The following is a 121,896-nucleotide window of genomic DNA, read 5'->3' as shown; positions in this document are numbered from 1 at the left end:
CCAAAGTTCTAAAAGGGCATGATGTTCTATTAGTCCTCCCTCCTCGTTACCTCCACCCCCCCTTTTCTCTCTCTCTGTCCGCTTGGTGTGTGGCGCCCCCTCCTGTTGCTATTGGTCCATTCACATCATCTGAAGCAATTACTCACTCATCATTATGTCTATGTTATATGATCTTATAGTTCTATTAATGGGCATTTCATTTCATTGTGAATGGATGGAGAGAGAGAGAGTGCAGCTTCACAATAAACTATTGGTCAATAAAACCAGAAAGCTGTGTGCTGTTTGAAAGAATAATACATGGAAGACACTTTTTTGTGTTTTTTTGTTTTTCACTTTGTTTTTCACTCTTTCTAGGCATCTAGGCATTGCTGGTTAATAAAAGACAATGTTGCTTTACCATATAAAGTATCACAATGTTGTACTTTGTCTGTATTTATAAATACAGAATTCAGATGTAATTTTTTTTTATATTGACATTTTACTGTGCTTTGCTATGCTGCTGATATACACTGCAGGTGTGATTTAAAAAAAAGTTATATTTATGTATCAAAATGCCCTCTTTTCCACAAACGAACTGCTGCATGCTACTAATTTACTGTTCACATGCAACAGCATTATGCTGGGTGCATAAAATGACAGATATCCTTATGTTTCAATAAGTTAAATTCCAGGTTCAGTATGTATGAATAAATGTATAATCCAGGTATATGTAGTGTAGTGTATAAAAGCAGATAATAAAGACAGTTTTAACATTAAAACGCCATTAAAACGCCTGACTCTATGTCATCTTTTACGATGTGTAGGCCACAACAAAAAAAATTATCATAGATATAAAGTTTTATTATAGAGAACTCCAGCTTGGGTCGACTGCGAAACCGCGCATGCGCCCTGTTGCCTCCGTCCGCCAGGGCGGTGATCTCTCTCTCTCTCTCTCTCTCTCTCTCTCTCTCTCACTCACTCACACACACACAAACACACATTCTTTGTGTAGATCTCTCTATCGCTCTCTCTCTCTCTGGGAAAAACCCGAGCAGGAGGAGAGCAGCAGAAGGGGGAGGAGGAGGAGGACTCCTTCTTCTTCCGATACGGCAACGGCGGGAGGATATATAGAAAAATAAATAAATAAATTAAAAATCCACTTACCGAACCACAGGTGCGGAGCGGCAGAGGAAGGAGAAAAAACGCACGCGGATGTGCTTCCGAAAGCGCAGCGAATACCGCCCTCCAGACCTTATTAATGCCAAGATTGTGAGTATCAGATCGGCTGCAGGAACGGGCTTGAACACGGGGAGGGGAGGGGAGGGGAGGGGAGGGGAGGGGAGGGGTGTGGTGTGGTGGGGTGGGGTGGTGGTTTCAGTTTAATTTCCCTTTCCCAGGTCTCCAGTCAGCGGTGGGGCCAGTTCTCGCTCCGCGGCGTTGAGGAAAAAGGTCGGTCCCTGTGAGTCCCTCCCTCCCCTCCCTCCTTTCCTTCTGTCCTGTCTTATTACCTTAATTCCTTACCGAGAACGGTCGGCAGACAGTCTTCGGGGGGAGTCAAGAGGAGGTGAAGCACTCCAGCGAACCGGTGTCTTGTCTCCTTTCCGTTCCTTTCCCTTTCTTTGAAGCGGTTTTTGCAATGACACGTTACCGGCAAGGCTGTTGCAATTGAGCGCTCTGGTTTTAGCTGGTGTTTCCCCCTCGTAACAAAACTAGACGTGCAAAAACACTAACAGCATATTTATTTAAAACGAAGAAAGGGGAGAAAAGTGCTTGATACTTTATTGTCGTTTTCTGTCTTTCTTTAGTTCTTTTTTCAGTTGTCATGTCAAACTCTTGAGTTTGGAGAAAAGAACAGTGAAAGTTGTGGAGCAGTCAATGGGTTCAGTTGTAACACAGGTCAGTTGTGGAGGCTCAGGTCAAATGAGTGAGACATTGTTTTCATTTGGCTTTGTACCAAACTTTATTGATTTAAATTGAGTCTTTGAGTTGGTTTGTGGCAGCACAATAAGGCTTTCTCCAGTATCATTTACCCTTACTTTAAAGTTGCAAAGCTGAAAAAACCCTTTCTAAGCTAGCTAGCTCTTTTGGTAAACTAATTTGAAAGTCTGCTTTGGAAATATGACAATGCAGAGAGTGGGAAGTGTAGCTTGCTGTCACCGGTTGAAGGATTTGGATGTGGTAACTGTTCAGTTGGGGATTTTGTTGGCTTGCTAGCCAGTGCTGTCCAGCTTTTAACATAGGATTATGGGAGACTGATGGGGGGACCTTAAACCTTCTAGGAGGTTATGGAGGCATGACCCCCTATAAGAAAATGTACATTTTAAAGCTCAGTACATAATTTTAAAGCATTAAGAAGCTAGACCTTTAAAATTGTAGGTGACATTTATGACAAACTGCTCTTTTAACAAATATGCTTTAATAAAAATATAAACAGTCTATATGCTTTGATAATTTATTTTTAGCTCTCCCTGCTTTGATACAACTTTCCTCTTTACACGCCGCCCCTCTCTGCGCGGGCCTTCAGGTAGTTGTAGTTATCAAATTTACATAAATAGGAGCATTATTAAACTTAATGATAGAGAAGAAATCATTGCTCTTCTCTCAAACGTCACTAGGGCCAGCGTGTTTCACAATTATTTTACAACCAAATATTTCTGCACTGCTCCATTTGCTGTTCAGTGAGTCGTTGTCATTGGAGGCTTCCACGTTGCCTCTTTACATTAAGATGTATGAGTTGCACAGTGGAACGTTAAAGGCAAGTTCATGCTACAGTAGGGGATTTGGACACGTTTCACCCATGCGCACTACAAAACATAATGGCAACTATGGAGAGCAAGAATAGCATCCTTGCTGTATTTCACTGAACAACATTGTGAAAAGAATAAAGCAGTGTGTGTGTCCTCTTACAAGAACAGAGTAAAGATCGTTGAAACAAAAAGTGCACATGTTTGATGGAGGAAAGAAACATTGAGCATACCTGTCTGGCACATGCACACTTGGTGGCAATGCAGAATAGTCCTCATGTACACATTTTCGTATTTAATTTAACGAGCCAACCCTGAACCTTCAGATGTGGGAGGTGACAATATGTTTGTCACTGATACTGTATTGGAAAGTATGAACTAGTGCCCTAAGGGTGCTGACTCATTAACAAAAGAATCGCATGTTGGTTGGAGTAATGACTTTTTGTCTACTTCCTCAGTTTTTCCTGGGAAGTAGCTAGTCAATATACAGAATTCAATAGCTTTGTGACATATCAATGCATTAGCGCATGCAGTAGGGATGGACACAAGTTTTTCTGTTGTATACCCTGACCCTTGCTAATTGAATGCATGAAATTTACGTCACATGTACCATTCTAGACACAGAAAGCATGAATTGGCTTTTATGTAACTAATCACTGGCTGAATTATCAGTTTTCAAGATAAAAAGACAAAATATTTGGTTTGATTTTTATCTTGTTTTTACAGTGCGTCTGTTTTTACAATCTTTCACAAGAGAAATTTTTTAGATGTAATTTGAAGACGTTTTTGGAATCCATGATACTGTCACAAGCTTTAAGCCAGTAGGTTGTGGCAGGATTCCGATGTAACTGTTTCGTTGGTGATTTTGCTTGCTTGCTAATCAATGCTGTACAGTGTTTTCCCCAGGACTTTGGGAGACTGTGGTGGGTGTACCTCAAACCCTCTAGGAGGTTATGGCGACATGGTCCCCTGTAAGAAAATGTACATTTTAAAGTTCAATGCATCATTAGGGTGCACTTTGTAGAGAATTAAGTAGCTGGAGCTTAAATTAAGAGGCAAAATTTATGACAAACTGTTTATTCTTACACAACTTTTGTGCCTTAGTAGTAATTTAAACAGTCTATATCCTTACATTGATTTTTAAGCAAAGAAAATTTGATGGCAAAACTCTCTGTGCCCAAAGTGAACATGGTGTTGTCGCAGGTTTCTTCAACAGACAATACATTTACAGTGGTTTCTGCTCTTCAGTCCCAAATTCTGACACGGTAAGTGTCTGCCCATGTTAAAGAGCTTAGAACATCTAACTACGTTGTGTTGCACACAGATAGACAGACATATTTAAATGCCCTTACAGCTGATATTTGGGACAGTTAAGACAAAAAATCTCTCTACTTTTCCTGCAGTGTCGCCATTTATGAGTTTGTAGTGACCTTGCTCTACTTGATGGTATGTTTATGTATAAACTGACACTGAAGTTCATAGGTACTACTCTCACAGCAGTCTAGTGGTAGTTCTTATCTCATGTAGAACAACCTTATTATAATATTTATGTTAGGATTTTAAGCATTCTGCTGTAATTTTTATTTGTGACCATAAACATTGTAGCCTCTCGTTGGGCACTTTTAAGAGGAAGAGACACAAGAAAAGCAGAAATGAATATTGCATTAGTTTGAGCAGTAATGGTATAATATAACTGATCCCTCCCTTTCTTTCTTTTTCATCCCTTCAGATATGTAGAGAAATCCTTTTCATGAGTCATAGTGCACAGCGATGAGTGAAGTTATTACACAGGAACGTGCTGTTGAAATCAGAAATAAAGGTGGAAGGAAGTGTCAGACTTGTCAGTTTTTGAAAGTACATCTCTTTGCAATTCTACTCTGTATGTAGTTTGGTGTCCCCAAGCATGTGGAACTGCCAACCAATAAATGGCAGCATCCTTCTACTTTTTACACCTATATAAATTCACTAGCCACTACATTAGGTACAGCTCTAAAAACTAATGTAATCCAATACAGCTGTTGTGCCATGAGTTGTACTTAGGTCATAATTTCTTTGTTTTTAAGTTGACAGTGTAAGTTATCACTGATACTAGTGTGCAATATTAAGAGATGGTTGTAATGTTTTGGCCACCCAATTTAAAATGAATGAATGGGGCCAAAACTTTAAATGGTCTGCACTTATATAGTACTTTTCTACCTCAAAGCGCTTAACGCTGCTTATTATTCACCCACACACACACCGGTGGGGGAGCTGCTGTGCAGTTGGCCAACGCTCACCGGGAGCATCTAAGTTGGGGTTCAGTGTCTTGCTTCAGGGACATTTCGACATGTGACCGGAGGAGCCGGGGATTGAACCAATAATTCTGAGATTGGTGGATAACCGCTCTACCCTCGCCCCAGAACTATGTCTTTACAGAATGCGCTTCAGAATGACTCCACCACCGACTTCGACCTCAATTATAAGTACATAGTAGAATATATATATATATATATATATATATATGTGTGTGTGTGTGTGTGTATAGATATATTCTATATATATATAGATAGATAGATAGATATGGTATTCAGATGACGTAGCCAGTTAAAACAAAACAAAACAAAACAAAAAACTTGGAAGAGAAGTGAGATTCTGTGGTTCACTGGTATAAAATCTTTGCTGTAACATGACTCCAGGAGGAAATTAGCAGCATCAAAGACATTTAGTGTGAAAATGTCTTCAGAAATCACCTCCTCCAATACGTCATTTATTTGGGGATTTTCACAAAATTACCATAGAACCCACAATCAACTTTCCGAAAAAATAGGTTTATGGCTAATGTTGGGGTCCCACCCCTGAAGATAACAAACAAGCCACCTCTTAGATAATAACTTGTGCAACAACAGGAATCTAAACGTTTTTTCTTCTTCTTACCAGTTGGTACACACTTCCTCTTCCTGTGTCTTTCTTCACCGTGTCTGTTGCTTGCTTCCTCATTTTTTAAAAGTTGGTCATCTTCTTTCCTGCATTTCTATCATCTCTCTTCTCTTACTCTTTTTCTCTCTGTCTGTTAGTTGTTGTGGTCTTGGTGTCTCCATTATTATCTTGTGCTGTGTGGTGGTTTTATTGGCCATTGTGTTTAAGTTTGATGAGTTCAGCCTTCAAAAGCTCCACAAAAAACTAACTTCCCCATGTAGTCATTGATGCAAGATGGAAATTTTAGATCTTAATTTCAAGTATTTGTCCAGGAAAAGCATTATTTTTAGTTTGAGCACCACATTTTTATGGATATTCAGTGGGATTTTAAAAGGATCCCATCAAAAGGCTGTAGAGATTTATCAGCCTATGTATTTTTATGAATTGGACGAAATTAATGAAAAGACACCAAAAATTTGGGATGGAAGTAAAATGCTCTTTCTGTGTTTGGAGACAGTTTAAACACACACCAAAGGGCTTTATCAGAGGAATAAATACATTTTTGAATCATCTGATGATAATTTTCTCAGTTTACATTTCAAGTTCAAATAAAGTTTCACTTTATTTGCATACAAAGTTTATTTTTTCTGATATGTTTGACTCATTCACTTTTACAGCCCTCTGTTAACCCCCACTCGAGCATGATATCCTGTCCCTGAACTAGCTCTCAGATCTCTCATCTCTCTCTCGCTCACTTTCTCTTCCGCCCTGATCTCTGGTCATTAAACCCAGGTGTTTTTTACTTTTGGATCATGGCCCACCACTCACATACATTCACTCTCTCCCTATAGTTTTCTTTACCTTAGCTCTAACTCATGATCACCTTGCCCTTACTAGACAGCTTTCATAGTTTTCAGATGCAGTCTAATACAAAAGATAAATCAGCTAATAAATATGTTTAATCATTGTATTGTTTTATTATTGTGCTAGTAATTCCTCAAAAAGCAACAGAATATGCAGTTTTTAATGACTATTGTATTTTAAAAATGAGTTAACCCCATGTCAAGCTTCTTCAGTACTTAGCAGCGCACCCTTCTGCTGTTATCCCCTGCTGCAAATGTAGTGCATAGCCAGACTCCAGCTTCTGGCAGTGTTCCTTAGGAATTTTAGCCAAACCCTTATGGGCAGTGGCCTCCAGTTCACTAATACTCTTGGGTTTGCTTAATGCAACCGTCTAGTTCAAATCCCACCAAAGATTTTCTATGGGGTTTAAGTCCTGTGATTGTCACTCTTGAGTCTTCCAGGGATTCTTCTGCAAGCTTTGATGCACTTGGAAATATTGTCCTGTTGGAAGGTCCAGTGATGCTCAAGCATGACATTTTCTCCCAGGATGTCCTACTACTCGAATGAATCCATCTTGCCTTTCACATGTTGCAGATTTCCAGTCCCAGAGGAAGCAAACCAGCCATAGAGCATCACTGAACCACCCCCTTGCTTCACTGAAGGCAGGGTGTTCTTTTGAGCGCATGCTTTATTCTTCCCCCAGACATACTGCTGATCCATAGGTCCAAAAAGTTGCAGTTTTAGTTTTATCACTCCACACAACAGAATTCCAAAAGGTGTGGCTTATTAATATGATTTTGAGCATATTTCTTTTCAACCTTTCTTGTGCTCTTGGGTTAGTAGAGTTGTACTTCTTCGAGTTCTGGCATGGAAACCCTTAGCATTTAGTATGCACTTTACCATGACCTGAACTGAAACCTCACTGTCTGTTGCCACCAAGTCTTGCTAAAGGTCTGTTGCTGTCACTTGAGTGTTTTTCTCCACCTGCCTCCTCAGAAAACTTTTTACCATCGTTGACATCCTCAGCCGCTGTTCCTTTTCTGGCCATGTCAAAGTAGTGTAGCCACTGTTCATTTACCTTTAACCTTGTGAAGCTTGCTTAAAATAGTGTCTGTGGAAACATTCAGTACCCTCACTATATTTTTGTATCCCTTTCTTCTTTAATGAAAGGCAAAAATCTCCCAACTCTTTTGAAATTAGTTTTGACTTTGACTATATTTCTAACATGCAGTCAAACATGACACTCAACAAACCTCAGATCAGGTCTTTAATGTGTTGTATCTCAAGCACACCTTCTGCACCTAATGAAGCCCTTAAGTGCTTGTGTCAGGTGTGCTTGAGCCAAAACCAGATTTGCAAATGTGTGCTCTTATTAGAGATTCTGTTCAAGGGGTTGAATAATACTACTTACCTTCATTTCACTCTGTAGGCTCTATAGTTCACGTTTTCATTGCCTTTACATCCATGATTTTTCTGTCAAACTCAAAGTCCCTGGTTGCTGCCATATTTGTTTTGGCAAAAGAACACATAAGAATTTCCTGCTCTCATTGTTGCCCCCCAGTTTACTCAGTCATCAAGTAGAAATCTGTGATAGTTGGTGGAAACAGTCTTAATGTGTGAACTACCTTTACTTGTCTTTGGTGTGTTCCCAGCCTTAGTTGTGTTGAGCTATTTAAAATTGTTCTTGTTTGATTTGTTTATTGCAAACACCTGAAAGTTTATAAATTTTGCCAATACACATATTTGCAATGAGGGTTGAATAATTTTAATTTCAACTGTATGCACAATAACATAAAACCGAGATTGTTGTAACACTAGAATTAAAGGACGAACTAACCAAAAGTCAATCAATCAATCAATCAACAACATCATCACAGAATTTTAAAATGAGACCGATGAGGAGTGTTGTAATGTGGATTGGTCATATCGTGGCCACCCCTTGATTCACATCCGGCTTATCCTTTGTCAGCATTAGTACTGATAGTGTATTCAGTGGATTTTAATATTAAAGAGAAACAACCTAATTATGACCAGTGATCATTTTGTTAATATAGTTTTTTTTAAGACCAAATAAAAAATCATTTTCATATTAATATTACAGTTTAACAGCACAGTTTTTAAACTGCAAGCTCACATTTTATTTGCAATTTAAGTTTTTTTTATTGCTTAGCATAAATCAAAACACCACTTGAAATTTTTATGGGCGAAAAGAAAAACATGATGCCCCTCGACATAGTCACCAATGCAGCATTTTTACTTTTTTTGACCAGTGATGAGTCCAGTCTTTGCATCTTTGTGTCCACTGGGCTGCAGGCAGGTGTGGTCAGTGGAAAAAGAATTCTATCATTCTGTAAAAACAGAAGTGTTTTTATTACTGTAGGGGTTACTGTATTACTGTAGACAGATTTTATCTGTTGGCTCAGCACAGCACTAGAATTCATTCAGAATTTACTCCCCAAATGGTTGAGCTTATCTTGGCTATTTTTGAAAGCGTTTCTCTTTTTAAAACAATTCAAACGTCTCCTTAAGGTCTGCCTCTGGTTGTCACTGCTGACAACTACATGTCCTATTGCTAATGAGCTCTCTTCATTAATTAAATGGAGAAGGTGGCGTCATTTAAAAGAAGACAATTTGTATGTTGTAGCAGTGTAGTGTCTGTGAGAAGAGTTGTTTTCAGGGTTTATATAGTAATCTTGCAAAACTGGTTTTCTTCCACCTGCTCTCTCCTGTCCCTGCCATCTTCTTCTTATAATGGGCAGGGATAAATCCATTCTGCCAGTAAAATAATCATCTTTGAAATGTATCCTTTCTAATTTAGTCTTTTGAGATCTTCAAAATCCTCCAATTTGTCTTTCTGGAGTCTCTATTGTTGTTTTCCACGTAGATTTTCTAGTTCTTCCAGATGACTATGTCCATTTCTATCGTCATGCCTTTCTCTGTCTCTCCATTTTCAGCCTCTCAAAAATCCAGTTTAGAGAGCTGATCATACAATGACATAACAATGTCAGAAAGTCCAGTGGGGTGAGTCTTCCCTTCACTCAAGATGGGTACTGCAGAGACTGTAGCAGGACTTTTGCTCTCTGCCAACAGATTCCTGCTCCATCTATGACTTTATGATCGTGAAAGAACTCGTAGTTAAAGAAATCCATTCCTCTGGTGGAACAATTGTAAATGGTCTGTACTTAGATAGCCCTTTTCTACTCAAAGCCCTTTGGACTGCTTCTTATTTACCCATTCGCAATCACACACTCCCACACACCATTGGGAGAGCGTCAGGAGCAACTTGGGGTTGGGGTTCAGTGTCTTACTCAAGGACTGTTAAATGCTCAGTGTGAGAGGATCTTGGTTGGTTGGTTGGTTCTTGGGAGAAAAAGTTCATCTTCGAACAGCTGAGTTTTAGAAATGTGTGCCTCCATGAGTTAGGTTTGTCACTCTTGTGTTTGCCATCACTGCTCTTCAGTAAGTCATTCCTGTGTATTTCTCAGGTGTATTTCTCAGGTGTGTTCACTCGATGGGGTTGGGAAATGAACTGACACTCAGAAAAACCAACCTCTATGAGGTGAGTCACTGTAGTATGGCACTTTTCTGTTGCATTCTCTTTTTTTTATTGCAAGTGTGTAGGACAATCAATGATTCCCCACAATACACAGATAACTTCGATGATGTGAGGACATTGGTTGATAAAATGCTTTCCATAGCCACATCACCCAGACCCAAAAAACACTAACCATAATCCAACATCTTAAAGGCTGAATTCACAAATTTTCAACTTTCTTTCTACGGTTTTAATTTAGACATCACCCGGAGGAGGTTTTTATCTTTAGAACTTAAGATAATGTCATCCGGGGTAGTTCTGGAAAAGCAGGTTGACTATGATCAAAATCTTCATAGTATGAGCAACAACATGACATGATCTGAACTGAAGGTTCCTCCAAGTAATGTCCTCTGGAGGCCTTTTTCTGCTTAAAGTAGTGAGATATTTTGAAATAGGAAAGTCAAAGGATGGTTTAATGGCATTAATGTACATGTACTACCTAAACTAGAACAAAAAGAAGCAAGTTTAAAATCAGTGAAGGCTCCCTTCAAACGTGTAGCTCTTCATTCCGGTGAAAGATTGTTGAGATTTGAACTCATTAGCCAAATAAATACTCCCCTCTCTGCAGGGCCTCTTTTATAACTACACCCCCTAAAGTTCATGCACATTTATTGCACGTCACCAATACCACCTGCTGATGAGTTAAGGAGAGGAGGGAACTTTTTAAAAATTGCACTTAAAAACAGGTTTGTCCATAAAACATGCATTAATTCTCTTTTACTTAAGTTTTGGAAATATACAACAAATCATTTAGATAAAAGGATCTTTATGGTGGTGGGCGGCTGCCTGGTGCACACACACTCACTGTGGCTTTTTTTCTCCTTGTGTGTGTTTGTGTGTCTGTGTATGGGTATGTTGTTGATGTTGTTATGGATAAATGTACATTCACCTGGGATTGTTTGTGCATTTCATGGTTGCTATGCGGTGAGTTTGATCTGTGTGCTTTCTGTGTTTGTGTATTGTGGTTTTGGGTCATGACTGCATGCTCTGGTGGGATTTCACATTTTACATTTGATTGGTTTTTTTTGTGATGCATTTGTATTGTACCGTCTGCTTTGGTGTGGCATATTTGGGCGACTGTATGTTTGCACATACATCTGTGCATTCCCGTGTGTATGTGTGTGTGTGCCTGCGTGTGTTTGTGTTTATAAAGGAGAGGTCCGAGGACGAAAGGGGGATGACATGCATGTGTCCGGCCTGCTAACATCGCTGACGACACGCACACTAACCGACTGCCTGCCCACACAACATGACGGATGTACTGGTAAACCAACTGCGCCTCTTTTACTCTGTTTACTAATTGCTGTTTTCTCTCTTCGAATTGTTTTTTTTTTTCTTTTTTTCTTTTTTGCTGTCAGAGAAATGCGGTCCTACCATATCTGCTATCACGAAGGCAAATGGAATAAATGAAAAAGAACAAAAATGTTGCCATCACTACCACGCTTTAGGATTCAGGAAGATGAGAAATTGCAATAAATCATACCTATTAGAGCAGCCTCTGGGAGAATATGAACATGATTTGAGTCAAAAAATTCTCGCAATAACTTGTAAGTCAGACTAAAATTAAAATGCAAGCTATAGTCATCTCTCAGGACTTGACTTTTTTCTCCCGTTTTGGTTTTCCATTAGGCAAAAGCTGGTTTCTTTTTAATTATCCCTCTGTCAAGTTTCCAAGAGAACTGTGGTTAAACCAAAAGGTGGCATGAAAATATAGCAGAACAGATTTGTTTAATTAAGTTTATTTATCAAACCTATATTGTTTCAAATGACAGTTAAAAGCTTAAAATATAGGTATTAAGCAGAAAAATCCTGTATCAGAATGTATCCTGTCTTTCTCTACTTGATCATTCTCCTAAGTTAATTTAATGTCCACATCTCTGTTATGGCTGACGATATAAAACTGCTGTATGCTTGTCTTTCTCATATTCACTTGTGATTTCTGGCTTTGCTTCTTTGTGTTTTTGTATTTTTTTAACTCTGTATCTGCCTCTCTTGTTTTCTTCTCTTGCTCTCCCAATTCCTTTCATTCATTCCACTTTTCATTTACTCTCACCCACCTACACTCTTCTTCTCCTGCTCTTTCTCGAGTTATTCTTGTCACCCCCCCCCAAATTCCTGTAATCCTGCAAATCTTTCCCTCTCTAATTTGTTATACTTGCCATCTCTCACTCTTTACCTGACATTCTTATCATCCTTCATTTTAATATTTCTGTATTCAAGGTTGCTATTAAGGGACCTGATTACATCTTATGCCATACTTTATATCTGTGTGTGTGGCTCATTTGAAAAGTAAGACACCAGGAAGCTGGTTTACCAGAGGCAGAGTTTGTTTTCAGTTTCGATGTCAGTGAAAGCAGTTTTTATTTCAGGTGGTCCATGTATACAATGAGACTCTGTGTTGTGTTTTCAAAGCCACAGACGTTCATGCATACGAACAGAAGTATGTAGAGTACACCCACATTCACACTGTTTACATGCACTTACTCTATCAGTATAGAAATCAGGTTATGCAGGAAATCCAGGAATGCAATTAAATGCACTTTAGTACTTGATTACAGTAAATCCACGATACATGCAGCAATGGTGAATATGAAATTTCTCCTCTCCTCTGGACTTATGTTAAGAGCATGGCTACAACAATTAAACATTGTTAGTGTTAACAAGTTTAACAGTGCAGCACTATCGGGGAAGGTCTTTGCTGATTATAAAACAGCACATGTAAAAAATACAATAAATACGTAAAAAACAATGCGTCATGCTTTGAAAACGTCAGTGTGGTCATTTGCTTATGACAGAGAAATCTATATTCTAGGGAAATCAGGTTCTGTAAATCCCCTACCCTGAATACATTAACAGGTTTCTGTTTTACATAACATTTAAAGAAGTCAGCCACTGCAGAAAGCTGATTTATCTAGATGACTAACTCCATAAATGTAAATGCAGTTGTATGAGCCAACGGCAGTTTTCTCTGTCTGCTCTGTTTTGTTTTTATTGTAGTCACTGTTTCTTGAAAGGTTAGGTAAATTAAGAGGCGTATGTGTAAGTGTACAGCTGGTGCCATCTATCACATCCCATAACTGCCTTTAACTTTAAAGTTTTTGACTTTGAAGTTATCTACAAGGTACAACTGTTGGAGCTACTAGGTACAGCTATTGGAGCTAAGGGGCAAATGTGGATTTGGGCAGTTTTTTTAGAACTAAAACAGCGGAGAGCAACAAGGTGGTAGTGGAAAGTTGAGTGTGTAGCTCTGATTTAATTTGTGAAACTTGTTTTCACTTGGAATTACTTTGTTATAAGCTCAGTTGTGGTCATTAAATTCCATAAATCTACAGTGTTTGTCATAAAACGACCTCTGGAGTGGATAATTGCTAGATTACTGGACATGAGTAAGCCTGCTTCAATATTAGTAAGAAACTATCTCTACTTGGACTAAACATGTGTAGCATCTTCAGCTTCAAAAGTATGCCTTAAGGTCAAATTAAAAAGGGCAAGTTTATTAGTTAAGGCTGAGGCATTAAAGCAAAAACAAGCTCTACAAGAACAAGAAGTTCAAGGCAGAAAAGGAGATGCTTAACGCAAAAAAGGAATAATTGGAATTAAAAATTAGAGCAGAGACAGAACAATTGGAGGTGAATGCTGTTCTTGGTGCTAGTAATGCTCAGCTTAAGATCTTGCAGAAATATAAAGGTTCTTTGATGTCAGGTGGCTGAAAGAGCTAATCAAGTCCAATCAGATACAGGCAACAAGTTCCAGGGATAACATAACTGTTAGAACTGTTACCAATGCTGTTATACAGTGTGAAGAAGCAGGTGATGAGCCTAATATGAGGTATATCAGTGCTAAGCCCAGTGGGAATGCAAAGGCAGACAGAGGCCACTGTGATTCCCAAGCAAGTGATGTTAGCCAGCTTCCAGGTTCAGAACGTCGGCATTCTTCCCTCATGGTAATGCACCGCCATAATGACATTACCGAATTTCTGGTTAAACACCAAAGGTTGTCTAGTCGAGCTCCCCAAAATATTCCCAACTTTAGTGGAGATCCTCTAGACCAGTGGTCCCCAACCCTTCCGTTTTATGTATTATGAGTCTAAACGATTTTTTAGTTTGAAAAACTTTATTTTGAGAAATGACTTTCTCTCGGTTACATCTTGCGCCAAAATTGAACCCACTACCGAGCAAAATGAGTAAGAAACAGATGTCTTTGGAAAGTTTTTGCGAAGGGGAAAAGGCCCAGTAAAAGAAAAAAAGATGGTGCAGGATCACTTGTCTTAAAAGGAGTTCGAACGCTACTTCCCAACCACAAAAGACCCACGAACTGGCAAGGAATGGATCCCTGACCCATTTGTCAACAAACCAGGTGAATCTAGCATGTTTGTGCAAGAAGACGATCAGCTGCTGGAGATCGCAATTGACGGCGGCCTTAAAAGTATGTTTGAGACAGCAACTCTGCCGGAGTTCTGGACTAAAGTCATGGCAGAATACCCTGAGATCGCCACCACTGCACTGAAAACCCTGTTGCCATTTCCGACATCCTATCTGTGCAAAGCGGTGTTTTCTGTAGTGACAGCAACCAAAACAAAACAACAGAGTAGACTGGGAATAAGCAACACACTCCGGGTGTGGTCAAGGTTTCGCACATTTGTAGCTAATAGGGTGTCAGCGATGCAGCATAGCTTAACAGTCTCATAGTGGCACTATGTAAATTCTCAGCTTAATCATGCAGACAGTGCTTTAAGTGGATATTTAGACCTGAGTTCCTCACACAATTGGTAAAAAATGCCCAAAGATTCCAGAGCACCTGCAAGAGCTTGAAACAGCTGATGCTGAGGTGAAAATAATGTCACAGCGAATGCTCTTGCAGCTGAAGTAGATTATATAGATTAAGTGGCTGGCAACCAATGCCAGATCCTCCACTTAATAGAGTCTTACCTATTAAACCTAACCATCTATACCTCCAGAAATTTTCCAGAAAGAGGCTTTCTATGCATGCCATAGATAGAGACAAGTCCAGTATATGGCAGACCTCTTTTGGAAAAGTTGAATTAAGGAATATCTGCTTGAGCTACAAAGGACACTTGCAAACCGCAACTTTGTTCCTGCGGAAATTCTGTAAATTGTTGATGAGTTAGCACACCAAAGATCATGGGTGATAGGTAAATCATCCACAATTAAAGATGAACATGGTCTGGTCCGCCAGGTTCGTATTACGGCCAAGACCAATGAGTTTGATAGACCCATAACCAAGGGCTGTCTTCTCCAAGAATCAGAATGAGACAGTGGTAAAGACTGATTTCCAATGATGTGTCAAGTGCTGGTAACCTCTGAGACCTGAAGAAAGAAGAGGGAAGCCCATAGGAGACTGGTTGTCATGTTTATAGGTTATTGGATGTTTTTTGTTTTTTGTTCTTTGTGTATAAGTCATTTAGTAATTGTTTCTGATATTAAGTTCCCAATTGTTTTGATTAGATTTAGCTAGTTGAGGACCATCTGGGCTCAACTGTGGGACAAACACACAATCACAAAGATATTTCACAATTGCACCCGTCTATCCCCAACAACAAAAGTATATCTACCTTGATGTTTGCAGGGGCACAAAGTTATTGAATCCCCTGCTGCTGTACACAATGTTCTCAGTGAGACTCCAAAGAATAAAATGGTACCAAGCTTTTGGTCCCAAAACTATGTTGTCCAAGAGAAAAAGCCTTAAAACTGTTGTTCTTCTCTGTTAAGCCTTTGCTAAAAATGTTTTCTTTATTTCGGCTGCATATGAAAAGTAAACATCTCGACCAGCATCATTTTGAAATGGGCCAGCCTTCTGGATTAAAACAAGCCTCCATCTATGTTTCTGCGACACAGATTTGCCCTTCAGGGGACCTATAAACCAATCATAGCGCACTTTACAATGACAATTCTTGGGCCTACCAATGGTTGTGCATTCCATGTGATGATGAAACAATGTGCCATAGCCAATGAAATAATAGTTTCAAAGATGCATGGTTCGTTGACACCCTCTGAATGGCAGATGGGCCTATTTCACTAAGAATACGGGGCACGCACAACTGCAGGGCACATAACATTTAGTTTAGCACACAGGATCTCAGTTGATGTGAGAAGGTTTAAGCTACTAATGATGAGTTTATCTGGTTTTGTTGGTTTGTATTAAAAAATATGTTGTTTTGCAGCATCCATAAAGCCATTTGGTTACCTGGTTTAATTTTGAAAATCCAAATGGCCACTTTGGTGTTCGCTTGGCCTTAGCCTTATAAAAAACAACCCAGAGAGCTAATTTTCTGTAATTGTTTTCACATAATTTGGAAGATTTCTGGTCCATAAGTGTGCCTTTAAGTCCACTTTGTTGTTTGGTTCACCTGAGACAACTCCATTTGACTATTTTCAGTGAATAAAAACACAAAAACTTTAGGCGAGGTTTTTACCTCTGTGATTTTACTTCAGTATCACTCAACAAGATTCTGTCTTTTTATTATAAAAATAAAAATTCTCTCCTTTCCAATGACTGCAAACTCATTAGTACAGCCATTGCTCTTTAGGAATTACAACCATTTTATTTTGGGTATGCTTTTTTCGGCCTTTATTGTGCACAAAAGAGGGGCTGAAAGTTAAGGTTAGAGAAAAATTAGGGCCCAGGTATGTATGAGCCAGTGGGAGTTTTCTGTGTTTCTTCTGTTTTTTTTTTTTTTTTCCTGTGGTGAAAGGATGAAACTGTAAATTAAAAATCGTATGTATAAGCATGCTGATAATGTCATCATTTACATCACATAACTGCCTTTGAAGTGTTTGCCTAGTCAGTTGTGCAACAACGCTTTGTTTATAGGCATTGGAGCTACCAGATACAGCTATTGAAGCTACTAGGTAGAGCTACTGGAGCTAAGGGACGGATGTGGATTTGGACAGTTTTTTGAGCTAATGGAGGGGAGAGCAACAAGGTGGTTGTGGACGCTGTGGGGTTGGACAGTTCCATACCATTTTTTGTGGAATTACTTTGTTATTAACTCCATTGTGGAAAGTGGAATTCATTAAATGTTTACCGTTTGTCATACAACGACGTCTGTAGTGGATAATTGTTGGACCACCAGACACGAGTAATCCTGCCTCTACAGCAATCAGTGCTCCCCTGTTATAATTGGTTTGTAGGGACAGCAGGATGTCTGTTGTCAGTGGACAATTCCAGTTAATCAAGACAAGCCTGGAACAAAACTCACATTTATTTTTTCCTATATATAAAAAGTATTACATTTGTTAAAGTTAGAGCACTGCTATAGCTGAGATGAGCCTGAAATTCAGTTAAACCAATTAACACCTGCGTTACAACAAAAGTCCAATGAAAATCGAAGATGTAAATTTCTGCACACAAATTTTTACTGCTGCTAGGGAACTGAACACACTTGAATAATTATCCCATGCAGTAAATAGATATGTAAAGTAAAACAAAATGTGCAGGGTGTGTTCTAGAAGTAAGAAAATTAACATGCGACTGATATTTTTAACATCCCTAACATCAACCTCTAAAGTTACGAACAGAAGAGACAAGCCCATGAGCAAACGCACAGCTTCAGCGAGCTCAGACATGTCTGTAGTAACATCAGGACAGGGACTAAATGCTGTAGAAGTTTTCAGAAAGCACAGATTACAGCATGAAGTTTAAATAATAACTTTAAATAATGACTAAATCATGTTACAATTACATACAGTATATACTTGATGTTTACCTGTTTTATTTTGTTAGATCTGATCTAAGGCTAAGAACTAAATATCATAGATTAAATCTCTGAAACTTTCAGCTTTTAAATGCATCTCTTTTAGCGGTTGCAGATTTATCTTGGAATATGAACCTTAATTTTGAGCAACATGTTTTTTGTTTTTTTCTCAAAGAATGATAAGTAAAATGCTACATCATAGGAGATTACTTTAAGTTGCTGATGCTAATAGAACAGGGCTAGTCAGGACGTAATGTAATGGCTTTAGCTCTTTATTCAATCAGTTTAGATATACTGAAGTAACATATTTTTTACCAACAGCAAAGACAAAGTATTTTGAATTCCCTAATGTCCCATTTTGCTCATTTCAGTTTTTATAGAGCACACTTACAATGTGATCAATCAATCTGTGATACTGACCTCAATGTGTCTCATCTAACTAACAAAAGTATTTAAACAGGGGCATCCATGTAATTTTGGCAGAAATCAAGCTACTCACAGTGGTTCTACAGAAAGCTGACCTGTTTCCTTTTAATATCTGTCCTATTAAAGAAAAAGTAAATGGCAGCGTTTAGGTCTTTTGTGATGCATGAATCCCTCGAGCATTTACGCAGTTTGAGTGACACATAGTTAGATTTTTAAAGTTTGTTATTCTTTTTAAATAGAAACACTTTGACAAGTCCAAACTGGACTACAGGGATGCTAGGTTGAGGAAACAAGGAAAGCAAATCCTGGTTTTTAGCAGCTTTTCCCTTTAAGCCATCATGGCAGGAATCAACTCACACAGTCGTAATGGGTAGGGTTGGGTTTGTGCGTGTATGTGTGTGTGGGTGTATGTGTGTAGACATCATCTGATTCATCAAGTTTCAGAAAGAAACCAAGAAGCCCTGTGTGTCACAATACCTCTGACTCTGTTTCCTGCCTCTCTCTGTGTCTCTCTCTTTCCTTCTCTCTTTCTTTCTCCATCTTTTCCTGTTGCCTTGAACTGCCTTTTGTCTCTCTTCCTCTATACTGGAATGAAGGTGCGTTGATTGATGGAATCCTGGTAGCTACCAGCAAACCAGTGGGGGAATTAAAAGGAGCCATTTGCTCTTTTATTCAGTCGTCCACGTTCTTCCACTATTGATTCGTCTTGTCTCTGGTGAGCTTTGCTGCTGAAAGGTTTCTGTGTGCTGACAGTTTAATGTGCTGGTTATTGAACTGAGTTTGAATAGGGAACCGGATTTTGCGCACTTGTAAAAGTTGTGACTTTAAAGCTTAGACAGTACCAGTAGCAGTATTAAGTTACTGTTGAAGTAATGTTGTTTTGTTACTCAGATTTATATGATCTCTGTTGTCTCTCTGGTTTCAACACCCTGTTAGATAAACTAAAAATGCATCGTCATCAAGCTTTAAACTCAACCTTTTCTCAGTTCCTGAAAAGCCAACATCTTGGGGATATGTCGTTTTATGTGCTTTGGATAATTGACAACAAATATCCCTTATATTTAAAATTTTAGACACACTTTCTGTTTTTCAGGAAAACACTGGTTTTTCTTTACATTAACTGTTTAGTTGGATCTACATTAGTTGCCTTGGCAACAGCATCTACTCCTGGAATCCCTATATAAAAAAACTAATTAACATTCATTAGAATGTTGACACTTACATACATTAAATATTATAGAAATTTAAAAAGATTCAGTTATGTGGGGAATCCCACTAAGATCACCATATGTTTGGCCAGACAGAACAATTTACAAACAATATCACTATAAAATTGTTCCTTTACTCAACCGATTATCATAATGCACACCCACACTACTTAAACCACTCATATACATAACTAGAAATATAGGCCAGTAAACCTTCATATTCTCTCAGAGGAATAAGTGTCTCTGCAGCTGTTGCAGTACTGATGTGCATTGTGCCAGAAACCAGTGTTCCCCAGTTCAGTGTTAGTACGAAGAACTTTGCATACTGGTATGAGCTCTAAACTCAACTGAGGATGTTAAATCCGCACATTAAACAGTGTCCTGTGGGTTAAGAATAGTTGCAGCGGAATGAGAATATAAAGAATCTTAACGTAGATGGTTTGGTAGACCATATGTATTTTCTGTTGTTAAAGGAGAAACAAGTTTCAGTATAATATTTCAGTTTTATAATCATTTGCAATAATGGTTTCATGTTTTTTCTTTCCTGAAAGTTTAACATGCGTGTTTTGGAAATGGGTCCTATCCTTTAAGGATGCTTTGGTACCTTCAGGGATGGATTTTTCCAAATATGTTTTTGACAGTTTTGCTTCAAAATTCTTATTAAATATTAAAGGTGCTTGTTGAAGTCCTATTTATTGAAAAGCACTGGCAGCAGCGCAGAGAAATTTACTTAAAAGTTATTGAATGATGTTTTCCCGGCTAAGCAGAATTTTATCTTTTGGCTTGATTAATATTGTTGGAGAATTCTTATTCAGAGTAATTTTATTAAAACAAATACCTGAGCTGGTATTGCCCTTACACTTTGTGAGCAGCTTTGTTAATGCAAGAAATGATCAAGATGACATGTTTGTCGTATTTGCTTAAGATATTAAGGATATATCTAACATTTATGTGTAAAATCAATTACTCTGTTGCTTGATAAAATACTTAACACCAGAATTCTTACAGCCATCTTAAACATCTAAGCCCCACCTTAGTGCATTCGTTCTTATCAGCTCTATCTTACTGTAGTACCACTGAAGTTCATCCTTTGCCAACATTTTTCATAAACTCTGCTCATCACTTAGTCAACCACACAACAAACAAAGTGTGCACATGGTTCATTGTGTTGGATGGCTTGGTTTCCAGTGTGAGCAACATTATAACTACTAATAATGATATGGGACACATCATAAGTTGTAGAAACAATACATTGGTGGTGAAAGTACTGAAAAAGGAATGTAGAAAACTGTGTATACTTTCATGTCTCGATAGTCTTTGAATTGTGTTTATTTTCTTTTTGGACAGAAACTGCATTTAACATGTTTTCATAGATGTCCTGGAAGATCCTCTTTAAACAGACATGTAGTAGCTTGTGCTGTACAGCCTTATTGGTGAGTGGTTCTGTGTTTGTGTACTGTTACTTTGAATGCGCGTGCAATCAGTTGTAGCCTAAATGTACGTCTGGTCAGTTTGTGTGTGTTAGACAGGCTTGTCCGTATAAGGAGAGGACAAGAGATGAATTTGGGAGCTGATATGGTTTGTCAGCGCAGCCCTCTAGTAAGAAACCTTGAATCTGTCATTACAGAGTACAGTTAGGCTGGATTTATAGGCATACTTTCATTGTGTGTGTGTGTGTGTGTGTGTGTGTGTGTGTGTGACAGAGAGAGAAAGGGAGAGACTCAAAATAGTGTGTGTGACATTTTCAAAATGAACGGAGACAGATCAAGAGGAGAGTTGCATGCTGTACTAAGTGTGCATGTGTTTAACAGCGCATTAACAAAACTTCAGCATGTCAGGGCATGAGTTAGGAGAAACTTCTCTGTAAAGGATTTATTCTTTTTCCTGCTCTGGATCTGGGATCTGACTTGCTAGGGTTAGGGTTGGGTAAGTCCACCTGTGCTGTTTGTAAGAGTAATTAGAGGAGAAAAAAACTTGAATTACAACCAACCAGTAAACAATTTGTACAGTTAGCTCCTCTATGTATACTGACTTCCCATAACCTTTTAAACAGTAAAGGTAATACTAAACTTCTTAACTGGAAACAGTGGCAGCAGTAACACAAGGATGTGCAGCTGCAGCATTGGGCATTTGTCATTCACCTACTCATCTTGTAAGGCAGAGTGATATGACAAAATCATTCATTTTTAACTTTTTAAGCTACTTTTTGGTATTATCGGCTCTGCAGTTCTATACAGCTACAGCTTTACCTGAAGCTTTTGCCTCCATTTACCTCTATAGGCTTTACAGTACATTTGTTGTAGCCTCTCTAAACGGGACCTGATGTAACATTCTTCCCAATCTTTAATCACTGTGCTGAAGGGCATCATCAATTCAGATTCATGGATTAACTGATTTAAATATGAGTCTAGACAGAGATGCAAGGAAACTGTAGCTGTGGTGGTTTACAGAGGCACACAACCATGATGTGGTAATTCTAGATTTTGTCTCCAGTTCTTTTTAGCACAAATTTATGTTATGTGAGAACCTTCTTGTTTTTGTGGTTAAACCAACCCTATGTAGAGTATATAATATTGCATTATAATGAACTATGGAGCCTACAAGCAGGTGGACCAGGTACCTTATGATCCAAATTCATAGTGCTTATAACAACAGTAATCTGCCATTGAATGGCATGATAAGATCTGGCGCTTGTGTCTTGGTCACATTTGTGGTCCTAAATCTAATTCATATTTTGTCTCACAATGTCTCACTCTTCCTATTGTCATCAATCTGAGTTGGTTCTTCACAGTCTATTAAAACCAAACATTAAGGAGATCAAGCTGTGAAAGCAGAGATCAAGACATTTCAAATATGTTGGACATTGTTTAGAGAAACCACTGTTTACACCAAACTCGAAGTAAAATATTCAAGCAGGCAGTCTGTGAGGATGCTGTGTGACCTGGCTGTCACTTAAGTTTTGTTGTTGTCGCAAGTCTATGGCTCTCTTTTTATTTGCATGCGTGGCAGTTATGGATTTCATATAACGGCATCCATAACAAAGATTGATAAATGAATGTAAACTAGCAACAGAAAAAGTCAGATCTGACTAAAACTTTGGAATTGAGCGTTAGCATAGCCACTCCTATTCGTTTTTTTTATGCAGGTTTGACATGAAGCCACAGCTGTGCGACAAGCCTGATAAGAATCTCTCTTGTTTGATTGTCTTTCATGAAAATATTTGTGGACTATTTGTGGACTGTTGGTTGCACAAAACAAGGAATTTGAAGATTTTTGTCTTGGGGGCTCAACTTGAGAATGGACTTTTTTTTAACATTTTATAAAATAGACTTAAGTAATATTATAAAAATCATAAATTAGACCCCTAACTACAGTGTTTTTGCTTGGTGGGTTTGGGCTGCAGCACATTTCAGGTCACTTATTAGGTTTTAGTCAAGGTGTTTTCCCATGTGAAGGCATTTTTAAGTTTTATGACCTCACTCTGAACGCTCCTAAAGTTAGAATCACTGAGAACATGACAGGCAGGTAGTCTGATATAAGCAGCAGTCACTCCTGAGGAAGAAATGCCTTGAGAGGTTAAGAAGTATGATTACATTCTGGTTATGCACTGCATTCTGGTTAAATGCCTTAGTTCCACTGTATTATTGCAGAAGTCAAATGTGTTGGAAATGGGCAATTGAAAAAGTCTGTTGCAGGCCATAAAGAAATATCCTGGCTCTTGTAGGCAGCCATTTGTAAAACCCTGGTCTAGAGCAAAGATCTTGGCAATTTCTCTAGCGGTTGTTAAAGGATATTTTGTTTTGCTAAGTCATAACGTTACAATAATTTCATAACCTCTACTGAAGCCCTGGGAATTCAGCTGTTTCCTCATGTCTCCATCTTCACTCTGTTAGCTTTCAGTTTAGAGAACACAAACAACACAAACAGATTTTAAACAATATAGAGCTTTTTCATTGCCTCTCTTTTTTTGTCCACTCGTTTGTTATTTCATCTCTCTTTTGATTTGTCATTGTGACCCCCACCTCTTTCTCACACACACACATCTACTCACAGAGGACTGTTGGTGATCAGGTGGGGAGATTATGGAGCAATAATCTCTCAGATTAATACTTAAAATGAGTGCCTAATTACTTAAACCCTGCTGGCAGGCCCAGCTGTGTATGTGTATTTGTGTGTGTGTGTTTGTAGATGCATACACAGTACACAAAAGCCCCCCCATAACTCTCTCTGAATATAAATTTCATCTTGCTTAATTGGCATGGAATGCAAGTCCATCTGTGCTGCCAAAGCATGTAGAGATCGCAGACAAACAAGCTGAGCACAAAGTGATCACATTACAGAAAGGAACAGGATGTTTAATAGATAAAGCTGGAAACAACTTGTTGCATGAACTGTATTTCTTTGATGGTTTTATGCTAGCAACAGTATGCAGAAAGTAATCAACTTCTTGTTGGTTACGTTTTTTATGTAAATTTCATGGATAACCAAAACTTTATTCTCCTTCTAAGCTTTTGAAGGCTCGTCATTATAGGGTCTTTACATCTACTTTTTTCCTCTTCCACAGTTATACCAAGTAATTAATTATTTATGTAAAACACAGGACCGTGTTTGCACTTTTCTTTATTGATTCATTCTACAGTAATGTCCATTTTCCACGCAACAAATTTGTCAGTGCATCAAGAGTCATGTTTGGTTTTCCCCTATTACCATAAATGAAACAAACAGTATATGTTTCCTCTAAAGGTTTTCAAATATTTTGCAGTCTTCCTTTTATAAGTAGGTTTTTGATATTGGGAAAAAAAACACCAGATAGTGTCTATGGAGATTCTTAGTCATCCAGGTAATGGTTATTCTAAAGTGCTGTTTTATAGTAGGATTAAGAATGATAGCAGGATTTAAGATGTCTCATCCGAAAGGCATCTTCATTTTTAACTTACTGCTTTGGAGCTTCAAGTATTTAAGCTCTGTGGTGTCACTAACTTCAACGATTGTTGTCAACCATCATGTCTGTCTTGGGAGCAAACCATGTACATGTACATGTAAATGGCCTCCTTTCCTGCATTAATATTTTATTTGAAGGAGTTCCAGCAGAACCAGGCTCAGGGTGGACAGCCATCTGCCTTGATTGGTTTGGGTGAGGGAGAAAAGAGCAACAAAAGCAACAACAAAACATCGGGCAGGACGGTAGGACTAGCAGCTGCACACTGGAAAACACACAGCTCCAAAGCCATAGACACAGAGAGGGAGACAGATGAGGAGAAAGACAACTATGGGAGAAAAAAGACACAAAGTTAATGTCATACAGTCGTGACGAATAAAAGAGGGAAAAGAGGAGGAAAGGAGCTCAGTGAACAGGGGGGTGGGTCCCCCAGCAGTCTTAGCCTATAGCAACATAACTATAACTAACTATGAGCTTTATCAGAGAGGAAGGTTTAAAGCCTATATTTAAAAGTAGAGAGGGTGTCTGCTTCCCGAATCTGAAATGGGAGCTGGTTCCACAGGAGAGGAGCTTGATAGCTAAAGGCTCTGCCTCCCATTCTACCTTTGGAAATTCTAGGAACCACAAGTAGGCCTGCATTCTGAGATCGAAGTGGTCTACTGGGATGCCATGGTGCTATGAGGTCTTTTATATATGATGGAGCCTGAACATTCAGAGCTTTATGTGTAAGAAGCAGGGATTTAAATTATTCTAGATTTAATGGGAAGCCAGTGAAGAGAAGCTAATGAAGGACAAATATCTCTCTTTTCCAGTCAGCACTCTGGCTGCAGCATTTTGGATTAATTGCAACCTGAAAGTAGGGAATTACAGTAGTCCAACCTAGAGGTAACAAATGCATGGACCAGTTCTTCGGCATCACTTTGAGACAGTATGCTCATAAATTTGGCAATGTTTCTTGAGGTGGAAGAAGGCTGATTTAGAGAATTGTTTTATATGTGAGATAAAGGACAAATCCTGGTCAACAGTAACTAATAATAAATAATTCTGGGGGCCAGAGTTATGCCATCTAGAGTAACAGCATATTTCTGAGACTTTTGCACCCCAATTCTAAAACAATTACTGCAGTTTTGTCTGAGTTTAGAATTAGGAAATTGTAAGACATGCAGGCCTTGTAGGAATGCTTGAAGTTGATTGATTTTTTTTATTTTAAATTTTTTCATATGGTTCCATAGATGGATATAGCTGGGTGTGATAAGCGTAGGAATAGAAATTTATGTTGCCTAAAGGAGATATATAAAGGAACAGGTATAACACAGAGCCTTGTAGAACTTCATAACTAACTATTGTTAGTGATTCATCACTGACATGTACAAATTGGAATCTATCTGATAGATAATGTTTAAACCAACCTACTGCAGTTCCTTTAATGCCATTTTCATGTTTCAGTCTCTGTAATAAAATTATCTGATCAATAGTATCAAATGCATCACAAAGATCTGCATTTGATACCATTGAACAAGTTTACTAACAGAACAAGTATAGAAACTAGTCCATTATCTGAGGCCAAGAGAAGATAATTTCTGACTTTTACCAGTGCTGTTTCTGTACTATGATGAGCTCTAAATCCTGACTGAAAGTCGTCATACAAATTATTCCTGTAAAGGTGGTCAAATAATTGTTTTGCATCTACTTTTTCATGGATTTTACAAAAGGCTGACTTTGCAACAGGGTTTCCAGAAAAGGCTGAATTCTGTGTACAATGTAAATAAAAGTAGAATGCAATGATTTACAAATGTTTTAAAACCAATTTTTATTCTAAAATCGTATTTTTTTTTAAGTGATACGCTATTTGGAACAAAAAGATAAAGAATCGATGCCAGCTAGATCTACAAGTTGGGACACAGGTATATTTATCAATGTGTTGCATCATCTCTTTAACAACTCTGTTGCGACATAAGAACAATTGCTTGAGTTTTGAAAGCAATTTTTTCCCCATTCTTGCTTGAAATAGGATTTCAGCTGTTCAACAGTTGCACAAAATGTTTCTTGTGGGTGACAGGTCTGGACTGCTGGCAGGTCAGTTAGTACCCAGACTTTTACTTTTAAGCCATGATGTGATACATGTAAAATGGAGTTTACCATTATGTTACTACAGTAAGTAGGACCTTTCCTAAAAAAAGACATCTGGATGACAACACATTTATACATCCTTCAGCATTACCAGAGCCTTTACATGCACACCAACACATCACAGATGCTGGCATGTGAACTGTACACTGATAACAAGTCAGACGGTCTCTCTCCTCTTTAGTATGGAGGACCTGGCATTTATAATTTACAAAAAGTTCAAATTTTGACACGTCAGACCACACCACAGTTTTGCACTTCCAGTTTATTTTAAATCAACTCTGGCACAGTGAAAGTGAAAGTTTCTGGATGTTATTTATTAACAATTCTTACTTTACATATTGGAGTTTTTACTTACGTTGTAGATGAAGTAAGAAACTGTTGACTGACAGTGGCTTTAGGGTTTTCCTGAGCTTCAGAATTGTTTGTTTATTGCAATGCCACCTAAAGATTATGCTTATTTACTATTGCTTTTTAGTCTTGATCAATACCTTTTTTGACACTGTCCCAAGTTTAAAAAAAAAAAAGGTGTTTCTGGTATCAAATTAGAAATTGACAATTTTTTAAGGGAAATTTCAATTTCCTTTTAACATTTGGTATTCTTTTAATTGTACTTATTATTTAGAATCTAGAATATCTCCCAAATAGTTTGCAAATAACTGAATTCTCTTTTTTACTCCACAGGAAAATGTGTACATGAGAAATATACATAAGAAACTCTTTTCTTTCATAATATAAAGACTGTGCCCTTAGGCAAGGCACTTACAATCCAAACTGGCCTATCGAAACTTCTCATTTGTGTCATGAGAAAACAATATACGTGCTCTGTCAACCTCACAATAATAAATGAAGGTTAAAAAAATATTTACAGAGATGGGCTCAATACGACAAGGAAGTGAAGTGCCTTATTAACACTCCAATTTAAATCCTGTGAACCCCAAGCCAAACACACAAACACACCCACGCTCTGAAAAACACATGGAACAAAAGGGGAAGTGAGACATTTCCTTAAAAGAACTGTACACACATACGTCTTTTATTCATTCTCTCTGAGTTCAGTTATCATTTCTAGAAATCATAAATTTATAGACATGTAATTTGAACAGACAGGCTTGTCACAGACAGAGAGAAATGTGATAGCTCTGTTATAAAAGAGGTGATAAAAGAGAGAAAGGGAGTGGTTCTGTGCTCTGACAGTCTAAGTAAACCGTGACATCAGTGCAAATGTGTGTCTGTGTGCTCATGAAGGTGTGAGCTTCCGTCTATAATTTGTGTGTTTTACATCAGTAAGTCTATACACTTACTGTACACCTGTCAGCAGCTCCACAACTGGCTGTTTTGCCCAAACACACATTAGTAAAGAAGCAGATCACTTCGCTCCAAATTAAATTCCTTTTCTTCAGGCAGTGTTATGGATACTACAGACCCAAAACTGTCCCTCTGCCTATTTAGATATTCATGGTCAAAGGTCAAGGTAACCGACCTCACTGTCTGTCTCTTCATGTGAAGATAGCATAACAAGACCGCCTTTAGGAAATTTTACATTTGGCACAAACGTCCAATAGGAGACAAAGATGAACACAGTCCTCACATCTGTCCATTCTAGTGAATGCAATATCATAGTAATGCCTTGAACAATGTCTTTAAATGTACCACAAACATTCAACAGATCTCAAGGATTATCTGACTTGAATCAGAGGGTCAAAGATTAAGGTTACTTTGACCTCACATCCATCCATTCTTGTAATTGCGATATTTCAAAAGAGTTTTGAGAGACTTTCAAACCACCACCTGATATTAAGAATGAACTGATTATGTTTTGTTGGACAGAGGTCAAAGCTTAAGGTTGCTTTGGGCCCATGTCCTTTTTATTTTTGTTTAGGTTTTGAGGGAATTTGAGGCATCCACTTAAACTTAAGGATACGCTTCTTGGGCTTTGGTGGCCCCGAGTCAAAGGTCTAGGTCACCATGACATCACATCTGTCTCTTTTGTCAGAATTGCATTCTTGGGAACGCAACGTATATGGTTTGAATTTCTTGGACTTAAGATCAGCTGATTTTATTTTGGGGGAAAGAGGTTAATGGTCAAGGCCACTGTGATCTTACATTTGTTCCAATCTTGCAACCATAATATCAGGAATGGCTTAAGGGAAATTCTTCAAATTTGGCACAAACATCCTCAAGAATGAAGAGCTATGGCTTTGATGGCCAGAAGTCAATGGTCAGAGTCACTGTGACCTCATGCATCTCCAATTTCTGGAAAAATGAGATCAACGGAATGCTGTGATGGGATTTCTTCAAATTATAAATTATAAGATCTCTAAAGTTGTGTTTCACATTATTTCAGCAAAACTTCTCTCCCAAACAGCCAGTGTGTGAGTTCTAACCACGGTTTTGACACTTGTTCAACTAATGTTAGTAGATGAATTAATGTTAGAAAAAACTAATCAGTCCTGTTGTTTCCGAATACGACAACAGGTCTGATTAGTTCCCTCTAACTAAAATACTTCAATGGCAGGACTTGAACTGATGACCGGCCAAAATGAAACTGTTGTCCGTTGTTTACTTTCTGCAAATCGGTAGAGAAACCCCTGTGCGTACAACCTAGATCCTTAATGAGGCAGACTCTACTGAAAACTCAGTTTATAACTCTTATGTAGTTCCGATGCAAACAGAGTGCCTAAACTCACATCAGCTGCCAGTTAAATATTTCTATTTATACTGATCATCTTTGGTACAAGCATTACATACAATCATATTAAATCAACACATTTACTGCTGGAGTCGGGTTGGATCAATAACATGCACCTATTTGTTTCTTCTTTAGAGACATGCCCCTATAAAATAAATTTAAGCATATACACTGTTTATATTATTAGCGGAGCACAAAGGTCTTCATTGAGCTCTTACCTTTGCTCTCAAAGGGCACGGGATTAATGCATTTAACGTCCAAATGTGCAAATTTTTCTTATGGGGGAGCATGCACCCAGAACCATCTTGATGTCCACCCACAGTAGTCAAAATCCACAAAATCCTTTGGGAAACCCTGTCATATCTCAAATCTCAAAAATTCCTGGAGGGAATTTCATTATATGTGGCAAAAATATCCACTTGGGCAGATGTACAAAGTGATTGAATATGAGCCTGCACAAATATACAGGCAAACTGCAGCTTCAGTGATTGGAGGCATGCAACCACCATGCATTGATTCTAGTTTAATCTGGTTTGATGATCTGTGACCTGGATGGTCTAGGACTTAAGATACATTGTTTAAAATAAGGATATTTTAAATGCTCATAATTATTTCATTATTGATGTTTGATTTTTGTATTGTGTATTCATGTTTTAATTATTAGAAAATTTCCTTATGTTAAATTGTGTGTTTCTTTTCAACCAGCAGTCAAAAATATACATTTTTGGCATTTAAAAAAATGAATTAGTTTATCAACATGGTTTTAATTTCTGTTGACTTATGTATTAATGGACTCTAGAGTCTTTATTCCTCCACCCCAGTAAATGTAGTGGCTGGAGGCACGTTTCCAGTTGTCTATCCCGAATTGTAAATGAGTATGAGTATGAGTCTGGATAAGGGCTGATTTATAAATTTTTTTGTCAGTTAATCTATTATTTTTTTGATTATTTTCCCATTAAGCTCTTTTTTTATTTATCAATTAATATATAATACTACAACATAATATTACCATAAACTAAATTTACAATTAATTTACTTTTTATTCATTTTAATTCATCAGTCTTTTGAGGGTTGTGTCAGGAAGGGCATCCAGCGTAAAAACTTTTCCAAATCAAAATGCGGACAACGATCCGCTGTGGCGACCATGAACTCAGGGGACAAGCCGAAAGGACAAAAATAAAATAAAAAATGAGTATGTTTTACAGACTAATATAAAATCTCTCCACAATATAAAGCAAACGCTTGTTCCATTCAAGTTAAAGGAATGTGGTGAAATCTACATTTCCTCAGTAAACAGTTCAGTTTATTTTAGTTTAAATACTATAACAGCAAAATATCAGTTTGCTTTTTTAAATTTATATTATAAGCGGATTTCTAGATAATTTTGTAGTCACAATTATATTTTAAGATTTATTATATTCGCCTCTGTTTTAGAGTGCAGCAGTGAAATGCTGACGTTGTGCTGATATTGCTTTAAGAGATAACCCACTAATAACCCACTTCCAACTTTAACCTGTTTCTGTACCTATCTCTACAAAGCTGGAAGCTGCATAACAAATGGTTTTACCAGCTAGAGATTGTGATATTAGGATTGATTAATTACCTGACAACTGCATGTTATAAAACTAAACCATCAACTCCTCTGAGTCTGAACACAAACGGAAAATTATCATCTTCATGAAGGAGGATTTTCTGCAGGACTTTTGGATTAGACTGACTTAGTTTGAGACCAAAAACTTACAACTGAGTGGGAAATTATTCATCCATATCTACAACAGCAAATTCCCCATATAGACTCATTGATATCTCTCCTAATGGAGGGTGGGTGAAATTTTAGAAGAATGAACATGAAATCATTCATTATCACTGATCAGTGTCCTCCTTTGTCTGCTGCTGATGGGGACTATCTGCTGGCAGCTGCTACATGGTCCTACCTGGTTTGGGACTGTGACTGACTCAGTGTCCACCAGAACCTGTGGCACATTCGGTTGAACAGTTAGTGCATTAAGTGCAGCACACACAGCTTTTTCTAAATTCCAGCATAAGGTGGATGTAAGCTGTCGTGTTTGTGGCAGTTAGCAATTAACTAACAAGCTTGTCATGGTGAACAGATGACGATGGATGGGCAACTGCAGGCACAGCAGAAAATGATCGCTTTTCTGCACATCTCTTGTCATTTAACCAGTCTTTTGATCATTTCTTTATATAGATCGTTAATTTGGGGAGCACTTTCTACGCTGATGTTGTCCGGTCGAATTAAGCAATTATTATGACTTTACTGGAGCTGTCTGCTGCAGACGGGGACACTTGGCTGAGCTCCATCCTCGCTCAGACTCAGAGAGAAGAAGCCGCTCCACAAGTTTATTTTCTTATTCGCTAATCTCAATGGTGTCTTGAAGAATTCTTATCCGGTGATCTAGTAAACCTTTAACAACTAAATCTGTGAACTCTGAGGTAATTTGTCTTTGTGCACTGGTAATTTCCAGCCTAACCTGGGACGTATAAATGCATGTTTTGTAAATTGAAGTATTTTTGGAATCGATTACATGGAGGCATGGCCCCACCGGATAGATCTTGCATCTTTCCATTATCCAAAACTGCTCATGCAGTTCATAGTCGCAGGGAAGCTAGAGCCTATCCCATCCTATCAGCTTTTTGTTTTTTTAAATTCCCAATTGTTATCAAATTTCATTGTGATACATTTAAACTAGGAAATATGAAGTTTTAAAAATGGTTTTCTTGGTTGTACAACAAACACATGCCTTTGGAATATGAAGATTTAAAAACAGTGCTTATCTAGTACAAAGAGAACATTCTTAATTATGCATCATATACAGACTTTCTGTTATATCATGCATGTGTTTTGTCAATAAGCTTTTAAATTGTAAACACAATTGTATCTACATAAAAATGTTCCAGGTAACTGGTTGGATTTGGTAAAATACAGTTACAGTTACCAAGATTAGTGACCACTCTGCCTTAGTCCCCTGTTCTGTAGAGTGGTGCATGCATGCACGCACACACACACACACACACACACACACACACACACACACACACACACATAACTCAGCAGGCCATGTCTATTCCATTCCTGGATGATGTCCACAGAGAAAGAGTTGACAGCTGGAGGCTAATGTTAGCTGAGCTACAGTTTTATAATTTTAGACAAATGTAAAAATAACAGCACCCAGTCTAAAGATGATAACGTTGACATGGAATTATCTGTCTGGTGTCCACATACAGCTCTGTGTTTGTGCGTGTGTGTGTGTGAGATTATCTTTGCGTGGGATCACAGCTCAATCACATGATGCATCACATTACCGGGTTTGTCTTCAGACCTGCTCTCTTTCACTTCCTCTATTCTACACAATGTCTTGGTCTCTCCTACTTTGTCTCTCTCCTGTTACATTTTTATCTCCCTCTTTTGCCCCATAATCTCTTTTCTTGTCTTAAGGCTCTTTACAATGTCCCTCTTCTTCCAATCCAATATTGATTTGAAAATGAATAACAGCTCATCCCTAAAAAAATAGACAAATATGTCACCAATACAGCATGATCTCTATGAAAGGAGTTGTTAGGATCAGGATCAGTTGTTAGGAGTTTCACCAGAGAGACCCCCTACCCCACCCCACAGATTCATCAAATAATTATATGTTATTCATTACTTTCATTAATCCTCTCATGACCTCCAAAATTTATATTGGGAACTGCTAAACTTAACAGTGTATGGAATAGTGGATGCTACAGTAGTACTTCTAGTATAATGCTAGTATGCTGCTGTGCTACTGTGTAATGTGCATTAATGTAGCAGTACTAATCTTTTATATAATTATTATTACTGTGTCCTAAGTAAAGCATTTACACATTACTTTTACCGTTTTTAAATGACTCATAGTTGTAGCGTTATATTGGATTAATTAATCAATTTATTTTCACAGTACACAGGTCCCATCCCGGCCGAGCAAGGTGGAGAGCTGGCCATGGGGGGAGGTCGCAGTGAGACCTCAGCACTGAGCGGGACTGGAGGGGGGCAGGGGGTGACCACTACCCAGAATTCCCAACGGCCTAATGCCTGCTGCTTTTGCTGGTGCTGCTGTTGCAGCTGCTCACGGTAGTAGACAAACACACACAAACATACACACAAGCACCATGCTTCTACACAGAAAATGACACACAAACCAAGGCTTGCACATGTGCAAATATAATGTAAATAAACATACACTTGCATAGGCAGACTGACCTCTAAAAGAACTGCGGTCCTGTTAACACAGATGACATGACACAACAGCTGCCATATTACTGTAACATACTTGACCACATCTGCAGAGCTTAACATGGCCATTCAAGAAGCATGAAACATGCCACGACTTTCCAGTTGTGTCAACAAAAGTTCAGCTGACAGTACACAACGCAACATGTTTTTGAAATGTATAATGTAGCTGCAATGAAAAATAAAGCATTGTTCCAATTCATTATCTAGACTCTGGTAGCCCAACATAATATAATTTGTACTACCATAGTCTCAAATTAACTGAAAATATTTTTCAACTTATAATAAATTAAAATTTCTCATTGTTCATTGTTTCATCAAAGTATCTGTCTTAGTCAGGTATTAGCCTGTTTGTTGAACTTGTTGTCTTTCCATTGCACCTGTGACACGTAAAAGTATCTAATCTCACATCAGCTATCAATTAAAATGTTTCTATTCACAGGGAGCATCTCTGGTAGAAACATAAAATATTAAATAGGCTGCCCCTAGTTTTTTCTTTTTTTTAGGGACACCAGTACCCCTAAAAATAAATGTAAGCATATAGAGTAAATTATTACTAGGGCACAACTTTTTTACAAGAGCAGCCAGCTATTCATGAATCTTACTTCTTACCTTTGCTCTCAGTGCATCTCAGTGCACCTGATTGATGCATTTAAATCTATGTATAAAAATGTAAAATGTAAAATTTTCTTATAATTTTCCCCTTGACCCCCTAGATTGTTCCAGGTCCACTGTGTCATAAAATCCTGTATGAAACACTGACAAAGTACATCATTTTAACTTGCTTTTAAACCGTCTTGCAATAATCTCTACTGGCACCAGAGATGTGAAGAAAAAAAGACAAGCAGCCAAGCAGACCTATCACAGTTTTTGTGGTTTTTATGTGGTAAACTTAGAGACAAGTATACTCAGTATCAACATCCGTTGAGGTGAAGCCTCTTGTGTATGAAGCCATTGTGTGTAGCTTGCAGATTCTTTAGCTTATGACCTTTTTTCCCCGTTTCATCTCTACACTTAGTTTCAGCTGGATAGAGATAACATCAGATGGGTCAGGTGAAAGGTCATCACCCCTACCCAAAAATATACCTTACTGTAACGTACAGCATGCACCTTGTAATGTCATACTCCACACTTTCGATCAGATGTTTGAATATAAAGTGAGAACCTCTTGCCACTAGAGCGATTTGTTTTGTAATCCTAAACTATGTAGACACAAACACACAGGAGTAAAAAAGACAGACGCGCTGATTTTCCAGACATTAGTCAGACAGTAGCTGTACAGTGATTAGATGGAAGATGGAACTAATTATGCATAGCCTCTCTCTCTGTTACGTACACCGAAGATACAGAAACCTGTATCTGCTGCTTTCCCCCTGCGGCTCATATCACTGTAGTTAGTATTGTCATAAAGGTGACAGTAACATTATTGTGTTTGGTTGTACATGAGAGCAATTTCTCTTTTGTCAGTTTGGGTTTAGTGAGGATGTTTGTGTGTGTGTATGCCTGTGTGTTTGTGTGTATGTGTGTGTGTGTGTGTGTGTGTGTGTGTTTCCTGTCTGCAAGCCGTTTTATCATGTCAGTCTCACTATCAGGAATGAAGAGGAGAGGCGAAGGCGGAGGAGGAAGAAGAGAAGATCCCAGGAAACCAAGATGGAAACAATACCAAACTGTGAAGTTTGGTAAGTGTGCAGAGCAGACACTCACAGAGTCTATAGTCCCTCCAGTCTAGTGTGTGTGTGTGTGTTTGTTAGGAGCTTATTATTAAGAGGGCTCTGGCAAGACCAGAGGTTGTGGATTGTGCATTTACATTAACAAAGCTTGGTGCACGAACTCTGTTACTGTCATGAGTCATTGTTCAGCCAACCTTGAGTTTCTCATGGTTAAATGCAGACCGTTTTATCTGCCGTGTGACTTCACTTCGAACATTATAACAGCAGCCTATGTTCCCCCGGATGCTGATGCCAAGCTTGCTATGAAAGAACTTCACGCAGCCATCAGTAAACAACAGACCGCTCACCCAGATGCTGCGTTTATTGTTGCGGGTGATTTTAATCACTCAAACCTAAAAGCAGTGCTTCCCAAATTTCACCAGCATGTTTCCTGCCACACCACAGGAAACAAAACCCTTGACCATGTTTACACAAACATGGCTGGAGCTTATGTTGCAACCCCCCTCCCCCACCTAGGACAGTCAGATCACCTCTCTTTGTTCCTCACCCCCAAATATGCACCACTCATGTGAGGCCATCAGTAAGGACCATCAAAGTGTGGCCTGCGGGGGTAGATTTCAAACTCCAGGAAAGGTTTCTACACACAGACTGGAGTACATTTGCTTCTCAGGCCACCAGTGGCTCTCACATCAACATCGACCGCTACACCTCCTCTGTATTGGATTACATCCACTCCACCATAGACAATGTCACAACTTGGAAGCAGATCACCACATACCCTAATCAGAAGCCATGGATGAACAAGGAGATGCGCCTCCTGTTGAAGGGACGCAACACTGCCTTCAGATCAGGGAATGCACAGGCCTACAGCACATCCAGAGCTAACCTGAAGAGGGGCATCAAAAAGGCCAAACACTGCTACAAGCTAAAGATAGAGGAGCACTTTCCAACTCCGACCCTCGACGCATGTGGCAGGGCATCCAGGCCATCAGTGACTACAAAACCACCCACTTAACCCCCGCAGCCACTGATGTCCTCTTCTTAAACAAGCTCAATGACTTTTATGCGCGCTTTGAGAGAGACAACACAGTAACTGCTATCAAGCTCAAACCCTCATCTGACCACCCTCCAATCACACTCTCCACCACAGACGTCTGCAGCACACTGAGCCGGATTGGTGCGCACAAAGCCGCTGGACCAGACAACATCCCAGGTCGCGTACTCAAGGCATGTGCTGAGCAGCACGCTGGGGTTTTTACATTAGTTTAGACATTTTCAACCTGTCTCTTGCTCAAGCAGCTGTGCCGACATGCTTCAAAAGCACCTCCATCGTGCCTGTGCCAAAACACTCCACCCCAAAGTGTCTGAATGACTACCGCCCTGTAGCTCTGACACCTATTGTCATGAAGTGCTTTGAGCGGCTGGTCCTGGCACACCTGAAGGACTCTCTGCCATCCACACTGGACTCTCACCAGTTTGCCTACCGCAACAATAGGAGCACAGAGGATGCCGTTTCCATGGCACTGCAATCTGTGCTAACACATCTGGACAATAAGAACACTTACGCACATATGCTGTTTGTTGATTTCAGCTCAGCTTTCAACACGGTCATCCTATCCAAGCTAATAGCTAAACTTGTTGACCTTGGCATCAACACCTCCCTCTGCAACTGGATTATGGACTTCCTGACCAATAGACCGCAGCAAGTCTGGCTCCATCTGCTCCAACACCACCACAATCAACACTGGTGTACCACAGGGCTGTGTACTGAGCCCCTTCCTCTACTCCCTCTTCACCTCTGACTGCACGCCTGTGAACGGATCTAACACCATCATCAAGTTCGCAGATGACACTATGGTGATTGGTCTCATCAGCAACAATGATGAGACTACCTACAGGGAGGAGATTCAGCACCTGGCCACATAGTGCAATGACAATAACCTGCTCCTTAACACCTCCAAGACAAAGGAGCTCATTGTGGACTTCAGGAAAGAGTCAAGAAATACACATGACACCATCCACTTTAATGGAACGGCTGCTGAGCGTGTCTCCAGTTACAAGTTCCTAGGGATCCACATATCTGAGGACCTGTCCTGGACTATAAACACCTCCAGTCTAGTTAAGAAGGCCCACCAGCGCCTCTTCTTCTTGAGGACACTAAAGAAGAATCGGCTGTCCTCGGACATTCTGGTGAACTTCTATCGCTGTGCAATAGAAAGTATTCTGACCAACTGTGTCACAGTCTGGTATGGGAGCTGCACTGTTGCAGAGCGCAAGGCACTGCAGCAGGTGGTGAAAACCGCCCAGCGCATCACAGGGACTACTCTTCCAGCCATGGAGGACATCCAGAGGACACACTACCTGTGTCGAGCTCGAAACATCTATAAGGACTCCTCTCATCCCACCCATAGACTGATCACTCTCTTGCCCTCCGGCAGGCGCTTCAGGTGTCTCAAAACCAGGACTAGCAGACGAAGAACAGCTTTTTCCCTAGAGCTGTCTCTTTACTGAACTCTGCACCCCGCGGACATCTCCCCCCCCCGCTTCCAAATGTCGTTTGCACTACTGGACTAGGCAGACTTTGATAAAATGGCCATGGTCCAAAGAACTAATTACTGTTTATTGTGCAGATTCATGTTTTATTTTTAGAGTTCTTAACAGTCCATATTTGACATTTCTTATAATTTTAATTAATTAAACAATTTTCTCAATTTATTAAATCAACATAATGTATCAGCTTATTAATAGTTTGTAATAATGGAAAGAGTTTCTGTAGCATCAGAAATTCTATTTCATTCTGTTTACATTGAATCTCTATTTATGGACCTTTGGACATTTATTTAAAAGTGTGTGCCTCGTCCACTGCATGTCCTAACATATTGTGAAATGAATCTAAAGCTTGTTGTGACCAACATATTTTCTTCATTTAAAATGAAACCAAAGCTAAGAGCCATAATGTCTAAAAACCAGAGACACTATGTTTGGTCTGTGGAGTATTCCCTATTAGCGTCACCACGGCTTAGATACTAGGACGATTCTAGGACCAGCTCTCTACCCTCTTATTTTTTTACTCCCCACACTCTGTGTCTATAATTTTTAAATTTAAAAAAGCTACCCTTAACCACCTTACTACTCTTCCTTCCACAGCCCCAAACCCTCTGTGGAAGAGATCCGGCTCTGGTCTCAGTCCTTTGACAAACTCATGCGGAACCCAGCAGGTCGAAATGTTTTCCGGGAGTTCCTACGGACTGAGTACAGTGAAGAAAACATGCTGTTCTGGTTGGCCTGTGAAGACCTTAAAAAGGACATGAACAAGAGTGCCATCGAGGAGAAAGTGCGCTCCATCTATGACGACTATATTTCCATATTGTCTCCAAAAGAGGTAGGTTGGGGCTTCACCTCTATAACAAAACCATTTTCAAGACTGCTGTGTTGATTTTCAGTACAAATACCATAACATTTAAATTAATATCTGGCCTGTGTCACATTTAAATCATTTGAGTTGATATCCAAAAATCACTTTTTATCATTTTTCTTATTGTAGTGACTTTTTTAGATTTGATTTGATAAAATTGATGAATGCACCTGCGAGGTGCATAATTAAATTCTAGTAAACTAAATAAGGGGGTTGGGTGGGGGTTTGTCAAACTGCATTAGGGTTTGCAGATTCAGGAGATCATTGCTAGTTACTCACTTAAGGATGTTCACTCATCAGGCAAACATTGTTCAATGTCTGATCTTGTTACAGAAATGTGATGCGTTAAATAAGGCAAGTACAATGTTTAGCAAATGTTTTTCTTATGTAACATCTTGACAATCATCCCATCACTGAATAGGCTTTAAAATAAATTTAAATGTAACATTATATTTAAAAGAATGTAACTTTGGAAGAATTCTACCTTATTTAATAATTCAAACTTCTAAAGCCTCATTTTAGAAAAGATTTTTGCACAAAACTGGATTTGTGTCTCTGAAGAATAATGGTTACAGAAAGAAAATTCTATTTGTGTTCATATGGGCACCTGACCCAAAAGATTATAACTGGTTAGAAACAAACACACACACACACACGTGTATATGTGCTAAAGTTTATTTTTTGAGTGAGGAAGGGGAGAGGAATTGTCATCTTACCTACTATTTTTAACTGTGTGTTTAACAGTGGTTGCTCTATTCAGTATTAGTGCCGGAGGCTTGTCAGGCTTCATCACCAGTGTGTGTGTTTGCTGGCATGTTTAGACACTGGTGTATTTGTATGCACAGTTGTGTGCGTGTGTGTATAGTGTGTTTACAGGGAGCTATAAATCGCTGCTCACCTTCTGGCAGTAGTGGCTTTTTATATCACACACACAAGCACACACACAGAGAAATGCATCACGGCATCTGAGTTTGGCAGAGAAGATACACGCTTGAATGTCTGTCTGCATGTCTGACTTTGGTATGATGCCCATCATTCTTTCTGTATGTGTGTCTTTCCTAAATAAGAGCAGGAGGAAACATAGGAGAAAGCTTGTTCTATAAATATCCACTAATGCTGTGGGGCCACTAAATGTGTGTATTCTCACTGCTGGTAACTGTATCAATGGCATAGTACTGAACAGCTTCAACTTCAGAATAAAGATTTGCGTTTTTGTCTGTTTGTCTGTCTGAACAGGAGAAGTAAAAGGAGAACAATGTCTAATAAAAAATCTCTGTGAGGTCCAAATGTTGTGTTGTTAAATATTCCACTGTCAGTTTAATGTGGGGAGCTTTAGTTTAATTTGTGTCTCACATTTTGGTTTTAAATCTTAGTGGTATCTCAGAGCTGAACTCTTTGAGACAAAACATGTGAGAAATGTCTTAAACATTTTAAGAGCTTACAACGTTCTCAGTATGAGACAAAAAGACATTATTTCTCATCAGCTAACTTGCAGAAAGTTGAGAAATTGATGAAAATTTCCATATGGTCTTATGGCAAAATTACAGAAAAAAGTTGGCAAGATGTGTAGAATTACTTTATGTTTGTGTAATTAACACTACCCCAACCCTAAGGCCTAACTGTACCTAGATATTTGCAGGTAAATACATGTCAAGGCAAAGCACAAACTGTCACTGATCCTAATTCAAAATTAACAAAAACAAGCTTGGTGTGCAGCTTTGCCTTATGAACCTACTGTAAAACTGTGAAAAGCTGCCTTATCAAAGCAGTGTGTAAAGTGCAGCAGCCTCTGTCCTATACCAATGTCTTTAATGATGCATTCAGGTACACCGCTGCTTTGTAGGTAATTTTGCCAACATATATTTCAGACAGACAAAACAAAATCTCTCTGCCTGCTTTGTCCTCTCTGTCACAAGAATAAACAGACCTACATATTGCATCTACACCCACCATGTACTTAATAACATCTCTCAAACAAAAAAAAAATGTAACAACAAACCCTGGAAAGCTGGTTTCTAAATTACCCTCTAAATAACTCAAACCTAGTTTGTCGGTTCTGTCCTTCAGTTCCTTCTTATTTATTGTCTGATACTGTAGCTGTACACGCTTTATCCTTACAATGAACATAAAAGTAATGCATAGTTATGGGTTTAAAATCCAACTAAGTTGTAATTCTGCCCTGTGTGAAAATCATTCAAAAAGATTGTTAAATGGAGTCAGATGCAACGTCTCTGTATGTCCATCTAAACACACGTCAAATACAAAATGTTGGTTGGTGAACATGGCAGTGTACAGCAATGCTAATGTGCTAGAAAACCTTGCACGTTTTGCTTTTATGTTCCATTGTATTTACTTCCTAACCTAAAAAATATTTCACTTCAGGTGAGTCTGGATGCCCGGGTTCGAGAGGCGATCAACAAGAAGATGCAGGACCCAACACCTCTCACATTTGAAGATGCCCAGCTGCAGATCTACACGCTGATGCACAGGGACTCCTACCCACGATTCCTCTCATCCAACATCTATAAATCGCTTATAAATGGTGGCTCACGTACCCAATCAGAATCCTAGTCCCAACAACTCCTCCACCATCTACTGATTCAGCAGGATTGATGTCGGACCATTTCGCTGCTTCTCTTGCACACTCCTCCTGATCCAGAACTTACCAAGACTTGTCAGTCATCATGAGTTCACTTCATTTCTCAAAATCACAAACCTCTCCAATTACGGCCAAGATGGTCTTTTCTTTCTCTTCAATTCTACCCTGCAAGTATCAATGCCAATACCTCCTTTATTTCTGTTCTTTTTGGCTTGATATTTAATCTTTCTTTTTGCTCTTTACATATAAAATGTATCTTTCCCAGGCCATCAAACTCCTTTTACTAAGGAAGACTGGTCAAAAGCTATAAATCAATGCAGTAAGTGCGGGAAAAAAATTGTAAAAAAATAAAAACTGTAAAATATATCAGGTTCCAGTTACAGACTTTTCCAGGTGTTTTTCAGCCTCATCTCCAATGGTTGCACAATATGAACGTTCAGAATAAGCTTTATCCAACGATGAAGCCTATGATGTGAAAAACCTAGTTAGTTTCTTTGTGGGTCAAACCTAAACACATAACTTATTTTATAAAGATTTACTATATTTCATTTTTAAAGCTATATTATGCAAAATTAGGGAATCAAGCTAGTGTTGGCCTGAGCCTCAAAATCAGTCCACTCAGCCCGACCCTGATGTCGTGCTGCTGAATGACTGCAGGTCACAGAAGCCTTTAACAACACAAGTTAAGTTTATGTTACTCAAAATATTAGCAAAAGACTCATACAGTCTCTGGTTTTACAACAAGCACTGTGTGGGTCACTCAAAAAATGTAATTATTGTCTCTGGAATTTGCACAGATATAAAAGACTTGTACTACACTATAGTGCTGTCACAGGATACAATGAAACCACCATTGTCTTACAATTCTCTATTCATCCAGCACTTATCGGAAAATGAGAGTCATGATTAACTATCTTTAATAGTAACTTGATAAACTGGTGAAACACCTGCTAAACTTTGATTTGACCAATTTATTTGACTTCTTACAGATTCTCCTTGGTCAGAAATGAATCTTAAAACTTTTGATCAGTCTCCCTTAAATAAAGTGTTAATAAACTACATCATATGTTAAGGGGGGCCCCAGTCCTTTTGACATTTCTATTCCAGTCATGCTGATGTATCTCTCAGGCTCCGTTTATGAATTTGTTGGTCTCAGTTTGATTTTCAGCTTTCATCCGGACCTTAACATTCTAAAGCTGCTGAAGACACTTGAAATCCTCTCATCTCCCTCATTTTTCTGTGCATCTACCTTCATCCTTCCACTCATTATTTTATTCAGTATTTTTTTTCTCCTTCCTTACCTCTTTTTCTGTCATGAGAACCCCTGAACGTGATCTGAGATGTTTAAGTGTTTTTTATAATTTTTTTGGCATGACTCAGTGCTACAGAGGTACGTATTGTATAGTTTATATGTTTGAATTTTCTTTGAGATTTTTATGCATTTCAAGAGGAGATATATGGATCTGTGCCATGGATTTTAGTGGATTTACCAATTTGCCCCTCCCCTCATGACCATCCAATCACCTTTAAGAGCCTATTAAAGGTTACAGACTTCTGCTCACCTCATCTCCTTGTTTTTCATGTTACAGTTGCCTTTACTGTGGGACTGACAGAAAGGCAAAAGAAAAGACTGACACTGTTTTATTCTCTCTTTCTCCGTTTCATTTTCTCTTTCAACTGGAAAACACAGTGCTCCCTCCATCCCCTGCTTCAAACAACAAAATAATGTCTTCTTTTAGTTGTTTATTTCCGCCCATTTGCTAGATCAATCATTTCCTATATGATAAACAAATGGACGAATGGATGGATGTCACTTCCTTCCAACTACTGATTTACAGACAGAGGAGACGTCTATTTTTAAGAGAAAACTCTATAGGAAATATTTTAATTTTGTCTTTGTTTAGTTTTTTGTTTGTTTCTCCCCTTGTCCCCCACTTCCTTGATTTTTTTTTTGCAAGTAGAGGTGGATTCCTCTGAGACTGATCATCACCCAACACCACAGACACTGCAATAAAACACTGTAGTTAAGACAAATCAACACAAAACATAAACATGGACACACATTTGTGTTACTATACTTCAGAGGAACATATGTCTTTGTCCAAACCATCAACCCTCACCTAGATTTCTATAGTGAAAGAAAACTTATCTCAGGTTCATTGAGTAATGTGAATTGTTTTTTGTAAAGTAACCAATGAAGCTGTAATCCACATAGAGAAGAAATGTGTCACTTTGAGATCCATCTCATTTCACTCAACCACTTACTTGTAAAGCATTTTATTCACAGGTTCTTATGATGCATTGTCAAACAATAGGTACTCAGGTGATTGACTCTTTCAGATTACAGTTTACTATCAAGGTGGGACAATTACATTTACTACATTGCAGTTACAGTTATTTACAAGAAAAAGTTTTTTTAGTTAGCACTGATGAGGTCTGAGTCTGCCTTCTAAAGGATAATAATTTCTCAGATGTTAAATACACAAAGAAGTATAAGATGAATTATGTAGATGATGTGGCCAATGTACAATGCAGCCAGAAAGTATTTACAGCGCTTAAAATTTTCCACATTTTGTCATTTACAGCCTTATTCCAAAATCAATCAAATTAATTATTTTCAGATCTCTCCAGAAATGTCAAATCAGGTTTAAGTGTAGATGAACCGTTGCCCCAGTCTGAGGTCCAGAGTGCGCTGGAACAGGTTTTCATCAAGGATGTCTCTGTACATTGCTGCATTCATCTCTCGCTCGATGGTATAGGGATGGTATTGGCCAAGTGGTGAGCAGTGCCTGGTTTCCCCCAGACATGACACTTGGCATTCAGACCAAATAGTTCAGTCAGGGGCATGGTTTCCATCTGGCCACTCTATCATGGTTGGTGGTGTGCTGCAGAGATGGTTGTTCTTCTGGAAGGTTTTCGTCTCTCCACAGAGAAATGCTGGAGCTCTTTCAGAGTGACCATTGGGTTCTTGGTCACCTCCCCGACTAAGGCCCTTCTCTCTCTTTTGCTTAGTTTGGCCGCTCTAGAAAGACTCCTGTTGGTTCTAAACTTTATTTACGGATGATGGACACTCATTGGGACCTTTAATGCAGCAGAGATTTTTCTGTACCCTTCCCAAGATCTGTGCCTCGATACAATACTGTCTCAAAGATCTACAGGCAATTCCTTCAACTTCATGGCTTGGTTTGTGCTCTGACATGCACTGTTAACTGTGGGACTATATATAGAAAGGTGCTGTGAATACTTTCTGGAGGTACTGCATAGGTGTATAAGTTGTTAAATAACAAGTTAATCCTCATTTACAGGGAGGAAGACATGCCACTGTGAGAGGTGCAAAGTGAAAGGGGAAGAAATCTTATAGGAATACATTTAGTGTGAATCACTTTAGACAATTCAACATATGTTGGAGTATCAGAAAGTGGAGTCCAGCTCTGTCATGACTGGTCCTCCATACTAGATGTACTCATTCAGATTCAGCTCATCACTGTAGTCTTGAGCTATGTTCGATCTTGCTGGAAGCTTGAAGTGCAGTGTGCAGATCTTTAGTTTGTTTTTGCCTTCAGTCCAGCAGCTGTACAAGTTTGTTTGCCCTGTCTTTTTGTTTTACTTACTATTATTTAATTGCTTAGTTATATTTAGACAATATGACTTTAAGTGTAAACATTGCATTTTGTTTTGTTTTCCAAAATGTAGTAGAACTAAAATTGCCAATTAACCAATTGGTTTTTCTGCGGTTTTATACTACTTTAAATCAGATATGTTTGGGAGGTGGATTGATGGTCAGACAAGGAAAATCTTTAGGCTGTCAGAACTTGTGCACAGCTTTTGCAGTGGGCATGGGGAAAAAAATCATCTGTGTGTGAACGAAGAAGCAAGTCCAAGTATGAGTGCTCTGTTTAAAATATAAAGAGTTTGCTTTCTTCCCACCAGTTATAACAGTAGAATTCCTGCTGCATTCATGTCCCATTAAGTTGCTGTAGCATAATTACTATATTCAAATTAAAAACAGTTCATACCATGTAGTTGATAACAGAAAACAAACTGGAAAGATGTGGAACAAATCTGGGTGTTGAATTCATATTGCAAGCATTTTAATCCCAGATGTCCTAATAAGTATAGTAATACAAACAACACACACACACACACCAGGGTGGCCTGCCTGGCCACTGCTGCTGCTGACCTCTGCCTCTGTGACCTCTCACCTTTGACCTCACCAATTTATGTCACCCGCACATGTTGCCTGCTCCTGATTGGAGGCGGCGGCACAGGGTTGATCTGTGGTTGGTCAATTCAGGAAGGGGGGATGGAAGGGAATTACAGGTGCTAAAAATATATATATATATATATATATGATTCATGAAATATAAAAAAGAAAAATTCTAAAGTTACCTATTATGTGAGATGGGATGCTTTCATTCAGTGCTTCATGGGAAATGTAGTTTAAAAAAAACACATGGTTGTAGTTGTCTGCGGAGGCAGAGACCACAGATTTTTTAAGAGATGCCCAGGTCTTAACCAGACTGGTCACTCAGAATGCATATATCTTAGTATTGTTAATGTTATTTATTTTATATTTTGTTAAAACTGTGATTTTAATTGTACATATATAAACGAAAACTCTTGAACATCTAATGAGAACCAGCTTCGTTTGTTCAGTGCCTTTGTATTCTATTTGTTTTTATATTATCCATCTCATTTAATAAGAAGTTAATTACGTAAGAATGAGTCCATTTCTTATTTGTAAGAGAAAAAAACTGGCCGAAATGTCTTCAGTGATCTTCCTGCAACCAGCTCCCTGAAGCAACAGGAGAAGGACCTACTAACATTATGTTGACTGTGATTGTTGGATGGGGTAGAATATGAATCTGCAGCTCTTTACACACTCACCTTCACACACTGTGAGTATAAAGCCAATAGTATTCACTATCTGGGATTCACAAAATAAGGGAATTAAAATTGTGTTGATCATCACAGATGATATTAGAGAGAGAGTAATATCACAGAAAGTGAATTTTTAATAATGTACATGTGTCTTCATGTGTATTGTTGCTCTGGATAATTTACATCCATACCCAACATTTAAGCCAATAGGACAAGAGATTCTACTCCCTTCAAATTCCAGTTGAAACCCTGGAAATAGGTTGACAAAGGTTCCTGTGCAAAGAAATTCGAGCACTGATCTGAACAGCCACTTCTCTAATATGAAACTGTGGTGTGTTCAAGGTTTGAACTGAAAGTGAACATGAGCAGACACACAGAGCTGTTGCAGTTGAGTCAGTGTTGATACTCCCAACAATCAGTTCCTCAAGGAAACCAACACACCCAGTGAAACTGTTGATTTGTAGTTTGTGTGAGTGTCCTTGTGTGTCTGGTTTGGTCTTTTTCCCCAAGTCAGTGTAACTTGATCTGTTTGTGTTTGAAATTAATTATCCATGCGACACACACGTGCACGCACACACATCAAAGATTACATAGCAGCGTCAGAAAGTAACCAGACCCCTTCTCTATGTGTCCTACTATCTGTCCATTAATATTTTTTCGCCAACAATTCAGGCTTTTTTTTCGCTCATAAGCAGAGTTTCCTGTAGCTGTGTTTTTCTACAAACTCCTCAATTTGCTCTTTTTTCTGCTGCCAAATCTACAGTCTTAAGCTTTTACACCAGGAAACATTTGAGTCCATTTCTGAAAATCTTTAATTTAAAGCAAATATTATCTCCACTGATGTAATTTTGTTTCTAAAAAGTCAACATTCAATTTAACATGAATAATGAATATTTATTTATTTGTAGCAAGTTCTTTTGACTGTGAACTGCTGCTAATGAAGCAAACACAATAAACTTTTCACTCAGAATAATAACTTATGGAAAATGCAGTGAGAAATAAGAGAAATATTCTGTCATCCCATTGTTTAACAATAGCATTAACACTGTTTAACACTTTGTGACAGCTAATATTTAGTGCAAACATAAGGACTTCAAATAAAGCATTGCCAAATCTCGACCTTTTAAGCAGCTTGTAGTATTGACGTCTACTTTCTTTTTCTAATTCCACTGATAACACACAGTAATGCCTGACTCTTTAAATTTAATTTAAAGTCTGGTTTAATGCACTTTTTCAATGCCTCCCTCCTCCAGTCGTCGTGTTGTTCTACAACATACTCTAGATGTCGTAAACCAAATTTGGTCAAGATCAAAAATCTGATGTTCATAACACGTTTGCCAAAGTTCATGAATCTCTTTTTCTCTTCCAGATCTAGCCGTCCTGCGATCTGTCCCCACCGCAAAACTTCAGTCTGTTTTCCATCCAAGATGCGAAGACATCCAGCAGAACCGGGTATCACACACCACAAGCCTTTCCAAGAGGTCTTCCCCTCCCCCTTGCTCATGTATGGAAAGAGCTCAGCAGTGTTTCCACAACAAACACAACAGGAGCTTTCTGTGCTCTCCCTTCTCACCGCTTTTCATCACCTCTGTCAACATGCTTACACCACCAGTCACTGGAAGACAGAGAAGGCTCAGGTTTTTTACCTCAATGGGGATTTATTTTATTTATTTTTTCCTGTAAATCTGGTCCAGTAGAATTACCTCAATGAATAAAAGTGACACAAGGAGGAGGAATTTCATCAACAGCAATTATTTTTAAATGAACTGTATTTGGCTGTATGTCTTTGTAACTTCCATATTCCACAGTTTTAGAGGATGATACTTGCTGTCAAGTTTACCTTAGTCAGACATTTATTGAATAGACTCCTGCTCAGTGTTTTGTCTGATGGATTCAAAACTGACCAGTCCATCTGTACTGTAAACATTGCTACATTTTGACTGTTCAAGTCAAGCGCAGATTTTTCTACGTCATGAACTTAGGTAAAACAATGTGACACCGATAAAACTTACAGGGTGCCGGGTGTTGCACCTGTAACCACATCCAACATCGATGTGCTGTAGTGTAACAGACCACAACAGACCTGGCCAATGTTCTAGGCTAGCTCTAATACTAAAGCCAGATGCCATTAAATCTGCAAATAAGCCTTTGAAGACTTTTGGCCCCACATTAAAACCAAACAGGGAAAGAAAGGATGATTATGTGATCTTAATCCAAGAGCAACTTTAATATAAATGTTAATGGCAAAATATGTGGCAGCACAACATGGCAAAGAAAGGCACATCCATTGTTTGTCTGGGTTAAAGCTTCATCCATCAAATAAGAAGAAATCAATTTAAGTGCTCTATGTAAAATAAACTAATCCAATAGACAACATGAAATGGTATTTTTTTTCCCAAATATATTATAGCTTGTAGTTTTATATATAAAAAGAAATTCTACAAAATAAAGAAACAAATGATTATTTTTAAATTCAATTCACTTAAGTGACTTTGCTTCATGATTGAATAATATACACACAAACACACACACACACACACACGTGTCCTTTTCAACAGAACTGCAAGAGATAGAGAAAAAAGATTATTTCAAGATCCATATGTGCAAAAAAATAAATAAATAAATAAACGGGATTAAAAACGTGACAGTTTTTAATATGCTTGAGCCATGTGGAGCTTCTTATAGGCATGTTATCTAAACATTCAGTGTTAACCACCAAACTATGCATTATACACTATACACACGCTTGCGCATATAAATTCTGAAAATTGATACATGCACGAAGCCAAACAGAGGCAATATACTTATACTTAATTAATATATTGCTTCATATTCAAACTAGTGGACAAAAACTTTACTGGGTTCCTTTTAGATTGATCTTAAACAGCAATCATACTGTTATAAGAGCATGAATTTCTTTAATGGGCATTAATCCTGAATTTCTTTACAATATCCATAATATGCAACTGTACAGTTTGCTTTTGATTTGATTTTTGAGTTTCTCCTGCTTAGCTGTAAGTCGCTTTGGCTAGGAATGTGCTAAATGACTAAAAACTTTTCTTATGACTTTAGTCAGCTATATATATATATATTTTTTAGAGAAAATTGAGTTTTTCCCCCCATCGAAAGATACAAGTTTACCCACGTTGACATATAGATTTCTTAGTTCTGTTGCATCACTTATGCAACCTGTTTCCTGCAGCAGTAAGCAGTGGTTTTCTTAATTTCATGATCGGCACCGAAAATGCATTAGTAATAGTAAGACACATCTAATGTACTTTCTAAGTACAGCATCAACGGGTCCCACAACAAAACTTTTCACCCTGAGTGGGCACTGGAGAACAGGGTCAAAAGTAACACCATTGTTTCCTTAAAGTTCAGTATCTGTCAGGATGGCGCCATTGCCTCTAGGCTTTCTCTTCCACGTGATTTTGGCTCTAGTCGGCAAAATAAAATTACATCGCACAAGTCTTTTCCTGAAAACGTACAAAGTGCAGCGTTAAAAGTTACTGCTACAAAGAAAATATTACACTGTTAAAAAAAAAAAAAAAAATAGAAATGGCAGAAGGATGTGACAAAGTGATGCACTTAGCTAACAAGTGTCCCCAGTTGTTATTTTTGTTAGCCTACAATGTCACTGCAAATGGCTAAATAGCTTTTATTCTGACTCAGAAATTAGCAAGAAAAGTTATTTGACTGACTCTGGCAGAAGAACTGGCTGCCTGTTCGCCCCATTTCACAGAGGCAGTGTTAATAAATTAGAGTCACCAGACTAACTTTTAGAGGCAATACAGCAGGTTAAAAAAAGTTCAGTTTAGTTCACACTGTCACAATTTGACACATGACCACAGTGAAAACCAAATATGTCTTAAATGGAAGAAATGTTGTCGCTGCATCTATATAATCACACAATCTATGTAAAACATCCAACTTTACAAGGTGTTCCATTTCTTTTAAAGATTTTTCTTTTCAAAAGGGAAAACAATTTATTAAACGCTGTGAAAATTGTTGATTCTTTTGTTGTTGCTTAAGTTGTAAATGCAGGAGCCTCTCACTACATTTTGGAGACTCTGGGATGTCAGTTTCAAAGCATCACCTTCTCTAATGAGTGGCTTCACCTTGACTTAAAGCCAGGTGCTAAATACGGGAGGGTGGGATCGCCAGACGAGTAAATATGGAGAGGAGGAGAGGGGAAGGGAGGGAGAAGGTGAAAAGGCCAGGGGACACATGAAATTGGGGGAAGAGGAGAGGGAGTGAGGATGGCAAACTGTGGGGAAGCCAGGAAGCTGCAGTTCAGTCTCTGCTGCCATCTGCTGGTGAGTCTTTTACTAACAGTCAGTCATTTCCCTCATCACAATGAAAAAACCAGAACTGTCACTTACTAAATATGATTTGTTTTTGAGCTTCACTTTTCCCCACAATACGTTTCAGTGGGAAAAAGTGTAAAACCTTTGCCTTGAACATTTTCACACATTTTAAAAACAAATTGTTAAATTTATTTAGCCAACAACCCTTAAAGTTCAGTCGAGATCATAAGTATTCGGACAGTTAGCCATTTTCTCTTAAGGCCTGGGCACTTGACCTTGCATTTAATATAATATATAGTAATTCAAACTAAATGCCTTGAAGAAATGAATATGTGACAATGTCCAAATACTTATGGTCACGTATGTTTGCCTCTCATACATTTTGTTTTGGTAATAGTCATGTTACATGGATGTACGTTTCCCCCGCTTTTTTTTATCTCTCTCCATATTTCACATGTATGATAAATGGCTAAAGTTAAATATCGACATATTTACCTTCCATCTGTTGCCACAGCTGTTACACAACACAAATGTGGTCATGGGTTCATCAGCACTGCGTGTCTGCACCTGTAACGGACAAATGCAAAATAGACAAATGAGTTTGTAAAAAAGAAAACCCTATTTGTTTTTGTGTGTTTGTTTAACTTGTTAGTTATGAAAAAGCTGTTTTTGGCTCTGAGTGAGGAAATTTTAGCAAAGTGAGGACAATTGGCCTGTCGTAGCAAGTTTGAGGGTCTGTTTTAGGGTTAGGGCTAAAAGTAGGTTAAGGGTAAGGTTTGGGATTCACTTGTGATTGAGTGCCTGCCTCACTCTGTTGGGAAAATACTTTTTGGTCCTCACGAACAACTTCAAAGGGCTGTTTTACGCTTAAGACTTGGTGTTGGGGTTAAAACTGGGTTTATATTAGGGTAAGGACTCGATTTAGTCATTTAGTTGTGATGACTAGGGTTACCCTAAGGGCCAAGGGATTGTGTATTATGTCACACATTTTTCTGGTCAAACCCAACTAGAGCCCAGGGCAGAAGAATTTGTGCAGTTTTTACCGAGCACTTCACCGGAAGAACCATAACCTGTATAAATTAAACCACTACTTTAAAAAAAATAAAAAAATGTCTTGACCCAGGTGTTTTAGACACCGCATTCGATACCATTGATCACAACATTTTATTACAGAGACTGGAACATGAAATTGGGATTAAAGGAACTGAACTAGGCTGGTTTAAAACTTAAAAATTTGTTCACGTTAATGATGAATCCTCCATGCACACAAAGGTTAGTTATGGAGTTCCACAAGGCTCTGTGTTAGGACCAATACGTTTTACGTATTAACATTGTTAAAAAACACTCCATAAATTTCCATTGCTATGCTGATGATACCCAGCTATATCTACCTATGGAACCAGATGAAAAGAAACACACACAAAAAAAACAACAACAGAAAAACACTTGATACATGCACAAAGCAAAACTGAGGCATATTTATTAATAAACTGCTCCATATTCCAACTAGTGGACAAAAACTTTACTGGGTTCCTTTTAGGTTAGAAGAGCATGAATTTCTTTATTGGGCATTAATCCTGAATTTCTTTACAATATCCATAATATGCAACTGTACAGTTTGCTTTTGATTTGATTCAATATTTTTAATTCAACAAATAATATGAAGCAAATCCAAAGCAAATTGGGGCAAGTGGGGTGGTTGTGGATCAGCTAGTAGAGCAGTCTTCCATGAACCGCTGTGTCAGTGGTTCAACTCCTGGTCCCCCTGGCTACATGTTGAAGTGTCCCTTGGCAAGACACTGAACCCCCAAGTTGCCCCTAGTTTCTCCTGCTTAGCTGTAAGTCGCTTTGGCTAGGAATGTGCTAAATGACTAATGACTTTTCTTATGACTTACTTTTTCTTACTGGGTTCCTTTTAGAGCAAGCTTCTAGCCTACCACACCTAAAGGCCTGGATGTCCCACAATTTTTTCCCTCCAAACTAACCATATTGTTATTCTAGAGGCAAAACAGCCTTCTTCCACCTACGGAACATTGCAAAACATCAGAGCGTCCTGTCTCAAAGTGATGTCTAAAAACTAGTCCATGCATTTGTTACTTCTAGGTTGGTTTTGTTGCTCTGTTCTTTTCTCTGTCCCCTTTCCACTCACCCCAACCGGTCAAGGCAGATGGCTGCCCACCCTGAGCCTGGTTCTGCTGGAGGTTTCTTTCTTTAAAGGGAGTTTTTCCTCTCCACTGTTGCCTATGGCTTGCTCAAGGGGGAATTGTTGGGTTTTCTCTAAACACCTTTATATTGTTAACTTTATTCTGTAAAGTGCCTTAAGATGACTTTATTGTTAGTTGGCGCTATGGAAAAAAAGTTTAATTGAACTATAGGCTCATCATTTTAGTCTGTTTTTTATTCTCATTTTAAGTGCCATTACAAACAGATTAATCTAGTGTATTTTTATGCTTCTAAATATTCAGTTATAAATGGGCGACTGGCACAGGATATACAACAGGATGTAGAACACCAACCCCAGTGTAGTTGGTTTAATACCCAGCTCCTCCGGTCACATGTTAAAGTGGCCTTGAGCAAGACACTGAACCCCAACTTAGTTGCTCCTGGTGAATGTAGGCCAGGTGCATAGCAGCTCCCCGATCAGTGTGTCTGTGATAGTGAGTTCAAATGGGTGAATGAGACGCAGTGTAAAACACTTGGGTACCTATATGTAGAAAAGCACTATAAAAGTTCATACCATTTACTATTTAAATATTTAGAATTATCCCCACTGATCCTAAACTTTGAGATCTGAAACCCAAAATGATGATTTCTATATTTCTGTCTGAACCCGACCCGCTAGTGTGTGTGTCTTCTTACCTGTGTGTATGTGCAGCTCTTTCCGTGGCACTTGTTGCAGATGAACATATCTGTCTCGGTTCCTCCAACCTTTGACAGTTGATGCTCTCTGATGGACTCTTTAGTCAGAGCCTCTCTCATTTTCTTCATCTCTGCACTCGCCATCTCCTGCACACAACACGCACAATTCAAATGTTTGTGTCTGAATCTACCAGTCACACTTCAAGCTGTGTAAATATTTGAGGAATCTACACTAAACACTAACACAAAGTAAAAACCCACTGCACGAGATGCAGTCACCGATGCAGTGCATTTCCTAAGTCATTATCCTAAACTGATTAACCTTTAAATTTACTCCAATAACAAAGCAAGTCTTAAACACCGCCTGGGAAATATGGACAATGGACTGGACAAAATGTTTGCGTGACAGACCTCCGCGCTCATGCAGGCAATGCGTTGAGGTGATATGTTTCCACACAGGACGTTGCGCCGCAAGTCAGGGTTCTTCTGGTCCTTCAGGTTAGAGATGCGGCTTCGTAGACGCGCTTTATATTTCATCTCTGTTGACTTAAACTCCTGGAAGATTTGTGAGCACAGTGAGCAGTCAAGGCTGAAAACATTTTCAACTGCCAGCACACACCCATCAACCCATGAACCATCCCCGCTGATTCTCCAGTTCTCGGGAAGTGTATTGCTTTGTATTGTAAAACAGAGACTCCTCTCAGTAAAACCATCATAAAAAAACTAAATTGGGGTTTATTAATAAAAAAAAAAAACTAAAGTGGTCTAAAGACACTTCAACACCTGCTTTATTTGCACAACAAAAACATGACATAACTTAACACCCTTACGTACTTTGAGTAAATCTAAAAAATTAGGATAACACTAGTATGAGATTCAAATCAATACACTCTGCTCCACCCAATCCAATGGATGCATTACCTTACCTGCTTCCAGTCTGAGTTTTTTTTCCCGATCACCTTTCTACTTGAGTAACAATTATTACTCTTGTTAATCCTGTTGCTCTCACTGCATGTCTTTTTTTTGGTTTGTGATTATACGCTGACAAGAGAATGTGTCTCTCTCACACTCTAACACACACAGACACACACACAGTCAGATTGGTTTTTGACAGGTGCACAGAGAATTACAGTTTTTAGTTTGAATCTGTGGTCTTCAACTAATTAAAAAAAATCGCATCCTTCTAACAAATCTGAGAACTTTTTTTATTTCTGTTTAATTTGTAAATTTTTACAGAATTCCAAGTTATTAAAGTCTGTGTAACTGAAGAGCTGCGCCAAGCATGCTGAAGTATAACTGGCAATAAAGAGCACAGTGGACCAGAGTTGATTGATTTCAAGTCCCAGGCTAATGCTGCCTTAATATACAAATTGTAGCTTTAAGGAGAACTTGATAAAAAAAAAAATTGTAAGGGATGAAATAGGTGCCATGTCATAAAGTCAAACAGAACAGATCAAGTGAACCACACCCTGTTAGTACACTCAGACTAACATCTTTCTTTCAGCTGTAAAATCCTGCTGTTTGTTTATGTATATCCTGTGGAGTTACAGCTTCAAGTGTCAAGAAAGGATATGTTCTTCAATTTGTGCTGCAAGGTGTTCACAATCTACTCCAATGGTCTTGTAGTCATCTGGAATGGACACAAAACACTGGTTTATTGTATCCACACTATAGTATTTAATCTCTCCTTCTAAATGATTTATTATGTATCGCAATACATGGGCCCCGGTTGAATAAAAAAACGACAGCTAAATTTGTAACGATACAATACAGTACGATTCAGGCCTTGCTGATTTGAATCAACCAAAATGTAATTTCAATTAGCTTCTAGTCAAACTCCACATTATGCAAAGTGTACACTTAAACGATAACTTTGGTCATTATCTCTACTCACGTTTGGTTAGTTGTCAGCCTGCAGCCTGGATTCGCTCATTCATTGGTGCCATAGACCTCAGTTGTTGTCCAAAAACGTAAAAAAAAAGTAAAAGTGAAGTATCAATATTTGCTCTTGTAGTGAAATAAAAGTCAAAGTAGCCATAAATAAGTCGACTTAGTAAGTACAGATGCGTTTGAGTACAGTTTCGAAGTACTTTTATCACTGATCAGATATACCACTCGTTTGTTATTGCCATAGCCTTCCTTTGTTTTTCAAAAACTACTATCAGCTAGACACGACTCCAATGGATGATATATTTCTTCACGTTAGTGACATATTTTTAATAAATGTAGCCCGTATGCTCTAATTCAGCACTTGTATTTTGGCCTATGAATTATGCACACATGACATGGAATTATGGAGACTCCAAAGACTGTTCTGTTTTTTGAAACAATGGAGGTCTATGGCATCAACAAATGAGCAAATGCAAGATGCAGGCTGACAACTAACCAAATGTGTTTTTGGTGTTCTGGAGTGCAAGTGTTCTAATAGAGAATCATAGCTATAGGAATGAGTCCAGAAATCTGAAAATTAGTTGTTGCATTTTGGGTTCCCCTATCTCAAAGTTTAAAGATTTTTTCAATGAGTCATTGGCTAAATTCCTGAAATAATAACTGATCATCACAAGGTCAAGAAATTTTTATGTTTCATTCTACATCATCAGGTTAAGCACAGAGACTCATCTACCCAGCAAACCCTCTTCAAAGCTTAATTTCATACATTTACATGGACTTAAGTAACCACATTACAGTTTCCCCAGGTAGGTTTCTGTCAGAGAACACGTATTTCTTGTACATATGTAACGTGGTTTTAAATAGTTTTTTTGTGCATGTGCATGACAAAAGGCTCCAGACAGGAACACACAGTTCAAATAAAATTTGAATTTTTGAAGCAAAGTCTGCCTAAAATAATAATAAAAAAAAAGAGAGAGATAAGTGGCTAGAAGTCTAAATAAGTCACTTTCTACCGCAGATGTTTTAAACTTCAGACAGTTCCTGTTGTGGATCTGCTGTTACTCCCCTTTTTTCCCCCCTCTTCCTCCCCCTGTGCTGTCACTCTGCTGCAACACAAATACAAAAAAAGAAAAACAGAAAGCAGCATTTTGTCTTTATGCAGTTAAAAGTTTGGCACCAGGCTTCTAAAATAGTGCATGTAAACGCTGTTCCCTGATTAACCACAGAAAGCATATTTTCCAGAGTACCCAAGTTACTCCTATAACCAAGGCCGCTCCTTGTGTGAGCTAGATCAGGTCACCATAAGAACAGAGGCTTTTGTATTAGAGGTACTAAACACAAATATTCATCAGCCCTATGGCACTTTTTTTTTTTATAAACATACGTGGACAAAATTGTTGGTAGTGTTAAAGAAAGAAAAACCCACAATGGTCACTTAAATAACTTGAAACTGACAAAAGTAATATTAAATAAAAATTTACTGAAAATTAACTAATGAAAACCAGACATTGCTTCTGAACTGTGGTTCAACAGAAGCATTTCAAAAACACAAACTAATGAAACTGGTCTTGACAAAAATGGGGGATTTTGTCCACTGTGTGGATGTTTCTGAAGCCTGTTTCACATATGATGTCCGGAGTTGTGTTTCACACATGTAACAAACAGGGGGCAGAAGCGTCGTCATGTGTGAAGATATGTCAGTGCACAGTTAATGTACACAGAAGGAACAACATGATAGAAAACTTGAGCTATAAACAAAACATTGTTTCCCACAGTCTATTGGGCCGTGCATCTAATAAAAAACTAAAATAAATAAAACAGGTTTTATTACTAGACAACAATGGCAGTTGAGTATTCAAAATGTCGTCAACACACCCATTAGCTCGCTTTAAATCCTCCTAAAAACTAGGGACAGAACAGTCTGCACACACACAAGCTCACGCACATAATACGGACATTGTACTAGGAGGCTGAAGGACAAATTAAGGATAATGTTGGGAGCATCTCACTCAGGCATTTGCATTCTCACGTGTCATCTTACACACAGAAACACTTCCTGTGCAGATATAAAACAATGCTTGCTGTTGAAATACATAACGTCAACAAAACATTATCTTCTCACCGTCAGTCTGCAGTGCAGCCAACAACAACTCTCTACACTTGTTCCTGACATTGTCAGTGGTGACAGGGGCAGGAGGGAAGGTGGTGACTCGAGGGGGATGGGTGGGTGTGGTGGGCGGGTTAGAAGCAGTGGGACTGTTTGGGGTGGTCACGATCTCCCCTGACATCTTACTGTTGAGAAACAGAAGGATAGATGATGTGAAGACCAGGGTTTCAACTATAGGAATGTGTCAGGATAGAAGATATATAATAAAAATAAGATATGTGGTGGATGGCAACCTCGTCCTGCAACAGTAAGTGTAAACTAAAGTGACATCATCACTATGGGACAGACCTTTTCTCAATGCTGCCAGAGGACGTGGACGATGACCTCAGAGGAGAGCCTTCTTTCTTCTTCTCCTCAGACTTCCCCTCCGAACCATCTGAGGGAGAATGGTAAATAGTCTGCACTTATACAACACTTAAAAAAAACTGACCTAGTGAAACTTGCAATTTCATGAAGACTTTCAATGTAGCTGAATTGCGAAATGAATTTCTAACTAAATTTTGGATTTTAATTAGAAAATCAACCACAAATAAATCAATATTTCTCTCCACTACATTCTAAAATTATTGTGTTATTAATGTTCTTCAGATAAACAGAGCTCAATGATAGAAAACCTTGTTGGAGACATGCTTGGAATAGAGAGGCTGCTGGCTGAAAGGTTGACTTTTAACCTCATTAGGAAGTTATAGTTAGAAATTTTATACATTTTAAACTTTAAAATGTTTTTGGAGCCTATAGTATAGGACAATGGCTTTTCCAAGCCCCAACCACTCAATCGAATTCCCTAACGATCTCGGTCTTAAGGTCCATCTTCTGCCAGGATTAAAAACTTCCAGCTACTATCTACTACTTCCTGTTGAGGTTGTTAGCCTGCCATCTTCTACTGGTTTCATAAGAAATGTTACAATCCCTTGTTCTTTCATTCCACACAGATTTTTTGTTTTTGCCTTTTCAGTGGAGGCTTGAGTAACACTGAAGTCACATGTTTCATGTACAATGGTTTATTCACCAAATGTTTCTATTGCGCACATTGTTTGGATAAATCCACCAAGTTCTCAACCTCAGGCAAGAGGAAAAAAAGGCTAAACCTAAAAGCTATTGCAATAAATCAATTGTCATTTATTTCAAATATTTTGATGTTTTTTTTTCTTTTTTACTTTTCTTCTACATTGGCATATTAAACCACATCTCTTGAACTTTGAACAGCTGAGTGGGATAAACTAAGGTGTCTATACACACACACACAGACAAACACACCCCCACCCACACCCACACACCCAGCAGTTTCTTCCAGGACTTGATAAGAGCTTTGGCCAGAGTTTGAACCTCTTCTTCTGAACTCTGCTTCCTCACTGCGTTCACTGACATCCCAACTCTGGTTGACTACACACAGAAAAGATGAAAGAGAAACAGAAAAGAATAATGGGATGAATGAATGAGGAAAAGGGATAAAGGACTTTTTGCCATTAGTAGCCACTTTTGTTTCCCTAATCACATTTCAATCGTACAGCTTCTTTAGGAAAAGAGTGATGGAAGTACACGTTTTACTTTACAGCAATACCACCGAGTGTTAGTGCTAACTGCGAGATCTCCTGTGACATCAGGTACACTTGGTGCTGGTGATGTGGTACAGGGATGAGATTATTACCTGCAGGGTCTCCAGAGACATCTTCATGTTCTTCAGTTCCCTCAGCAGATCAAGAGCCCCATCCTACACACAAAACAACACACAACATTAAGGTCTAACACAGTGGGCAGGTAACATGTCAGCAGGTGAACACAGCATAGATGACTCTACCATGATATTGAATCTGTTTTCACTAAAGTCTCTGCCAGATGTGTGTCCATTAACTTTTAAAGTGACAGATTTGTTTCAGCATATATTGGAATCTATCAAAAGACCACCATCTTCTTTCATCTTGGTCAATATTTGCAGAAAAGGTCAAATTGTCAAAAATCAAGGTTTTATTTTATATAAATGTTACCAAGAGAATGATGCAGCCAAGATTTTAAAATTGTAATAAACTAATTTGTCATTAAATGACAACAAAGATGTTTCCAAAAGGGATACTGAGATGATGCGTTGATGATGTGCAAAGACAGACAACGAGAAAGACAGAAATGAAAGAATAATGAGTCCAACGGAGAAAAAAAGCAGACATTTTTCCAGCCTGCCACATGAGCTATCCAGTAACAAGAAGACACACAATGGTTAAAAGACCAATGGATGGACAGAGTTGAGGGAAGACAGGAAGCAGAAAGTAGATGAGGCTTTAAAGAGAAAGTCATAGGAATGAGAGACATTGGAATGCTGGGGCATCACACACACCTTGCATTTGATGTGAATAATTGCAGTGCGTTTAATTCACTTTTTTGATTTTGGTGTTTGTTTCGTGTATTGTTTATTTGTGCTCCTGTGATGTCATCTTGATGTAACGTTTATAAACCCAAGGTTTAAAAACAAGTCCTGCAGGATCAACATAGGAGTTGATCACTTGGCACCACAAACCCCTGAAATAATCTTTTTATTATCAAAATGTGATTCACTCCAATATCATTCAGAAAGTCTAGAACTGAAGTCTTATTATATCGTATCCTCATATGTGTGGAAGAGCTGGAGAAGAGCCAAAACATTTGAAATATATCATTCCAGCATCATAATTGCAATTTGCACATGTCCAATATTTACATTCAGGGACCCGCAAGCTCAGCATAGGCAAACTCCAACTCATCACGCTGTAATTTTTTTTTTGCTGCTTGATACTAAAGGAAAATAATAAGAACCATTTGAATTTCCCATTATCCCTTGATAATGTTACATACATAGTGTTGTTTTTCCAGCTTTTGATTGACTGAACACACCTGATCCAGGTAGTCAGTGGGTCGTTCAGGGCTAGTTGGAAGACAAGCAGAGCAACATGCCTTGAGGACCAGGATTTAGAACAAATGTTCTAGAATAATAACTGCTTTCTGAATAGAGCTATTTATGTGGCTGCTGAAAAAATGTTGTTTTATATTGAAATATAAATAGTGCAGGGGAAAAGTGTTGCAGTGTCAGCTTTTCCAACACTTTTGGGTTCGATCCTTTCATAGAATTGGACAGAAGCCATATTTCGATCCATTATTTACTTCTATTAATTAATCCATGTGGCTGAAGGGGCTCACACTGAAAACACTACTAACTAATTTTGAGAAATTAGGCACCATGTTTGAGTCTGGTATTACGTTCTCCTTTACCTATGCAACATTTAGTGTCTAGGCTGTTTTCAAAGGGACATAATGGCAGTTACTTTATCGCTCATGACCTCAATCAGAACCCATTATTAAGCTGGACAAATATAACACTGAAGAATAAAAGAATATAATCTGTTCGTTCCTTTTTACTTCAGCCAGGTTCAGAGGTAGATAGTTTGCTTTATTTGCTTGGTCCCAGACCAAATGCTCAAGGTTTGTCATTCAAAAGATTTTCAAAAGAAACTTTAATTTTTTTAAAGTTATGCTTGGATTTAAATGACGTCTTGTCTCCGTTATGGAGATAAATAAGACATAGGTACGTCTGCAGTTCATGCTCCACTAATGAAATTTGTTTGTGTGCAAGAAGTGAAACCTCTTATAATAAAGTAGCATATTAAACTGTAGCCTTGCTGCTCTGTAGATGATAAGAGGAGCTGACAGGATGATTGACTCCAGGTGCGCTAGTGGTAACCAGTGATTTATCACCAAACTATTAAAGAAGAAATCACCAAACCCAACAGCAGCGTGTGTGTGACTGTCACTATATGTGTGTAAATCCTCTGCCACAGAGCAGCCTCCGTTTTTCCAGAATATTCCCCTCTCAGCAGCTAAAGGTAGAGCACAGCACCTGATCGGATGCAGCTACTGTGTTCGGACTCACCGTGTTTTTCTTCTGCACCATTTTATCCAGCTTTTTGGCGATGCGCTCCACTTCCTGGTTTTTAGCCATTTCGAGCGGATTCCTCTCCGTCAGTCGTGCTTCTCCACAGCGGAGAAAACGTCCATTAATATGGAAGAACACACTCTCCAAGCTTCTCTTTACTGTCTATCTCTGTGTGTGTGTCCCTCTCTCCCAGCTGCTGCCTGCCTCTCGTTTGTTATTGTGTGACACCGTGGGATGATGGGAGTTGTAGTTTGTTGCCATGGTTCCCTCCACATTAGGCCAAGAACCACCTGACATGTTTGGTTGAATCTTGTTATTCTTTATATTCGTTAATTTCTCTCACACAAACACACAAATACACTGACACAACCTTCATGTCTAATTAGTCTGTAAATTGACATACTGTAAGTACTGTACGCAACTACAACGCTGTTTCCATTTCATGTTGCTTTCACTCTACTCCATCACAGAGGGAAGTACTGCTTTGTACTTTTGTACAAAGCAGTTTGGATGCAAGACTAATATTTGTATATTGTGGTATTTTTACTTTTACCTTTGTAAATGATCTAAGTACTTCTTACATCCTTGTTAGCATACGGCATAAAATAGATTTTATTAATGATTCTATGCCGTGTTGACGTGTTCCACTTTTAAAAAGCTTTTTTTTTTTACTGCTACTAACTAAAGAGTCAGTTGGTTAATAGAAGAAATTGAATGACTGATAATGTTCAGTGAATAGATCAATGGGTTTCAGCTTGTCCCTTCAGGGGTTCCCACAGCGGAACATGTACTCCATGTTGATTTGGCATGTGTTTTTACAACCGATGCCCTTCCTGCCGCAATCCTCACATTGTATTCAGGCTCGGGACCTGCACCAGGGTTGCTCTTGGTGGCTGACCACTGATCCACCCCCTGTGATACTGTTAAGTGAATATTAAGGTAAATCTTCAGAAATCAGGTGTTTAAAGTGTTTCTGCCTTTACTTTTGTAGGTGATTTAAACCTAACAACACCTAAACATTTTAGATTTCTGCAGAGACAAATCTGGACTAGACTTGCACAATGTTATCAATATGTTATCAATAATATGGAGTTTAATAGTTGTTTTCAGATCTTTCAGTAAGTCAGTTGGATTGATACACAAAAATTTCTTACTGCATTACTGATAATTGAAACTATGTATTTAAATTAAAGTTTAGAGCATGTGCTTAATACATCAATAATGCAAATTGGTATCTTGTGTAGCTGATTTATAATCACATAGGTACATTTTTAAGTATTGAGTTCCTGTACTCTGTCTCATCTGTGTCTAATATATGTAGGTGTTTGCAAGGCCAACAAAATAAAACGTCTTCCTATTGAAAACTTATGTAAATAAATCTTTTAGAAGTGAGGAGTTAAATCAGATTTCTCCAACCAGCAAAGAAAGATGTGGTAAACTGAGCGACATAAGTTAAGATACACTTTAAAGAATTTTCTTTCTAATAAAGGTAATGCATAGTAAAGGACAAGCACGTTGTGATAACTACCTGACTGAGGGGCTTTTCTTATGGAACTGAAGTGAATTCTGGGGGCTGATGGGACTTCCCAGCATTTGATGAACGGTCTGGACAGATGTACCCTGTTGTTCCTCTAGATGTCAGTGTTGTAAAGTCATTTTCTACTTGCTGACCTCTGCAGAGATGTTGAACAGTCCAGAGTAACTATATTCTGTGGGATATTTGCAATAGGCTAAATGAGACATTTTTCTTTAGGTTAAAAAAGACACATGTTTTATGGAATGTTTTTCTTACACCTTCAACCATGTAAATGTGTTAATAATTATCTTTAGGTTGTTTTTAAAATTTAAATTAACAAATATATACTGTACAAGTTGTGTATATGTCCAGTCTTAGAGTTTGTATCTTGTATGTAGGGATTTCATTTACAGGCAAAATGTAACACAGTTCATGATAAAGCAGTTAAATTACTTTTTGGAGCTTCTAAGGTTAAACCAGTTCTGGCTATAGGTGCAGGTGGGGAATGGGAGCCTCCTAATGTAAAAATTGAACATTTTGTGAACATCTGTCAACAACAGCTCATTTAAAACTATTTTAATTTAGACATTTTGCATCAGTATCAATAGATTTATGAGATGAATATTTGTTCCATGGGGTTGATTCTTTTTTTAAAGATGACAATGTAATATTTATGATGGACAACTTATTTTTTGATGTATAAAGAAAGATGGTCTGCTGAGGTGTGGTACAAATGTAAACTACAAATTAACAACCGCAGTTTAAAGCCTTATGTGAAGCAGAATTTTATTAAAAAGCAAAGATCTTTGGTACATTACCTTTATCTATAGAAACAGGTTTACTGGTCTCCCTGAGGGAAAAAGACAGGGTGCTATGTAATTTTAGTGACACTAAGAAAAAAGTCTATTTTATTCTCTCTTGTTCATTATAGTATGATTCAAGTGCTATGCTCATTTGTAAAATGTCAAATATCAGTCACAAGATTTTTGGATGAATGATTATGTGAAACCGGAGATGAAACTGCTTTTCAGACAAGAACAAGTTGTTTTTTTTTAATCTAAACTAATAATGCTATGCTCACTGATGCAGCAGTATTTACAGTACACTGTCCTGTACAATGCAGTGAGCTCTTGCAAGCTGAGCACAAATGCATGACACAGTTAAAATTGAACTGAACTAAACAATTATGTTATCAAATATAAAAATATAAACTAAACATTCCTGTGACACAGGATGAAAGAACAAAAGGTAATTGCTGTAGTGCAGAAAATGTGAATAAACAACCGCTCTTTTGGTTTCCAGACCTTAATATACAGTAGCTGTTAATTTCTCCGACAGTGTCACACAATAAATAATTTTAGTGTTTTCCACTTTTAAGACCACAGCACAGTTTAAAAAGAATGTGACCAGTGCAGTATTACAAATCAACCATAATATATTAGAATCATTATATATATTATATATAATTATGGAATCATTATATATATATATATATATATATATATATATATATATATATATATATATATATATATATATACAAACTGAACAATGTTGCATTTTGGAGTAAAAAAGATAATTTATTCATCCACCAAAGCCCTGACAGTGTCCTCTCAAACATAGACCTGCTCTGTCACTTTATCTCCTGGTTTGGGCTCAGGATGGTAAACACTTTTTACCTCAGTTGAAATGAGGAAACCTAAAGTCACACCAGAACATCCATTTTGTGTAGAGCACAAGAGCAAAAGTGGAAAAGACATTTTATACGTGTAGTCATACTGTTAGTTTGAAATTATAGAGATGAGAGAGGACATGAAGTTAGTTGGTGTGAGAGAAGAGGATGCAGAGGACAGAGTTAGATGGAGGCACATGATTCGCTGTGGCGACTCCTGAAAGGAAATAGCCGAAAGGAAAAGAAGATAATGACCCATAGTCCTAAAACAATAATAATGTATTTGTGATGTGTATTCTTAAATCTTATATTTAGTTCAATAAATAATTGTTTTATGATTAGATACCAGCTTTATGTCAAATGTGAAAGAACTAAGTACTTTTTAAAAATTATTTCAATAAATGCACAAACCATTTCATACAATGAACACAAAAGTAAATGTTCTGCACTTATATAGCGCTTTTCTACCTATTGGCACTCAAAGCACTTTACACTGCTTCTTATTCACCCATTCACACTCACACTCACACACACATTCATACACCGATGGGGGAGCTGCTATGCAGCTGGCCAACACTCACCGGGAGCAACTAAGTTGGGTTTCAGTGTCTTGCTCAAGGACACTTTGACATGTGACCAGAGGAGCCGGGGATTAAACCAACAACTGTGAGATTGGTGGACAACCGCTCTACCTTCCTGCTCCACAATCACAAGTAACAGTCGCAAGTAACTAACAGCTCTGTGTTACCACCTGGTGGAACAAAAAGCCAACAAAAACAACAATATAGTAGATTTTCTCATTTTAACCATCCTTTGATTTAAAATCAATTTTTGGTCATTTTGAACTATTGTGCTCATAATACAATTTCACACACAGAGACCCAGTGACCCCAGATGGGAAACCACATCACAGAAAAGACTTAGTGAAAGGATAAAAATGAGAGTGGACGACTCTGAGCCACAGACATGTCCTGCCAGACAGAGGGTGACAAGGAGAAGCAAAAGTAAAAGGAAAAACTCTTCTGTCCTTGAATGTCAACTCTGCTGGTTCTGTCTCTGTCTCAGTTTAAATCAGACTTTCTGCATCTCCTCGACTAAAATCATTCTTGGAGAAACTTTTCTAAATCTCACGATTTTTTTTTGCTGCCTCATTTCTGCAGCCAAGAACCTCCTCCAGCTCAGGATCTGCTGAGCAGAGCTGGCAGTGACATCAACAGCTGCTGGGTGAGATAGCTCTGTGTGTGTGTGTGTGTGAGTGCATATGTATGTGTGTTGGGGGCTTGAAGGTATGAAGCGAGAGAGCAAAAGATTCAGAAGAGAGAAACTCATCCAAGAGCTTATTGAAGTTAAACAAAAGCAGATTCTTCTTATTCTTTTCTTTTTTCCAGAATTCTTTTCTTTATTCATTTCCTTCTCTCACTTCCTTGTTGCTTCTTCCTTCGGCTGACCCATTCATTTATTCTTTCCTCTTTAATTATTAGGTTCTTCTCACTTTTACTATGTCCACTGGTCTTTCACTTCTTTGTCTGGGTGACTGTGACGACTGTGTCCTTGAGCAAGACACTGAACCACAACTTAGTTGTGAATGGATGAATAAGAAGCAGTGTAAAGTGCTTTGAGTACCAATAGGTAGAAAAGTGCTATAAAAGTGCAGAGCATCTTCTTTCCTCATCAGGCCTCTTCTTTTCAGTTTCTCTTTTCTTATCATCTCCCTTTCACTCCTGTTTATTAACCCTTTGCAGTCTTCATCTTTACTATTTTTGTCCTTTCAATCATTCTTTTTTCTTATTCTTCTTTCCAACTTGTCCTCATCTCCAGAGATAGTACTTACTCATTTCTCATGTCTTTCAACTTTTTTCTTTTTTTAAAAATCTATATTGTTTCTGTCTTTACCCTTATTTCATCTCTTCTTAAATTTCTTCTTTTTTATCCTCTTATCTTCCTCTTAGTATCTCTAGTTTCTGCTGCCTTTAGTTTTTTTTTCTTTTAGTCAATTATGTTGTTCTGTTTTTTCTTTTTCTTGTTATTTTCTCCTTCTTTCTATTACATCTCCTATATGTTTTCCCACCCCAACATTGCATTTCCTATTTGTTCTCACTCCTTATATTTTAACTTCTGTTCTCACTTAATATTCTCTTCTTTTTGTATTATTACTTTTTTTTGTTGAAATGTCAAAGTATCTGTCAGATAGGTCTCCCCTTTCTCTGGTACTATTCTGAAATTTACAGTTTTAGTGGGTAGCAGGATTCTTTAACTTCATTTTCTCTTCCATATTTTCATGGAGGAGTCAGGTTTGTAGTTTCATTTTATTTCTGACATTGATTTTTTATTTTTTTTTTCAGTTTTGTTGTGTTTGTTATTTTGCTGAACCCACCCTGAAGTCAGACTATCGTTTTCTTTAAAAAGCTGTGACACTGTGACTAATAAATATTTTAAGGGCTGAAGTCTCTTTTTGCTGGTGGTTCCTGGGCAGTTGAAAGAGTCCATTGCAAGAATCAAGTGATGCCCTGTTCTTTTTTTGTGGAAACATTTTTTTATATATTATTTGTAGTTTAAACTTTAAAGTTTATGTGTTACAGTAAAAAAAAAGATTAAGAAAATGGTGAAAGTGTTTAAATATTAAACAACACAAAAGGTTTTACTAAGTGGGATATGAAGAAATGAGCTAAAATGAGCTCAGTTTCACCACCATGAATGTTTTTACAAAAGCATTTAATCATGTATATCACATTTTTATGTTTTTTTTTTTATGCATGTGATAAAACTATTGATATTTTTTATTTCACCTGTGACTGGATGGATGAATGTCTATATGTTGCTGGTAAATGTACAGGTTCCACATTTGAAATTTCCCTCTGGCCGGTTTTGGCTTACTGGTATATAACAAGTAAATTAGTGGCCAACTCTCCTAGGAAACATGTAGAGGCATTCTGGGTTTATCATTTTAGAAGCTTACATCCAAGAGGTTTAAATAAAGATTTTAGTATCAGAGAGTTTTTGTAATTTTTCAGGAAAACAATGAAACTTGATCTATATTTACCCCATTCTGTTTGTTTTAATTTTAAACAACTTAAAATACAAATGTTTTTTGTTTAATCAATACTTTTATTATTAGCTGTATACTTTCGACTTTTATTTGAACAGTTGTTTTGTTGTTATATCTTCTTTTTAAAATATTTTTTGTTTTAAAAATATTTAATATGTTTTCTTTATTTTTTTACACACACTTATGTTTACATGTCATGATTATTCAAGTAGTAATACTCTGTATCATCATACTGTATCATCGGCATAAAAATAATCCAAGGAATTTATGAGGTTCTCAATAAAACAGCAAACTGATATAAAAACCTTTCATAAGAATTTAAATGTATTTAATGTGAAATATGAGTTATATGTTAAACCATATACTGTGTAGTATTTAAAGTGTTTCTCAGATAGAAGAACAAACAGAAAAGGTGTATAGACTGAGTACATAATCTTTAAGAATTACACGGTGGATCTGGCCTCACAGCATGTATTTGTAATTTCCTGTACACATTATACCTTCTTTATTTATAGAAAGTTGGGAAACTGTCCATGTGGCAGTTTTGTCACTGCCTCTCAATGTTTCAAGGTGAGGCACAGGTCATCTCCAATGGAGATGACTCATTTTCAGGCAACCTGTGATGTTTTTTAACTAACCCTAACAATGTTTATTTACTCCCTAAAACCAACCAAACCACTAAATTAGTAATTAGTGTTTTTGACAGTTCAGTTTTTGACAGGCTGCTGTAAGAGACTGCCGTTGTCATTTGGATGGTGACAAAAGGCTGCAGTTTCAATAGATACCTCCCTACTTACCTGGGCCCACTCTTTTAACGAACCATCCTGTTCTATGACAGTGATAAATGGTTTTCAGGCTGAAGGGCTTGTTGAATTTGACCTGTATTATGTTTTTTGGTTGCACAATGAGATTATCTGGGGGCTCAGTCGTCCACCAATTCCAGGGTTGCTGGTTTGATCCCCAGCTCCTTTTGTCACATATCGAAGTGTCCTTGAGTAAGACACCGAACCTCAACTTAGTTTCCCCCGGTGAGCTTTGGCCAGCTGCATAGCAGCATCAGTGTGAGTGTGTGTTGAATTGTGAGTGCCAATGGGTGAATGAGAAGCAGTGTAAAGCATTTTGGATACCAATAGGTAAAAAGCATTATATAAGTCCAGACCATTCATTTGCTCTAGATAATTAACACAAATGGTCAGTAAACAGTCACAGCCATTTTGTGCTTTAGTCTGATAAAATTACAAGGTCTTTTACTGTTTGAAGATCTAAGTTTGTAAGAATTTCTCAGCACATCCAGTTATTCGTTGTTATCTGTAAAGTCGTCAGATCTGCATAACCCTAGGTGTGTTACTCACATCTTAGCTAAGAAAAACAGCCTCTGTTCTGATAAAGCAGACTCATTTACCATCACAGAGGAAGAGGGAGCCAAGCCAACACAATACTTGGCCTGCTTTGTGAAGGAAATAAGAATGGCTTCATCCATCGAACAGAGGGGACACTTCCTGACTGAGGTCATAACGAGCAGTGACTCCCTAGATGTAATAGAAGTAGAAAGGACACTTCCTGGTGACAAGGGTCAATATGAACAACTTACTGTAGGATCAAGGAGAGTGGGCATTTCCTCCTTCAAATGGTCAATAGCTGAGACTCTAAAGATCCAGTTAAAGTTAGAGAACCACTTCCTGGCGTCAGAGGTGACTTCGAATGAGTCCATACATCAAGAGAAGAGGGAACTTCCTGATTTCAGCAAAACTACTAAAATTTTTTTCTCAACTACATTGTGGTGACAGTCAGTTTAGTGCTATTTTGTTAACTGTTAATAAAAATGACATGTTGCACTGCATGCGAACTGCACCATCGACAGGCGATCAGGGTAGATAATGCCGTTCTTTTCTATATGGACTCCAAACTGCACTGCTTGGTTTTTAAGACTCTCTCAAATTATTGGTCTGAGGTTTGGTTCATTGTTTTACCCGTGTTTAATATGGTCTTGTATGTGCACATGTTAACAGTTTTTGTACATAGGCAGCCTTTTCATTTATTTGATTATACCTGATCCTGATCAGTTTCTTTTTGTTCACACTCTTTGGTTTTGTTAACACCTATCCCCGGTAGTTCCCTCTATGTACGTATTGTGTTTTCCCTGTCACTGTTTCTTTTGAATCAGTTCAAGCAGCTTCTTAGTCTCCCATAGTTCTATTTCAGGTTAGTTTCCTCACTCCTGTATTTTTGAGTCACTAGCCTTGTCTTGTGTTTGTTGTTAGCCCAAGTTGTGGTGCTTATGCCCGATTCACTGTTTTTGGTTTTGATTGCTACCTCCCTGTAGCATGCTTTTCCTGTCCTCCCTTGGGAGTAATTTCCTTTCAACTATATTTAAGTATTTAAGTAAGACCCTATGACGTGCCGTATTTTAATTAAATTAAGTTAAATTCAAATTAAGTTATAGTCAAGCCTATAAAGATGTATAGAGAGAACCCAACATTTCGCCCTTGAACAAGCCATAGGCAACAGTGGAGAGGAAAAACTCCCTTTAACGGAACAAACCTCCAGCAGAACCAGGCTCGGGGTGGACGGCCATCTGCCTGACCGGTTGGGGTGAGTGGAAAGTGAAGAGAGTAAAGAAAAGAGCAACAAAAGCAACAACAAAATATTGGGCAGGTTGGTAGGACCAGTAGCTGCACACTGGAAGACACACAGCGTCAAAGCCGGGGACACCTGCAGAAAGGGACAGAGAGAGGGGGACAGAGAAGAGGAAAGACAACTGCTGGAGAAAACACACAGTTATTGTCATACAGTGATGACGATCACTGTATGACACTAAAGAGGGACAAGAGGAGGAAAGGAGCTCAGTGCATTGGGGGGTGGGTCCCCCTAAGCCTATAGCAGCATGACTATAACTAATTATATGCTTTATTAAAGAGGAAGGTTTTAAGCCTAGACTTAAAAGTAGAGCTGGGAGCTGGTTCCACAGGAGAGGAGCTTGATAGCTAAAGGCTCTACCTCCCATTCTACCTGGAAATTCTGGGAACCACAAGTAGACCTGCATTCTGAGATCGAAGTGGTCTACTGGGATGATATGGTGCTATGAGGTCTTCTATATATGATGGAGCCTGACCATTCAGAGCTTTATATGTAAGAAGATGGAGAGAAGCTAGTGAAGGTGAAATATGATCTCTCTTGCTAGTTCCAGTCAGCACTCTTGCTGCAGCATTTTGGATTAATTGCAGGCTCTTTAGGGAGTTACTGGGGCATCCTGAAAGTAGGGAATTACAGTAGTCCAACCTAGAGGCAACAAATGCATGGACCAGTTTTTCGGCATCACTTTGAGACAGGATGCTCCTAATTTTTGCAATGTTCCGTAGGTGGAAGAAGGCTGTTCTAGAAATTTGTTTTATATGTGAAGTAAAGGACAAATCCTGGTCAAAAATAACTCATAGGTTCCTTGCAGTAGTACTGGAGGCCAGACTTATGAGGTGTTGGGTTGGCCAAACTTGTGTTAAGGCTGTTAAAAATGTGTGGGGTTGAAAGGAATTTGCTTTAATGCATTATTGTGTGTTTTGTGTTAATGTTTACAGCATTAGTAAAATAGACTTCAGGCTGTGATTCTGTTCTGGCTTCCTTGTACACAGACACTACCAGTTTTTCTTCCTAAAAGAAGCTCTGGGTTTCCTTCTGCTAACATGCATTATTCCGCAAATATCAATAATACAAACAAGATATTGGACATGCTGCACATAGGACCTTCAAATTAATTTGTGAGTCTGAAGAACAGACAGATATTGAAATGCTACAGTACCAGAAAACATGGAAACAAGGCTGGAGTATGTAGGACTGACTATGGCCCAGGAGGTAGAGCTGTCGTCCACCAATCCCCCAGTTACTGGTTTGATCCCGGGCTCCTTCTGTCAAATGTCAAAGTGTCCTTGAGCAAGACACTGAACCCCAACTTAGTTGCTCCCATTGAGCGTTGGCCAGCTGCATAGCAGCTCCATGGTGTGTGAGTGTGTGTAATTGTGAGTGTGAATGGGTGAAAGAGAAGCAGTTGAAAGCACTTTGAGTGCCAAAAGATAGATAAATGCAAACCATTCTAGTTATCAGTCAAAGCATTGGGGTTCTAAATCAGAGCTAGTTACCACAAGGAAAGGCATGACATGGCTCCTTTTAATCATTCAGTTTTAAAAAAAAAAATGAGAATAGTCATTTTTTATTTATTTATGAATAAAGTCCAATTTCTTCAATATCAGACAATATCAGACATACAACATTTCCATTTTCCAGAAATGTGTGCTTTGTACACCTGCCCTCCACACCAACCACCTCAGTGCCACTCAGTTTTCTTTAATAATGTAGCACGAGATTCATTCAATAAATACACTGAATAACAAACTCCAGTGCATTATGGTTCCTACAGAAATTGTATTTGCAGTTTTTTGGGAAGGATTGATGCACATACACATGTTACTCACCAAAATCTAAGGAACAATTTGAAAGGCAACATGTGTTTACAATGGCTAAAAAAGTATGGAAAACTGCTCATAAAATATAGTTATTGGAGCAGTACAATAGTATCATTATACTACGGAAGTCCAGCTGCTATGGTCTCGTATTTTTCTAAAAATTCAAAGAAACAGAAACAGGAAGAGGAAGCTCTGATCTCCTGCATGAAAGGTTGTCTGATGTTGGACAGCAATGAACTGTACAGTATGAGCTCACATCTGCTATCTGTCAGTACACACGTATGTATATTATATTATAAAAGTAGGTGCATGGTGTCTTTTTGTAGCACAGACGAACCTTCGGATGTTTAATGACTCACATTAAAAGAATGTTAGGAATAATTTGACTTATACTGTAACTATCAGTAATATTCAATGTGGCAAGAGACCACTTAGGGCTTTAAAGGCAAACATATTAAAATCAATTCAGAGCTTGACCCAAATTTACTAGTGGCCATTAAAAGAACTGCAACTTCAACCACATTTATTGCATTTTTCCTTTCATTGGTTTTAGGTTCTTATCTATGTGGGAATGATGTTGTTCAAATGTATGCGCGCATGTGTGTGTCTGGTGTTTGTTTGTTTCCAAGCTACGTGCCAACATTCCAGCCGTGTAGCCACACCAGGAGACAGGAAGTCAGGAACAAGGTGATGATGATGTCATCGTGCTGGGACAGAGAATAAGTCTGTAAGTTCTGTGTGGCATGGTTTCGGCACATGTCCAATTGTACCCTGACTTGAAGGGACACTGAAATGTGGAGAGAAGTTTTTTAAAAGTTCTTAAGAAAACACTGGACTAACACTGGATATTGTAACATCATAGTTTATGTTGTGGCCACCAGTTTGAATTTTGTTTTGGAGAAATTGTGGTTTTGATGTGCTGAACAGCTGAATTGTGGAAAATGGTGCAAAGATTCTGTCATTGTAGCTGGCACACACCTGCCGTTAGTTTAATGACCTCCATTACCGCCTCGTTCTAACATCGATTGCAAAAAAGACAAGCAATGTAGCAAACATGTGATGCTCTGCAGAGTTTGATACAAGAAGGTTGCTCTCATTTTTAACATTCAGTGAAAATGTGATTAAATCTGAGATTAAGTTTTGGTCAATTTACCACCATCAAACTGTGATGTGAAAACTAGGAACTTCTACAGCACTGACAGAGAGAATGGACATTTTAATGATGAAGGGGACATTTGGTGTTATATTAGCTGTAAATAGCAGGGATCTAGGGCAGCTTGAAGATCAGTGTCTTGTACATTGACAAGTCGACATGAACTGGTTGGCTACGTCTCCATTTTCACTTTGCTTTCATTGTCACATGATTTGTCCTCATAAATAAAGAAGAACAGTTTTGTACTATAAAATGTTTACGTTTGTGTCTGTATGAGATTTCCTTTTGGACAGGTCACAGCAGGACTGAAGTCCACCGGTCTGCTGCTGAGCCAGGGGTGTGTGTCTCTGATCTGATGATGTGTGTGTGTGTGTGTCTGTGTGTGTGTGTGTGTGGGAAGGCATTGGCAACCCCACTCCCACACACACAGTCACACCCCCCTACCACTTATATACATGTATAGCACGTTCAGACATTTTAGCATGTATTTAAAATTTTCTTTTGCATCATAAACTTTAACATATTTTTGCAATTTTTTTTTTACAGTTCCACAATTACCTGATTATTCCTATGGTCTCCAGGCCAAGATTTGAGCCACTAATTCTCAAAGGAACAACAACACAACATCATAAACTGCTAGTGAATAAGATTTCTTCAGTCTTCCGTCAGCCTACTTCCTGGTATGGCATTAAAATTTGGACACAATTCCTGTACTACGCAATCATCTAAAATAAACATTATTCTTAAGGGACTCAGATAAATAATACCAGACAGACTTTGTAGTTTTAGTATTGTCCTTCAAAAAAGGGAACGTGGAAAAGAGATTCCTTTCACAAGTAACATTTTGAAAAAACATTTCAGAAAAATATATATGTTATGGTCAATATGTAAAGTAAATTGTTAAATGTGTTGTTTAAGTTTTTTAAAATGACTTCCATGTGATTTTTAATTCTTTTTTAATTCTTTATGCAGAGATATGATTAAGTCAAAATTTCCAGAGATCTGGCTGTTCATAAAAACAATGCAAATGATGTGGTGTGAGTACAGTATCAGTAGGTTTTACTTAAACAAACAAGTTACAAGAATATAATAAAATATATTTCAAAATATAGTCTATTATATTAAAATATAATAACTATAATAAAGCACATGCTGCATTACAATAATAACCTACTACCTTAATACCTTAAAACCTTTAATTAACAAAATTATTTACATTTTTTCAAAATGACAAGAAATAATAGTTCACACTCAGATGGCATATATTGCTAATTAACTGTTGGTATTGCATGAAACTTTGTGTGTGTGTGTGTTTATGTGTTTGTGCGTGTGTGTGGTGTTGCTCCTCTGGGGTTAATGACAGAAGAATAGCAGTAGGTCTGCATTGGTGTGAAACCGAGAAAGTGTTCGCTCCCTGCCTCTTCTTCCTGTTCCCATGTCCCCCCTCATCCACCCCCACTTCCTCTCAATGGGACTCCTGAGAATTTAAAATGGCTGCCCATCTGTCCGTCAGTCAGCCAGTCTGTCTCTGTCTGGTTTTATTGTTCAGTCTATAAACTTTAATTCAGATTGTCACCATGAGTTCAGAGGATCCTGTTTACCTTCCATTAATGACAGTGACAGACTTGATAATTCTGCTGATTCTTGCCCAGAGCAAAATGAGAAGACTGATATGACTTTGTGTTTCTATCTCCAAGTCCAGCTGAACTAAACTGCAAGGTTTCTTTCTGATCAGTTGTTCAAAAGTATTGGAACAGTAAGGCCAGTTCATCAGTTTTTGTTGGATAGTGAAGACATCTGGGCTTAAGATCAAAAGATGGATATAAGATAAAACTGAAGAATTTTTGCTTTTATTTAATGGAATTTGCACTTAAATGTGTTAAATGTAAGTTTTGAAACATGTAAGTTACCGGTTAAATAAGTTACTCTTTTGCTTTTAAATTTACTAATTTATACTAATTTATGTTACTAAGCAACATATACAGAACAGGTTAGGCTAAGGAAAATGACAATAACGGATGACAGAGGCTTTGTGAGAGCTGTGAGGAAAACAGCCCAAAACACCAGTCAGTGACATCCCTAAACAATCCCACAGAGCAGGGTTAAGAACATCACAGTCATTTAAAGAGAGAACTTTACTAGCAGAAATACAGAGGCCAGCACTTAGAATCAGAAAGCCAGGTTGGAATTTGAAAAAAAAGTAACACAAAGGTTCTGGTGAGACCAAGGTCAACCTCTACCAAAGTGATGGAAAGGCTAAAGTGTGGAGAAAGAAAATATCTAATGATCATTCGACTGATACAAGCTCATCTGTGAAGTACAGTGGAGGTAGAGTCATAGGCTGAGCTCGTATTCAGTGTCAGCCAAAAACAAATACATTGAGTTTTCCTACTTTTGGAGGAAAAAGACTATAATAATAAAACTGTTCTGTTTGTTAGTTTAATTTTAATGTCAAAACTCAAGTTGGATTAAACTAGAGTTTTCCTTTAATGCTGGGACACACACTTCTTCTGTGGTGCAACAGGTTGGTCCAGTCCAGTAGGCCAAAAACTGTTTTATAAGGTAAATGAGTCTCTGTCACTTTTCATCATCGTAGTCATGAACAGGCTTTGTCCTTGTTCAGCATGCCTGCACTCATTATTCTGTATGTGTGTGTTTGCATGAAATGTTGGATATAGGTCAGACCTTAGTGTATGCATAGCTTTTGTGTGTGTGTGTGTGTGTGTGTGTGTGCCCATGTGTAAATTGAAAAGGCTCTCTAATGTTTAAGTGAAAACAATGAGCACACTCACACACTCCCTCTCCACCCTCCTGCTGCTCTCAGCATCTCCCCACTGTGGCTGCAGCACAATTCCCAGAAACTGCCCTCCATCTACAACACACACACACACACACACAGACACACACGCCACACTACAGATTCCTATCAGCTGTGTGTATAAGGGAACGAAACACACACCCGTGTCAAATTGTGTGTACATTGTGTATGAAGTAAGTGCAGCAGGACAATAGTGGGATGCAGTGATTGTGGCATGGCTGTGTGTGTGTGTGTGTGTGTGTGTGTGTGTGTGTGTGTGTGTGTGTGTGTGTGTAAACTGACGACCACACATACACAAAGGGGATGTATGTTTGCTTTCTGTAAACCTGTGAGTCTTTTGTTTGTCTTTGTTTGTTAGTTTTTCTCTGCAGGCAGAATGCACCGTCAGCTGTTTTCTGATTGTTTGTGTGTGCTGATCACTTTCTGATCTTATATATTACATGTGAATGTGAAGGCTGATATATTGAGAAAAGAAAACGGAACTTTCCATGCTGACTGTCCAAATCTTTATAGTTTTTTTCTGAATGCTTGAACACAGTGATTTTTGAAACTTTATCTCTAAAACTGTTATTTTGTGTAATAGTCTCAGGTTTTACATTTTACATTTATTATCTCTTAGGACCTGATTGGGAAGCCACTTTAAGCATGATCATCAAAAAAGCCCAGCAGAGGATGTACTTCCTGTGTCAGCCTAGGAAGAACAACATGCCTAAAGAACTAATGGTCCAATTCCACACAGCAATCATTTAGCCTGTTCTCATCACTATCTGACCTGAATTTAGCCACCAAACAAGACCACAGCAAACAGTTAGAGCTGCAGAGAGGATTGTTAGTGCTGAGCTGTACAGCTCCAGACTCATGAAACAGACAGACACAAACTCATACCTTTATCAGGTAGTGGATGAGGCTTTTGAAAACTTTGATCTGATGTCATGTCACTCTAGGTGATGCGTTTATCACCACTGGGCTAAAGACAACAATGTAGGATGTGGATGAAGTTTTTTCTTCTGCTGTGGCTTTGTTTGTGGAGCAAAGCTTATTTAATTCAACTAATAGCGTGTTGTGGTCAGAACAAATTTAAACACCTCTGCTTGTTCATAGAGTTCTATCTTGGTTTGTTTTAGAATTCTGAATTTATGGTTTTATAGTTTAAACATTGTTATACTCACAAGATACTGTAGTACCTATGCAATCAGACATAAGAAAAAGTATTAAACAAGAACAATAAAACTGACTACATCTGTGATCACTGCAACAATGAGTGCACTTGTGATTCCTGGTTAAGGCATGATTATTATGTTATGGTATAGGTTATTACAGTTATTACAGTTTTCGGGATAAAACAGGGTGGAAGAGCAGCAGTGGTGAGGAGCCATACTATCAATAACATAAAGCACAGTGGTCATTCTCAAACAAAAAGCCCCTCACACAATTTACTATTTATACAACTTTATATGAATCTAAGTGCTTATGACTTGGCACAAGTGCACCACGGTGGTGGAGTGGTTGGCACTGCCACCTCACAGCTAGAAGATACCAGGTTTGGCCTGGCCAGCTTTCTGTGTGGAGTTTGCATGTTCCCCCTGTGGTTGCATTGTTTCCTCCCACAGTCCAAAGACACGCATGTTAGGCAATTGGTGTCTGTGTATGTCTCTCTGTGCTGGCCCTGAAATGGACTGGAGACCCGTCCAGGGTTGACCCCACCTCTCACCTAATGACAGCTGGGATAGGCTTCCAGCCCCCTGCGACTCTAAAACAGGATAAACAGTTAAAAAGATAAATAAATGGATGGATGGACTTCGCACAAGGATGGTGAGAAAGCTCTTAAATCAACCACAAAATGATAAAAAAAGAGAAAAATTAGCTTACTGAGACTAAGCCAATCTTATCACGTGGGCCAGGGCATGGTGTACTTACACAGATCAGGTTATGCCACCAAGCGATCATGCCTAGTGTGGCCTATGGATCATATTCCAGTACTTTAAAGTTTGCTCACTTTCAACTGTTCATGGTGTCACCTATGCAGCAAAGTGTACACAGTAAATATCTCCCCTTGTACTTGTTTCTCTTCAACAAATGACATCACTTTTTATGCAATTTAATTCAATTCAACTTTATTTATACAGCACCAATTCACAACAAATTCATCTCAAGGCACTTTACAGAATAAACCAAACCCAACAAATTCCCCTTGAGCAAACATATGGAAACTCCATCGTAGGGTATCTGCTTCTACTGACACATGCCAGTCACCAAGGCCACAAATCACTAACCTCTGTCTTTCCACATCCTGCCAGTTTCTTAGGACACAGATCGTTTTACAATAGATAGACCAGATTGACCAAGTCACCAACACTAAGTCAATGGAACCAGGCAAAGGGGCAAAAAGTCAAAGGTAAAGTAAAGCTGGAATGCTTCACCTGGACAAACACTAAATAAAGATGTTCCATTAAGCCGTTGCAGTAAGATCACATTTAGAAGAATGGGACAGACAAACTGATGCATGTACAACAAATGTAATTTAATTTTCATGTTGAAAATGAATGTTTAAAGGTGTTTCTGGAGTACCTTTACTTACACACCTAGTGAAATTTAAAGAAATTATTTCTTCATCATTTGCTTCACCATATGTTAATACAATGGAAAGTAGTCTCCTTAATGTTACTCCTGCACAAGTAGATTATCTTGTTGACAATTCTGCCGCCTCACTACGTACAATACTCGATAGTGTTGCCCCTCTAAAAAAGAAGGCAGTAAACCAGCAGAGGCGATCTCCATGGTATAGTTCACAAACACGCAACTTAAAACAGGAAACACGAAAGTTAGAAAGGAAGTGGCGTTCCAGAAAGTTAGAAGAATCTCATTTAGCCTGGAAAAATAGTTTAAAAATATACAAAAAAGCTCTCAGTGATGCCAGAACAGCATATTATTCATCATTAATAGAAGAAAATAAGAACAACCCCCGTTTTCTCTTCAGCACTGTAGCCAGGCTGACTAAGAGCCATAGTTCTGTTGAGCCTACTATTCCCTTAACTTTGAGCAGCAATGACTTCATGAGCTTCTTTATGAATAAAATTGTAGCTATTAGAGAACGAATTCACCAGATCCTCCCCCCAAAAATTACAGATAGATCTTCATGTTCAACAGTGCTAGAGTCATCGATAAGGCCCCACTCCCTGTTAGACTGCTTTTTACCCATAGATCTCTCTGAGCTAACTTCAATTATTACCTCATCTAAACCAACAACCTGTCTGCTAGACCCTATTCCAACTAAGCTGCTCAAGGAAGCTTTACCCTTAATAGATACATTCATATTAGATATCATAAATCTATCTTTAGAAACAGGCTATGTACCACAGGCCTATAAGGTAGCTGTAATTAAACCATTACTTAAAAACCCTGTCTTGACCCAGGTGTTTTAGCCAATTACAGACCAATATCTAATCTCCCCTTTATTTCTAAAATAATTGAAAAAGTAGTCGCAAAACAATTATGTGATCACCTTCATAGGAATAATTTGTATGAAGACTTTCAGTTAGGATTTAGAGTTCATCATAGTACAGAAACAGCACTGGTAAAAGTCACCAACGATCTTCTCATGGCCTCAGATACTGGACTCATCTCTATACTTGTTCTGTTAGATCTTAGTGCTGCATTTGATACCATTGATCATAACATTCAACACTTTCGTGTCTAGGTCTTAAAACCTTCCTTTTTAATAAAGCATATAGTTAGTTATAGTTATGCTGCCATAGGCTTAGACTGCTTGGGGACCCACCACCCAATGCACTGAGCTCCTTTCCTCCTCTTGACCATCTCTCCTCTCCTCTCATCCAGCAATTGTCACCACTGTATGTCATTAACTCTGTGTGTTCTCTCCCGTAGTTGTCTTTGTCCTCCTCTGTCCCCCTCTCTCTGTCCCTTTCTGCAGGTGTCCCCCGGGTTTGAAGCTGTGTGTCTTCCAGCGTGAAGCTACTGATCCTACCAATCTGCCAGATGTTTTGTTGTTGCTTTTGTTGCTCTGTTCTGTTCTCTCTCCCCTTTCCACTCACCCCAACCAGTCGAGGCAGATGGCCGTCCACCCTGAGCCTGGTTCTGCTGGAGGTTTCTTCCGTTAAAGGGAGTTTTTCCTCTCCACTGTTGCCTATGGCTTGCTCCAGGGGGAATTGTTGGGTTCTCTTTATATATCCTTATAATCTTGACTTTATTCTGTAAAGTGCCCTGAGATGACTTTGTTGTGAATTGGCGCTATATAAATAAAGTTAAATTGAATTGAATTGAATAGCCCCACACCAACAATACACACACATCCAGAAAAGGCCAAATACATAATGTAAAAACCACTGCCAGGAACACATGCACATAATGCACTTTTGTAATTGTGTTAGCGAGTGGCGGCAGGATGGTAGAGCTGTTGTCCACCAATCCTGCAGTTGTTGGTTCAATCTTCGGGCACATGTTGAAGTGTCTAGTCACATATTAAAGTGTCCTTGACACCAAACCCTGACTCAGTCTCCCATCGGTGTGTGAGTGTGTGTGTGATTGTGAGTGTGAATGGGTGAATAAGAAGCAGTGTAAGTGCTTTGAGTACCAATATGTAGAAAAGGGCTATAAAAGTGCAGAACATTTATTCTTGTGCACATTCATATATTCAAACTTACATGGACATTCATATGGTACATGCCTCTTTCTCTCACACACACACACACACATACACTCACACACACACACAGACTGCAGTTAGTGATCCCCTCCCTCCGTCTGTAACATTTTCTGAATAGTTGAAGCGACCACAAAATACTTTCCCAACTTCTGTGGCCGACTAAACTGGAGGCTCTGAGTTTATTTACCATCACTCCTCCTATTTCTCCCTCTCATCCCCTCTTTCTTCTCTCAATCTGTCAATTCCATACGATCTATTTCTCTTTATGGGTCCACAGTCCCAGCTTTCCTCCTTTTACCTCCTTATTTCTTGTCGCTCTTGTTTTTTATCAACACAGAACTATTGCATTTTTGCTGTCTCTTTGCTTCTCATCAACATTTGTATCTGCTTCTGGTCTCCTCTTAAGTGTGTCTCCTTCGAGGAAAGTACAGTGTAGTCTTTGTGAAAATGTAAGTATCTAGAAAAATAAGATCTGGGTTGTAGGATGTTTGTGATCCCAGTTCTCCAACACAAACAGGCAAAACATTCAGGCAGGATGCATCACAAACTCCAATTCCACTGAGCCTTTTAGGAACATTCGCAGCAGGAAGGTGCCTAGCATGAGCACAGTCTGACGTGTTTCCACTGAACAGTTTGTTAAGGTCACTGCGTAAGGTGGTGCTTAAAGAAGAAAACACAACATTAACAGCAAGTAGAAGAAAATGGCCACATTTCTTGGTAATATTTTTTTTCCCTATACTTTCCAGATAATTTCCTGTTTGCTGTCCTCATAATTTCCTACCAATGAATTGGTGTTTAGTTGTTCATTTTTAGAAAATCTTACACAAACCTGGTACATGATAAAGAATGATGATCATGCTTTTTTTTTAAACTTGTATTTTTTTTTACTTTTATGTCGTAAGCAAAGTTAAAATAGATTCTATGAGAATATCTATGAGATATTTCTATGAGAAAGAGATGAAGAGTCCCCCCCATGCATGGACCTTTCTCCAGACAGCTGTATTAGTTTCAGTTTACATCGAAATACTATGATCACTACTACTACTACTACTTATAATAATAATAATTATTATTATAATATTATAGGCCTTATATCTATAGTATTGTGTGAGTTATGAAGATTTGGGATTGAGCCAATACCGAATAAATACAGGGCCAGTATTGCCGGTACCAATACCAATACTTTTTAATAATTACGGTGGACGAATCATCACATTACTAAATCTGAATGAATTTTCATGACCTTTCCTTTGGGTTATTACAGAATTTGGGCAAAGTTTACAGTTAATAGAAAATTGTCACCATTCATATTTTTAAGTTGGAATGTGTTTTACGTCGGATGCCCTTCCTGACACAACATGCATTTATCTAGACTTGGGACTGGCACAAGAAGACACTGGCTTGTGCCCCAATACTTGCATTAGTTAATAGAAAATACTTTATCATGTGGGTCTGTCAGGGCCAGGGGGTGGGGGATTTGGTAAATGGTCTGCACTTATATAGCGCTTTCTACCTATTGGCACTTAAGCGCTTTACACTGCTTCTTATTCACCCATTCACACTCACAATCACACACACTCATACACCGATGGGGGAGCTGCTATGCAGCTGGCCAACACTCACCAGGAGCAACTAAATTGCTCAAGGACACTTTGACAGGTGACTGGAGGGGTGGGGATTGAACCAACAACTGTGAGATTGGTGGACAACCGCTCTACCTTCCTGCCACAGTCACAGTCACAGTTTCTCTCCTTTTGTCTCTTGAGCTCAATGTTTTCTTTGCGTGATTTTTCATATGGGTGTAAAAATTTGTTGTGTGACCACTGTATTTTACAGCCTTTTTACATATTATACAGCCCATTCTATAGCTGTGCAGTGCTGGTCCAAGCCCGGTAATAATTGGGGAGGGTTGCGTCAGGAAGGGCATCCGGCGTAAAAACCTGTGCTAAATCAACATGCGGACAATGGGTCGCCTGGCTGGCTGAGGCTGCTTGCTTGCTTGTTTGCCTGGTGCCGCTGAGTCACGTGACAGTACTACATCAAAACACAAGAGGTGGGAGGAAGAGCAAAGTCTGCCTGCTCTGCACTGAGGTGGGAGCGGCACTTGAAAGCAGAGGCACTTACACAGAAACAGACAGCCAAGTCGCCTCTTTGATGGAACCGCAGAAGAACATACACAAAAGAAAATGAAAGAAAAGTATTGATCTCATTACACTGGTATCGATCAATATCGATACCAATGTTGGTATTATCAATATTTAGATCGGTGAGCCCACTGCTATTCTATAGGAGCTTCTATGTACAAGAATCGCAAAGTATTGTACATCAGTCAAAAAAACAAAAACAATGCACATTGACAATAAAACCATTATTAAAACTTATCCATAATAAGAAAAGCAAACGTATAAGAAATAAAAAATCATCCAGTAAAGGTGACAACCTGTTCCTTGCTGTAACTGCCAGCATATGAAAGGTTCTAATTTCTAAAGACAATAAAGACAGGATGATTATTCTAAAGGAGAGGGCCACAATATGAAAAGGCCCTTCGAGCTGCTGATCTTTTCTTAACTCTAGAGATATATAATAGTCCTGATGACTGAGAGCTGAGGAGTCAACAGGTCAGATAGATAAGCTGGTGCCATGCCATTTAAAATCCTGTAGCTTGATAGAAACATCTTAAAATCTCATCTGACCTTAAGCCAGTGGACTGATGCAAGATACGTGTAATATGATTAAACTTCTTAGTTCTGGTAAGAATCCTAGCTACATCACTCTGGACCATCTGGAGATTTTTAATGCTTGAATCTGGTAAAACTGATAGCAGTAGATTGCAATAATGAAGCCTACATGCTGCACACACCACTGTGACACATGACAGTGCTGACACCAAAGACTGACTAACAACTTTGCATTTACAAGCAATTGTGGGAAAGAGGTGACAAAGACAAACAAGAAAGAGAACATGAAACATGTCTTACCTTGGAGTGGTTCCTGCCAGCAGCACAGGCAGAAGAGACGGATTCTGGCAAATAAAGAAATGCTGACTGTGATGCATTAGCTGTCTGCAGTATGTTCTGAGTGAGTGCCAATTGATTGTAAAGAAATGTATTGAAACCACAGGCTGCCGGAAGGGAAGAAATCAATATCAAAACTTACTGTATGCTTGTGAAAACGGCCGTAGATCAAAGTACACATCATTTGCATTAAATTAGCTAAAACATGCAAAAGTGACCTCTGAGGTCACTTGAGGCAAGCAACCACACACTGGAAACTATGAGATATGCCACACTAACTCACATAATCCACCAAACATACCTAACGATTTGCCAAGAAAAACCAGATTCACTATGTTTCTGCTGTCTCACAGACACAGCAATGTCGCAGTAACTATGCCTCTTTTTTTTTCCTCTGCTAAAATACTCTATACATTCACTGTCCTAGTTTAGATGTAAATTGCATCAGGGGCAGACAGGGGACCTGAATGGGTCTGTTTTTGCAACTCTTCACCCATCAGGCACCTGCAAAGCTGGAAACAGCAGCCAAATCCTGACCTGTTAATATAAGGGAAGTTTGTTACCTTTCAAACTCCCAGAGGCTGAAGGCTGTTTATAAGTCGGACTTACAGACTGACTTGTCTAGAAATGTAGTGAATCTTTAAAACGTTATCATTTCTCCTTCGCCTAAGAAGACAGTGAATAGTGAAAATTTGCCCACATTTTCAGCAACATTTTAAGAAGTACCATGAAAAATTGCTAATAGCTTGTTAATAAATTCTATGGCCAAAAACACGAGTCTCTACATGCAGCACACACCAGATTTTCTGTGTAGAGACAGTCAAGTGACACAAAGATACCTATTCTGCACTAACTTGAGCATTTGCTCTTGTAGTTTTTTCTGGTTTTGTTTAGAGTCTCACGGTACAGATTGGTGAAAAACTGTGGTCTGGCTTAACACAGAAAAAAAAGAACACGTCACACACAATGTGGTTTAGAATAAAGATCAATAAAAACAGTCTTTTTCTAACCTTAACCAAAGACGGAACTCTGGAGTCAAATTGTACTTCGGCCAACCAACCCGACAATTTATTCAAAAGCATGTTGCATTAAAAACCAGTCCCTGCAGATTTTTTTATTTTTTTATTTTATTATTTAAAGTGAGGCTTAGGGTAACTCTAACCCTGGTGAGTGTTGGCCAGATGCATAGCAGCTCCCCCATCAGTGTGTGAGTGTGTGTATGAGTGTGAGTGCAAAAAGGGGAATGAGAAGCAGAGTGTTTTGAGTACAGATAGATAGAAATGTGCAAATTGTTTACAAAAATGTTTTTCAATTTGCAGTTGAGCATCATTTTTAGGAGACAAAGTTGCTGTAAAACATGTTCAATTCACTGAAGCTGTAGAAAATATAAGGATGAAGACATACAAAGCTCCAAAGAGTAAATGGAATTAGAAGTAAAGTCGAAATGTTTTCAGGCCCCTTTTTCTTCCACCAGTAAACTAGACACCAGTGTCAAAATCATGCCAGCAATAGCACCTATAATTATATTTGCCCTTAGCCTGCTGGCCTCCTCTGCCACGCTTTAATCACAGATCGTCTGTCCTGATTTAAATTAGGATGTTTTTTCTGCCTCAGAAATTACTAGAATGAACATCATCATTATCCCATTTCACCTCTAAATCACTTTCTCTCCTCTCAACTGCATTCAAAACAGCTGTAGCCTCTGGAAAGTGGTAAACCAGTACTTAGGTTTTAAATTAGTGGCTTTACAGAGGAATGAGTTTGTGTTGTTTTAACAAATGGTCGGGCCAACAGTTTTGGGTGGGACAGGGGGTCGAGGACTTACAGAGATGCTTTTGCAGTTAGATTACAAGTAACAATTAGACAAACCAAATTTGGTAAAATGTACCAACTTTGTGTAAAATGTAAATAAGAATAGAATGTAATAATATGCAAAACATTTTAAACTGCTTTTAACTGTAAATGTATATAAGAGAATATACACTATCAAATGTTGAAATGGAGACATTGTTTATTTTAAGAAAATATGTAAATGTTCTGCACTTATATAGCGCTTTTCTACCTATTCGCAATCAATGTGCTTTACACTGCTTCTTATTCACCCATTCACACTGAAATCACACACACACTCATACACCGATGGGGGAGCTGCTATGCAGCTGGCCAACATTTAAGTTGGGGTTCAGTGTCTTGCTCAAGGACACTTCGACGTGTGACCGGATTGAGCCAACAACTGTGGGATTGAAACCGTTTTATCTCCTGCACCTCTAGAGCTAGTTTTGAATTTTCTATTTTGCTTGATATGCAACGTCAGCTGCCCAACAGTTCATTACCTATTTTTCATATGTTTAACTTTAATGCACCAATTTTTTAAAACAAGTGACAGGTCTGGACAGCAGAAACCCCAGTTTAGCACATAGACTCTTTCACTACTGAGCCATGGTATTTTAATAGTAGATGCAGAGTTTCCAAGGTAAGACTTTCAATAAAAAAGGTGTTTAGATTACAGCATATGTTGCTCCAAAAACTGTATATATTGTGCAGCATCAATTTAGCCTTCAGAGTGACTCATGCCATGTGCACTGTTACACTACCACATGTTGCAGCTGGCTTTTAAACTGTGCATTGTGTAAAATCAGATGGATGCGACCTCCATCATTGATCACTGTAGTTCATTTTAAGTAAGCTCAGGCTTATTTAAAAGGCAGCAGCTTTTCTGCCAAACACAAAAAAGTCATATGCTCTAATATTTTGTTTTGTGTTGCATTCATTTTATCTTTGAAATCTTCTCCAGCACATCTTGTTGGATAGCTCTGTGGTGGCCAACCCAATCTTACTGGTGTCAGCAGCCTTTTTGGTTGTTCTATGAGAAATTACTAATAGAAACAGAGTTGAGTAACTTGGTCCCTGCTGAAAAATGATAATCAAAATGCAGTGATGGGCCAGGCAGTGCACAGTATAGGGTTTTTCTTCGTATGGTTGAGTTTTAACATCCATTTGTGGATGCAGCTACAGACTGTTCACTGACAGAAGACTGAAGTTTATTAAACAACCAAAAGTATGAAAATCCAGAGTTGAGCCTAGGATGCAGAGATCCAGATCCAGTCCTACACGTCTCTCTGCAGGGTCCTTACAACCGTCACCCCCCCACAACTCCCACATACCTATAGAGACTGTGTCTGTTCCCCGACCTAAATTACATAAAGTAAATATGACAACAAGAGGAGTTAATCGTAATAACCTAATAAAAGTTAAGACTACTCCTCTTACAGAACAAAACCCCAAAACTACTAAATGTGGATTATTAACTATCAGATCTCTCTCTTCTAAATCTCTGTTAGTAAATGACTTAATAAGCGATCAATTCGATTTATTTTGTCTCACTGAAACTTGGTTGCAGCAGGAAGAATATGTCAGTTTAAATGAGTCAACCCCCCAAAGTCATATTAATTATCATGTTCCTAGAAGCACAGGCCGAGGTGGAGGAGTAGCAGCAACCTTCCATTCTATCTTATCAATAATTCCTAGACCTAAACATAGTTATAACTCATTTGAGAGCCTTACTCTTAGCCTTTCACACCCAAACTGGAAAACTCAAAAACCACTATTATTTGTTATCGTGTACCGTCCTCCAGTCCTTTATTCAGAGTTTTTGATTGAATTTTCTGATTTTCTATCTGATTTAGTGCTTAGTACAGATAAAGTCATTATAGTGGGTGACTTTAACATTCATGTAGATGCTGACAGTAACTGCCTGAGCACTTTGTATAATTCATTATTAGATTCAATTGGTTTTTCCCAAAATGTAAATAAACCCACTCAATGTTTTAGTCACACATTAGACCTTGTCCTTACGTATGGAATTGAAGCGGATAATTTAACCATATTTCCTCACAACTCTCTTCTGTCTGACAATTTTCTAATAACATTTGAATTTACAATAACAGACTATATAGCAGTTAGGGAAAAATTCCACTATAGCAGATGCTTAAGTGAAAAAGCTGTCAACAAATTTAAAGAAATTATTTCTTCATCATTTGCTTCACCATATGTTAATACAATGGAAAGTAGTCTCCTTAATGTTACTCCTGCACAAGTAGATTATCTTGTTGACAATTCTGCAGCCTCACTACGTACAATACTCGATAGTGTTGCCCCTCTAAAAAAGAAGGCAGTAAACCAGCAGAGGCGATCTCCATGGTATAGTTCACAAACACGCAACTTAAAACAGGAAACACGAAAGTTAGAAAGGAAGTGGCGTTCCAGAAAGTTAGAAGAATCTCATTTAGTCTGGAAAAATAGTTTAAAAATATACAAAAAAGCTCTCAGTGATGCCAGAACAGCATATTATTCATCATTAATAGAAGAAAACAAGAACAACCCCCGGTTTCTGTTCAGCACTGTAGCCAGGCTGACTAAGAGCCATAGTTCTGTTGAGCCTACTATTCCCTTAACTTTGAGCAGCAATGACTTCATGACTTTCTTTATGAATAAAATTGTAGCTATTAGAGAAAGAAATCACCAGATCCTCCCCCCAAATATTACAGATAGATCTTCATGTACAACAGTGCTAGAGTCATCGATAAGGCTTCAATCCCTGTTAGACTGCTTTTTACCCATAGATCTCTCTGAGCTAACTTCAATTATTACCTCATCTAAACCAACAACCTGTCTGCTAGACCCTATTCCAACTAAGCTGCTCAAGGAAGCTTTACCCTTAATAGATACGTTCATATTAGATATCATCAATCTATCTTTAGAAACAGGCTATGTACCACAGGCCTATAAGGTAGCTGTAATTAAACCATTACTTAAAAACCCTGTCTTGACCCAGGTGTTTTAGCCAATTACAGACCAATATCTAATCTCCCCTTTATTTCTAAAATAATTGAAAAAGTAGTCGCAAAACAATTATGTGATCACCTTCGTAGGAATAATTTGTATGAAGACTTTCAGTCAGGATTTAGAGTTCATCATAGTACAGAAACAGTACTGGTAAAAGTCACCAACGATCTTCTCATGGCCTCAGATACTGGACTCATCTCTATACTTGTTCTGTTAGATCTTAGTGCTGCATTTGATACCATTGATCATAACATTTTATTACAGAGACTGGAACATGAAAATGGAATTACAGGATCTGCACTAAGTTGGTTTAAATCTTATCTATCTGATAGATTTCAATTTGTTCATGTTAATGATGAATCCTCCATGCACACAAAGGTTACCTATGGAGTTCCACAAGGCTCTGTGTTAGGACCAATTCTTTTTACTTTATATATGTCTCCTTTAGGCAACATTATTAGAAAACACTCCATAAATTTCCAATGTTATGCTGATGATACCCAGCTATATTTATGTATGGAACCAGATGAAAATAATCAGTTAATAAAGCTTCATGCCTACAAGACATAAAGGCCTGGATGTCCCACAATTTTTTACTTTTAAACTCAGACAAAACTGAAGTCATAGTATTTGGGCCCAAAAATCTCAGAGATATGATGTCCAACCATATTGTTACACTAGATGGCATAAGTCTGGCCCCAGTACTACTACAAGGAACCTTGGAGTTATTTTCGATCAGGATTTGTCCTTTAACTCACATATAAAACAAATCTCTAGAACAGCCTTCTTCCACCTACGGAACATTGCCAAAATTAGGAGCATCCTGTCTCAAAGTGATGCCGAAAAACTGGTCCATGCATTTGTTACCTCTAGGTTGGACTACTGTAATTCCCTACTTTCAGGATGCCCCAGTAACTCCCTAAAGAGCCTGCAATTAATCCAAAATGCTGCAGCAAGAGTGCTGACTGGAACTAGCAAGAGAGATCATATTTCACCTTCACTAGCTTCTCACCATTGGCTTCCCATTAAATGTAGAATAGAATTTAAAACCCTGCTTCTTACATATAAAGCTCTGAATGGTCAGGCTCCATCATATATAGAAGACCTCATAGCACCATATCATCCCAGTAGACCACTTCGCTCTCAGAATGCAGGCCTACTTGTGGTTCCCAGAATTTCCAAAGGTAGAATGGGAGGTAGAGCCTTTAGCTATCAAGCTCCTCTCTTGTGGAACCAGCTCCCAGTTCAGATTCAGGAAGCAGACACCCTCTCTACTTTTAAGTCTAGGCTTAAAACCTTCCTTTTTAATAAAGCATATAGTTAGTTATAGTTATGCTGCCATAGGCTTAGACTGCTGGGGGACCCACCCCCCAATGCACTGAGCTCCTTTCCTGCTCTTGACCATCTCTCCTCTTCTCTCATCCCCCAATTGTCACCACTGTATGTCATTAACTCTGTGTGTTCTCTCCTGTAGTTGTCTTTGTCCTCCTCTGTCCCCCTCTCTCTGTCCCTTTCTGCAGGTGTCCCCCGGCTTTGAAGCTGTGTGTCTTCCAGCGTGAAGCTACTGGTCCTACCAATCTGCCCGATGTTTTGTTGTTGCTTTTTGTTGCTCTGTTCTTTTATCTCTCCACTTTCCACTCACCCCAACTGTTCAAGGCAGATGGCCGTCCACCCTGAGCCTGGTTCTGCTGGAGGTTTCTTCCGTTAAAGGGAGTTTTTCCTCTCCACTGTTGCCTATGGCTTGCTCCAGGGGGAATTGTTGGGTTCTCTTTATATATCTTTATAATCTTTACTTTATTCTGTAAAGTGCCCTGACATGACTTTGTTGTGAATTGGCGCTATATAAAGAAAGTTGAATTGAAATTGAATTGACAGTGGTTTTCAGACGTGTTCCTGAGTCCATGCAGTGATTTCCACTCGAGAATCATGTATTGTTTTAATGCTTCCTAACAATCTTAAGATCACAAGCTTTTAGTATTGTTTTTTAGTTTTGTCCTTTGTGTACAGACATTTGTCTAGATGTTCTAAATGTGTTTATGATATTATGAACTGTAGGTGCTGAAATCCTCAAATTCTCTACAATTTTACATTAAAAAACGTTTATTTTCACAGTGATGAACTTCTTTTTCTGAAAGACTTAGCTTCTCTTATATGCTCGTTTTATACCCATGATACTGACCAAAAGGTCAAATTACATTATAGAATTAAAGTTGGGCATAGCTCAGGTTTTGTAGAAATAAATTACTAGAATGAACATCATCATTACTGACCAAAAGGTCAGTATCATGGCCCAGTAAAAACTGGACAACCTCACTAGTAGTAAGAGTCTGCACGTTTTTCTTTTTTATTAGCATCACAAAACCATGTCAAAACCTTTATAACAAGTGTTTCTGACATCAAAAATAAGCAATTTTTTACAAAAAACTATTTTAAACATCTGTACCATTTACACCCAGAAACAGGTTCCTTTACTCTTCTTGCAATTTACAGAACATCCCTAACATTTTCGGGAAATGTTTACACTGATGATTGTCTATCACATATGATTTAAAAACACTACCAGCAGTTTCAAATATCAACCTTAACAAAGAGCAAAAGACATATTTTTGCCAAGATATAATACTTCTTGTGTTCTCAGATCTTTGTGGAGCTCGTTCACCACAGTCAAGAACTTGTTTAAATCAGCTCCACAATTTCATTCTTTGCATTGTGGGACATCTATCAACAGCTCAAAACTCAAACTAACTTAGTCTGCAGATTAATCTGTATGTGCTCCTAATTCTGCAAAGCTGCTAGAAATTACATTATAGAATTAAAGTTGGGCATAGCTCAGGTTTTGTAGAAATAAATTACTAGAATGAAGATCATCATTATCTCACTTCACATCTAAATTACTTTCTCCTTCAAAACAACTGCAGCTGAGAACACTGGGGCAGAAAGTGGATAGTATCCAGGTTTTAAATTAGTGGTTTGTGATGTTTTCACACACTGCTCAGCCACTGCAAAGAAAACTCTTATACATCAGCTATAAACTTGTATTTGGGTAAAGACAGAGTGTCGCTGTTTGTGCTGACCTGTTTTCAGTAATGATGATGTAAAAACAAAATGAAATACTAAACTAAAATTACAAAAATAAACATTCTCATTATCCCTCTTTCCCACAAATGTCAGCTCACTCTCACACTCCATGGAAGCAATGGCCCAAAACAGACAGTGGTAAAAGCTGTACTGCTTGTTTCAGTTAATCCAAGTAAAAGTGAGTAAAGACATGAACCTTAGCCACAAATAGGCTTAATATATAACTGCTAAATGGACCTGAGGTGAGACTGTTTGGTTAACTTCTATTTCTTTTGATTTTACAAAATCTGTCAGTGGATGAGGAACTTTTAGCTACTTTCCTCAAGGTGCAATTGAGGAAAGTAGAATTTAGATTTCACTTCATTGCTCCCACAATTTATTTTTATGATTTTTCTTTTACAACACACACATGGCATCATTTCACCATGTCTAATAGTTTCTGTATCAACTTTTAGCTTATTTTGATTTTATGACCTGCAACTCTGCACTGCTTTCATAAAGCCCTTGTTAGACAAAAGCCTATTTTGTAATGATCATTGTGTCTGTACTATTCCAGATCTACCTTTAAGCCCCCTTAGGCAGTAAATACTAAGTGGTTTCACCCTGGTTCAAAAGATCTGAGGGGGATTAGGGTGTTGTGGAAAGGTGGTGTCAACACACTACACCATCATTTATCTGGAATTAGTTAGGTTGAACAAACATGGACTAAATTAAAAAAAATAAACAATCCACTTTTCTTTATCACAAAAACAAAAAAAATCCATTGTCAAAGTTACTACTTAAAATCCTTTTGTCTTTTCTTTCAAAACAACTGCTCTCCAGAGCAGCAGTAAGCCAAACAGATAGTGACTGAAAACAGTGTTTAGCTAGATTTTAAATTAGCACCTATAAGGGGTAAAGATGGTGTTGTTTTAGTGCTTAGCAGCGAAAAGCTGGGCACTGTATTTTTTTGCTTAACAGATACTCAGCTTGGCTTTAATTAATGATGAGGAAACCGCAAATGTCTAGAACAAACATTAAAATCATGCCACTGTGCAGCTCAATCCTTTTTTGTACTTTCAGCTACAAATCTCTCAAAACAACAGAAGCCCAGAACACTGGCTTGCTAAGTGGATAGTGGTAAAGTAGATACTACTTAAAATTTAAATTAGTGGCTCACTGTAGGACCAAGATTGTATTTGTGTTTGAGCACTTCGCAGGACTGAAGCTTCAGACTCTGTAAACTGTTTATTGCTCCACAATTGATGGGACATATGAATGGTTTTGGCTTGCAGTGTCTCAAATAGTCAACACCACAGAGTCTATATGGCCATAGTAAAGGATGGACTGATCTTTGTTGACAAATTGTTTCCTTAGGAATCTAGTACCCCTTGTTGATGAGCTTGAGGTAAACCAGAAGATTTCTTAAAAGTTGGAGGCTTTGTCAGCATTGCACTGGGATAGTCAAGGAAGAGCGCATCATGATAGTGACGCATCAGACTTTCAGCTATGCTTCTTCACCTACTTCACCTCATGAGCAGTTGGTAGTGAATAAAAGAATTGGATTGTGGATACAAACAAATATCCTCAAGTTAAGGACAAAGACAACTGTCACCCACTAATGGAACATGGTGCGACTGTGGTGAGTCCAGTCTATTCCACAGATACAATGACTCCCCACATAAAAGTGTGATCTGAATTGAAAGTCCAAGGGACAAAAGGATGTACAAGCTCTCACCAGTGGAATTTCTTGATTTCTAGTGTTTGGCATTGTTCCTGAGAGGGCAGGACACAGATACAGTAGCTAAGAACACAGATGAACCAGTTAAGGGAGTACTTGATATATAAGGTTTTAGTTTTAAAAATTAAAATTAAACATGAAAAAATAATATTTAGACATTTTATCAAGCACAATACTGTGGGGTAATTCCCATCACTAACAGTCAGTTGCCAGAAATCACAGAAATTTAATTTGTACCAGGTTGGCACACTTCTATTTTATGCATTTGGCCTGTGTATTTGAAGCGAATGCAACCCAAATGGACACAAGCCAGTGTCGTCTTGTGCCAGTCCCAAGTCTAGATAAATGCAGAGGGTTGTGTCAGGAAGGGCATCCGACGTAAAAGACATGCCAAATCAAAAATGTGAATCATGACTTTCACACCAAAAATGACTCCCATACCGGACAGGGTCCGGGTTAACAACGACCACCAGCGGTGCTGTTGCCCTACAGGGTAGGCTTACAGGGCTACTGTTTGTCAAAGAATGAGAAGAGGAAGGTGTGTTCATAGGAAGATACAGAAGAGGAAAGCCAAGAGTGTAAGAATAACAGTAGGGACTTTGAAAGGGGAAGGCTAGAGAGTTGATTGAAATGATGCAAAGATGGAAGGTGGACATACTGTGTGTCCAGGAGACCTGGTGGAAAGGTAGCAAGGCTAGAAGCTTAGGAGCAGGGTTCAAGTTGTTTTAGCACCCTTGGTCAGATAGGAAGAGAAATTGAGTTGGAGTTATACTGAAACAGGACTTTGTGAGGAATGTTCTAAAGGTGATTAGAGTATCAGACAGGTTGATGAGTCTGAAGCTGGAAATTGAAGGCGTGATGTTCAATGTTTTTAGTGGTTATGCCCCACAGGTAGGATGTGAGTTAGAAGAGAAGGAGAAATTCTGGAGTAAGTTAGATTAAGGGTGACATATAAGAGGAGAGGTAGAAGCACTCAAGTGGACTACATCTTGTGTAGACGTTCTAATCTGACAGAGATCAGTGACTGTGAAGTATTGGTAGGGGAGAGTGTAGCCAGACAACACAGGATGGTGGTGTGTAAAATGACTCTGGTCGTCATAGGGAGTTGCGTTGTGTCTTGGTAGATATAGAGAAGCGTATGACAGGGTGCAGAGAGAGGAGCTGTGGTATTGTATGAGGACGTCTGGAGTAGCAGAAAAGTATGTTAGAGTGGAGCAGGACATGTATGAGAGCTGTAAGACTGTAGTGAGGTTTGCTGTAGGTGTGGCAGAGGAGTTCAAGGTGGAGGTGGGTCTGCATCAAGGATCCGCTCTGAGCCCCTTCTTGTTTGCTCTGGTGATGGACAGACTGACAGATGAGGTTAGACAGGAATCTCCATGGACTATGATGTTTGCAGATGACATTGTGATTTGTAGTGAGAGCAGAGAGTAGGTGGAGGAAAATCTAGAGAGGTGGAGGTTTGCTCTTGAAAACAGAGGAATGAAGCTTAGCCGCAGTAAGACAGAATCCATGTGTGTGAATGAGAGGGACCCAAGTGGAACAGTGAGGTTACAGGGAGCAGAGGTGAAGAAGGTGCAGGACTTTAAGTATTTAGGTTCAACGGTTCAGAGCAACGAAGAGTGTGGAAAAGAGGTGAAGAGGCGAGTTGGAGCCTCTGGAGCAAGCAGGTTGGAACGGGTGGAGAAAAGTGTCAGGTGTGTTGTGTGATAAAAGAGTATCAGCGAGAATGAAAGGAAAGGTGTGAGGTGAACATAGGACATGAAGTCAGTTGGTGTGAGAGACGAGGATGCAGAGGACAGGGTTAGATGGAGGCACATGATTCGCTGTGGTGACCCCTGAAAGGGAAAAGCCGAAAGGAAAAAAAGAAGAGTCCTGTGTATCTAAAGCTGCACCCAAATGCGCAAATAGATCCAAGAGCAAAGCCTTAGGGAATCTAAATCCGCTTGTTAATGAATGATAATCATGGGCCAGTAATCACTAAGTCTCCCAAGATGTCCCTCTTGAGCCTTTTATGCACACACTCTGAAAGAGCAAAACATAATTGGACTGCATAAATAAAACCTGTGTCAAAAATATCCCTTATGTTCAAAATGTGTGCATGAGTCAGAGTTTGCATACAGGTACACATCTCTATCAAATTTGGTTTTATAAACTTGTGTATGGAATATAACTTTAGCATCTGTTAAGCCCTATTTTATGTGTTTAGTTTTCGACAATTGAGGTACCTGGATACTTGCTATGCATGTTGGGTTGGTTCATGTTTCAGATTCACAGAGCAGCCTTAGTGCAGTCTATTCTTTGGACTCATGAAACCTGCACATTTTGGATTGAGTTGCTTTTCTCCACTATTCACAGCTATTAAAAGTTGGACATAAACTTACCCTGTCCATGTGTCAAAGTGTTCTTGGGCAAAACGTTGATTCCCACACTGCCGTGTCATGATCCCGTTGCTGCACTTAATTTTGTCTTCATTCTCTGCCCCCCGATCTGACTACACACACCCAGTTCTTAACTAATTATCATATGTACACTGTCCTTCCTTGTTTTCTGCCAGCCCTGACCTTTCTCTCGCATTCCTCCAGTCCTGTGTCCTTCTTCCTCGCTTTTATTTTGTAGTCCCTCAGTTCCACTTGCTGCCTGTAATCATTTCAGCCACTTCACACATCTCATCTGTCCTTATAATGTTCACGTGTGCCCTGTCCATTTCAGCGCTTAGGAAGCGTCACTCCTTGCCAGATCCTTGCTGTTTCTCCCTGCTGAATGTCCAGTCTCCTGTTTCTGCCTGGTTCCTGTATTTTAACTTTGTTATCTAATTATTTGGTCTGGACAACAAGACAGAGGACTTTTCCACAGGAGACTGGTGTTTTACTCTAGTGCGAGATGTTCGCTTTATTGATGATTGTTTTACAACATGAATATTAAGGCCAAATGTGGGAGCCATTAAAACTTTTTGTAGTGTTTTGTTATTATGTCACTTGTCTGCTAACTTATCCTAACCCTAAAGTTTTTGTGCATGTAAAGTTGTTCCTGTCACATCAAAAGGTGACGCTCCTGATGCATCCAATAACGGATGCAATTGTTCCCAGTGCACCAAATAGTGGTGCTCCTGGAGCATCCAATGGTAATGCCAAAGGGTCAATGTGATATGTCAAAGGACGTACAAAGGGGCACAATTTGATGCTTTAAGAGCATCAGTAGCTAAAGCTATGAGATGAGAATGTGTTGGTACTCATGTTATTTCTCTACTTATCATAGTCCTGGTTCATGTTAAGTCTCCTTAGAAAATCTAGTCCTGTCTTGTGTTCATTTCCCCAGTTTGTGTTTTTGTATGTTAATTCAGATTTGTTGCCTTGAGTAATTCTCGAAAAAAAAAAATCAGTTTTTGTCCCCTCTCCTGGAGGGGGTGATTTTTAGTTACCCTATTGATAACTTGAGCTATTTAATAAGTCACTTTTTATTTCTCAGCCTTGCCCTTGTTGGTGCCCTAATCAAACGTGACAGTACAATCTGGCCACATTAGACCCGACATCATGTTGGCAGTTGCTACTATAGGCCCAGCAAATGCCGACAAGTTTAAGTTGTTATATAGGGCACAAACCTTATCAACCCTTATCATTTTTAGGAAAACAGATGCAGAGCTAAACCTAAAACCTGAGACCAAACCACAGACCAAATGTTAAATTTCAACATTTTTTTGTCTACAGTTGGAAATTCTTGCATGAAAACAAAACTATAGACTGAGAGGGAGAAAAAAATTTCAGCCTGCCATGACAGTCTGTAATGGATTTGACACTGGAGGTAGGGGCTATAATGTTAAAACAATATAATACAATATTCCAACATTTACAATGATATAAATGACAATATGACAACATTAAATGTTCTGCACTTATATAGCACTTTTCTACCTATTGACACTCAAAGCGCTTTACACTGCTTCTCATTCACCCATTCACACTCACACACTCATACAGCAATGGGGGAGCTGCTATGCAGCTGGCCAACACTCACCGGGAGCAACTAAGTTGGGGTTCAGTGTCTTGCTCAAGGACACTTCGACATGTGACTGGAGGAAGTGGGGATTGAACCAACAACTGTGAGATTGGTGGACATGGCCCCAACATTACCCTTGAGCAACAGTTCAGTTCAACAGTTTGGATTGGCATCATATCAGTTTGTTCTATTGTCAACTTCTTTTATAGTAGTAACTGGGGCCAAATGTTCCAAATTAAACAAATGTAATATTATCTAGAATTCACATACAAGAAAAGCAAACCTATCGAATGTTAAAACAGCCTGTCATACTGAAATATTACACAAATACATAAATAGATAATATTTTTCACAATATTACAATACATAAATATTGTGGGGAAAAAAGAGGAATTATGGTGACATATGGTGCTATATATGACATGGCATAGCAAGAGCTTATGAAAGTGAACACATGTAAAAGCTAATGTCTTCAATATGGTCATATTGCTTTAGATGTGAGTGCATTATAAAAGTTTGTATTCTCACAATAAAAACTTTTTTTGCATTCTCACAATGGTGTGATCTTAGCATCACAGAAGGTTTTTAATTGCCATCTTATTTTATCTTGTCACAAGTGATGGATTCATAGCTAACCTATAAACTGTTGCCAGAAAAAAGACAGGGAAAAAAATCACCAAGACTTACAATTTTGTTAACTCAACATGACATCATGGAGTTTTTAATTTTATGGAGACAAGAAAATTAAAATCTCAAAAATAATTGAATACATGTCCTCTGTGGTCTTGTGCATGTGTGAGACTGATTAGGCATTAAATATTTTATCAATTAAAGAAATGATGAGACACAAGGATAACAATAAAACTTGCAATAACTGAACAACAGGGTTTGAACCCAGGTCAGATGGTGCTCTTATTACTCCTACATGGATTTCTCCAATTGTTTCTTCTTTTGTATTGGTTTAGTTTGGTATCAAGATCAAATTCCATGCAGCTTACACTTCCCTTCCTACTCCTTATCACCCTCAAACCACCATCAGCCCCATCTCAATCCTTTTCGTCCCCCCCTGCGAACCAGGGCCAGTGTTTGAGTGTGTCTAAGGCTGATAGCATTGACTTCAGGAATCACTCCATCTCATTCAGCAGTTCCCACAGGCTCACCACAAAAGGGAAAAAAAAAACCCATACTTTACGCAAACCACAAAAGAAAAAACAGTCGCACACCACAAAATGAAAAAAACACTTTATCTCCCACCCAACTCCTCTCGTTGTGCCAAACAATCCAAAGTCCTACTTGTTTCACCCCTCCCTCCTCTACTTTTTTACTCCTCATGTACATTGCAAGTCTCCCTCTCCATGTTTCTATTTTCCACATATGATGGGCAGAAGATATTTGGTTGCAGCCGGAAATGAACGCGGGTCAGAAAAATGTGGGGAGTTTACAGAAAGTTGTTGTTAGCAGGGTGAAAAGGAGAAAAGTGGGAAAACTAAGATAAGTGGAAATGTACAGACTAAACAGGCCGCGAGTGTGTTTGTGAAACAATGAGTGAATACGTGAAATATCACACAAGCTGCTTCTGTTTTGATGTGTGCGTGCAAAAGCAATGTTGGAAAAAGTCTTGACCCATTGGGAGAACATTTCTCAACAGGATACTAGAATTGGAAGAAATTCTGTGTGTCGTTTTTTATGTTTATGTTTTATATTTTATATGTTTATCGAACATCATAGAAAATCTATGTAGCATAAGTCACTGCATTTATATATATTTTCGTTCAAATTCAGTTCAATTCAACTTTAGTTATATAGCACCAATTCACAACAAAGTCGTCTCAGGGCACTTTACAGAATAAAGTCAAGACTACAAAGATGTATAGAGAGAACCTACAATTCCCCCTGGAGCAAGCCATAGGCAACAGTGGAGAGGAAAAACTCCCTTTAATGAAAGAAACCTCCAGCAGAACCAGGCTCAGGGTGGACGGCCATCTGCCTCGACTGGTTGGGGTGAGTGGAAAGGGTAGAGAGAAAAGAACAGAGCAACAAAAAGCAACAACAAAACATGGAGCAGGTTGGTAGGACCAGTAGCTGCACGCTGGAAGACACACAGATTCAAAGCTGGGGACACCTGCAGAAAGGAACAGAGAAAGGGGGACAGAGAAGGACAAAGACAACTACGGGAGAGAACACAACAGAGTTAATGACATACAGTGGTGACAGTTGCGGGGTGAGAGGAGAAGAGGAAAGGAGCGCAGTGCATTGGTCTAAGCAGTCTAAGCCTATAGCAGCATGACTATGAATAACTATAAGCTTTATCAAAGAAGAAAGAATTTAAGCCTAGACTTAAAAGTAGAGAGGGTTTCTGCTTCCCAAATCTCAACTGGGAGCTGGTTCCACACGAGAGGAGCTTGATAGCTAAATGCTCTGCCTCTCATTCTACCTTAGGAAATTTTGGGAACCACAAGTAGGCCTGCATTCTGAGAAGTGGTCTACTGGGATGATATGGTGCTATGAGGTCTTCTATATATGATGGAGCCTGACCATTCAGAGCTTTATATGTAAGAAGCAGGGTTTTAAATTCTATTCTAGATTTTATGGGAAGCCAATGGAAAGAAGCTGTCTCACCTTGAGACAGGATGCTCCTAATTTTGACAATGTTCCGTAGGTGGAAGAAGGCTGTTCTAGAGATTTGTTTTATATGTGAGGCAAAGGACAAATCCTGATCAAAAATAACTCCAAGGTTCCTTGCAGTAGTACTGGAGGCCCGACTTATGCCATCTAGAGTAACAATATGAATGGACATCATATTTCTTAGATTTTTTGGCCCAAATACTATGACTTCATTTCTTTCTGAGTTTAGAAGTAAAAAATTGTGGGACATCCAGGCCTTTATGTTTTGTAGGCTTTCTACTTAAGTGAATCCATTTGTTGCATTTTGCCATCTGTGTCTGAACTCAGTCACTCTCTGGGTTGTTGAAATAGCTCATTATATGCTCATTCTAATTTTTATTCTCTTCTGCAGGAAAAAGCTGCAGTGTACAGCTGGTTTGAAGGAGAGCAGCACCACAGTAAAGCTTCTTTTTTTTGTCCTTTCGGCTTATCCTGTGCAGTAGATCATTGTCTGCATGTTGATTTGGCACAGTTTATACACTGAATGCCCTTCCTGACCGGCCCTCCCCAATTTCTACCCGGCCTGGACTGGCACTGTACAGCTGGGGATGGGAATGGGGTTAGGGGTTCAATGTCTTGCCCAGAGACACTTTGACATATAGCCAGGACTGGGGATTGAACCACTGACCCTGTGCTCTGTGGACAGCTGCCTTAACGGCAGCCGCCCTTTAGCTACAGCTGCCCTTTAACTAACGGGCCGAAAACAAAACATATTTACAATTTAAAAGTGGTAAAAAATGTTTAATTAATGAAGAAAATTCGAAGTGACCCTCCTCCCACTGTTCTAGCTTCTGGTTTTTACTACCTATCCACTTGTGCTTCATTTGCATGCAAGATTAGGTCTAGGATAAGGAGTGGGCTTAGTCTCTTAGTGTATGCATTAGGGCAGCATATCTAAACAAGATCTATGACCTGCAAAATATGACCTGCACTCTCTTGTTTGAAATGTTCCTGCAACATGAAATGATTCAAATAGTGAATCTTGTAGTTTTCTCCTTAAATACTAGTGTATGTAAAATTCTAACATTGACACAATAAGGTTTTGGACAGAAAAAGTTAGCTTTAGCTCAATTTTTCCCAACAACTCAATCCTATCAACTATTATCTAGAGTCCTAAACTGATATTCTTAGAGCAAACTGCAGCAATTAATCAAGTGACAACTCCCACGCTTTGGTTAAGATTCAAACTGGCAGTCTTTCAGTTTTTTCCATATGCTTTAAAGTTGAAGCTGCCAAGATCAAGAACACATGGGGAAACAAATTGAAGCAGCGCACAACACAAAACACAGAACTGATGTGGCTGCAATACACAGTGACGAATGACAGCAACAAACATGCCAGCACATGCACTGATCAGAGCTCCTCATTCTGTGACATGAAGGTTGCCTAGTTGAATGCTGGAGGATGGCACAAAAATTGGAAAACAGAAATGCATAAATAAATAAATGACAAATAGTAATAAAAAACAATAAAGGTGATCCTGAGCAAACATACATAGGTTGATATGATTACTGGTTCATTCCCAGCATGAAGTGTTGTATTTGTTGCTGGAGCTTAAGAAAGGCCTTGTGTAAATAATAATGTAAAAAACAAAACCCTGATGGAGAACAGAGCTGCAGTGCTGATGACAGGAGTTATTCTTGGTTATGAGGGCTTAGTGTTGGGCACATCATCAGTCTCTAATTAAAAAAATGTCTGTAGGTAAATTTACGATTAACAGGCCAACAATTGGCTTGTTAACAAGTGGAAACTAAACAAGAAAAAAACATTGCACTTTTAGTAAAGGCTGTAGTGCTGAGTACATGCAACATTGTAACAAGTAAAGTTTACCACAAAACTCCCACTTTGTTTTTACTTATGCTACAACTTAACTAAGTAGACTGTTGCCAAAATTGCTCTCATGAAGTAACATATTTATCAGCTTTAAAGTACAAGCTTCTGCCTGAAATAAAAGGACCTACTGTATACAAAAATATGGTGCCCTGATATTCTAAATACTAACAAAGCTGACATACTACTTATGTCCCTGTATGTCATGTACTAATTCAATATATAAAGAAAACATTGTTTTCATTAATTTGTGCTCCATTCAGTGTGATAGCTTAATTGTTTGGTGGAACCTGACCTCCTATTCTGCTGGATGTGATATCTCAGCACGACTCTTTGTCAAAATTGCCACAAATGTCCACTTGGACTCAAGGATCAACTGGTTACATTTAGGTGGACAAAGGTTGACAACCAACATTTTGTGACCTTACATCTGTCCCATTTCCCCATTTCATTACATCTGGCACAAGCGTTCACTTCGACTCGTGGATGAAATGGTTAGCCCCAGGACACATATGTCAACTGAAACTTTATTGGTTATCTCTAAACATCTTTGTCTTGAGATGACTTAGCGCTATATCAATAAAGTTGAATTGAAAAGCATTTAATTGGCAGAGACATACAATTGCGTGTACAACAGATGTGAACAGATGCTGTGAACAGTGCCTGACAAAATTGTTATTAGTTTTTAAGAAAAAGAAATAGTCACCTAGTGAATTGATTGCAAGTCACTTGAGATGGCTAGAGATTTTTTTTTCTTTAAACTTGAGTAGTTAAATGAGCCTGGGAATTTACACTCTTAAATTAAAAAGGACCTTTGTTGGCAGGTCAGTGGCACATACCAGACTGAAGGAATGTATTCGAGGGACGCCAAAAACATGCGGCTCACAACAATGCCAATGCATGGTTTCAAAGAATTCCTCTGCAAACATCTCTGACTCATAATTTTAAAGAGTGAAAATAGTTCTGAAATGCTGGGTGCGCAGTCCTAACAGTTTGAAATATGACAGTGTTAAAGCTCCATCTTCTTCAAAAGGCTTCATCTTCTTTGGGTTGAACTAAAGATAATATAAGATAAAAATAAAAGCACTCCGATCAAAACCAAAAAAACTTGATCAGGATCAGAATTTAACCATAGAATACAGAACTGTGGACACGTGCATGTAACGGCACCTTTACACATGAAAAGTGATGTTTTTTAGCTATGGCAATTAATGCTTAATATTTCATGAATATTACACAAGTATGTAAGGGAAATTGGACTTACTACTAAGCTTACTATTTGCAACCACAATAAATACACCATTTCCAGATAGTTTGGTTTAAAAATATTATTACACTTTAATATTGTAAGACAAAATATGCATTGAAGTGGCAAAGAATTTTGGAATTTCATTATCTACAATATAGTGTAATTAAAATATTTTGAGAATCCAAAAACATCTCTGTACACACGTGATAACGCCAAAATCAATTCTAAGTGGATGTGATCTTCAGGGACTCAGCCAGCACTGCATTAAAATTAAACATAATTCTGTACTAAAAATCATTGCAATGGGTTTAGGAACATCTCTGAAAATCACAGCCAGAAAAGTTCCTACCTCACAAAAGTTAAAACTCAACTGTGCAAAGAAACAATCATATATAAAGAATCCAGAAACATTGCTGCCAACTCTGAGACAAAGCACATATGAAATTAACTAGGTGAAGGGAAAAACCTGAATTCTTAAAACTTTGAAATGTCTTTTGTTAACCATGGATGCCATATGCTCTCTGCTAAAGAGGAGAATGTAAATCATCACATTCTCTTTTTAGTTACATTTAACAGTGTCACAACTTTTCTGTTAATTGTTTTTCTTTCTGTATATTTTACTTTGGAACTACAACAAACTCAAAGACACATTTTACGTTCAAATTGACACATTGATAACATATATTACAACAGATGTGGTAATGTGTTGTGGGCACTTGTCCTGTCACAGCCCTGTAGACTCTTAGCTGTGACTAAATGATTTGTCCTCTGAAGACCAGTCCTCATAATCCTGAGATGATGTGTTTCTGATCTACCACAACCATCCTCAAGATATTTAGGGAACCACATGAGTAGTAATTTCAATTATTTAATTTTAGTCAGACAGACACTACTGTAATCTATACTGTACTCTAAATGCCTGGCGTCAGCATAATTGTGTCTATGCCATGCACAGAATATGCATGTTCCTTCCCCCATACGTTCTAACATTAGAATTAAGGGCCTTCATCTGACTCGTTTTGCAACTATGTAAAAAGATTGTTCAACATGCTATTGGGTCAAGTGTGTAAGAACAATATCTGGGGTTGAATGTAATTTTTTAAAATTTCATCCATTTGTTTTTACACAACTACTTCTGTAACCTTTGTTCTGAAGAACTAAGTACAAAGCCATGAATGCCTTCAAGAAAAGACCTTCTGGAAATGTGCGTCATTGCCATTCATGCCATTAATTTAATCTCTTTCCTGAGGAAAGATATCCTACTTCCCCTAGAAAAGGCATAAGCACTTTTCTTTTTAGAGAAAGTTGAACGACACTGTAAAGCATACACCCGACCTAAGACCAGCATATTTGACCTACTATCACACTGGATGTTCAGTTGCTACTAGAAAAAAAGTGTCAGTGTGTATGGTTGCCAACTTAAGGCCAATGCATCACATGCTCTTGAAATTGTGTGTACATGCACAACAGACACATACAGTATATGTTCACCGATATACTGAATTCCAAACATCCACTCTACAAAAGTTAAAGAAATTTACACCACACTTACCATAGCAAACACAACAGGCCTTAAACAAGTGTAGATGATGGTTGTTTGATGAAACACGGTTGGTTTGTCTTGCTTGCAGGTCGGCATGCCTCTAATTCCACATATTGATTGAAGGGATTGCCAGTCTAACCACAGTAAAACCACTGGGACACTTCACTGTGATAACTTTGGCCTGCTCAGTCATTATTAAGGAAGGGAAGTGTTAATTATTCCTTCAGAGTCATATTTTCACAGACAGTGCAGGGATGTAGACCTTTAACCTGTTATTAGGCACAGTTTGACTGGAGTTGACTGAACTCAAGCTTGTGTGGTTGATGCGGTTGCTAAAGTTGAACTCAAAAGACTCTAATGAATAGCCCAGCAGTTCAGCAAAGCTTTGTAATTTAAAGCTGCTGCTGAGCTAACACTTCCTGTCTGTCCAAACTATCCAAACTGCTAATCATATGACTCTAAATGTCTTCTGTGGATTGAAGAATAACAGCAGGCACCGCAGCTGTCACACAAATATGTTAATCCATAATATTTCATTTTATTTCCCAACCATACTGTAAACTATATGTTGAAAATGTCAGCAACAGCTACCATAGTATGTAACCCTACAATTAGATTTCTTTATTTTGTCCCCGTTGCCACCACATTTTTGGCACCACATACTAATCAGAAGGAATTGGATGCTATAACATTTGGCTGTTGTCTGATATATACTTTTAGTGATATATGCAAAAACGGGAAATGGTTGTGCAGAAGCAAAACACACACACACCCATTAAGTCATATAACTTTGTTCACACACTTTATCCAAACATTCACCACTATTTGTTTTTACATTTTTGCTTGAAAATATAACAAAACTATAATCTCCATTTGCTGGTTTTATTCATTTTTTTGGAAAGCTTTCAGCATTTAGTCACTACTGTCCATGTTCTTGGGTATGTTTGGGGAAAAGTGTGTTCGTAATTTAACTATGGATGTTGAAGTTATTTGGTGAGAACCTTCAATTGTTGGGCAGGTAATTTGATATAATTCTGTTATTAACAAGCCCCATAAAATGACAAACATTTCTATAAAAGTGTAATGTATTAATCCAATTAGCTATTAATCCAGAAACTGATTTAGCTTAAGTAATGGGTTTGTAAAGAGCTGCTATTATGAACCTATTGGGGGGGTGGCTATAGCTCAGTTGGTAAAGGCAGTTGCATATGGACCACAGGGTGAGTGGTTCAATCCCCAGCCCTGGCTATATGTCAAAGTGTCCCTGGGCAAGACACTGAACCCTTAACAGCCCATTCCCCTCCCCAGCTGTGCAGTGCTGGTCCAAGCCCAGTAGAAATTGGGGAGGGTTGCATCAGGAAGGGCATCCGGCATAAAATTTGCGCCAAATCAACATGCGGACATTGATCCACCATGGCAACCCCAAACCCACGGGATAAGCTGAAAGGAGAGTAGTATTATGAACCTATTGACTCATTTTATTATCAACATATTTGTGACATTTCAATCACCTGAAGTCTATTTCTGTAAATCCATCATGATTCTTCCCTTTTTTTTTTTAGGAGGCCCTTTTACAAAAACCTTAATTATAACATTTACTGATTGGTTGGAAATTTGTCACCCAGGTTCAAACACAGCCATACCTGAACTACTAGCCCATTCTCGTTCTCGAAGTGTCAAAAAGCTATGCTTCGTCCAGTCCCTTCTGTGTTACATTTTGAAAATATGGGTACCTGTTTGCGTTGCCTAAAGCAGTGACTTAAAATATAAAAAAAGTCTCACAGGGAGGTGGATAGGATGATGGATATTATAACAAGACAAAGGACTTTCCCACAGGAGCCCAGGGCTTTACTGCAGTTTGAGACATGTGTTTTATTAATGATTGTAACACAATGTTGGACACGTGGTTACTATAATAAGGATATACCTGTGTGCCGTTGTCACTGTTTGTAGCATTTGGTTTTTATGTATTTTATCTTGTAATTTAACCTTACCCTGAAATTGTTTTGCCTAACCCTAATGCATTTTTGTGTATATATAAATTCCTTCCACTAGCTTCAAAAGGTGACGCTCCTGAAGCGTCTAATGCCGACGCCAATAACGCCTGTAACATCAATACGGGACACCGTTGTTCTCCAGGGTGTCAAATGGTGGTGCTCCTGCAGAATCTAACAGTTTGAAAATGACGGGAATTCCAAACTTGATAATTTTGAGGCAATAACTGAACTCATGATGCATGTTTAATTGTTTGCAGGGTCAATGAAATTGATTTGGATAAGCTCACCCATCTCTAACTACTGACTCACTGATGTGTTTGTCACAAATGATGCCTCATGTATGCCTGATCATGACATCATATTGCCTGAGGGTCACTTTCCCAAAATGCATCTATGTTTTATCTCCCAACCCATGCTGCTACCTTCCTGTACGTCAGTGTGTTCTGAGGAAAAGCACGAGTTTCCTCATATCCTGAGACCTAAGTATAAATTGGAGACATTTTACACTTCTTTGGAAGACAGAGATTCCAGGAATTAAGTTTCAAGAACAGATTAAAGAGCGGAAACAAAATCATAATCAAAATGAAATACTGAATCTGGTTACAGTCCAAAGGCAGCATGTGTGAGAATACTAGCGTGAGAGTCAATAAAAGAAAGAGAGAAAATGACAGGCGTGCTGAAAAAGAGAAGACAACAAGGCATAAGAGATGAGAGACAAAAACAAGTGTTTGACAAGAGAACAGAGAGGTTGTATTCAGTGGGAAAGGTCATATATTGTCCTGCGGTGTTGCAGTACATTAATTACAGGATAAGGAATGATGCTGTGCTGTAGAGCTAAGAATAGACAAACAGAGGGACAGCCAGATAGCTGACAGTGCAACCGGATGCTGACTGTCTCTGGGTTACTAAAGATTAATTTGGAAGGCAAGCGTTTGTTCTGTTTTGTAGGCCTTTTATTTAACATTCAAAATCTGGTGCAGGTAAAAAAATGTTCAATGTCATTTTTTTACTTTGAGAATATTTGGACTGGACAAACCTTAAATATTACAGGGAACAAATCGACTGTATTTTTTCACTATATACTCTAAAAACTGCAGCTTATTTTGGTTTTGCAGAATTAAGTCACATGTTGTCAGACCAAACATAAATGTGGAAAGGTGCTGTCAAACCCTTTTGACAAGTCAAATTCACTGAACAGTACCAGTGAAGATATTCACTTTTAGAAATGTTTGAGCCAAGCTCACCCTCACCCTGTCACTGAAATCATCTAATTTCAGTGATTTCTGTTTGATTTGCTTGATTAGGTTTTTATTGACAATGAACAGGGCTGTCAAGTGATAAAAAATTTAATTGCATGCGCTGTGTTTAATCTAAAATAGTTTTATACATCAATCTCAAATATAAAAGAATAAAAAATTATCGAATTTAAAGAGATTTATCAATGAATAATTAATAAATAAGTTTTCCCAAGCTCAGCAGAAGTAGGGCAGGGTTGTGCAAGGAAGGGCATCAAGTGTAAAAACTGTGCCAAATCAACATGATGATATGCTGATAAACCCTGAACTTATGGGACAGGCCAAAAGGACAAAAAAAAGAAAAGGAAAAAAAAGAAGGACAGAGGTGGAGGTCTACGGCACTGGCAAACAAGCTAATCCTGGAAGCAGACTGACAAATAGCCAAAACATGAGTAGAGCTGATAAAGAGTTAATGTCTATGTGGTGATTGTGGCCAGTACAATTAAGGATTTAGGAAATGACCAAAGTTATGCTTTAAGTTGCATATTGTATACTGTGTATTATTAGTTAGTTATTATTAGTTTTAATTTTAATTAAGTTGAACTTTAAGCTATTATTTAAGCAGGAGAACCTTTTTGCTACTTTAACACTTTGAGACACTTTTACTGCCAAATCCAAACACATAATGACTTATAAAAACTGAATTCTGCCGATTCTTGAGAGGGAACCTCTGACTAAATTTGCATCATTTTCAAACCCTCACTATAGGTAGGTCAAGGAGCCATTTTACCATTTTGTAATATCCGATTACCTTTTCTTCTGACTGTGATGCCTCGTGCCCTGCACGGATCCATCTATTCCATACCATATATGTTGCAGACTAACTAATTAAGGTTTTATATCAGTTTCCACTGTCTATGTCACCAAATCACTTGTGCAATTGCCAGGTAAATATTAATTTGAACTACAAATCTGAGAAAGGAGTACAACAATTAGTAATCTTGCAAATGAATTAAAGTTGTATATGCAGTTTATTTGTCATAGCCTTGTGGAATCTGCAAAACACTGTGGGACCCTGGAACCAACTAAGTGTGTAAAGGTTTGCATAAACTACTAGTTCAAGGGGAATTTAGGAAAAATTGTTAATTTTCTCAATCACACCCATGCATTTTTGGATCATAAAAGATAAATGGCCATGCAGACATCTAACACAAGCTGAATTCAGAAAAACAGTTTATTTTCTAATTGAGCTGCCATTTTTTAATTCTACAATGGGTTTTGAATGTGTTTCATTGGATTGTGAAATTCTTCTTGGAGCCCACTCAGCATCCCAAAGATGTGAAGAAAAAACATAATTACCAAATAGAAATATAAGAGGGTTTTTATCCTGCAGTGTTAGCAGGGTAAAACATGGAAAAAAGAACTTCGAAAATAAACTTTCTGTAGTGTAATGCAGACCTGTGCACACCGTAGGTCCAACACACCAAAACTGTCTCAGTCCCTTTTTCAGTATTTGCAGCTTAAAAAAGCAAATCTCTGTGGTCACATTTCTACCATTTTTTTTACATTTACTTTTAACTAATATATCCCATGTAACAGTGTACATTGTCTTAAGCAGTGCCTGCCAAAAAAATTATATCCCTGTGCATTTTATTTGCAACCTTTGCAAGATTTCAGAGAGTCAGTTACGTATGTTTATTTTCTCATCTGTCATTGTGTCAACAATTTGGTCCAAGTCCTTTGATTTAGTATCAGCTACATCAGACCCTAAACAAATTTGTAACTTAAAGTGTAAGAAGGTAGAAGTCCTCATAGAATCCCCCTAGAGATACTGTTCAAACGGCTTTCAGATTCCAGACCTGGTGGGGTGGGATTCAAACCTGTGGTCTTCTGCAACCGAACCTAATGCTCTGCCACCAGACCCCCTGAAGTAATAGGAGTTTACACTTTTGCCAGTTTGCTAGCAATGCATGTGGATTATCCTTAAATTTAAGATGTTGTTTAGGCAGCATGAAAAATCTAGAGATCATTTAATTGAGGAATACTATCAGATGAGGTAAACCAGGCAAATGCTTGGGACACCCGTTAAAAAAATTGGGAGAAGGGAGTTGGAAGTCCACTAATTTATAATTGCTTCCAAACATTCCATAAAGGCATATAGAGATGCAATATCTCGTTAATATAGACATTGCTAAATAAATATGAGAGTTTACAAAAGTACCTTTTTCAGATGATGAGATGACTGTGGTTGATCAATGGTAGTAAATCTTCAGTAGTCTGCAGTTTTTCCACATAATCTTTTTGTACATCTCAGCTCACTTAAAATTTCAAAGCAGATGATAATAGGAAAAAGTAATACAGTAATTCAGCAGTTATCATTCGCAACTTTTGCCTGAAAGATTTCAAAAGGTACCAGATAGGTGTAGTTACTCAATTGGCTCAGACTGTTCAAACTGAAAGTGTCTGGAACACGTCTAGAAGTGTGTGATGCCTGGCTTAATAGTTTCTGTGGTCTGCTTATAAATAACAAGACTAATGCCACTAGTCTATAAAATAATAAAATTTATTACTATTTAATAGTTGGGGAAATTGGATTTAAAATATTGTTCGTACTAATGAAATCAAGAATTTTTAATGCCTCCAGTTAATTTATTATTATTTTTTTAATTCTAATTCTGTATGTGAACGATGCTTGATATAAATCACATTGTAACTCTTCAGCCAAGCATCACATGCTTACAGCCAGTTGTTATTAGTTGATGGAATCTGTAAGTGAAGGACACCGAGCCCATCTGTTGAAAAGGTGCCATGAGTTTGGACCATTCCAGCGACTAGGGCCACCTTGATGACCTTCTCAACCCAGTGCCTCTAAAGTCTAGCACTGTCATATGTTGTTCTTTGTAGATGATTAAAGGATGTTTCTGCATATTTTACTAAACGATTCATTTAACTTTAATTGTTCTAAGCTTGCTGCACTTGAAGTTATATAACATGTATGTTATGTATGTACATGTATGTTATGTATGGAAGTTTTATTAATTTCTTCACCATGGTTTTCAACATGGTTCTAAGGATGAAAAAGGCAACACTGATCTGTTGGTCAGTCCAAAACCGATCAACTTTGTCCAAATGGATTGCGATGAAATTGTATGTAGATGTTTATCGTCCAGATGATGAAGCAATGAATGTGATAAACAAATTCATCTCATTCTAAGAATCAATAAAAATCACTTTGGTGCCATTAATAATTGGACAAGGCCCAATATAAATATTCGGAATGGATACTTATTAAACTGCAGATTTTTTATTAAATATGTACTACCAAATGTTGAATTAATGTCGGAATCCAACTTAATCTGACACACAAGAACTTCCCGATTCAAATACTGATGTTTCTAGATCTAAAATATGTTTATAAGCTGCAATTTCTGATATGATATGCATGAATGAAAAAATGCTTGGGACAATGTGATTCCTGAAATCTACATGACAGGATCCATTAGAGGGAAAACCTACTTTATTCTTTTTCTGGAATTACAGCACTGTCTGAAAACCTGCTTGATGACTGATTTGTACACCACCATTTACTAATGAAAACTACTATTAAAGGCCTCAGAGTTAAATGTTCCAGGCAAACACAACTGAGATGTTGCTGTGGGCAAGTACCATTAAAGAAACAGACACTAATAGTTGTTGTAACATAAACTGAAAACACTCTTGTGTTTTAGTTCTTCTACATAGGGCTCATGAAGACTCCAACGGTGTATCTATAGGTCAAAGGCCATACAAATAATGTGTTTGTGTGTCTGTTGTTTCCTTTGTGCAGTTTGTGCATTATGCAACCCTGTGTTAGCGTGTGTGTGTGTGTGTGTGTGAGTGTGAGAATGGGTGATAAAGGTGGGGGATTCCCACAGCGACCCGTGTTATCGGCGTGTATGTGTGTGTGTCTCCCATCCATCATCACACACACTTCCCTCCTTCAACGTGTTCGAAAATAGAATGGTGTGTGAACATGACCTCTCCCACACATAAACACACACACACTCACACACATACACAAGTAAACACACCCATTACTATGCCATTGTGTCTTGGTTTCTTGTCCAGAATGTGGGTGCGTGTTTGTGTATGTGTATGTGTGTTGCTATTATCAAAAGCTGTGAGGAAAAATGTCTGTCTTGCCATGTCCTCCCTCCTTCACTCTCTCTCTCTCTCTTTTCTTTCTCGCCACAAAGTCTGGAGTCGCTGCCAAATTTCCTTTGTGGCAAAGGTGTGGTGCCACGACAGTGTCTGTCTTTCTCTCTCTGTCTCTGTCTCTCTCTCTCTCTCTCTCACACACACACACACACACACACACACACACACACATTCTCACTTTCTTTGTTACAGAAACATACATGCTTTGGATTGAACATTAACTAATAATAAATTGATAAACGATAAAGCCCAGGTGAATGGCCAATAAGCATAGTCTGGTGTTTCATCTGCTCAGTTGCTGCATCAGTTCACTGGTTCCATAATCCAACAGTTTCTTCTATTTTCTAAAAGGTTTCTGCACAACTACACCCAAGTTTTTTTGTAGTTACAGTACCATTATTACATTATTATATCATAATTTCTACAGGACATGACAATTATATTGTCAAAGAAAAAAGACAACACATTGATTATGAACGAATTAGTAAAATGTTCCCATGTTTTTTTGTTCCTCTCCATCCTCAGCATGTTTACCATGTCATGCATGACGTTCAGACTTATAGGATGACATGTAAATGGCCACCTCCAGCATAGTAAGATTGTACTTATGGCCCTTAAGGACAATGATGCCGACACGTTCAAATGCCATCCGATTAATAGAAAGCAGTGCATGTCTGAAAAGGCCTTTGATTATCTACAAGGATTTTTCAATAAAAATCTAGTGTGGCACATTGAAATAACAGCTGTATTGAATTTAATCTGGCCCATTGATTCAAATTATGTATAATGCTCAAATTCAAAAAGTTTATAGGCTTAAATTATATTCTGCAGCTACAGCACTGACTGAAAAGGAATAGTTAGTAGCTGTATATTAAGTACATTTTAGTGCTTTTCGCTAATAATAGATAGTCAGGTGGAGCCAATGTACTGAGCGTACATCAATATTAGCAGATATTTACATTGTTGAGTGTCATCAACCTAAAAGCAAATAAAATGGCATTCACATATGGCAGTGTTCAAATCTTTCTATTTTGTTTTTGTGGCTCTTTGCTTAGCCAGACTGTGGTGGCACAGGATAGATTATAAGTAAGTATATACTTACTGGCGACTCCTTGAAGTACACCAGTGCAATGTTTCGCAATCAAATACAGCAGATCTGCAATGAATTCTACTTGAACAATTTTATAATTTCTCAGTTTTTAAGTTGAAAATGTCAAAAAGGTGATAATTTTACTTTGTTTATTACTGAAGTCATTGTGTAGAGTCGTACTGGAGTGCATTATAAGAAGAGGTGGTTCTAATGTTTTGACCACCCTATTTAAAATGAATGATGGGGGCAAATGACAACCTTGATTAGAAATGTAGTGGAGTAAAAAGTATAGAAATTTGCTCTTAGATGTAGTGGAGTAATTGAATCTGCTTATAAGTGCAGATCATGTACCATTTAAATGTTGCTGTACAAGTACTTTCCCACATCCACTGCCACAGATAGAGACAAATATTATGTTGACAGGTTGTTTGAAATATTTGCTTGAATTAATTTGTGTTCATTCAAAAGTAGTGTGATGTAAACTTTTAAACAATTCAGTTTATTATAATAAACATTTCTCTGCCACACCAATGGGAAACAAATAAAAAAAAAAAAAAACACGCAAAATGATTTTAAACATTTGTATAGTACTGTCTTAGACAGTGAATAGACATGGCTCAGAGGCCATGACAAAAACGGGAAAGGGACACTAAGATTATCTGCAAAAATAACGTTTATTAAAATAAACATTAATCAAATCATAGGATATGTTAGTCAGTCATATCAGTAGCGTATGTGTGGATGTGTGTATACATAGTGTGGCTGCAAGTGTTGAAATGTATAAACAAAAACTAAACAAAACCAAACACTGGTAAACAGCAGAGAGAGTCTGAGCATAATAAGGACCAGCTCCTTTATATTCTTCAGAGCTTTAATTCCAGGTGCTGAAAATCTGCCAGACGTCCAATGAGCAGTCAGCCTAGAAGGAGCGAACACCCACTCACCTGTGAGGCGGCTGTGACACAGGATGGTAGCGCGGTCACATGTCAATGTGTCCTTGACCACGACACTAAACGCCAACTTACAGTAGTTGCTCCTCATAACCGTTGGCCAGCTGCACAAGCAGTTCCTCTATTGGTTTGTTAGTGCAAATTAGAAGCAATGTAAAGTGTTTTGGGTACCTGTCAGGGGCCGAGCAGGTAGACACAGTACACGGGAATAAAGTTGCAAAAGAAATTGGGTTTTATTTACCCAAATGTAACATATACAAAGAAATTTAAATTTAATAACAAAATATACAAAATGTAACACTCTACATCCAGGCCACACCAGGGACCTGTCACCCCCCCATAAAGTCGTGTTTCCTAATTGGAACACCGACCGAGAGCAAAAGTGCAGACACAAAAATTCTATAAAGAAATTACTCGTAGGCTCAACCACATCATCCATTGTACTTCCCAAAGTCCTGCATCATCCACCAGCCCCCAGCAACTCTGGTACTTGAGACGCAAATTAAGAAGATTGGAAAAAAAATAGCAGTTCAAAAGGAGCAGAACAGAATTATAAAAGCAAAGTCAAGAACAACTAACTTTAATCTAGAGGTGCACAAGACAACACATCTGCCAAAACATTCTCTTCCCCTTTAATATGTTGAATGTCATACGGTTGCAAAATCCCACCAATCTTTGATTTAGGAAACTTACTGAGGCTAAAAATACCAGGGGATGATCTGTATATACTACTATATAATACTATATTCTCCTACACACCCTTCAAGGTGTTGCAAGACCCAAATCAGTGACAAGACTTCCTTTTCAATTACAGAATAATTCAAATGGTGACGATTTAAATTTTTTGGTAAGAAACTAACTGGCCTCAGCAACCCCTGGTTACCCCTTTGCAGCAAGACAACACCTGGTCCTACTTGACTTGCATCCACCTGAAGAACAGAAAGTCGAGCAAAACATGTAGCAGCCAAAACTCCTGTTTTTGCTGTTCTCCTGAACAGCACAAGAGAGACTTCACATTTTTTAAACAGTTGCTGACATTCACATGACCAGACAAATTTAGCCTTTTAGCCAAGTCTTTCAGTAGCTCAGAGGAAACACAACTGTGGAGAATCTTTTACAGAAGCTTCTGTAATATCCTATCAAGCCCAAAAAACATTGCAATTCTTTTTTAGGTGTAGGCTGTGGATACTGAGCATTAGCCTCGACTTTACCATGAATAGAAGCTACATTTCCTTGCCCCAAAACACGGCCAAGGTAAACTTAACAACCATCCAGCCCTGACACAACTATATTCATTAACTGCTGGAATGTTGCTGGAGCATTTATAAACCCAAACGGCATCACAGTATATGAATAAAGACCGGATGGTGTAATAAATGCAGAAATCTCCTGTACAATGGGCAAAGGGAATGAGGTTGGTTCTGAAAGTGAATTGACCATTCTCACATCGGTACAACTTTGGTGTTTTATCTTGTTTTGGCACAAGCATACAGGCAGCATCCCAGCTTGAGGACGATGGCACAGCTATTTCATTTCAGAGTATATCCAGATGTTTACACTTGTTAAGAGAAATCCAAAAAATTGCTGTGTAACTGATGTCTAATCCCTAACATCAATATCATGCACTATCCAATCAGCATGCGAAGGAACAGCAACAAATAAACATGGAAACTTTTATGAGATCAGCCAGTTCTTTAGTTTAGATTAAAATGAGAAAGTGACTCATCAAAATTATGGAGGAATTCAGAATACAGAACGACCATGCAACATACCATCCTACGGTTCAGTGACGGTATCAACTGTCCTTTAACACAGCCAACAGGCCACAAAGAGTATGTCCAAACACAGGTTCATTAGGGCTAAAGCCAGTCCTCTCCTGTACAGCTTCCCTTACAGCAAGCATCCGCAGGAGCAGCCCCTCTTCCCAACCATTATCCAGCTCAGTTCAATACGCTCGTATGAGAGACTTCAGAGTAAGATAGAACTGCTCTAGTCCCCCTGGCTATGCGCATGATAAGCTGAAGACTGACTTCACACGCAACAGCTTTAGTACCTCAAATATTGGACCCTTGAGCACAAAATGCTGCAGCAAGTGCTGACTGGAACTAGCAAGACAGATCATATTTCACCTTCACTAGCCCCATTAAATCTAGAATACAATTGAAAACCCTGCTTCTTACATATAAAGCTCTGAATGGTCAGGCTCCATCATATATAGAAGACCTCATAGCACCATATCATTCCAGTAGACCATTTCGATCTAAGAATGCAGGCCTACTTGTGGTTCCCAGAATTTCCAGCCTTTAGCTATCAAGCTTCTCTGTTGTGGAACCAGCTCCCAGTTCAGATTCAGGAAGCAGACTCTCTACTTTTAAGTCTAGGCTCAAAACCTTCCTCTTTGATCAAGCTTATACTTAGTTATAGTTATGCTTAGACTGCTGGGGGACCCCCCTCCTCCTGTCACCCTCTCCTCTCATTTCAAAATTGTAACTACTGTATGAGATTAACTCAGTGTTTTCTCCCGTAGTTGTCTTTGTCCTTCTCTGTCTCCCTTTCGCTGTCCCTCTTTGCAGGTGTCCCCGGACTTTGAAGCTGTGTGTTTTCCAGCATGCAGCTACTGGTCCTACAAACCTGCCGATGTTTTGTTGTTCTGTTCTTTTCTCTCTCCCCTTTTCACTCACACCAACCGGTCAAGGCAGATGGCTGCCCACCCTGAGGCTGGTTCTGCTGGAGGTTTCTTCTGTTAAAAGGAGTTTTTCCTCTCCACTGTTGCCTATGGCTTGCTCAAGGGGGAATTGTTGGGTTTTCTCTATACATCTTTATAGTCTTGACTTCATTCTGCAAAGTGCCTTGAGCTGACTTTGTTGTGACTTGGCTCTATGTAAATAAAGTTGAATTGAATTGAATTGAATTGATCACTTTTGGGATACAAATGTTGGAATACATAGAAAAAACAAATACCTAGTGCACTGACACATGACAGTAAGGAGATATTTACAACCAGATTTAGAAACCAGTAACGTCCTCACACAGTACAATACCCCCACAATAAGATCCCTTTTGGTGGGAAATGGCTGCAAAGGAGAAGGCCCAATTCTCTGATTTGGTTTCCAGTCATCTGGCACACATGACATTGTTAATATACACAGAGACATCTTTTTTTAAGTCAAGGTCAAAAGAAGTGTTTCAATATCTTCAAATACATTTTCCTCACACCAAGGTGACCACTCTCATCGTGTGCCGCTTTAAGGTCAAGTGGACAAAAGGTTCCACTAGCTGAAAAACAGCATCTCCCACAAAACCCTCCCCAAGGGGTATCCATTGTTCTGCAAGAAATAACTATCAACAGCACTGTTAATTTCCCCCCTCTGATAGTACAAAGCTAAAGTTTTTTTTAACGATGGGTCATTATGTTGTTCCTGAAGCATTTCAGCACCTTCAGTAAAAAAAAAGATGGAACCTCTAGGTTACATTGCTTAACTTCAGAGGTAGAGTTCTCAGTTATAATATTCATTGCACATGTAAGATAAAGAAATACCACCGGCCTGAGTTAAGTTCTGGTCAACCGCAGTGTCACATTCCAAAGAACAAAATGAAAGAGGTGGTGGGGGACCTTCAGACCGGATGTAGTCAAGAGCCAAACCATTTCCAAAAATGAAGGGAGGGAGTTCACTTCAAATAGGATAAGGCTTTCTGCACCCCCAATGCCACCTTCCCTTGTACCAAGTCATAATCAAGTACCACTTTATGTAGTGGAATGAGCAAAATTGTTAACCCCATCCAGCGACTAAGAATCCATTCACCAGTGTCAGTTTCAGCAGACAGAGGCAAAACTGAATCCACTATATAGGAATCATGAGCTCCTCAAAATTTCGTTTGGGATCTTACTTTTGGTTCCCTGCAATGAAACAAAGCTCTCTCAGATGAACAGAGAATATGCAGCTAAAACCCTTGGCTCAGACAACACAGGAGGACACACCTTAGTGAAACAACCAGTGCAGCAAATGCAACAGGCATTAGACCAGGAATTACTTGTTCTTAATTTTCAACACAGGGCAGTCAGCTTTCCAGTGCCCTCTAGCAAGGCAATAATTGCAGTTCTTACTATAACTAAAATTACCTCGCAGTCAGAAATCACCAAATACTTGAATCACCAGATTTACTTGAAGACACCACTTCAGATGGCTTACAAGACCTATTTCCTCACTACTCCAAATCAATATGTGCAAGATTTGAGTGCCTCCAAAAGTTATCATTATAAGGCAACACATACTCATCCATGGACACGGCAGCATTTCCAGCAGTTGTGACTTTTTTTTCAGTAATACAAAGTGCAATTCTTTCCAGGCGTAATTTCTAAAACTGTAATTAAATCAGATCATCAAAGGGAGACAGTTAAAGTGCAGTCAGCCAGTGCTTAAAATGGTCTGTCAGATCTCTACCAAACTCAACATGTGTCTGTCCACTTCCTTTCTCCCAAGTTCTAAACCGCTGACAGTATGCTGGGGCCAACTCATAAGCCTTCAGCATGGCAGATTTAATTTTAAAGTAGCTTAAAGATGAATAGGCTTCCTGTGAAAACACACTGGACTGGAGTATCTGGATCTGTTTCATAAAATGGAGGCAAGAGCTACAAATTATTAACATTAAATCAGCGCTCTAGAGATCGTAACACACGCTTCTCCGTGATCCACAATCTTCCTATCTTCACTCATATATAACCGGTATCCTTACAAGTCAAGCTTAGCTTGTTTAGTTTGCTGGCAAAATCTCTCTACTTAACCTTTGTTTTAAATTCCCATTCATATTTCATTTTATCATGTTCAATTTGCAGCAAAAGTCATTCTAGCTAACTAGCACACAACCTCCCACTAACTATGCTCCCCCCAGTCTTCAGGTGATTACTTGTGATGGGTAGCCCGATGGTTTAGGGGAGCAACCAGCAAGCTAGCAACCCACCTATAGCCATGGATGTGCTCCCCGAAAGCTTCACCCATATTGGCCAAAACATTAGCACACCCACCAGAGAACCCAAACAGGAACACCGCTACACCCTACCAGGGTGAACTCCACCCCAAAATGGGAAAAGGACACCAAGATTATCCGGATTAATAACATTTATTAAAATAAACATTAATCAAATCATGGGATGTGTTAGTCAGTCATATCAGTATGTGTGGATGTGGCTGCAAGTGTTGAAATGTATAAACCAGAACCAAACAAAACCAAAGGCTACACCAGGCAGAGCCGAGTGTAAGAATAGTTTTAAAAAATGATATTGTATATTACCTAAAATGGAATCATTTGGTGTCTTTGGATTATGTTAAACTAGTGATATACTGCAGTAAACTAGATCTAGATCTGCAAACATCAGCTGTGAGGAATGTAAACTTTGACATTTACACTAGGTGGTCAAAATATTCTCACTTCAATTAACTTTATTTATATAGCACCTTTCATATTGCAATTTCATAGTGCTTTCAAGCCCTTCTTATCCTTTCACTAAAACACGTTTATTTGCAATGCAGACTTTGGCTTTTATAGTCCTGTCTGTGTTCCCAAGCTAAAGAGAGTTAAATGTCTCATTGGAATTATCCAATTTTAATTAATGAACTCAAGACTTTCAACTGAAATTAGAGTGGTGAATTAAAGCAAACACTAATTCTTTTATCTAACTAATTCTGATTTCACATTACTTGATATCTATAGATCACATACTTTAGACTGTGGCATAGAGATTCCAAAATGGTTTAGACTGCATTTCTGCTCAGGTATGAAATTAAATGTGTTTTGTTGCTAGTCATGCAGTCATAGGTACACACCTAGATACACATACTATACTGAAAAAAAAAAAAGACAATGCCATAAAGATGCAGCAGATACACACAGACAGAGAGCCTGGGACAGCAGTGGAGGGAGTAGTTCCTGGTTGGTCGAGCAGGAGGCTCTGAGACGCCACAGTAGTCTCCCCTGGAGCTGGGCGTGGGGAGGAAAGTGTGTGTGCATGCAGGGGTCATTTTACTGTGGTGGATGCAGGAGATTGTGGGGGGGCGGCATAACCTTGGCAGAAAGACACACACAGTACATAGAATATTCCTCTTAAAAGTTTGCTCACTTGAGGGATGGGTTTAAAGATTATGTCTGACTTTTATAGTTTTTTGTTTTTGAAATTCAGAAACTAAGTATTTCTAATGCTATGTTTATTACTATTATTACACTATGTTTAATCCAGTGAACTGTCAAACTCCAATCAACTTTTTCTTATACTTAGATTTGTTCTAGTGCGTTCTCTTGCATCAGTTTCCCATCATTCAAAGTAAGGAAGCAAATTATAAGCAATGTCTTTAATTGTTAGTGGCTGTGTTAAAAATTAGTAATTTGAATAAAACCTAATCAAATGCAGCACTAACTCCCCTTTGACAAGATATGTCAGATGTTCCTGCATTATTAGTTAATATATATGCTCAAAACAATTAATAATGCCAATAACCAATTACTCATTACATTCTTACTCCAGAGGCACTCATGAACGCAATATTATTCCTCACTCCTACACCAAATTAGTTGACTTAACTAGAAATTTGGATGGAAACCTGTTGTTTTAAAGCACATTAGTTAATAATTAAATAGGTTAAATTGTGATAGCATAAAACCTTAGTTCAATCCAGTAGTTATAAACTACTATACTTTGGTAACCATTACTCAACAACCTATTCCATATTTCTCATTAGTAAATGTTTAATTCAAAATGAAGAACTTACAACCACAGCTATTGGAGCCATTTTGTACCAAACTCAGTACAAAGACAATATAGACCACAAAGAGTTTTCTCACAATTGTTAATTAAAGTGTCACAGGATCTTTATCATAGTTAGTATTCTTCTTCATTTTTTTGTCAAAATAATAATTATACTTATTATTATAGCAATGCATACAATGCATGCCAGGGCATCTGCTAATACGTTACATTTGTTTTTTTAAAAACATACTAAAATCTGTTGAGTAAACACACACAAAATGTTTTATTCAATTCATTATTTCAAGTTAGAAGACCTCAAGTCACAACAATGAACTCAACTGGCAAAAACTGTCAACCCCACCGCTCACCACCTGCCTTCTCTCGCTCTTCATTTCTCTTTTTATCTCTCTTTTTTCCATCTCTCTCTCCCAGCAAGTTGTTGTTAAACTTAGCCACTAATCACTCTGGTTGGGACTGTGGTCTGCTGTGTTACCGCTGTCCTGCCCTCAGATACACACACAGAAACACACGTGCACACACACACACTGTAATTCTACACAGACACATATAGAAACCCATACTGTGGGTGTGTATCTGTGGAAATTCTCTGTTAACCAAGTCATGGTTATCCCAAAGGGCAATGGCCCTTAAGGTGTCAACAACTGACTCCACAGTTTAAATCCTGCTGACTCTGTACCTCCATTTAGACTGAAGAAGCCTTTCGGTTGAGAGGTGAAACATCTTGAAGGACTTTAAGTTATAGAATGCAGCCTTTGTGATAGATGTAGTTATGTTTGTCTCTCATTTGTGTGCATAAGTAATTACAAATGTGTTGTCTTTAATGTGCAGCTTCATGCATGTGTGTCAGCGTATGGAAGTGTACATTTACAGTATGTATATATAAATGTGTGCTTATGTGTGTGTGTGCACAAGAGTTTACACCCTTGTGTGTCTTCAATGTGTGTATTAGTGTTTGTGTGTGAGAAGCTCCAGTTGAGCAGAAACAATAGAACCTCTCTGATTACATCTCCCTGTACAAGCGGACAGGGTGTGTGTGTATGTGTGTGTGTGTGTGTGAAGCTTCAGGGGGGAGGAAAGGGTGGTGGTCACGAAGGAGGAAAAAGGGGGTGGCAACGTTTGAACCTCCCCCTCCCTCCTTTGCTCTGTCTCCCACACACACTTCCCTTCCCCTCGTACCAGCCTGGTGTCTCATTGGTTAAATCTCCAGCTATATATTTATCTGATTGGTCAGAGCAGGCTATATATACACAGCGTGGGTCGGTTAAATCTGGCCACAAGTTTCAAAACT

General features: G+C 38.4%; 3 protein-coding genes across 16 annotated transcripts in view; 2 read left to right on the top strand and 1 right to left on the bottom strand.

Annotated features, from left to right (window-relative positions):
• The first annotated feature begins 970 nt into the window (after positions 1-970).
• On the top strand, positions 971-45,744 carry rgs19 (regulator of G protein signaling 19). Of its 10 annotated transcripts, none has more exons than XM_067525954.1 (7): positions 971-1,248; positions 1,377-1,428; positions 9,947-10,020; positions 33,104-33,276; positions 35,016-35,114; positions 38,253-38,487; positions 40,903-45,744. In XM_067525954.1, exons 1-7 carry the CDS (start codon positions 1,192-1,194, stop codon positions 41,089-41,091), a joined length of 879 nt encoding a protein of 292 aa, XP_067382055.1. In that variant the 5' UTR covers positions 971-1,191; the 3' UTR covers positions 41,092-45,744. The 10 variants fall into 10 exon arrangements, with proteins under 10 accessions (XP_067382055.1, XP_067382056.1, XP_067382057.1 ...); XM_067525955.1 differs by having other exon boundaries at positions 972-1,248; positions 1,377-1,438; XM_067525961.1 differs by lacking the exon at positions 1,377-1,428 and adding an exon at positions 11,210-11,320 and having other exon boundaries at positions 1,182-1,248.
• Positions 45,745-46,994: 1,250 nt separating this feature from the next.
• On the bottom strand, positions 46,995-61,351 carry tcea2 (transcription elongation factor A (SII), 2). 5 transcript variants are annotated; one of them, XM_067525952.1, is made up of 10 exons: positions 61,119-61,351; positions 58,872-58,934; positions 58,501-58,606; positions 57,512-57,599; positions 57,179-57,348; positions 54,742-54,796; positions 53,578-53,743; positions 53,167-53,313; positions 50,803-50,874; positions 46,995-47,615 (listed from the first exon to the last, which is right to left on the bottom strand). In XM_067525952.1, the coding sequence occupies exons 1-10, from the start codon at positions 61,185-61,187 to the stop codon at positions 47,613-47,615; spliced, it is 939 nt and encodes a 312-aa protein (XP_067382053.1). In that variant the 5' UTR covers positions 61,188-61,351; the 3' UTR covers positions 46,995-47,612. The 5 variants fall into 5 exon arrangements, with proteins under 5 accessions (XP_067382053.1, XP_067382052.1, XP_067382051.1 ...); XM_067525951.1 differs by lacking the exon at positions 46,995-47,615 and adding an exon at positions 48,199-48,560; XM_067525950.1 differs by lacking the exon at positions 46,995-47,615 and adding an exon at positions 48,580-49,476.
• Positions 61,352-121,870: 60,519 nt separating this feature from the next.
• The window catches only part of sox18 (SRY-box transcription factor 18), a 7,953-nt gene continuing 7,927 nt past the window's right edge, over positions 121,871-121,896 (top strand). The window contains exon 1 of the mRNA XM_067527796.1: positions 121,871-121,896. This exon is cut by the window's right edge and continues 816 nt beyond it. The gene's annotated coding sequence lies outside the window, so the exon portion shown is untranslated.

This window comes from Channa argus, chromosome 13 (assembly GCF_033026475.1).
Source record: "Channa argus isolate prfri chromosome 13, Channa argus male v1.0, whole genome shotgun sequence".
NCBI lineage: Eukaryota > Metazoa > Chordata > Actinopteri > Anabantiformes > Channidae > Channa > Channa argus.
Note: the sequence above shows the minus strand (reverse complement) of the source record. Positions and strands in the feature narration are given on the sequence as shown.

What these genes read in the sequence shown, in the direction of transcription:
- rgs19 (XM_067525954.1), top strand. Translation starts at nt 1,192, where the DNA reads ATGTGCTTCCGAAAGCGCAGCGAATACCGCCCTCCAGACCTTATTAAT. An exon ending in CCGCGGCGTTGAGGAAAAAG is followed by an intron (nt 1,429 to 9,946) that starts GTCGGTCCCTGT and finishes TGTATTTCTCAG; the next exon opens with GTGTATTTCTCAGGTGTGTT. An exon ending in CCATATTGTCTCCAAAAGAG is followed by an intron (nt 38,488 to 40,902) that starts GTAGGTTGGGGC and finishes ATTTCACTTCAG; the next exon opens with GTGAGTCTGGATGCCCGGGT.
- tcea2 (XM_067525948.1), bottom strand. Translation starts at nt 61,187, where the DNA reads ATGGCTAAAAACCAGGAAGTGGAGCGCATCGCCAAAAAGCTGGATAAA. An exon ending in TGGTGCAGAAGAAAAACACG is followed by an intron (nt 58,935 to 61,118) that starts GTGAGTCCGAAC and finishes TTTTGTGTGTAG; the next exon opens with GATGGGGCTCTTGATCTGCT. An exon ending in TCTGGCAGCATTGAGAAAAG is followed by an intron (nt 57,349 to 57,511) that starts GTCTGTCCCATA and finishes GTTTCTCAACAG; the next exon opens with TAAGATGTCAGGGGAGATCG.